This window comes from Trichomycterus rosablanca, chromosome 16 (assembly GCF_030014385.1).
Source record: "Trichomycterus rosablanca isolate fTriRos1 chromosome 16, fTriRos1.hap1, whole genome shotgun sequence".
Lineage (NCBI taxonomy): Eukaryota > Metazoa > Chordata > Actinopteri > Siluriformes > Trichomycteridae > Trichomycterus > Trichomycterus rosablanca.
In genome coordinates, this window is record NC_086003.1 from 2,259,296 (window position 1) to 2,403,474 (window position 144,179).

The 144,179-nt window shown below is 42.0% G+C and overlaps 3 protein-coding genes across 3 annotated transcripts in view; 1 reads left to right on the top strand and 2 right to left on the bottom strand.

The window, feature by feature from the left end:
• Window positions 1-1,902: 1,902 nt before the first annotated feature.
• Window positions 1,903-75,309, bottom strand: dym (dymeclin). Its single transcript, XM_063011032.1, has 17 exons — window positions 75,229-75,309; window positions 70,135-70,333; window positions 68,527-68,579; window positions 68,217-68,310; window positions 67,699-67,832; window positions 64,918-64,990; window positions 59,023-59,148; window positions 55,552-55,691; window positions 43,075-43,260; window positions 41,471-41,649; window positions 41,210-41,335; window positions 38,115-38,228; window positions 37,912-38,006; window positions 25,835-25,937; window positions 10,663-10,845; window positions 9,316-9,429; window positions 1,903-3,037 (listed from the first exon to the last, which is right to left on the bottom strand). The coding sequence occupies exons 2-17, from the start codon at window positions 70,272-70,274 to the stop codon at window positions 2,888-2,890; spliced, it is 2,010 nt and encodes a 669-aa protein (XP_062867102.1). The 5' UTR covers window positions 70,275-70,333; window positions 75,229-75,309; the 3' UTR covers window positions 1,903-2,887.
• Window positions 75,310-78,127: 2,818 nt separating this feature from the next.
• On the bottom strand, window positions 78,128-110,459 carry atp8b1 (ATPase phospholipid transporting 8B1). Its single transcript, XM_063012082.1, has 28 exons — window positions 110,318-110,459; window positions 109,291-109,355; window positions 105,489-105,602; window positions 103,697-103,795; window positions 103,550-103,611; window positions 102,026-102,098; window positions 101,846-101,916; window positions 100,627-100,709; window positions 99,582-99,740; window positions 99,391-99,479; window positions 97,842-98,032; window positions 96,876-97,084; window positions 96,343-96,368; window positions 96,046-96,202; window positions 95,025-95,213; window positions 91,664-91,776; window positions 91,305-91,469; window positions 90,162-90,273; window positions 89,860-89,935; window positions 89,237-89,354; window positions 88,535-88,811; window positions 87,433-87,656; window positions 86,629-86,712; window positions 86,271-86,516; window positions 86,014-86,152; window positions 85,401-85,531; window positions 84,911-85,065; window positions 78,128-78,871 (listed from the first exon to the last, which is right to left on the bottom strand). Exons 1-28 carry the CDS (start codon window positions 110,457-110,459, stop codon window positions 78,328-78,330), a joined length of 4,113 nt encoding a protein of 1,370 aa, XP_062868152.1. The 3' UTR covers window positions 78,128-78,327.
• Window positions 110,460-135,460: 25,001 nt separating this feature from the next.
• Window positions 135,461-144,179, top strand: part of mmp11b (matrix metallopeptidase 11b) — a 22,969-nt gene continuing 14,250 nt past the window's right edge. The window contains exon 1 of the mRNA XM_063011809.1: window positions 135,461-135,599. Within this exon, the coding sequence (XP_062867879.1) occupies window positions 135,504-135,599 (96 nt within the window). The 5' untranslated portion in view covers window positions 135,461-135,503. The remainder of the gene's footprint in view (window positions 135,600-144,179) is intronic.

Consider the following 144,179-nt stretch of genomic DNA (forward strand, 5'->3'; position numbering starts at 1 on the left):
TAGAACGCCGCGGTAAGAAAACAAACATGGTTTATTTAGAGAGAAAAAAAAGAATGTGTGAGTTTCCTTCTTGGATTTGGAATCGTGGAATCTGGAGGTGTTAAACGTCGAAGATTCGAGCTGTCTTAATATTTATGATACAGCTACACTGACTCAGATCGTGCAAATGGTAAAATAATGGTGTTTTCTTTACTGGGACTAACAGGTACTCTCCCAATTCACTGGGATTGACATAGAGGCAAAAGTATTTAGTTAATAGGACGGTTTAACCCTATGACAGCTTATAGGCCATTTTCGTGCCAGGATTGGGTTTGATGGGTACCATTATCGGGTGTTGTTAGGGATACATGTTTTTAGTTCTGATGGTTTGGGCAGGAAGATGCATTGACTACGAGGAGCGCCGATGTTGGGCCCTTTAACCTGTACTGGATGCCAGTGGGCTAGCGTGATTTAGAAACAGATGCAGATAAAATAAAAGACGAAGCGCATCACAAGTGTGAGACGTCTAACTGTTATAAAGGAAGTGTGCACGCTGTGTGTGAAGTGTGTGTGAAGTAAATTAGTTCCAAGCCCGTAATAAAACACACACAGGAAATGTTCAGGTTTACAATCTGGACTTTTGTGTTTATTAGTTTCAGTTCAACAGGAGCAAAACACAACGAGGATTCGTGATATCTGACATACATCATTTATTATTATTATTATTATTTAATATGTTATTATTTATCCACTTGGTTACCTGAGTGCGAAGAGAAATTCTGCAGCTTCAGCTCCAATAAAACAAACATTTAAATAAACCTTTTAACCAAAAGCAGGTTTCTGATTACAGCTTTAGTGCATGTAAACTGTGCTTAGTTGTGCATTAGGCCTCGTCCATGTTAACATGGAAACGTTTGGGTGCTGCACAGCTCCAGGGTTCAAATCATGTCGACTCAAAGCTCTCAAAACTGCTTTTATGTAGAATGTAGAAATAAAAATATACTACCTGTGAGTGAGGGGGTTGAATATTTCTGTTGAAACTCCATAACATTAAAACCACCTCCTTGTTTCTACACTCACTGTCCATTTTATCAGCCCTACTTACCATATAGGAGCACTTTGTAGTTCTACAATTACTGACTGTAGTCCATCTGTTTCTCTACATGCTTTGTTAGCCCCCTTGGATCAGACACAGCAGCGCTGCTGGAGTTTTTAAACACCTCAATGTCCCTGCTGGACTGAGAATAGTCTACCAACCTAAAACATCCAGCCAACAGCGCCCCGTGGGCAGCGTCCTGTGCCCACTGAGGAAGGTCTAGAAGATGACCGACTCAAACAGCAGCAATAGATGAGCGATCGTCTCTGACTTTACATCTACAAGGTGGACCGACTAGGTAGGAGTGTCTAATAGAGTGGACAGTGAGTGGACTCCAGCGGCGCTGCTGTGTCTGATCCACTCATACCAGCACAACACACACTAACACACCACCACCATGTCAGTGTCACCGCAGTGCTAAGAATCATCCACCACCTCAATAATACCTGCTCTGTGGTGGTCCTGACCATTGAAGAACAGCATGGAAGGGGGTAACAAAGCATGCAGAGAAACAGATGGACTACAGTCAGTAATTGTAGAACTACAAAGTGCTTCTATATGGTAAGTGGAGCTGATAAAATGGACAGTGAGTGTAGAAACAAGGAGGTGGTTTTAATGTTATGGCTGATCAGTGTATGTTAAAAAAAACAGAATTTAATGTTAAGAAAACCACATTTGATTCTGGATGGAAGACAAAAATGATGCATTTTCTAAATGTACCCATATTAAGAGTGAACTTAGACCTAAGATCAACCGGCTAGACTTTTATGTCCGTATGTTGTGAAATCTGATGTTATTGACATTAGATTTACAAAATTATACACACGTCATGTACAACCTTTATAAATCAGGACAAAAATTAAGCACAGGAATTATTGTCAAACGTAATCGAATGGTGGAACGATAATGTGAATTACCAAACACACCCACCCCTAAAAAACAACCCAAAAACACCTACAATTAAATAACTAACATTTTTCTCTTAGTAAATAAAGGAAATGAAACAATTGTGCCATGCTGCGTATGTATTTATACATTTCTACATGAATAAACATGCCAGAATCGATTTACCTACAGAATCATTATTTAATAGTACACTCGTTATAGTAAAGTATCTAAAATATGCTATTTTTATCTTAAAGAAACGATTGCACATAAGCACTGCTGTTTAAAAAAATCACTATGCTAGTATACGGAACAGAACACAGAAACGTCCCAATAAATAAATGAACCAGTAGACGCTAAATAACGGGGCTGATCATGTGAGGCGCGCTCGTACGGTTCGATTTGTATTTAGGAAAAACGATCAGACGATCAGCTTTTGGTTTGAGCTTCTTCAGAAATGAAAACAAACGTAATATTTGAACGTAAATACGATCCAGAACTCAGGACCGGTTGCTTTAACACTCCGTCTCTTCCAGCCTGTTACACAGAACCTTAAAAAAACGAACAAAATGAATCACATTCTAATCAGGACGAGCGTGTAAAGCGACAGTAACCCAGCCATGAGCAGCTCCGTACACCAGCATTCCCAGAATTCAGTGCAGCTGCGCCAGTCTGACTCCAGTAACCAAAAAAAAAAAAAGAAGACGCGGTGATTTGATTGACATGCCCTTTGTGCCTCACCTGAGATGAGGCGGGTGTGAGAGATAAAGGAAGCCCGAGAGTCTGATAATGAGGAAGCGCCGCCCGTCAGTCTGAAGAGGCACGCCCGATTCCGAACCTTCACATGTTCCGAAACTATCTGGACGTCTTGACCGGATCGCGTCCGCGGCCGGACACGCCCGGCGGCCGTCGTCTGTCCCGCCTCTCTCAGGCCGAGTCCATGCTGAAGAGCTCGACCCCCTGTGAGTTCCAGTGCAGACCCACGCCGGAGTTAAAGACCAGCGACCAGGCGTACGGGATGAAGAAATCTTCAGGCTGGTCCTCCTCCACGTACTTAAATTTGAGTTCTGGAAACTTCTGCGAGAGAGAGAGAGAGAGAGAGAGAGAGAGAGAGAGACACCTCAGAAAATGTACACTGTGTGGCCAAAAGTATGTGGACACCTGATCATGAGCTTATGGACATTCCAAAAACAATTAAAAAACAAATGGTATTAAAAAAGAGCGACCCTCTATGTGATCTATTCAGCTACAACAACAGACACTTTTTTGAGAAGGCTGCTCACTCGACTTTGAAGTATGTCTGTGGGAATTTGTGCCCATTCAGTCAAACCAGCACAAGATTTTAGCAGACACTTTTATCCAAAGTGACTTACAGTACTTAGACCGTATACTGTCTACGCAATTAAGGGTAAGGGCCTTGCTCAAGGGCCCAACAGTGGCAACTTGGAAGAAATGTGGCTTCAACCTGGCAACCTTCTGATTACTGGACCAGTACCTTAACCAATAGGATCGGCTGCCTATTTATAGATCTTGCTTTGCACACAGGGGCAGTCATGCTGGAACAGGAAAGGACCTTCCCTAAACTGTTGCTACAAAGTTGGATGCATATCATTTCCCTTATATAACTGATTTTCTCCACCTGTTTGCAGTTGTTGTGGCTGAAACAGATGAATCCAAAAATTAAAAGGGGTGTCCCAATACTTTTGGAGCCCTGTGCTAATCAGTCATTTACATTTTCGACATTCAGCGGATGCTTTTAAGGGTTAAGGGCCTTGCTCAGGGGCCCAACAGTGACAAACTGGCAGTGGTGAGGCTTCTGATTACTAGTCCAGTACCTTAACCGCTAGGCTACAACTGCCCTTATCAACCACTTTCTACTTCCAGTTGATGTCCACATAATTTTGGCCATGCAGTGTTTCTGTTTTCATAAGAGAGAGCAGTGCGGTTGAGTCGAAATCAAACTACGTATTAATACACACAAGCAAAATTTCCCCAAACAGGCGCTACTCATTCAGTCTCATTCAGTGGCGTCAGACAGAAGGTCAGCGGCATCTATGTCAGCGCCGGACTCGACCGGCGGCGATGCCAGGTGGGTGCCAGCCAGCGCGCCAGCAGGTAGGCGACCCAGCTCCATCAATAATGCACCGCCGGCCGATCAGATTGCCCTCGGAACGCCGCGTTTCAGACTCGGCCCGCCCGGACTCGCTTTCATCCGTCCACGCGGAGACAGATGCCATCAGCCGGAGCTTTCCGCGCCGCCTCCGGTCTCCATTCACTGCCCCGAGGATAAACGCTCTCGTCTTACACGCCACAGACACGGACGTCTGTCAGACCCGGGTCAGGAGGTTAACCGCTACAAAAGATGTTTCAGGGTCACACTTCAGCTTTAAAAGCGTCGGACGTTTAGGAGACCTGACATTTGGGAGTGACTCAGTAGTTATTTTGTGTACTTTTTGGTCATTACACGGTCCACTTTGCTCTAGTTGATAGTTTTCCAAAGCAAACGTGCTTCATTTAACTAGTGAAGTCATGGACTTAAGGTGGCACACTAGTGCCAACTCTTCCCTGGGTGGAACAATGCACAAGTGCCCGACCATCCACAAGATCTAGGAGAAAAACAGCTTTTCTTGAACCAGTCGTCCCTCTTTTATTGTTCCGATGCCCAGTTCCGGGTTCATTCAGTAGTGGACAGGGGTTAGAGATCTATTTATTTGTTTACTGGATTTTAACGTCATGTTTTACACACATTGGTTCCATTCATGACAGGACAGATAGTTACTGGTTACACACAGACACGGGGAGAACATGCAAACTCCACAGAGAAAGGACCTGGACTGCCCCACCTGCAGATCAAACCCAGGACCTTCTTGATGTGAGGCGACAGCAAGTTGCTAGTTGTTGGTTTAAGCCCCACCACTGTCAGGTTGCCACCGTTGGGCCCTTGAGCAAATATTCCTTTCTGTGTGGAATTTGCATGTTCTCCCTGTGTCCCTAGTTCTATCGGGGCTTGGGACCGGCACTAAGACTGCACTGACAATAACTAGTGTTTCAGCCACGCCCACTCGAACGTTTGCCTTTCATGTCCATGAAGATGTAGACCGGTCAATAGCACTGCTGAGATTCGAACCCTGGATCGCAGTGGTAGTGAGTGGACTAGTGCGCTTCACTGCTGCGCCACCCAAGCGCCACCCAATGGTGTATGAAGTTCTAGAATGTGATTTAACTTTGTGCATTTTCGTTTTATGCCAACGTTGGACCCTTGAGCAAATTTTCCTTTCTGTGTGGAATTTGCATGTTCTCCCTGTGTCACTATTTCTATCCGGGCTTGGGACCGGCACTGAGAGCACACCGACAAGTGCACCTCCCGATAGCTGGTCTGTTTCAGCCACGCCCACTGGAACGTTTGCCTATCATGTCCGTGAAGACGCCCAACTGGTCGATAGCACCTCTGAGATTCGAACCCCTGGATCGCAGTGGTAGTGAGTGGACTAGCGCGCTTCACTGCTGCGCCACCCTTGTATAAAGTTCTATAATGTGATCTTTGAGCATGTCTGCTAATTTCCTTTTCGTTTTATGCCACTGTTGGACCCTTGAGCAAATTTTCCCCTCTGTGTGGAATGTGCATACACGATCCATACACGGTTTGCCGATCGTGTCTGTGAAGACGCCCTACCGGTCGACAGCACCACAGAGATAGTGGTAGTGAGTGGACTAGTGCCCCTCTAATGCAACAGTGTATGAAGTTCTATAATGTGATTCAACTTTCATTTCTGTTTCATGCCCCCGTTGGACCCTTGAGCACATTTCTCAACCCTCGATTGCTTGAATGTAGACGTAACCGAACACAATTCACAGCTTTGGATGAACGTCATAAATGTAAATGTGTGTGTGTAAGTGTGTGTGTGTGTGTGTGTGTGTGTGTGTGTGTGTACGCATTTTCTGACGCTGAGAGGAACAAAGTCAGCGAGTGGGAGATAAAAAACACTCCAGTTCAATCGCAAAACCAGAATATTTGACCTTTGAAAGTGTGAATACGATCTTTGTTCGCGCTTACGTCCACACGGTTCATAGTAGCGAGTTTGGATCTGTAGGAGACCAGAACGGAGTGTGTGTGTGTGTGTGGGCGCGGAGGTCAGCGGCAGGCCTGCGTGCGAGCTGGATGGCAGAAGTCACCCTGCTCTCTCTGAGGAGCCAGACAGTCTCTGTCTTATCAGTACAGAACACACACACACACACACACACACACACGTACGTACACACACTGCTGGCCAAACAAATTCCACTGGCTGTGTCACTCTAGCCACCACACAGTGCCATCACTGTTCCCAACCAGACAGACAGACAGACAGACAGACGATGAGCGAGAGAATGGCGGTCCACTCGGCTGACCTGCAATGTCTCCGTGTGTGTATATGCGACTGTTCCTGTGTGTGTGTGTGTGTGAGACAATAGGAGCAGACTGTACCAGGGCAGCGGGGGAGAACTTCCCATTCGAGCGAACACTCCCCCGGGACCCCAATCCTCATCTGCAGCAGCCAATCTGTGCGTGTGTGTATGTGTGTGTGTGTGTGTGTGTGTGTGTGTAAATCTGCTGTCTGTCTAGACAAGCGTTTCTCAATTTCGGTCCCCGAGAGACAGCGCAGTCACACTCGCATACACAGCGTCTAGACAATCTTTCACACAGCCGTGTTTACGTCTGGCGCTGTTCTGATGCGCCGCTGATTCACGGCTTTATCTGTTAGGAAAGGAACTTGTTTTAATGTGGCCGTCGTGGTTCTTATTCATGCCACATGTGAGGTGAGGTGCTCACTATACTCTCGGTTTAGATCACAGATGAGCATTATGATCATACGGTCATGGCAGCCTGGTGGGTACAGCTTTGGGCTGTCAATTGAAAGGTTGAGAGTTCGAATCCCAGCTCTGTCATGCAGCCACGGTTGGGCCCTTGAGCAAGGCCCCTAACCCTCTCAGCTCCAGGGGCGCCGTACAATGGCTGACCCTGTATATATCACAAATAAAGGCGTTCTATTCTATTCTATTTTGTAATACAGATTGAGGACTGGAGTGGCACACTGGGTAACACTGGCACCTCACGTCAAGAAGGGCCTGGGTTCGATTCCCTTCTGTGTAGAATTTGCATGTTCTCCATGTGTCCCTATTTCTATCCGGGCTTGGGACGGGCACAGAGAGCGCACTCACAAGTGCACCTCCAAACGGCTAGTCTGTTTCAGCCACGCCCACTCGAATATATCATATAGCCGATCATGTCTGTGAGGACGCCCTACCGGTCAATAGCACAGCTGAGATTCGAACCCTGGATCACAGTAGTAATGAGTGGACTAGTGTGCTTTAGAGCTGCACAACACATGCATGAAGTATAATGTGAGTTAACTTTATCCTGGTCAGGGTCACGGTGGGTCCGGTTTCCCTGGAATGACTAAACCCCCAGACAGGACACCAATCCATCGCACCGCTGGTGCTTTAGTGCTGCACCACACGTATATAAAGTTCTATAATGTGATTTAACTTTATCCTGGTCAGGGTCGCGGTGGGTCCGGTCTCCCTGGAATCACTAGGCCTCCTGCACTAAGATTCGAACCATGGATTCCAGAGTTGATAGCACTGTTTATCGCCATGCCAACCGAGTGACTCCTAATTTCCTCGGAGGGATTCTGATTGGCTGCTGCTGGTGATTTGGGAATCGAACCCAGGACCTTCTTGCTGTGTGGTGACAGTGCTCACGATGGAACAGTGTACACCTCTCTTGACGAGTGCGCCGTAGAAAGTTGCCACCGTTGGGTCTGTGAGCAGATTTTCCTTTCTGTATGGAATTTGCATGTTCTCCTTGTGTCCTTGTATCACCGTGCCAACCGAGTGACTCCTAATATCCTCTGAGTGATTCTAATTGGCTGCTGCTGGTGACTTCTGTGCTAAGACGTGGAACAGTTGTCTCCTGTCAGTCTATGCAAGAATAGGAGACTGTCCACAGTCAGCTGAGCTTATTAGTGAACGTATTTCATGATCAGTGATTTTCTTCAACGTATTTATAGGAAAAACAAACAAATAAATAAAACAATAAATAAATAAATAAATAAATAAATAAAAGAACGAGGGGGAACAGGAGGAGACAGAAAGCTTTCGGACGACTGAGCAACAGCACGACTGACCCAGATTCTCCAGCACCGCCGGCCATGACGCAAACGCGCTCGTTAATTAGACTCAGTCGGACAACGTGGTCGCAAATGACAGTCATGACCACACACACACACACACACCTCTTTTTAATCACGCGGCTCTGGCGTGGACGGCTTGCGTGTTCTGAGAGAGGAAAGAACGTTCAGACCAGAAAAATAACGATGGTCCAGCGTGTTGGGATGAGAAGACGAACACACACATGGAACACAGGAGGAATGAAAAATGCGACGGGACATGCAATTATGAGAGTGCAGTGATGGATGAGCAGGACACGCTACACACTCGCTCACTGATTTATTGCAGCAGGGGCTTGTGGGTAGGGAGTGGTAACGACATACATGCCGGAGATTTATTTGTATCCCGGGTCCTGCGTTTCCATGACGCTGTCCGTGTGTTGTAAAGTCCGTCCTTGAGAATTCACTGCGTGCGTGTGTGTGAGTGTGTGTGTGCGTGTGTGTGTGTGTGAGTGTGAGTGTGTGTGCTGTTATAGTTTTGATTTCTTACATTCATTTGAGTTTCATCCACTGATGTATTTTAACAAACGGCTTCATTCTGGTTCAGAGCTGGAGGGTCAAAACTGTAACCTGTACGGGGCGTCAATTTACTTCAGGGTAACACACACACACACACACGCACACACACACGCACGCACGCACGCACATTCACCCTGACATACACACCCTCATGCATTCACACATGCATTCATACATTCATACACACACACATTTACTCATATACATTCTCTCTCTCTCTCTCTCTCTCTCTCTCTCACACACACTCACACATTCACTCACGCTGTATATCTGTCTGTTCTTGTTGAGGACTGGTCAGATTTAAGTAAACACTTCTGCTGACCTGTTATTTTTTTGTGTACTGAAGGCAGTGAGTGAAAGAACTGAATGTGAACGGACTTTAAAACACCAGCTCCATAAATAATGATTTTGTTATTTATTTAAAGGTATTTTAAATGGTTTCTATATGAGGACAATTAGAGTTCAGGTCAGCGGACGGGTGCAGCCGGACCGGCCTACAGATCCTGCTGCGTGTTTCACAGACACGTTTGAGCATGTGCAGGAGTGTGTGGTCTGCGTAAACATACGCGAGTGTGTTGGGATAAACGTGTGCGTGTGTGTGTGTGTGTGTGTGTGTGTGTGTTGTACCTTGAGGCGATCTTTAGGCAGTAACACGGCTCCTTTCTTAATGACCTCTTGAACTCTTTCAACCGAGAGGTCCGACCCTTCCTGTTCCAGACGCTGACTGAAGAAACCGATCACCTACGGAAATAAAACACAAGCAAAACAAACGTGAGAGGGTCAAAAGTATACATACACCCTGTTAATAGTTTCTATAAATGTTCTTCGTCTGTGACTATGATGAGCCAAAACATTAGGACCACCCGTCTACTTCGCTGAGACATGGATTCCACAAAACGTCGTTGGAGTTCTGTGGTACCTGATACCAGGACATTACCAGCAGGTCCCTGTGCATTCACAGGTAAACGATACACACACACACACACACAGAGGTAAAAACTAATTGCTTTCTGGGGTTATATAAAAACCCCTGCTGATCCAATTTTAGATTCTTTTGATTGTGAGTCTGTTGTAATTTGTCACCCCATGACAGGAAGTAGTTTCTGCACAGGTAGTGATTTATACGGTCTTACAGGATGAAATATTTGGCATATTTTTAAAATGACATTTTAATTTACATTCACGGCATTTAGCAGACGCTTCTATACGAAGCCACTAAGGGCGCACTCACATGAGAAGCGGTACAACCGCTTTTGCACCGATTTGTGCCGTTGTTTGACACTTTTGCTGCATTGGACTCGTGATTTTTGAGCTTCACCTGATTGAACTTTGACCAAGTTTGCCGCTGACCTTCTCAAAGCTCCTCCAATGAGACGAACTGTTTGATATGACGTGGTAAAAGCGACTCAATGTTTAACGTGACTCATTGTACTAAAACGATGAGTGAGGAATGTGATCAGTGGAGGAACTTATGAGCAGTAATAATGAAGAAAAGTTTAGTGCTCCTGCCTCCTTCTTTTATTACATTAAACCACGTTAAGCTTTATTTTGAACCAGAAGCGTTTTAGACTCTGGGAGAAGCTGATTCTGATTCTCACCATTTCTCAGAAGCTGGAGCTGTAACACAAGTTTAAAAGTGAAACAGGGAGGAAAATCCAGATAAACACAGATACACGTGGAGCTGTAACCCTGGATCTGACGCTTATTCCACACTAATGCTGATTCAGCTCAGATTCACACTTTGATGACGTTTTACCGCACCGCTCAAGCCAAGCGCTGAATAAAACGCTTCTCATGTGAACGCGCACTTAGAGTTAGGATGGAAAGCCATGCAAGTCCTTGCTCAGGGGTTCAAAAGTGGCAACTTGGCAGTAGTGGAGATTGACCTGGCAACCTTCTGATTACCAGTCCAGTCAGGACCACTCGGATCAAACCGTGCATACGTTAAACGCTCACAAAACCGCTGAGTCTCACCGTGTCCAGGTTCTGCATGACGTCCTGGAAAGACGGATGCGAGCGGAACTGCTCGAACAGCTCTCTCTTATAGAGCAGAGCGTACACCAGGTTGGGGTTATGATGGAGAGAGTTACACAGACAGGAGTTGATGATCTCCAGGAGCATTCGGATCACTTCCTCGATCACGCTCAGGTCCTGCGCCTGCGGGAGAAAAGATTACGATTAAAGAAAACGGCGAATCTGTTAGGAGAGCTCAGTGTGTTGTGTGGAATGAGGTACATAAAGAGCGAGAAACGCTGACTGACACTTTCCGACCCCTTCTGCTATAAAATATTTGACCTGCACCATAATTTCATCTCACATTATTCAACAAAGTACTCCAACACACATATTACATATTACCCTCGTAAAACGAGTTCCTGCTCCTTCACCTCGGCGGCTGCAGCACCTTCATCCGCAACGACTTCAACTAAACACCTTCAGTCGTTCAATATCAGTCTCAACGTCACTCCGGAGCGATTCTAGGCCACGTTTTTTTGTGCAGGACTCATTTCAATCAGACACACCGGTAGGACCTGGACTCTCTGCGTCAGGTTGAGCCACAGCGTCTCAACTGGATTCAAGGTCACCTGAAAACTCCGGAAACTCTTAATTCTATTCCGCACTTTGAAGCTATTCAGATGTGGACTCGCTTTGATATTTTGGGTCACTGTCCTGCCGCATAACCCAATTACACCTTCGGGGTGTGTTAGTTATGGGCTAAAATAAGGCTTAGCGAGGCTCCTGACATCATTTCGCGGAGACAGACTGGGGCAGCGGATTGTCCTGGATTGCGAGCATGAGGAGGAGCTGCAGTAGTTCCAGACGTCCTCACTTCTGCTGTGTTGGAGTATTTAACTGCAGAACTACAAACATCGCAACGACCAAATGTTACGGGTTTAATGAAAGCTCCGGAGACTTATCTGTTTGTTTATTGGTTTAACGCCACGTCAACACATTGGTTACATTCATGGCAGGATTGTTAAGTCTTTTTTTTATATGTATAAAAGATCTATTATAGTCTTTTCTGTTCAGCTTTTGTTCCGTTTGTCTTCATATGTGTCTCTGAGGAGTGAATATGCATCTCTTTTGAATGGAGTAAGGTCTGATGGACCAAGAGTGAAGGAGGCAGGACAGTGGATTATGTTAGATAGAGACACAATAAGCAGGATTACTGAGGTTGGACCAAGGGCAGAGGAGACAGGATAGAGGAACATTGAGCGGGTCATATGAGAAGAGTCTCAATAAAATCATACACCCCAGGTGGTTGGACGATGGAAATAACGAGCAGGTCTGAGATGAAGGATGGATGCGACCAGTGAAGAACATTGAGGTGAAGAAGATAAACAGTGTGTTCCAAACTGAGGGCGAGGTTCTCCAGAGAACACCACCAGCATCCTACCAAGGTCCTTAATTTTAGATATACTTGATGGCACAGTGAAGGTTCCTCCAAGGATAACAAGCAGACCAAGAATGAGGCTGTACAGCAGGATTGCAAGCAAGCCAGGAAAGCATGAAGAACAGACTTAATAAAAGAATAGTGATTAGTGTAATACTGTACACAAGTTGCCCTATTTACACCGATCAGCCATAACATTAAAACCACCTCCATGTTTCTACACTCACTGTCCATTTTATCAGCTCCACTTACCATATAGAAGCACGTTGTAGTTCTACAATTACTGACTGTAGTCCATCTCTTTCTCTGCATGCTTTGTTAACCCCCTGTCATGCTGTTCTTCAATGGTCAGGACCCCCACAGGACCACTACAGAGCAGGTACTATTTAGGTGGTGGATCATTCTCAGCACTGCAGTGACACTGACATGGTGCTGGTGTGTTAGTGTGTGTTGTGCTGGTATGAGTGGATCAGATTTTTAAACACCTCACTGTCACTGCTGGACTAAGAATAGTCCACCAACCTAAAACATCCAGCCAACAGCGCCCCGTGGGCAGCGTCCTGTGACCACTGATGAAGGTCTAGAAGACGACCGACTCAAACAGCAGCAATAGATGAGCGATCGTCTCTGACTTTACATCTACAAGGTGGACCGACTAGGTAGGAGTGTCTAACAGAGTGGACAGTGAGTGGACACGGTATTTAAAAACTTTAAAAACTCACTGCAGTGCTGAGAATGATCCACCACCTAAATAATACCTACTCTGTGGTGGTCCTGTGGGGGTCCTGACCATTGAAGAACAGGGTGAAAGCAGGTTTAAAATGTATGTAGAGAAACAGATGGACTACTGCAGTGCTATCAGCCAGTCATGTCCAAGGGGAGGGGATGGCCAAACAGCCTAGCCATTGGAAGGTGCCGGTCCCAAGTACAGATAACATAAGGAGGGTTGCGTCAGAAAGAGCATCCGGTGTTAAAACTGGGCCAAATCTGGTGTGCTGACCAGAATGATCCGCCGTGGCGGCCGGAAAAAAGCAGGAGAACGGAAGAGGGATGAGAGAAGCACTAAAATCAATACTGAACACACTCATCAAACGTGTTCCGTGATGGACACGACTATGCTTACACGGCAATACTGTATACTGTCTAAGCAATTGAGGGTTAAGGGCCTTGCTCAAGGGCCCAACAGTGACAACCTGGCAGTGGTGAGGCTTGTACCAATGACCTTTCGATTACTAGTCCTGCACCTTTAACACTACGATGTTGCCGGAGCCACAGACAGACGAGTCCTTCATGTATAAAACGTATTTGTGAATAATTATGCGTGTAAGCAGTGCATTACTATAGATAGCACACACACACACACACACACACACACACACACACACACACACACACACACACACACACACACACACCACATCAAGCACGGTTTCGTGTTTAAACAAACAGACCCGGCAGCTCAAAATCACAAACGCTGAAAGAACTAAAAGTAAAAGCGGCGTCTGTTTGCTGTCGGAGGACCGACTGTGGCTCCGTCCCGAGCGGCTCGTACACGGCGAGCGCCTGAGGGGGGAAAGTAACGCGAACAACCTCAAAACATCAAAGAGAGGATTTACCCGCGTGAGCCGAGAACAATAACACAAAGGGACCCGAGTCGTGTTTAGAAAGGCTCGCATGCAGACTGAGGATCTGAGGACCTGTGAGTGCCGGTGTAGGATCGGCGACCGCTCTTTAGATCCTAACAGACGGTAGAAATGAGCACAAGCCAATCACACATGGGCATGAGCTTAAACACTGTGTAAACACACGCTTACAGGGAACAGAATCTCAGTGGTGCTATCAGCCGGCTGGGCGTCCTACACACGATACCCTGCGATTGTGACCATGGTTCGATAAGAGACGTCACACTCCCACTGCACTCTCAAATTGGCAACTAATAAATGATTACAACCTGAATTATGACCTACATTATAACAAGTTATGCTATAAAGCAGCCCTGTATCAAACTGTTTTGATATAGGGCTCCTCCAGCTACTTCATCCACACATTAAGCATAATTTAATTTCTAGGGTTTTTGGTTGAAATAAGTCTGTGAAACCTGTTAGCGGTGTTGCTAACAGTGTGGAGAAGAATTTGGGATTTCATTCACTGTCCAAGACAATTCAAATGTACTCATATGGAATAAATGATAGACAGTCTGGTGGCATGACGTCCTAATTCCTCGTTAGTGGTCGTCAATCATTTGTTTGCCCCATTAAGAAGTACACAGAGCGCGCCCAGGTGATTCTGAACTCCTCGATTGGAAACTCGGTGTTGCCACCGGTCGGCTGGGCGCCATCCATGATTGGCAGCGTCTGCAGCAGATACAAATTGGCCACCGTATCTGCAGGGTGGGGGCCGGACTATGTGTGGGTGGGTCTTCATACTCTGTGTAAGGACCCTGATTGGCGGAAGAGACGCCTGTGCAGAATGCGCGGGCGAGAAGAGGAGGGCTGTACATGCTCTCCTCGGATGCAATCTGGTATCTCTCAGCAGCGGAGGACAAAATTGAGTCGCTAAAATGGGAGGAAAATGGGGAGAAAATGCATTAAAAAAAAGAAGAGCACAAAGCAGTGGCGTCTTTCCAAAGACAATGAGAAGAACCGGCCAACTTTCGCTGATAGGAAATGTGTTTGTACGGTTATTTCTAATCAAAGAACCCAGAAAAAGCTAAAGGAACCTCAAAGCAAGGAGGAAAACAATGACACCCTCCGAATGACTGAGTTTCAGCCACACCGGTTGCTTAAAGGAGTCTAAAATCGATCAGTAATGAATTATACGCTTCCAACTTTGTGGCAAAAGCCTTTACATGTACACAGCACAGAGCTGTTGGGATAAATCGGAACGTCGATGTCGAATGTGAGCTAAAGTGACTGTCATAGCCTTCCCGGATTGGGACGTCCAGCAAGCTTACATATGGTGTCCACATACTTTTGACCATAGAGTTCAACGGGAGTCTAATTTTACCATGTGCAGTTCCGAGCACCTGTTGTAGTGGTGTAAAGCACACTAGCACTGGACCCTTAAGCAGATGTGTTAGGCATGCTGCACAATATGGGGCTTCATTACAGAAAAACCTTCCACAGTGGAGTAAAAATCCAAGTAAATCTTGCTGTGTTTATATTTTTGACCCAAAACAAACCAAGAACGTGTTGAACTCAAGACCAGCTGATCTGACATGTGAGCAGAAAATAAGACTCACACTAAATTGTGAAATACAGGAAAACACAGAGTGCTCATTATTAGCGGTTCATGTTAGCGATGCGTCATGGGAAGTTGGGAAACGCCGGGTTCGAATCGATGGGACGATGATTAATCTGAAACGGACCGATTCCAACCACGGATGTGGTGAAGCTGAGGGCAGCAGGAATGCACCTTCAGCCTTCGGAGAGCTTCCCGGGGGCCCGATCTGATGTGAAATCGGCCCCGGTTCCGACCGCAGGCTGTGAGCACCGGTAACGCGCACACGGCCTCCGCCGGCCACGCTGGAGACGGGCTTAACAGGCCCGGCTCGCGCTAACGAGTTAAGCTGGCTGGGTGAGACCCCCGCTGCCCGTCTCCATGGCCGCCGCGTGAAAGGCGGCTGACGTGTTAGCGTGCCGGGAGAGCGTCGCCAGTCTTATTAATGTTCCCGCGGCTGCTGTTTTCTTAAAGTGCTAGTCGCTGGAAACAGGACTGCTAGGTCAGAGCGGAGCAGCGTGAGACGAGCCGGGTACGTGGGAACACGGTGAACCGGGGTGGCGGCAAACAGTGTGAAATCAGCAGAATATCAAACGGCTGTGTTTTTAAAACAGGCTGGACACATGGCCAAAAGTATATGGACAGCTCTTATCTAGTGGGCATAATTTTTACTGTTAACCACACCCACTCCGAACCGGTGCTAAAAATCAAGCCAACACCAAGCAGTTTTAGCCATTCCTGTTGCTTAAAGGAGTAAACAATCGATAATAATAAATGATAATAATAAATGATAATAATAAATGTGGCGAAAGCTTGGGAGCAGACTTTGTGGAGCCGTTGGGATGAATCAGAATGACGACGTCGAACGCCAGCTAAAGTGAAGGCTGTCATAGCCTTCCCGGATTAGGACGTCACATATGGTGTCCACATACTTTTGACCATAGTATAAAACATAAATTCGAGTTCGAGTGCAATGCCAAGTGCCAGTTGTAGGGGTATAAAGCACACTGGCACTGGACCCTAAAGCTGTGAGTAACCATCAAGTTTGGTGGAAGAATACAATTTCTGTGCCCTCATCTGGGCAACAGTTCCTGTTACAGTATGCCAACAAGGAAACCGACTGGTCTGCACAGTGTCCATCCAACACCTTGGGGATGAATTAGAAAGCCAACTGTGAACCTGGTCTCGTTTTGCAAAATCTCACAAGCCCGGATGAATGGAAGCAAAGCCAGGCAGTCATGGTCCGAAATCTAGAGGAAAGCCTAGACTGGAAGACGTTTCGACTTCATTGTACTATGTTTGGGTGTCCGTAAAATCGATTAGTAATGAATGATACGCTTCCATTGGGATGAATCGGAATAACAACGTCGAATGCCAGCTGAAGTGAACCCTGCCATAGCCTTTTCGGACTGGGACGTCCAGCAAGCTTATGGTCCACATATGGTGTCCAGATACTTTTGACCACAGTCCCACAGTCTAAGTTTACCACGTGCAGTGCCAAGAGGCAGTTATAGTGGTGTAAAGCACACTAGCACCGGACCATAAAGCAGTGCCAACCGTCAAGTTTGGTGTCTTTTTTTATTGAACCAAAAAGTTCTGTGCCCTCATCTGGGCAACAGTTCGGGAAGGACCGTTCCTGCTACAGTATCCCAACAAAGAAACCGACCGGTCTGCACAGTGTCCATCCAACATTTTAGGAATGAATTAGAAAGCCAGACTGTGAACCAGGCCTTTGGGATGAATCGGAATGACGATGTCGAATGCCAGCTAAAGTGAAGGCTGTCGTAGCCTTTTCGGACTGGGACATCCAGCAAGCTTATGGTCCACATATAGTGTCCAGATACTTTTGACCAAAGTCATTTGGTCTAATTTTACCACGTGCAGCGCCAAGCACTAGCTGTAGTGGTGTAAAGCACACTAGCACTGGACCCTAAAGCAGTGAGTAACCCTGAGTGCCAACCCTCAAGTCTGGTGAAGTCTTCATCTGGGCAACAGTTCGGGAAGGACCGTTCCTGTTTCAGGATGGCAACAGACCAAGTTTGGTGCAAAGGAAACTAACAGTGAACCAGGCCTCGTTCTGGAAAATCTCACAAGCACGAATGAATGGAAGCAAAGCCAGGCAGTCATGGTCCGAAATCTAGAGGAAAGCCTAGACTGGAAGGCGTTTCGACCTCATTTTACTATGTTTAGGTGTCCGTAAACTTTTGGCAGTACCGCGTGTGTGTACTAATGTGTTTATGTCTGGCTGAGTCTTGATTCTGAGTATCGGTTAAGAGTAAAGTACATTAGCCGATCTACCCGAAGGACGGAGACGAAGGATTTCCAGAGAAGCGCAGGAGCGAGGGTCCGTCTGGAGCGTTTACGAGCGCCGAATTAATGCCAGGCTATAAATCAGGACATTCTGTCTAATTATGAGTCAGATCTGAGGGAGACGGAGGGCACGCTGGCACGGTGTCAGACAGAGAAGATGATAATGAGAGCGGAGCGTCGCAGGAGAGAATCGGAGACGCTGAGAGCAGACTGAGAGCGTTTAAGCATAAGGCTGTGCAGCAGGATAATGAGATTAGCCTACAAGCACACAGGCATGTACGGTACACACACACACACACACACACACACACACCGGGGAATTCAGGTCAGATGGATGTGGGTGGGTGACCCAGACATCTGTGTGCGTGATTATATGAGCCGAGCTCTCGGCGAGAGAGAGACGCAGATTCTATTCTGACACCTCCGCAGCATTCGCGTGCTGTCACAGATACAGGTTCAGACTCATCCCACCGTCCCGTCCAACTCCCCCGTCGTACGTCATTTACACCTTCCGGGTTGAAGATATTAGAACACCGAGCACAAACTACGGCAGAGCGTCATGTCTACAGCTCTCTCGAACCTGTAAAGCTTTGACCAAGGCCCCACACCTAGATCACGGCCGTGAAATGAGCCGTGTCCCATCTAATATGCAATTTGCTGTAAGGTTGTGTTTGCGTTCATCTGCACTATGATGCGTCCTAGCAATCCTACGGCAATTCAGTTAGCAATCGCTTAATCAAAATGTCCAAGATGCTGAAGTAAAGCAGCTAATGACACGACTCGGGTAACTACGTTTGGAAAACTAACAACCAGTTCTGTGGGGTTAAAACACGGACGAGTATTTTGGTATTTGAGATGGAGCATGAAGCGTCGCACCATTGCTGGATGTTCTAGGTTTACACTAGAAGAGTATTAAGGTAGTTTGTTTGTTTATTAGGATTTTAACGTCATGTTTTACACTTTGGTTACATTTATGACAGGAACGGTAGTTACTCATTACACAAGATTCATCAGTTCACAAGTTTAATATCAAACACAGTCATGGACGCAGGTGGCGCAGCGGTAAAAACACACGCTGGAACCAGAGCTGGGATCTCGAATACATCGTATCGAATCTCGGCTCTGCCTGCCGCCTAAGGCTGAGCGGCCACATGAACAACGATTGGCCTGTTGTCCAGATATGGGCGGGACTAAGCCGCATGGGTCTCTCTCTCTCATGACTGGTGCAATTACGACCTCTGCTGGCTGATTGATGGCGCCTGCACAGAGATGAGAAAAGAGTGCTCTCAGGGTGTGTCTCTCCGTACACAACGCTGAGCTGCACTGCACTCGTCAAAGTGTAGGTGATGAGATGCATACGTCATGCTGCCCACGTGTCGGAGGGGGCGTGGGTTAGCTTTGTTCTCCTCAATCGGAGCGGGGATCGGCATTGGTGGAGAGGAAGCATGATGCAATCGGGCAATTAGACGTGCTAAAAGGGAGAAAATGCATAAATAATGCATGTCATGGACACGTTAGTGGCACTTGCATGTCTTTGGACTGTGGGAGGAAACCGGAGTTCCCAGAAGAACATGGTGAGAACATGCAAACTCCACACAGAGAGGACCCAGACCGCGCTGCGCTGTGTGGAGTTTGCATGTTCTCCCCATGTTCCTCTGGGAACTCTGGTTTCCTCCCACAGTCCAAAGACATGCAAGTGAGGTGAATTGGAGACACTAACGTGTCCATGACTGTTTTTTTTTTTTTATATATATTTTATTTATGCATTTTCTCCCTTTAGCGCATCGAACCCAGGACCTTCTTGCTGTGAGGCAACAGTGCTACCCACTTAGCCACCGTGCCGCCCAACTAATAAGGTAGCTGTGCTGTGTATCGTAGCTTCTATTCATTCTATCGTTTAATTTATGAGCTCTTATGGGCTCTTTTCTTTAAAAATCTCTGAAATCTGTGATTTTTGAAAAACCAGGTCCGTGAGATGAAGCACACTGAAGCACCATGAATTTAGTACGACCCTGGTCTTGACAGGGAAAAAATAAAGAACTGCTGTTCTAGAAAACAGCTCATAGATCATCTAGTATCACTTGATGTTTTTAAGATAATGCTGAAGACACACCTTTTTTACAAGGGATCTTCAAAAAGTTTCCTCACTTTTATATTGTGGTTATAAGTGGTGAGGGTGTAGGAGTAGGAGGAGTAATAATCGGTCGTGTCTGAGAGACCGAGAGATGCTTATAGTCCAAATTTAGCTCCATTTGATTTCCACCTGTTTGGACACTCAAAGAAGCTTTAAGGGGAAGAAGATTATAATGTGATGATGATGTGAAAGCAGCGGCGCATAATTTTTTGCTGACGGCATTTAAGAGTTGGCACGACGCTGGAAAAATGCATCAGAAATTGACTGTGTAGAATAATTAGGGTTTAAAAAAGTGTGGAAGCGTTTGAAGAACCTTCGTATTTGGTGTTTAATACTGGTGGAGGGGTGTGGCGACTGTAATTAATAGTTTTAATAGTTTTAATATGTAGTATGTTTTATGAATCAGGCTTTTTTAATGTGACTCTATACTGAGCCTGTACAGCACTGTGCTCAATCACGCTTGTGTTTTAAGCTTCTATATAAACCTAAAATAAAACCTTGCCCTGTTTTGCCTTGACAGCAGATGAAGTCTGAATCAATTTGGCGAGACGGCAGATTAAAAGAAGCGTGAACAGGGACACACATCAGTGATATGACATCAGCAGACGAGACACGGCGAGGACTCGGTGATGCAAAGGCTCGTCTGCATCGTTCTGTCTAATCAGGCTGCTTTGCATAAGAGACGCTTCACACGGCACACAGACGATCAGACGATCCGTCTACTGCCCAGCGTCTGTGTGTGTGTCCATTTTTATCACACCCTGGTCATCAGATGGACTAAAGGAACTTAAAACCACCTGTATGCAAACCAACCGACCGAACCTAAATGCTCACAATTTCCCTGTAGGTGCATTTAAAATTAGCACTGCTTACATCAGCGCCCAGCTCCAAAACTGGCACCAATCAGGTTGACCGACTTTGTTTGCTGGTCACATGGACGACACCAACAACAAAAAAATCTCTCTGGATGAGAGTTTTGTGGTCAGATTGAAAGAAATATGAAGTTTCTTGGCCTTTTCTGAAGGAGACATCTAAACCCAACAACACTGTACCTACTGTTAAGCATACTGGTGCTCGTGTTAAGCATATTCTGAGGCTTTTTTGCAGCTAGTTCAATATAGGTGCATTGCAGAGAGTGAATAAATGTACTTTTTTTTTTTATCCTGGATGCACTGGAGTGTTTCAGTTAAATCTGGCTTTATAAGTGGGCACCTTGAAGTCCAGACATCCCAGAAAATTGGTTAAATTCCACTCTTGACCTTATCTTGATCATGACCAGGCAAGAAAAAGTCTCTTCTTGGTCTCAGTTGGTGTTAATATTATTATCAGATCAACACAAGTCTTGTGTTGGTCTAATACTCTTCAGGCTTGATCAATAAAAGTCTAAGTCTTGTGTTGGTCTAATACTCTTAGTCTTGTGTCTTATTGGTCTAATACTCTTAGTCTTGTGTTGGTCTAATACTCTTAGTCTTGTGTCTTGATGGTCTAAAACTCTTAGTCTTGTGTCTTGTGTTGGTCTAATACTCTTCAGGCTTGATCAATAAAGGTCTTTTAATCAAAAAAGTCTTGTGTTGGTCTTTGATCTTTTGAATCTTGGTTTGTCTTGATCTGAACTATTAAGTCCTAATCTTGTCTTGGTCTCGAGTTGGTCTTGTTTTTGTTTGGCTTCATATTTTTAAGTCTTGCTCCCGCCTTGGTTTCGACTGGACCTGGTCCTGGTTTGGTCTAAACTAGGACTTGGCCTGGCCCACCGACAGCAGAGCTAAGATCTGAACTCAGATTATTAAACAGATTATTAAACCAATAATACTGAGGTGGATGTTTAAGATGTTTGGTTCATTAGCTTTTTTTTAACTCACGTTGTCCTAAAATTTGAGCTTTAAAGGCTCCTTTAGCATCACTATGACTGCTATGAATGTTGTATACAATCTTGCATATTGATTGACTAATCCATCAATCTGTTTGGCTGCTAAATAAAATTCTACGATTATTTACTACACGCATTAATCATAATGCTTTAAAATAACAAGGTGGGGATGGATTTTAATTTGAACATACAGCGTAAACAGAACTGCTAGTAGCTAACATCAAAACAAAAGCATGGTGGCTGGTTATACTGATCAGGTACGAGAAACCAGACAGTCTTGGATTAAACACCACCCACACCCTGTCTAACACACCTGATGAACACACTCACTCTCACCGACTCTTTCCAAAGCCAGGAAAGTCCCGGCGTTCCCACTTTACCCCAGCCTTTTCATATTTCTGAGTTGGGAAAGCTACAGTGAAGTCACGCCTCTACCCCCGGGAGCTGAAGTTTCACCAATTATCGCCAGGCTGGCAGAACGAGGACCAGAAAAGAGAGAGAGGCTGGAGGACGTTCACAGCAGCACCGGCCATCCATCAAACACGGACAGACAGACAGAACAGACCGAGCTATGTTAGGAAATTCTCCAGACGTGTGTTTCACAACACTGGACCTATTAACTCCACTTACCAAATAACTCAGTCAGTACGCCAGTTATAAGAAGGGTAACGATTTAACCGGCGGCATGTTTTTATACAACAGCAGCTCAGAACGGCAACTGTTCAGCCACAAGACCCATTAAAGCCTTTAAACAGGGTTTGTATTAAAACTATATGGACAAAAGTATTGGGACACGCCTTCTAACTTCTGAATGCATGTCTTTCAGCCACAACAGCTGCTAACAAGTGTAATAAATCCATTATATAATGAACATTTTATGCTTCCAACTTTGCAGCAACAGTTAAGGTGCGGGGTGCTTCTGACCACAGCAGGATCTACAAACATGGAACGTGCCATGCCCTTTACATTTAGTCAAGTCAAGTCAAGTCAAATCAGATTTATTTATATAGCGCTTTTTACAATGGACATTGTCTCAAAGCAACTTTACAGAATCCAGGACCAACAGACCAAAAACCACTGTTGAGCAAGCCGAGGGCGACAGTGGCAAGGGAAAAACTCCCTTAGAATTACAGGAAGAAACCTTGAGAGGAACCAGACTCAGCCAGAGTCCTCCATCTTGGGTGCCCTGGAGGAAACTTTAAATAAAAAGGATTTAAACAAACACAAATGAAACTGAACTGAAAATGATAACTAGCAAAATAATAACTGGAGTTCTTTATTATTCAGTCCAGTCTGTGATTAAGTCCGTTGTAAGCCGTACGATGGCTGACCCTGCGTTCTGACCCCAGCTTCCCAGCTTGGGACCTGCACTGGCAGCAGACTGGCAAGTGCAACTCCCAATAGCTGGGCTGTTTAAGCCATACCCTTCCCAACCATTGGAAATTAACCAATCATATATATATATATATATATATATATATATACACGAGACAAATATAGGTGCTCTCTATTCTACACTATTCTATTCTAACTGAGCTGGTTTTCTGGATTCATTTCTGCCCAAGCAGATTGTTTTACATGGTCAATGTGCAAGGCCACGGCTAGATAAATCAGGTCTATGAACCATATTTGGAAAAGTCCCAAAGCGGGTTCTGTATCAATAAGAGAACTAAAGGCCGAGCTGCTCTGCTTGTTTAAAGATTTTCTACCTTCCTGTTTGGCCATCGGCTCTGAACCGGAGTCGAAACAGGCTGTGATGAGAGCGATAAGACTGGAGTCTGGAACGATAGACGCTGGAATCCTCATGATTTCTGAGTATATGAGCTAATCGGAGAGCCGGCGGAATCGGACACTGCGTCCCGCCAGCAGCGTGCATATTTTCCTGATATTATGTCTGGGTCATTCGGCGTCCCTGAATGACTGCATGAGCGTTCGGCATCTAAATATAACACGTCTCCGTATCTTCAGACGCGGCGGCTCAATACTATCGTGTACAGTCAGAGACGGAGCGTGTTTTCCCACGAGTGGAAAGAGGAAATCCCGTCCCGGTATCACGGCTGCGAGGCGCTCGTATCAGAGCAGACAGAAGAACAGTTTTCACTCGAGGAGGCAAAAATCAGTCTAAAATTATTAGTCTGAGTCTGGCTGATGAGCTGCGCCCGTGAATCCGACCTGTGTTCCTCCCACGCGTACGTCTGGCAGCGGCAGAAGGGTGAGAACGAGCGGAATATAGACTTTTTGTTTGGGTGGCGTCGTCTGTGGGCGCGTACGAGGTGTCGCGGGTCCGTGCCAGACAGTCTGGAGCGCGACGCAGCGAAAAAGATGACGAAAAAAAGAAAACAGGGAGACAAAGAGAAAATAGAGACGGGGACAGGTGGGAGCGGGGCGAGACTAAAGGAGCGGCGTGAACCAGGCGACGAGACAAAAGAGGGGTGCGGGGAGTGTGTGAGGAGCATTAATGAGGGCAGCAGACAGCAGCCTGACCCACTCAGACACGCGCCAGACGTCTGATCGCAGCTTCAGGGTGGATGTTTGTACGTACGCACGTGTGGGGAATACAGACGACCTGGACGCCGGCGCATAAACCCAGACATCACAAAATCCAGCCGAATGGAGCACCTCGAGCGCTTTACATTACAGATGAGTGAAAAAGCCGAGACTGCAGGTTACATTTTAATACTGCTGGTCAGTAACTAGAGAGGCACACACTCAGTGGCCACTTTATTAGGAACAACAGTCCAGCAGTGGCTAGGATTCCCTCTTTGCTTTCACAAAAGCCCCAATTCTTTATTTAATAGCACTTTTTAACCAACATGGACAAACCTAGTCCTGAATCAGGAATAGGGCCAGGCCTATATAGGGTAGTTGTAGCCTAGTGGTTAAAGTACTGGTCTAGTAATCGAAAGCTCGCTGGTTCAAGTGCCAACACTGCCAGCTTGCCACTGTTGGGCCCTAGAGCAAGGTGCTGAACCCTCAGGAGAACATTCCTTTGTTCCACCTCATCCTAAAGAAGTACAGGATTCTGACCACTAGAGACCCCACTGAATGACAGGACAGGTAGTTACTGGTTACACAAGATTCATCAGTTCATCTTCAGTTCACCTCACTTGCACGTCTTTGGAATGTGGGAGGAAACCGAAGCACCCGGAGGAAACCCACGCAGACACGGGGAGAACATGCAAACATCCACTCCACCTGGGAATCGAACCCAGGATCTTTTTTGCTTTTTTGCTGCCCACATTGCCAATAAAAGAGGGTAAATGTTGGCATGGGGGTCCAATGTGTGCCAAGACATTCATTACACCATTTACATTTTTGGCATCTAGCAGACGCCTTTATCCAAAGCGACTTACAGCACTGTGACTGTATACAGTCTTAGCAATTGAGGGTTAGGGGCCTTGCTGAAGGGCCCAACAGCAGCCACCTGGCAGTGGTGGGCTTGAACCAGCAACCCTCTGATTACTAGTCCAGTACCACCACTCCTACCACAGCCTAAATGATCATCACAAGGCAAAACGAGTCCATGGATTCATGCTGCTTTCACGCAGTCACAGCAGATACACAGATTTTTCTGATCAGCAGCATTTTTGGGGCAGTTGTAGCCTGGTGGTAATCCAAAGGTTGCTGGTTCTGGCCCCACCACTGCCAGGTTGTCACTGTTTCGGCCCGTGAGCTAGGTCCTTAACCCTCAATTGCTTAGACAATATACTGTCACAGTGCTGTAAGCCGCTTTGGATAAAAGTGTCAGCTAAAATGTTAAAGTTTTCTTTTCTACATTTTTGTTTTACATCTTGCGTAGCCTCTATTCATCCCCCACAAGCCCCATCCGTGTCTATTTACACCACCATCACTACTTCACCCTCCACCGTTTCTCCTCAGGCTTTTGTCCTCCTTCATCCTTGTACAGAAGTCACTTCAGTCAGTCTAAACCATAAACACTTTCCACCCCTATTGTGTACGACAATCCCCTCCAGCTGCAACCGACCCCCTCCTCCCCAGGGTACGGTGGGGCAGGGTGAGGACCGGCCTGCACGACCTGATCTTTTCACCCTGATCACTAACAAGGTTCACGACTCTGTAACTCCACCCTCCACACACAAAAAGCTCAGGAATGGTACAGGCGCCCCTGGTGGTCACAACAATATATACAGGGGTCAGGTTATAGGAAGGTACAACACCAGCACCATAAGAGTAGATATCAAATAAACGCGGTGTTACTTACATAGTCCGGTAACACTGTGCTGTCTGCGCCGAGTGGAATCTGCAGAGACTGAGTCGCCTGCTCCAAAACCTTATTGTGCTTCTTAGACAGCAACGCAAACAGACTGCAAAACAACAACAAACAGATATAAGGTGTAAGGTGTGTGTGTATAAGGTGTAAGGTGTGTGTATGTGTGTGTGTATAAGGTGTGTGTATGTGTATAAGGTGTAAGGTGTGTGTGTATAAGGTGTAAGGTGTGTGTATGTGTGTGTGTATAGGGTGTAAGGTGTGTGTGTGTATAAGGTGTAAGGTGTGTGTGTGTGTATAAGGTGTATGTGTGTATGTGTGTGTGTGTGTGTGTGTATAAGGTGTAAGGTGTATGTGTGTATGTGTGTGTGTGTGTGTGTGTATAAGGTGTAAGGTGTAAGGTGTGTATGTATGTGTGTGTGTGTGTGTGTGTGTGTGTATAAGGTGTAAGGTGTATGTGTGTGTGTGTATAAGGTGTAAGGTGTGTGTGTGTGTATAAGGTGTAAGGTGTGTGTGTGTGTATAAGGTGTAAGGTGTATGTGTGTATGTGTGTGTGTGTATAAGGTGTAAGGTGTATGTGTGTATGTGTGTATGTATGTGTGTGTGTATAAGGTGTAAGGTGTATGTGTGTATGTATGTGTGTGTGTGTGTATAAGGTGTAAGGTGTATGTGTGTATGTATGTGTGTGTGTGTATAAGGTGTAAGGTGTGTGTGTGTGTATAAGGTGTAAGGTGTATGTATGTATGTGTGTGTGTGTATAAGGTGTAAGGTGTATGTGTGTATGTATGTGTGTGTGTGTGTATAAGGTGTAAGGTGTATGTGTGTATGTATGTGTGTGTGTGTATAAGGTGTAAGGTGTATGTGTGTATGTATGTGTGTGTGTATAAGTGTAAGGTGTATGTATGTGTGTGTGTATAAGGTGTAAGGTGTATGTGTGTATGTATGTGTGTGTGTATAAGGTGTAAGGTGTGTGTATGTGTGTGTGTGTATAAGGTGTAAGGTGTATGTGTGTATGTATGTGTGTGTGTATAAGGTGTAAGGTGTGTGTAAAAAGTATAGGGTGTGTGTGTATTAGGTGTAAGGTGTGTGTATGTGTGTGTGTATAAGGTGTTTGTGTGTGTGTGTGTGTGTGTGTGTGTGTGTGTATAAGGTGTAAAGTGTGTGTGTGTTCAAACCCCACCACTGCCAGGTTGCCACTGTTGGGCCCTTAAGCAAGGCCCTTAACCCTGTATACTGTCTGCTAAATGCCAAAAAGTGTGTGTGTTGTGTGTGTGTGTGTGTGTTGTGTGTGTTGTGTTGTGTTGGGCAGTGGGTGGGTGAGCGGGTGCTCATGTCTGGGCAGAAACAGGAAGTGGAAGACTGCGCTATTGTCTGTGTGATGTCTGGGGCAGACGTTGTGCCTGTAAGCTGTGTCACTGTGACCCGATGAGATGGCACACAGTCTGGTCAGTGTGTGTGTGTGTGTGTGTGCGCGTGCGTGTGTGTGTGTATCCCAGCCATAAACACGCCCAACAATCCTAGGAAAACACACAAACAGACACTGCTCTGTGCTCCCTCACACACTTTCGGTACAGGTTCCCTCTCTAGCAGAACGGGTGATCAGAAGTTTGCTGGTTTATGCCACTGTCGGGCCCCTGAGCGAGGCTTGTACGGCACTGGTGATCAAAAGGTTGCTGGTTCAATCCCCACCATCGTCAAGTTGTTACCAATGAGGTCCGTACCTCTTAATGTTGCACTGAAATCTAAATGCATCATGTTAGTCGTGTCCTCAGTAGGATGACGCTTCCTCTACACTGATCTATTTTCACTGCCTCACCCCCCCCTCGCCGCCGTCGTTCAGTGCCAGTCGTGGTGTGACAGCGAGAGGAGAAGTGGTAGACGTTATGGTGTTCTCCCCTGCCGTCGCCGCCGCCGCTCGCTGTTAAAAATAACCGGCTCTGTCTGTCGGAAGCCTGCAGCGTTCTGCTCTCACTCACCAGCATTTACATTTTCATTCTCAGCATTTAGCAGACGATTTATCTAAAGCGACTTACAGTACTGTGACAGTATATTGTCTAAGCAGTTGAGGTTTAAGGGCCCTCCTCAATGACGCAACAGTGGCGACCTGGCTGTGGTGGGGCTTGAACCAGCGACCTTTCGATTACTAGTCCAGTACCTTAACCGTTAGGCGACAACTGCCCTTACGCAAATATCAAACGCTCGCGGGCTGAATCAGACGACCGGCCACCACCGTGGCTGATGCACTTTTGCGAATTCTCACATTTCCCGTTAAGACTTAAGACTCCATCGTCAGTGGGATCACAGACTGGATTCTAAATATGTGTGAACAGTACAGACCGTTATACACGCGAGGGAACGTCTGACGTACACACTGTCCCACTGTTAGGAAGCGTTTTGGGCTTCGCTCACCACGAGCTTCGGCACAAACAGCCGTTCTGTTCAGAGCTCGGCTTGAGCGGTGCGGTAAAACGTCATCAAAGCGTGAATATGAGACGAATCTGCATTAGTGTGGAATAAGCGTCAGATCCAGGGTTACAGCTCCACGTGTATCTGTGTTTATCTGGATTTTCCTCCCTGTTTCACTTTTAAACTTGTGTTACAGCTCGAGCTTCTGAGGAACTGTGAGAATCAGAATCAGCTTCTCCCAGAGTCTAAAACGTTGTTTAGAGTCTTAACGTGGTTTAATGTAGTAAAATAAGGAGGCAGGAGCACTAAACTTCTCTTCATTATTACTGCTCATAAGTTCCTCCACAAATGATATGATCGTACGGCCTGAGTCGCTTTTACTGCCTCATATCAAACAGTCCGTCTCATTGGAGGAGCTTTGAAAAGGTCAGCGGCAAACTGGGTCAAACTTTAATCGCGAGCCCATCGTGTGCTAGTATGAGGTCCTGTTCGGCCAGCATGGACATCAGGAATGAGGCAATGGTTGACAATGCAGGGGGGGGAAATGGGCGTGTTTAAGTAGCCAATTTGAATCTTAAGTTCTGCTGTATGAAACTCGCTGGATCATGTAAAGCACAACAGCACCACCGTCTAATATGAACGGCATTTAGCAAGCGCATTTGTCCAAATCAACTCCGAAGGTGCTCAGGGGTCCAACAAGGAGGTTTAAACCAGCCGTTCGCACCATGAACAGCGTACCAATCAGAAATCTACAATCAAGTCTGTGCAGACACTCGTACTGGTGAGATTCGAACCCAGATCTCAGCAGTATTGGGGCAACAGACGACGGCGGCATCCGAGACACGGACGTGCTTAATGCTCTACGAATCGAGCGGAAATCTGAAGCTTGATGAGAGAGGAAACCTCGAACCTGAGGTCGCCACCCAGGCCGCCACTTTGTCTCACTCGTCAAAAAGCGATCGCACGACTGGACTGTACTGAAGATCAAAGTGGTCAATATCGGTCTAAAAGAACGACTAGCAGAACTCGTGTTCGCATCAATTAGAGCGACCGAGACCGAGCCGCACATCACTTAGAAAATCGATACGTGAAGAAAACCTCTCGTTCTGGCCAACGGGTCTCAAAAGAGCCGTTAAATCATTAGCACCAGCGTCGCCGAGCGCATCAATAGCGGCTCCCCGCTGAGACGCGGCATTTTTTTTTAACCCTGAGGTGTTAAGTGTGAAATGCGAAGGTGCTAGACATGGCGAGAAGAAAACGGCAAATAAAAATAATAAGGACGCACGTAAAAAGGCTCAGGCAGATTGAATCTCTGAAAGTGCGTCCAAATTAATTCGATTTTTTAATGGAACTGCAAAGCTTAGAAAGATACAGAAAAATTACTGATTAGATTTCTGTAAATTAGAATTCATTTCTACACACACACACACACACACACACACAGAAACACTATATGACCAAAAGTATTCGGACACCTGACCATGAGCTTGTCTGACGTCGCATTTCAAAACACATGGTATTAAAACAGAGCGACCACTCTTCTGAGAAGGCTTTTCACAAGACTTCGAAGTATGTCTGTGGGAATTTTTGCCCATTAAGTCAAACAAGCATTTGTATGGTTGGGCACTGATGTCGGTCAGTTCATTCCAGGTCAGGGCTCTGTGCAGGCGACTGTTGGGATTGATCCAGCAACCTTCTGATCACCAGTGCAGTACTTTAACCAGTAAGCCACCGCAATGCTTCACTGCTGTTATGATACATCAATGTGTGCAGACAAACAGTGCAAGAAATTAAGTGTTAAGGGCCTTGCTCAGGGGCCCGACAGTGGCATAAAACAGCGACCTTCTGATCACTCGTCCTGGTAGAGAGGGAGCACGTACCGAAAGTGTGTAATGGAGCTCTGAGCAGTGTGTTTTCACGTCTTTATAGAGCTTGCTTTGTGTACAGGGGTGCGGTCATGCTGGAACAGGGAAGGACCTTCCCTAAACTGTTGCTACAAAGCTGGAAGCATATAACTTACTTTATATAACTGATTTATTACACCTGTACCCACTAAAATAAGCTTCTGTAAATGTGAAGGTACTTTAAACACCTCTCTCTATTAACAGAAGGAGTAATAGAGCAACACATGGGCTCCAGTCAGTAATTGTATACACACTAAGTGCATCTACATGGCGGATGAAGCTCACAAACTGGCCAATGAATGTACGTCCAGGATACACTATAGTGCCAAAACTATGTGGACAGCCGGAAGCATATAACTTACTTTATAACGGATTTATTACACCTGTACATATAACTGCTGTGGCTGAAACACATGAATTCAAAAATTAGACTGGGTGTCCCAATACTTTCCATTTAATGTGTGTGTGAATATATATAAACGGGAGGAAGCAAAGCATTGTGGGTAGTGTACACAGAGCGAATCGAAGTCTCTTCAGCCTCTCACTCTGTCCTCTGTGTACGACAAATCAGCAGACCGCTTTACACGCCACATTTTACAAGCACTGAATGAGTCCGAAAGAGAACAAAGAATCATCGGCAGCGTGTGTGTGGTCCAAACCCGAGCCATCGCTTATGACTAATGCCGACTTGGCCTCGGGTTCCTTCTGACTTCCTGTACGCGGAGGAAGAAGATTCCTCTGAGCAGACTGGAGTCATTAAAGCGCTTTCTGCGGTTCTCTGGAATTTTGGCACAAACCAGGAACGAGGTTTTCTAATAACGACAGTTATTTAAACTTTTGGTATACAATGACTGACTGTAGGTCATCTTTTGCTCTGTACAGTCACCCACTGTACCCCATTAATCAATCATAAAGAACATTCTCAGTACTGATAATGACAGTCTGTTAGAAGGCAGTGCATGAAGCGCATGACTCTCCATGCACAGGACTGGCCTCACGCTCGAATGTCCAGAAGTTCTGCAGAAACGTGCCCAGCTGACCGGGAGCAGAGCCGAGTTTAGATTCCACTGCATAAAAACATACCAAGGCCATGTAATGGATTCGTGTCCTGTCTGGGGGGTGTGGCATTGCGCCCTGTCTTTAAAAAAAAAAAAAAAAACTGGATCCACTGGGATCTTGACCAGGATAAAGTAGTTGAAAAACATGACAATCAAGTAAAATTAAAAAAATATTGCTATAAATGTTGGAACTGCTTCTGCTTTATTGCCTGTGATTTATTAATGTATTTTTTATTATAATCATTATGTGAAGAGTTTAAGTGTTTAAACAAGTAAAAAACTAGATGCAGATTTATTATTTTAAAACTTAAACACTCAGCGTCTGCACGGCACCGTTACAAACATCCGTGGCTGGAGTTCCCGTTCCTGCACCAGCTGACGCCCTGCCCGCTTCCCTCTGCACTCTTTAGCAATGAGGCGATTAGCTCCAGACTTTTATGAGGCGGCGTGCTGGCTGTGCATCATTTGTTTCTCCGCTCCCAGTCGCTCCCAGATCATGGAAATTCTTCCTTGTTGGTTTAACCGTGCCTGTTACGATGCGTTAAGCGCGGATGGGAGCGTCAGGCCTGGATTTACTGCAGCAGCAGACTGAATGAATTTTCCTAGCCAGTGCTTTTAGAAGAAGAGAAAACTCAACCTGAAAAAAAACTCTTATAAAGCTGTGTTTCCAGGGGGCGACACCCTTTTCGTTGTGCACCTGATGAGGTGGGTGCCACACAGCAACGTGGCTCCAGGCTTTGTTTCTCACTCATTTTCTTTTCTGTGTTCATGTTGGTTTACTTCGAGCGCTCCGGTTTCCTCTGACCTTCCAAAATGATGAATTGGAACATCTGCTGTGAGCCAGGTCTTCTCATCCAAAATCAGCAGCTCACAAATACTTTTACATTTACATTTTCTGCATTTAGCAGACGCCTATTATCCAAAGCGACGTACAGTACAGTTACAGTATGCAATCTGAGCAATTGAGGGTTAAGGGCCTTGCTCAAGGGCCCAGCAGCAGCAACCTGGCAGTGGTGGGGCTTGAACCAGCGACCTTTTGATTACTACTCCAGTACTCTAACCACTAGGCTACGGTTTGCCCCACTTTTTTGACTGAATGTGCACTAATTCCCACAGACACACCCCAAAATCTACTTGGAAAAGTGGAGACTGTTACAGCTGCAAAGTGGTTGGTCAGGTGTCCAAATAGTTTTGCCATTATACTGTATCCTGGACGTACATTCATTGGCCAGTTTGTGAGCTTCATCCGCCTCGTAGATGAGCTCAGTCGTTTCCAATCGCTTCCACTTTGTTATAATAGCACTGACAGTCGACTGTGGAATATTTAGTAGTGAGGAAATTTCACGACTGGACTTGTTGCACAGGTGGCATCACGGTACCACGCTGGAATTCACTGAGCTCTTGAGAGCGACCCATTCTTTCACTAATGTGTGTAGAAGCAGTCTGCATGCCGAGGTGCTCGGGTTTTATACACCTGTGGCCATGGGAGTGATTGGAACACCTGAATTCAATGATTTGGACGGGTGAGCGAATACTTTTGGCAATAGTGTATATACCTCAGGGACTGAAGTCACTGGAATACTCAGGGGTCAGTGCTGAGCTCATCAGATTACTCAGCGTAAGGAAAACATGTGCAGCAGTTCATGTTTCTACAAGACTTGCTAAATGTGCCACGCTTACATACTGTGACCTTAATGACGTCCAGCTAGAAGCAAGTTCTAACCCTGAGAGAACACCCAGCGTGGAACCAGAGAGTGGAAACGGACACACGCCAGATCCACAAACACTCTCGCACCATATTAAACACCACATGAGAGAAGAGAAACCAAAAACACCACCAAAGCAATAAAGAAAAAACGCGGGGAAGCACCAGTCAGGCGCTCGGAAAAACATTTAGCATAAGAAAAAGTTTCCGGTTCTTAATGAGACTCGGCGAATGTTTGTTTTTCCTAATTGGAGCGAGAAAAGGCTGCGATCATTTCCTCTAATGAGCTTCTGTAAAAAGTTTAAGCGCAGCAATAAACAGCACCTGGTTCCGCTTAAGGATGAAAGGTCACAGTCGTCAACCTGAATACGAAAACGCCGTCGCCACCAACAACACTGCTGCACCTAATGTACTCATAGCAACTTTTTGTACCATGCACTCTAATAAGCTTCTGTCAATGTGGGGGCACTTTAAACACCTCTCTATTAACAGAAGGAGTAATAGAGCAACACATGGGCTTTAGTGAGTAATTGTATACACACTGTATACATCTGAATGTACGTCCATGATACACTATAGTGCCAAAACTATGTGGGCACCTGACCAACCACTTTGCAGCTATGACAGTCTCCACTCTTCCGAGAAGGCTTCTAACAAGATTTTGGAGCGTGTCAGTGGGAATTAGTGCGCATTCAGTCAAAAGAGCATCTATAAGCCCCCAGAGTCATCAACCTGAACACGAAAACGCCATCGACGCAAACGTAACTGTGTTTATTACAAGCGCTGCTGACCTGGTAATCCCTCCTGTATCCATTATTGCGAAGGGTTAATGCTTGATGGGCTTGATGACTGAGTTAAGACTTATAGAAGGATTAGAAATACATATGTTCATAACCATGGCAACTGAAAATACACTATATGGCCAGAAGTATGTGGACACCTCTCCTAATGATTCCCTTAAACAGTCTAGATTAATTATTATTTTATTTTATTATTTATTAGGATTATAACATCATGTTTTACACTTCGATTACATTCATGACAGGAACGGTAGTTACTGCTACACAAGATTCATCAGTTCACAAGTTTAATATCAAACACAGTCATGAACAATTTAAGTATCTCAAATTACCATTACCGCATGTCTTTGGACTGTGGGAGGAAACCCACACAGACACAGGGAGAACATGCAAACTCCACACAGAAAGGACCTGGACCGTCCCACCTGGGGATCGAACCCAGGACCTTCTTGCTGTGAGGCGACAGTGCTACCCACCGAGCCACCGTGCCGCCCTTATAAGTAAATAAATGAATTTCACCACAGTGGGACCAGATTGCCACTTCATTAACTAAGTATATTTCCTTTTGTGTTTTGTTTTGATGTGTCGTTTGTGTTGCCTGGATCTTGGACAATCTATACATCTATACAATCTATACATTCGGAGGTGGACTTGAACAGTGCGCTCTCAGTGTTAGTCCCAAGCCTGGATAAAAGTAGGAGGGTTGCATCAAGAAGGTTATTCGAAGTCTGGTGTATGAGATCCAGACCAGATCTGATATAGTGACCCCTAAAATATACAGGAATTTTATGTGTCCACATGCACTACATGGCAAAAGTACTGGAACACCAGTTCTAATGATTGAATTCATGTATTTCAGCCACAACATCTAACTAGGAAATTCTATGCTTCAACTTCAACTTTGCAGCAACAGTTTAGGGAAGGCCCTTTCCTGTTCCAGCACGACTGAACCCCTGTGCACAAAGCAAGCTCTGTCAAGACGTGAAGAAAAGCTCGGCTTAATGAAACTCCCTGAACAGCAATCAAAGCTATCTTGACCATCATCAGTGCTAAACACAATCTGAGCAATTGAGGGTTAAGGGCTTTGCTCAGGGGTCCAACAGCGGCAACCTGGTGGGGCTTGAACTGGCAACCTTCTGATTACTAGTCCAGTACCTTAACCAGTGATCTACCACTGGCCCTGTGTGAAATGAAAAGGACATATCAGGGTTTTTTAATGTATTTTTTTACCCCCCCCCCAGACATACAAATACTGTCATCTTTTGGGCACAAATTCCCACAGACATACTTCAAAGTCTTGTGAGAAGCCTTCTCAGCAGAGTGGCTGTTGTTCTAGCTGAACAGATCACACTGAGGTCGCTCTACTTTCATACCATTTGTTTTTGGAATGGGATGTCCAACAAGCTCATGCTCAGGTGTCCAAATACTTTTGGTCGTATAGTGTTTCTCCTTAAGCCAACAAAATTAATAGTTTACGGGTTAAAATCACATGATCAGAAGCATCTAAGAGGAAAATGGTGAAGTTAATGTGACGTTCAGCACCATTACCGACGACCTTCACACTTTTCACAAGGCTAAGCGAGTGAGTACAGCGAGGCTCAGTCATGAGTTAAGCTCCAGCAGTGCTGATCCGATCGCTGGAACGCTGAGCGACGGGCTGCAGTTATTACAGTCGTTGCTAGGGCAGTTATGAAAACACCGGGTTGCCATCATCATCGCGGCGCTTTCATAATAGCGAACACGTCGTCGCTGACTTGCTGATCCAGCTCGGCATCTGATGCCCAGCTTGTTGGCCAAAAAAATAATGGAGAAAAAAAAACCAGAGGGGCGACATGAAAGGCCAGAAAGACCAAAGCTGGAAATAAAATAGTGTAATTACGCTGTTTTTTTTGCACTCTGCGTGACATCCATCGGCATGCAGAACTAAAGCTGTACCGCAGGATCACCTTTCACCACACAGCGAGAGGCGAGAGGACAGAAATCAGGGCGTCTGGTGTAGCACGCTACGCTCCGATCGCAGGCCTGGGTCGCTCACTTTGAATGAAATCATGGCAAATCTGGCTAGCAAATGGGTGAAAGAGAAGTAATGCATAGTAACACAGAGAGGCTGAAAAACAAACAGACTGTTGGGGGGGTTTCATGCGTTTTAAAAACGGTCATGGAAAAAAGAGAGGAAAGCCAGAGGTTACAAAACTAAATCCATAAAGTAAAAAAAAAAAAAAACACCGAAACGCTGGAGACGCTCGGGGTGAATAAACCATCTAGAAGAAATTTACATTTTCAGCATTTAGCGGATGCTTTTATCCAAAGCGACTTACAGTCTCAGCAACTGAGGATTAAAGGTTTTGCTCAAGGGCCCAACAGTTGCAACCTGACAGTGGTGGTTTGAACCAACGACCTTCTGCTTAATAGTCCAGTACCTTAACCACTAGGCTATAACTGCCACAAGAGTGGAGGCTGTTAGAGCTGCATCATGCTCTGATGTTCATTTACATTTGCGCCATTTACAATTATGACTCAACACAATTTAACTCACGCAATTCAGGGTTAAAAGCCTTGCTCAGGGGTCCAATAGCGGCAACTTGATAGGGCTTGAACCGGCAACCTTCTGATTACTAGTCCTACTTAATCACTGAGCTACCACTGACCCTATGTGAAATGAAATGGACACTCACAATATCACAATACCGTTGTTGCAAGCACCAAACCTCCTCTAACTATGTAAAGTGGGGACACACAATGTTTGTTTGTTTGTTTATTAGGATTGTAACGTCATGTTTTACACTTTTGGTTACATTCATGACGGGAACGGTAGTTACTCATATACACAAGGTTCATCAGTTCACAAGTTTACATTTCGAAAACAGTCATGGACAATTTAGTGTCTCCAGTTCGCCTCACTTGCACGTCTTTGGACTGTTGGAGGAAACCGGAGCACCCGGAGTAAACCCACGCAGGCACAGGGAGAACATGCAAACTCCACACAGAAAGGACCCGGACCGCCCCGCCTGGGCATCGAACCCAGGACCTTCTAGCTGTGAGGCGACAGTGCTACTCAAGGGGGGACACAATGCAAGACGGCTGCTTCTTATACGGAGAGCAGTGCTGGGCAGTTGTAGCCTAGTGGTTAAGGTACTGGACTAGTAAGCAGAAGGTTGTCACTGTTGGACCCTTGAGCAAGGCCCTTAGCCTTCAATTGCTTAGACTGTAAGTCGCTTTGGATAAAAGCGTCTGCTAAATGCCTGAAATGCAAATGTAGATGTAAGCTCCATGTGAGGCTGCAGTAGGAAAAGACCGCTGTGTCGCAACCGGCCAGCAGAGGTCATTACTGCAGCAACGACAAGGAACCCTGCCCTGACCACTGTCGCCTCTCCCAGCAGACATACAGCCGTCTGGTCGTTTTGGAATTAGTGCATCCATTACATGACTGAACGCCTTGCTGGTAGCAGAGCTGAGATTCGAATTTGTGTCTGGTCATTCACTTCTGACCTCTCCAATCAACATGTCAGTCGCCTTTACAGACAGCGATTCGGCTCGTCTGAACGGTGGGAATGTTGAAGGGGAGTCCTCGTAACTGGTGCAATTACGACCTCTGCTGGCTGGTCGATGGAACCTGGACAGATATTGGTGCATGACTCTCCGTGCACGATACAGCTCTCTATATGGGGTCAGCTGGTGCAGGTGAAAAAAACAGGCTCCATGAACATAACGGAGTTCAGTGTCCTTCAATGGCCTTTCCGGTCACTAGATCTGAATCTAATCAAGTACTGAACAGTTTGGGATGTGCTAGAAGTAAATATGTGCAGCCAAAGTTTTCAATCTGTGCACCACACAAATCCTGCATGAACACATGAGGCGACTGTCCGGCGTGGCTTGTTTGCGGGGTGTTTGTTTGGCTACTGTGAAGGTCAGAACAGGATCGGTATCGTATATCAGCGGAAAAATAGCCGAAATTCGGGCATCTCGGATAAATAAAATTCCACAAACATGATTGAAAGTCATTATTCGGAACGGGAACACGACGAATATTCATACGGCTCGGCTGGTAAACAAGAGGAAAACGTTCATGCGAGTGTGTGAGTGTGTGTAGAGTGTGTATGCATGAACATTCTCGTCTTTTCAACAGATAACACCATCTGTGATACTGCCCCGAATCCCACAGACACACAAACGCACCCACTGAGAGCCGCGTACACACCTGATGATGCGCTGAGCCGCGTACTGGTGGAGGCACCGGAACTGGGCCGACATGTTGGCCAGGGCCGCCAGGCAGTTCGTGTGCAGGTACTTATCCTGAAACAGGAACGACGACACACGAATGATCTGCGCTGAACTCTTAAATACATCAAATAAAAAGTCTGATTTGCACAGACTGTGAGGACGTGGGTGGAGGAGTCTTACCCTGGTCCTGGTCATGTTGAACTGGATGGTACGGATCACCACCAGGATTAACAGGCTGCCCAGTGAAATCTCAGTTAATGCCCGCTCCGTGTACCAGGTTATGTTCTTTAATATCTGACACAAGGACACAAAGAGACAGAGGAAGCATTTTAATACACAGCTGAAGTCGGGACAGTGCAATGATTTCTGCTCCTGTTCTGTTCCTGTGACTGAAACACACACACACACACACACACACACACACACACACACACACACACACACAGGGAAACTGAGGGAGGGTCAGAGCTCATCAACTTTTTTCTCTATGAATAAATATTTAGAATTCGTATCGTATCGTATTTAGAAATCGTATTATCGTATAGAGACAGTTGTAGCCTAGTGGTTAAGGTATTGGACTAGAACTCAAAAGGTCGCTGGTTCAAGCCCCACCACTGCCAAGTTGTGGCTGTTGTGCCCTTGAGCAAGGTCCTCAACCCTTAATGTTTGTTTGTTTGTTTCTTAGGATTTTAACGTCATGTTTTACACTTTGGTTACATTCATGACAGGAACGGTAGTTACTCATTACACAAGATTCATCAGTTCACAAGGTTATATCAAACACAGTCGTGGACAATTCAGTGTCTCCAATTTACCTCACCTGCACGTCTTTGGACTGTGGGAGGGAACCGGAGCACCCGGAGTAAACCCACGCGGACACGGGGAGAACATGCAAACTCCAAACAAAAAGGACCCGGACCGCCCCACCTGGGGATCGAACCCAGGACCTCCTTGCTATGAGGCGACAGTGCTGCCCACTGAGCCACCGTGCCACCCAACCCCTAATGAAAGTACATGAAGTCGCTTTGGAAGAAGCTTCTGCTAAATGCCAAAAATGTATTTAGTGTTCACTCATGGGGTGCTCGGTGGCGCAGCAGTATGCAAGTATGAGACTGCTGAGACCTGGTGCTATCGGCCAGTCTGGTGTGCTTGGACCCGATGGACTGGCTAAAAGTCTAGCCATTGGGAGGTGCACTTGTCAGTGTGCGCTAAGTGCTGGTCCCAAGCCCGGATAAGCATAGATGGGTTGCGCCAAGAAGGGCATCTGGTGTAAAAACAGTGCCAAGTCTGGTACAAGGACTGCTGTGGCAACCCTTATATCTGAGAGCAGAGCAAAAAATGTGTTTACTCACGTTGTCATTGTGTCAAATTTTCATTGAAGACCCGAAACAATCAAGTGGGATGAATTTGCGGACAAAAAAGTAGAAACCCTGTTACCCTACGTAACATGTCTGATGGGTGTATGTAAACTTTTGACTCTCTTTTGTTAAGTGAGAGAATGAATCAGATTTTCTGCACTGGAACTTTTGCTCTCCTGTAATGACAAGCTGAGGTCAGAAGCTCACAGTGGACGCTGAAACATTTAGATCAAGAGCGTTCGAATCTGCTCTCGATCAATTAACCCCAGAAAATCTGACCTACATGCAAAAGAGGGTAAAAAAAAATCATTAAGCCGCCTGCATTTCATTTTAATGACTTGTATGACTGAGATTTTTTTTACCTATAAGCCCCTGTAAGCTGAAGCCCAGTATCCAGGGATTCAGGAACGGCCAAAATTTGTGAAATGAACCAGTCAGTGTGTGTCTGAACGAATAATTGGTCTCAGGGAACCTCGTTTCTGCATAGCGGTGTATAACCGAGCTGGCTCGGTGCCGTTTCCCGAGTAGGTATTGATGCCGAACACTAAAACATACGGTTTTGAGAGCGGCGTGAGAAAAGTTTTTGCACATTTAATTATTTTGGATCCTCAAAGCAACTATAATGAGACAAATTCAACCTGAGCAAACAATAATAAGAGTATAAATTATTAAATAATTTAAGCTTATAGCTCTAAATGTCATCTTAGATACTAAACCAATGAGACTAAGAACATCCCAGCTTGGTTACTGCAGCCACTTTACAATTAAACACAAATTTCTTGGATCATTTGGACTGTGGGAGGAAACCGAAGTTCCCGGAGGAGAACATGCATAATAAGCTGCATATTCGTCGGAAAAGTTGCTGATCAGTGCTGTATTCAAGACTAATATGCAAATTTACTGTCTAGGAATGAATCTTTATTGCTTTTTCTCCCTTTTCCCCCAATCAAGGAGCACCCTGGCCTACACGTGCACAGAGCGCAGAATTGTGCACCGAGAGCCACACCCTGCTGTCCGTGACTGACCTCTCCCTCGTCCGATTAATGTCCGTGTAGTGAAAATGAAGTGGAAGTGAGCCGTAAAGAGAGCAGGTGGAGCGGCAGTAGGGATTATTCAATGTCACTGGAGGTCACACACACACACACGCACACACATACCTGTTCCGGACATCCTGCAACCAAATTGTGTTTGTTGTAAACCGATATGGGGTAAAACAAGGTTAAATCGAGTACAAATGCACACACACACACAAACAAGCAGGTGAGCTAAAGCAATAACAACATGTGTACTCGCAGATCACTTCATATTAATGTTCTGTAGTCATGTGACGCAGGACTTGTGACTGTACTAGTGTGTGTGTGTGTGTGTGGTAGAACAAATGCCACCTAAAAGCCACAAAAACACAGATTGTGTACCGGCTACATTATATAGTAGATAAAATTTATCTGTAAGGGCGCATTTACAAGAGAAGCGACAAAACCGTGAGTCTCGGCGCAAACTGTCGCTTTGTTCAGCGCTCGGCTTGAGGGGTGCGGTAAAACGTCATCAAAGTGCGAATATAAGACGAATCTTCATCTGTGTGGAATAGCCATCGGATCTAGTGTTACAGCTCCACGTGTATCTGTGTTTATCTGGATTCTCCTCCCCGTTTCACTTTTAAACTTGTGTTACAGCTCGAGCTTCTGAGAAATGGTGAGAATCAGAATCAGCTTCTCCCAGAGTCTAAAACGCTTAACGTGGTTTAATGTAGTAAAAGAAGGAGACAGGAGCACTAAACTTCTCTTCATTATTACTGCTCATAAGTTCCTCCACTAATCACATTCCTCACTCACTGTTTTACTACAATAAGTCACGTTAGGTTTTGTTCACGTCGCTTTGACCACGTTCAATGCGCCCTAAGAGTGTGTGTGTACTAACCACTTCATGTATGGAACGGTTGAATGTGTCATCTTCTGTGAGGATGAGGAGGATGATGAGGGCCATGTAAACATGGTGGGAGTTTCTCTCCTCCACATGATACAGGATCTCCAGTATGGGTATCACCTAAATGAGGACAGACAGAATTAGCTAAATATCATACGGACCGGACAACAACACCAGCTAATCTTTCTTCCTAATATTTACGAATCGTGGAACCGATTTATACAGAAATCTAACTGTGTGTAGAGACGTACTGACCAGGTTCTCCATGTCGGTTCTGGACAGCATGTAGGTCTTCATGTTGGGGTTCTGATGCAGAAGTGTGTAGAGCAGTAAAGTCACCTGGTCTGATCTCTGCTGCTCACACAGCGCTGTGTACAAGCTGTTAAAGTTAATCTGGAAGGTGTGAGGCTGCGGAGATGGAATAGACGACGTATCTGGAACGTACACACACACACACATACACTATCAATGATCGCTACATACACAGCTTGTGAGTTTCAGCCACAATTTTGGCTAAATAAAGGAAATAAGATGCTTCCAAGTTTGCAGCAACAGTTTAGGGAAGGCACTTTCCTGTTCCGGCATGACTGAACCCCTGGAATGAACCGGAACATCAACTGAGGCCATACAAATGTTGTCATTTTTAACTGAATGGGTACAAATTCTCACAGACATACTTCAAGATCACACAGAGGTCACTATTTTATTACCATTTGTTTTTGGAATAAGATGCTCAGCAAACTCATGGTCAGGTGTCCAAATACTTTTGGCCAGGAATAGATCTAGGGAATAATTGTTTCCCTAGGTCAACAAGATAATGGTTTACTGGTTTAGTTAATGGGAAGTTAATGGGACGGTCTGCACCAATTACCAACGACCTTCGCATCTTCCACTCACCAGCTCTGGAATGAACTGGAACATCAACTGAGGTTTTTTTAACCAACGTCAGCGCCCAGCCATACAAATGCTGTCATCTTTCGACTGAATGGGCACAAATTCATACTTCATATTTCAAAGACATACTTCAAAGTCTTGTGAGAAGCCTTCGCAGAAGAGCGGCTGCTGTTCAAGCTGAAACGATCACTCGGACGTCGCTCTGTTTTATTAACATTTGTTTTTGGAATAAGATGCTCAGCAAGCTCATGGTCAGGTGTCCAAACACTTTTGGCCATACAGAGTAAATACAGGAATAGATCTCTTTCCTTAGGTCAACAAATGAATAGTTTACTGGTTTAAAATGACATGATTAGAAGCATTTGAAAGGGAAAATGGTGAAGTTAATGGGACGCTGTTCCACTCAACAGCTCTGGAATGAACCGGAACATCAGCTGAGGCTTTCTTGACCAACGTCAGGGCCCAGCCATACAAATGCTGTCATATTTTGGCCGAATGGGCACAAATTCCCACACATACACACACTTCAAAGTCTTGTGAACAGCCTTCATAGCAAAGTAAAATGATCACATAGAGATCACTATGTTTAATTAGCTCATAATCACGTGTCCAAATACTTTTGCCCATATTGTTTATCTGAAAGACCGACTTCAACAATGTTTAGTTTATCATTCTGTCTGAATTTATTTCTGTTTTGGCTGCTCCCGTATTAAGGGGTCGCCACAGCGGATACCAGACGTCCAGTGGCACCTCCCAATGACCAGGCCAAAAAAAAGCAAAACAAAAGAGCACTTCTTTCATGCTGAAGTTAACAATGGTATTGTTGAGCGCTGGAACAACTGGTGCAGTCCAAACTGGTGGAAAAACCCTCACAGAATTCAGAGTGATCATATGAACCACTGATTTTCAGCACTTATTTAATAAAGTATAAGCTAACACAATCATTTTAACACGCGCTAGAGCACCTTGGGTATTTTTGAAGCAGGTGATGGCTTGCTTGTAGGGGTTCGGCCAGTCCGGTCCGTCTGTCAGGTTGACCAGGACGAGGAGTAACAGCAGGCTCTGGTTGGACAGCGGCAGCGGGTTCTGTTCCTGCTCCACCGCGGGTTTGTTCCCGGCTCCTCCCAACGTGAACACACTCCATAATCCACCTAAAACACACACACACACACACACACACACACACACACACACACACACACACACACAGAAACAGTACATAGATGAATCAGGTTCCAAATAAAATGAGAGAACATGGTAAATATTACACAACAACATTTCTCAGCACAAACACAAACACAAAAAAGTGTTTGTGTTTATTCCACTGTACACTAAACCAATAATTGTAAACGTCCAACAAAAGGATTCTCAAAGCAAATTATTACTCCGATAAAGAAAATAATATCATAAATAATACTCGTAAAGCATAACTGAACAGACTGCTGCAGGCCAGAATGATTTACTGAAGCACAGGCTCAGGAAGTCACACCGTCAGCTGGAAGCGGGAAGTCAAGGGCCGTCACGAGGCGAATGTAAACATTTAGTTGCTTGACGTCCATATCTGACATCAGCACCTTCTTCCTTTGGCTCCTAAAAGCCTTGAAATGAAGCTCGTCATATCAGTGATGGAACTGTGAATCCAGTTGGGTCTGTTTACCACATAAAGACTTCATTCCAGATATCTCAAAAGTTTAAGCATGAAGGTTTTATTAAATTAAAAAGCTGGTTAACAAGTAGGTATATAATGTATCATATGTACTTTACAGTAGTAGTATTACATTTACATATTCATGAAAGACAATACTGGTGAACTGGCAACCCTTCTGATTACTAGTCCAGTACCTTAACCACTAGGCTACAACTGCTTTAATGTCCTTCATTCAGTCCTGATTTTACATTTATGGTATTTATTCATGGAAGACAATACTCAGGGGCCCAAACTGGTGACGGTGGTGCTTGAACTGGCAACCTTTTAATTGCTAGTCCAGTACTTTAACCACTAGGCTACAACTGGCTTAGTATTAGCAGCTTTAATGCCCTTCAGTCAGTCCTGCATTTTACATTTATGGGATTTAACAGACACTTCTATCTAAAGTGATTTATAATATTTACAAAAGACAATACTAAGGGACCCAACAGTGGCAAATTGGCGACGGTGGTGCTTGAACTGGCAACCTTCTGATTACTAGTCCAGTTCCTTAACCCTTGAGCCACCACTAAATATGAGGACTGCACCGAAGCTTGCTGGCGACAATCGGAAATGGATTTGTTAGGATTTTAACGTCATGTTTTACATACTTTGGTTCCATTCATGACAAGACAGGTAATTACTGCTTACACAAGATTCATCAGTTCCAGTTTAATAGCAAACACAGTCATGGACAATTTAGTGTCTCCAATTCACCTCACTTGTACGTCTTTGTACCGTGGGAGGAAACCGGAGCTCCAGGAGGAAACCCACACATACACGTGGAGAACATGCAAACCATACAGAAAGGACCTGGAGCCCCGCCATGCTGCCCACTGTACAGCCAGCCCAGCCTGTTTCAGTCAGACATCTTTCTCTCCACAATACAGAAAACATCGTGTCTCTTTAGCCCCACCTAGAGGACAGAATTTACTCTCCTCGCCACGGCAGAGCTGCTCAGAAGTCTGTTTGAACTCCCACAGACCTTGACCGGTACGTTCTGTCCGCTGGAGGTCATTCGGTCATAATTGATGAGGTGTGATCGATCAGACTCGGGTCTGCCTCGCATCAGAAGCGCCGGAGCTCCAATAATCATTCAGCTACTGTTCGGCCTTGGAGAAGATTACAGACAGCGTAACGTGTGAGGTGGGCAGGCGAGAGACGGAGCACAGGGTGTGAATGTATTAGAGCCAAAAGTATTTGGACACCTGACCATGAGCTTGTTGGACAGAGTATTAAAACGTCTACGTCTATGTGATCACTTTAGCCAGAACAACAGCAACAAACAGAGTTTGACATACATCTGTGGGAATTTGTGCACAATTAGACAAAAGATGAGTGAACGTGTGGGGCTGAGGTCAGGGTTCTGTGCAGGACAACAATAATCAATCATCAATAAACAAAAGCCTAAAGTAGATCTGAATCATAAGTGTGGATTCTAAAATAATCAATGACTAAAAGTGATTGGGTAAATTTTTTTTCTATTTATTGATACATTTTCTTCCATTTCCCTCTGATTTAGTGTAGTCAGTTTGTTTTGCGCTGCAGGTGGATCCCTGATTACATTTGAGGAGGGTATATTTAGTGCTCACGCCTTCTCCGACCCCTGCGCATTCTGCACAGGCGCCTCTATCTGCTAATCAGGGTCCTTGCACAACGTTTGAAGACCCCACCCACACAGGGTCCGGTCGTCCCGCCCTAGCAGACACGGTGACCAATTATGCCCGCTAGATGGCGCCCAGCTGAGTCTCGGCACTGGTGTGCAAGCACTGTGATCATCCCGCTGTGCCACCTGGGTGCGCAAATCTATTTTTGTATAGAAGAAAGCACAGCCACAAAACCAGGACCAAATCTGCCCAATCACGTCCCGGCGTCCCGGTTCTGGACTTCGTGAATGAACAATGGAATTAAATAATACAGCGAGATCTACCGGAAGTGACCGCGGCGCTCAATATCAGACATGATATCAGGGAAAAGCAGAACACGACTGGCTCCGCTATTCCGCCGGCGCTGCTACACCCACGGGTCACGACAGGGTCACACTGTATCGAGAGTAGGCTCCGAGGGCACGGCGTCACGGCGTCTCCGAACGTTCGGGCGGATATAGCCAAGTGACCCAGGAACAGTCTGAGCTTAGAGACTGTGCATGTAATCAAAGCCAGAGTCATTTAACGTAACACACACACACACACACACACACACACACACACACAGCAAAACACGCTGAAAAATAAGCTTACTCACGGCTGTACTTTCACATCCACACACACCCACACCCACACACACCCACACACACACACAGAACCAGGACTCGGATGACCTCACCGTTGTTTGTTCTGTCTGGCCGGCTTCCCTTGGCCCGTCGTACAAACACAATAATGCAATCTCACGTACTGCAGCCACCGGCCAGACCGTTACGCAACCAGGGAGGAGGGTGTCGAATGAGGACAGAGCGCCTTCCACCACAAACTGTGGATTCCACGGCGGCCGAGCGGCGGCGGGGAGAGCGTGAGGATGAAACGGGAACGGCGAGCTTCTCTACTGGTAAACACGAAACCGAGCAAACACATTTAGCATTTTAGTCAATAATATATATTTTTTTTTACCCCTGCGGGTCTGTCTACAACACAGCAATAAGGTGGCACATAATCTAATATGATTATGTGCCACCTCACCATAATCATATTAGACTTCTTATTTTTGTTCATTTATTAGGATTTTAATGCCATGTTTTACACATTGGTTAGATTAATGGTGCCACCTCACCATAATCATATTAGACTTCTTATTTTTGTTCATTTATTAGGATTTTAATGCCATGTTTTACACATTGGTTAGATTAATGACAGGACAGTTAGTGCTTACACAAGATTTATCAGTTCAGTCATGGACAATCTCCAAACTCCACACAGATGGGACCTGGAACGCTCCACCTGGGAATCGAATCCAGGACCTTATTGCTGTGAGGTGACAGTACTACCCAACGAGCCACCGTGCCACCAGACTTCTTATTTCAAAACCACGGGCATCAATATGTTGTGGCTATAATGTTCTCCTCGTTTCTATGAAAGCTATAACATTTTTGCAATGTGTCTGTGGGAATTTGTGCTGACACACCGACACCAGCTCCAGTGTCCTGTACAGAGCCCTGACCTCAGCCCCACCGAACAGATCTGGAATATACTCGAACATCAACCATCAGTGCTCAATCTTTAGCTGAATGGGCACAAATTCCCACAGACATATGTCAAAGGCTTGTGAGAAGCCTTTTTAAAAGAGCTGAAAGATCTCATATTATAATAGCATTTGTTTTTGAAATAGGATAGAACAAGCTTATGGTCAGGTGTCCAAATACTTTTAGCCACATAGTGTACACACAACCGTCATAAGAAACATCGCTTTTCAATAATCGGGACCAATTTTAAGATGTAAAATTCATCTAGGGATTAAAACAGCGATATTTAGGGTTTGTATCCTATAAGAGGCACAAATTCCCCCAGAAGTAAAACCTACGCGCCTCGGTCTGTTTGTCTTCACGCGACGGCTAATATTTTACCCAGGACGCTTCGCTCCTCCAGCCATCAATCAGGTTCGGGAGAAACTCGGCGTACGTTCCTGTCCGTGTGGATCTATGTGTTTGTTCAGGCAGGTGTTGGAACGCTGCGCATCGTGTAATTCAGCTTTATTTATGACCCGTGTTCGCCGAGCCGCAAATAAATGAAGACGTGGCTGCCCTCCAGGAGCTCGGATACACTCGCTGGCAACACATATTCGGGACGTTCTAGGTCTCTCTGTCCTCCACCGTCTGTACCGGTCAGCACTTTTCTGTGGGCACCTAAACGACCCGGCAGTCTGGAGAGAGACGAACGAGGACGGGATAGAAACGTTCTAGACTTTCTGACAACCTTTATACATCAGCTTCATCCGTTCAGCACGTCTTCATGCATTCGTCAGACTGCATCTAAGAACGTCTGGAGCTTCCAACTTATGGTTTAACACAACTATAAAAGGTTCTTAGTCGTCTGTAAACCTAATTGAGGGTATTAAACACAGTGGTAAAGAACACACAGAACTTTTAAGACTATACAAGCATAAATAAAAAAGCTCTGTGCCTAAATGCATTAAAACTATGAGTTTAAATAATTGGCTGTGTCTGTGGGAGGGTCAGGAGAAACTCCTATTGGCAAGTCCTATTGTTTGCTCGAGGCGTCAGGATGGACGGTAGAGCAGAACGTTCCTATATACGTGCCGAGATGCTCTGTAAGAAATGTGGCGTTCCTCAACCAGCAACGGCACTGTGTGGCAGACAGAGGTTGCCAGCGAGGACTGGGGTAGCATCTACAATCTGGGTGCCAAGAGAGTAAAAATGTGAAGGAAACACCAAACAAATGAAACTATTACTACTATTATTATAACTAAAAGAATACTATTATTAGTAGTATTATTAGTATTACTATTACTATTAATATAACTAAAATAATACTAAAACAGAATGCATAGAATACAACCTCTACTTATATTTGGGTTACTTTATTGTTGTAACAGTAGAGGTGCTATCAGCCGGTCGGGCGTCTGCATGGATATAACTGGCTGATGTCTGAGGGGGGAGTGGGCGAAACAGTCAGTGGGAGTTTAACTTGTCAGTACTGGTCACAAGCCTGGATAGAAATAGGAGGCTCGCGGTGCTCGTCAATTAGAATCTTAGCTCTGCTACCGGGAGGCTGGGCGCCTACACAAACAACAATCGGCTCGTTCTAAGGGAGGGTGCCGGAGGGGACCTCATAACTTGCAGCTGAGAGTCTGGTATAAAACTGTGACAAGTCTTTGGCTAGGGCAGGTAGGATAGTGACCATCCATTAACAACAACTCGTTTACCATTTATCCACCTTCCAACTATTCCAACTATTTACATACCACACACACACACACACACATTCCCACACATTCTCTGTTCTCAGGTCTGAGTTCACCTTGTCATTTCTCTCCCACACACACGCTGACCTCAGTGACCCCGCCGGCCGGGGTCGGTGCCTGAGCTGTAGATTATTGACAGAGTCTGGACGTGCATCGATTCACCTCGGCGGGCGGGCGAGGGTCGGCCGGGTCGCCCTGTGAAGAACGATCCGTCTCGTTTCAGCTCTGAGCAGATCCGTTCTAAACACACACACGCCTCGACCAAAATGATCCGCCGCAGCAATCGAAGCGTATTTCTCTTACTCACACGTTCACTGTGGAAGCCCGGTGACTCACAGCGTGGTACAGATTTCACACAAACAGATTCGTTTGGGATCGTTCAGGGTCTGGATCATCGTTACTGGATGCCGTGGGCTCGCGGTGATGCGCTGGTGACTGGTTTATAAATGAGAACATTCTGTACCGTCACTCATTCAGCAAAGAATTTTGTTCTTGGCACAGACTTCAAACAGCATCTTCAGTTCTGAAGGTTTGATGTGCAAATATGTTTTGTCCTCATTTTTTTTTCTTGACTAGACGTCTTTCTCTAGTCTGAGAATGCTGCAGCTTTTCACCACGTTCCTTATATGGTACCACCATGTCTCAATAATATTTGGGCCCTTTGGCTGCTAGTTGATTCCGGTCTCTATAAATTTAAATAGAACAGAATGAATAGAACGCCTCTATTTGTCATATATGCATATAGATAGATAGATAGATAGATATCCTTTATTTGTCATATATACATATACAGATGTACAGTACAATGAAATTCTTTCTTCGCATATCCCAGCTGGTGTTGGAAGCTGGGGTCAGAGCGCAGGGTCAGCCAACTTACGGCGCCCCTGGAGCAGACAGGGTTAAGGGCCTTGCTCAAGGACCCAACAGTGGCTACATAGCAGAGCCAGGATTTGAACCGCCAATCTTCCGGTTGATAGCCCAAAGCCCTACCCACTAGGCTACCACAGGCCCCACAGGGTATACATATACCCTGGAGTTGAAAGTGTAAAGAGCCTTGCTCAAGGGCCCAACAGTAGATGCATGGCAGAGCTGGGATCAACCCACTAGGCTACCATAAGTATGTAAGGGACCTCTGGTATTTTAGAATTCTGACCAACTGCGGCAAATTAACGCTTAATGAGGCGCAGAGACTGCCAAATAAAGGAACCGGCACTGTCAGTCATGTGCGCTTTCATTAACAAGTAAAATGGATAATATATGATCAAATTATATGCAAAAAATTCCATTCCAGAACTCAATACGCAGGTAAACAACAGGTAAAAAAGGCAAACACTAAAAAATTCTTCTTTTAAAGATACGACTTCTCAGTCGAACATTTCAGTCAAAAAGTCTCAGACTGTTGCCGCAGCTTGGACATGAACGTCTAGAAAGCAAGCACACGGTCTGAATGAAGGCTCCCAAATATCCGTCTCAAAAAAGACTGACATTTTGCGGCTTAAAGTCGACTGGCGATCCGAAAAGAAAAGCAAACGTGGCTTCCGTCCCTAGCTCGGTAGTTTAAATCGATACTGAAGTGAACAGGGCAGCGAGGGATTGATTAAGACAAAATGGCTCCAGTGACGGTTGAGCACTGACCGCTTACAAGTCATTAACTACTCGAGCTTTAAAGCACTTTCTGATGGAGGTGAGGCAAGCTGACATCTTGACCAATCATCAGCAAGTGGAGGACATTGTGAATTTGGGTTTACAAGGCATGTAAAGACCAATTAGGAGAAACTATCGCTGAATAATTCGACCATTAGCAGCAACACAAGGCAACGATGCACCCAGAAGACTTTGTGTTTTTTCATTTAAATAATAGCTGATAGAAACAGAAGGTACAGCTACTATTGCATATATGTAATAAATCAGCTAAGCAGACAATACAATTAGATTAAAAAGGTCTATTTAATGCAGACGTGAAGTAAAGCAATAAATCTGGGGACAGAGTCTGAATAGAGGGTTGGGACATAATGCTATAACTGTATTATAACGGGTTAAATACAGAGAAAATCCAGATAAAATTAATCTGCTACCCTTAAAAAACTGCTAGGGTTTGCCAAAGTGGATCACGTCTTGATCCTGCCCTGTCCTGAACATGCCTCCTCACCCCAAGCATCTGCATGTCCTCCTTAACCACATCCATATTTTCTTTCCATATAACTCTCATCCCTCGTCTGCACATGCTCAAACCGTCTCAATCTCTCCTCCCTGACTTTGTCTCCAAAACATCCTACCTGCAATTCCAATAAACTCCTTGTAACCGTAACTGTATTCAATCCAAGCAATCGAGGATTAAGGGACTTGCACAAGGGCCCAACAGTGGTAACCTTGAACCAGCAACCTACTAATTACTAGTCCTGTACCTTAACCAGTGAGCTACCACTGCCCATCATCGTCACTCCCAAGAAGAATCGAAGCATCTTTATCTCTGCCACCTCCAGCTCCCTCTCCCTGCCTTAATCCTAAACTACTGCCCTTAATCCTAAACTACTGCCCTTAATCCTAAACTACTGCCCTTAATCCTAAACTACTGCCCTTAATCCTAAACTACTGCCCTTAATCCTAAACTACTGTCCTTAATCCTAAACTACTGTCCTAATCCTAAACTACTGTCCTTAATCCTAAACTACTGCCCTTAATGCTAAACTACTGCCCTTAATCCTAAACTACTGTCCTTAATTCTAAACTACTGCCCTTAATCCTAAACTACTGTCCTGTCCTTAATCCTAAACTACTGTCCTTAATCCTAAACTACTGCCCTTAATCAGGAGGCTCTAAAGATGCGAGGGTGTAAAGAAAAATGAAAAGGACTCTACATAAAGGACACCAGGACACCAAGTCATGCGCTACCATCTGCTAGAGCACACATTCAGGTGCATCAACGTCGTCTGTCCAGCTGTCCAGTCCTTCCATACCGCGAGTCTGAGGGTAATTTAGCCAAGCAGAATAAATCAGGTTGCCAGACATTTCGAGAGGGCGCAGAGGTGAGCGAGATGGACCGAAAAGACACAATTAACACAGAAATACGGAAGATCGATGCCGTCTGACCTTCAATTTCAGCACCCCAGCAGGACAAGAGACAGAAAGAGTCTATCAGCATGAAGGGGAATGTACTGTCAAGTTCTAGTTTACAAACCATACAGTCACCAGTCTGCCCTCTCTACATCTTCATCATTTTCTTCATCTAATCACCTGTGCCAGGTATATTCAAACCAAATCATTTAATGTTTTACCTCTGCTTTATCCAGTCAGGGTCACGGTGGGTCCCACGGTGGGTGGCTTTCTCAGAATCACTGGGCGCAATTCAGTAACACACCGTCGGTTCGAATCTCAGCTATGCCACACAGCAGGTTGGGCGGCTACATGAACAACGATTGGCTGTCGTTCGTACTGGGTGGGAGCCGGATAGGGATTCCTCATAACTGAGGCAATTACGACCTCCGCTGGCTGCACAGAGTCGAGGAATAATGGGTTGATCAGGGTGTGGCTCTCCGTACACAAAGCTGATCCACATATGAACTCGCCGTGTGCAGGTGAAAAGTTGGAGGAGTGTGTCAGTCTCGCTCTCCTTGATCAGGGCGGGGATCAGCATCAGTAGAGAGGAATCATAATGCAGTTGGGTAATTGGATGCGCCAAAGTCACAAAAAAAGGGGAGAAAATGCATAAACAAAAATATAGTATTAAATAAATAAAGAAATAAAAGCCACAGATAAAAGGACGATCCGAGTCGCTGTGGGTCCGGTTACACTCGGAAACAGCGGGCACACGACAGAAACACCATGGATGGGCACCAAACCCTCGCAGAAATACTTACATTAATTTATGTTAATATTTACATGGGTTAGTCTGACCTTTCCTTGAATGGGTGAGCAGCCAGCACATATGCTCATGTTTCCTTTAAAGGACAGGCACAGCGAACGACGCCAATCTTTCCTTCTTTCCTGCATTTTAAATGGTTTGTTTATTATTTAGGCATTAAAACAGCATAATGCAGATTTGTTTGCGTGTGTGTGTGTTATTGATGACAGGACGTGAGAGTGTATTCGCAGGTCCGTCATTACAAAATCTATACATTTATATTTAATCATACACTGAGTACATATGATATCGAACAGCGTGTACTATAAAATTTGAGATCCTTTTGGACATGGCAGTCGTATCTATCCAAACAAACCCGCAGCACAATCAGGAGGGTAAAAATGTCAAGGATCTTTCTTTTGAATCTTTCTGAATCCGCTGTGTATGTACACTGTGGACAGCTTTGCTTCACTGGACGACAGGTGTTGTCATATCATCAGCCTGACAGCTCGGCGGTAGTTGTGGTTGTGCTCGAACCCACAACCTTTCAAACAACAGGCTTTACTTTTAACTAATCCCCCAGTGGCCCCCTTTCGTGAATCTATTTCAGTCGTCTGTTCATATTGTCAGAAATGACAAAACATCATTTATTGCTATCCCATCACGTATGCGGTGAAATCCCTGCGGTTACTCAACACGTGCGGATCTGAGTCGGGGATTTTTTCGTCCGGCCTCGAGCTTCCAGCCTGACCGTTTGGGCTCAGCGGCGTTCGGAAACAGGATCAGCTCTGGCATTCGGTGTGGGGAATTCCGTCTGGAAGCGGTCTGGGATCAGGGACAGGAATAGGAGCTGGCGGAAGAGGAAGGAACGCGATGCGACAGCGATGCCGAGGGTTCGTGTCTCCGTTCGGCCTGTCTGGGTTCGTCGTCAGACAATAAGGACGTGTCGTCTAGATTCCACGGCATGACTCACACGCCAGCGCCACACACACACACACACACACCTGTTGAGTCAGAGAGCTTAATAATCTCATTAGCGCTCTGTCTGCACCCATCTGAGGTGTCGCAGGATACGACCGAAACATCCGCTCTGTCTGTACAGAAGAAGAAGATGAAAAGCTCGCAGCCCGTTCGGTCCCTTCCTGCCGTTACGAACGCTGTACTGAGAGCGTTTATGTAATGCTCATTTATAGGACCGGTTAGTCACTAAGGTGTTACGTCCTGCGTTACACACCGATCAGCCATAACATTAAAACCACTTCCTTGTTTCTACACTCATTGTCCATTTTATCAGCTTATCAGTGAGTGGACACGGAGTTTTTAAATACCGTGTCCACTCACTGTCCACTCTATTTAGTTGATTCACCTCGTAGATGTAAAGTCAGAGACGATCATGCATCTATCGCTGCTGTTTGAGCTGGTCATCTTCTAGACCTTCATCAGTGGTCACAGGACGCTGGATATCTTTGGTTGGTGGACTATTCTCAGTCCAGCAGTGACAGTCAGGTGTTTAAAAACTCCAGCAGCGCTGCTGTGTCTGATCCACTCATACTAGCACAGCACACACTAACACACCACCACCATGTCAGTGTCACTGCAGCACCATCTAAATAATACCTGCTCTGTGGTGGTCCTGTGGGGGTCCTGACCATTGAAGAACAGCTTGAAAGGGGGCTAACAAAGCATGTAGAGAAACAGATGGACTACAGTCAGTAATTGTAGAACTACAACATGCTCCTATATGGTAAGTGGAGCTGATAAAATGGACAGAGTGTAGAAACAAGGAGGTGGTTTTAATGTTATGGCTGATCGGTGTATATGCAGTATGATTGGCCACTGTTTGTGGTAGAGCGAAATGACCGGACTAAGTAGGTGGGGTCTTCAAATGCTGTGCAAGGACCCTGGTTGCAGAACAGAGGACGGATCAGAGTCACTTTGAGACAAGAGGAAACAAAGAGCTCCGCCCGAGCCACGGAAAAGAGTCCCGTCGTGTTTTATCCACACTTTTACTTCCTTCCGGTTCTGTTTGAACATTCTTGTCATCCTCGTCCAATCACGTGGCTCGTATTGGAACGGGGAGCAGGTACTCCGGGAACGGTGTTTGATCAGAAGCCAGTATTCATGACCTGTTTGACCGTCCAGTTCAGACAGTGAGGAGTGTCTGTCTGGGGTTGGTTTCATAATCTGTGTTCTGGAACGTGTTCTCGGAAACATCGGACGGTCAGAAACGCCCCCTCTAGGGCAGCTGTAGCCTAGCGGTTAAGGTACTGCACTAGTAATCGAAAGGTCACTGGTTCAAGCCCTATTACTGCCAGGCTGCCACTGTTGGGCCCTTGAGCAAGGCCCTTAACCCTCAATTGCTTAGACAGTATTCTGTCACAGTATTGTAGGTCCACTTGGATAAAAGCGTCTGCTAAAACGTTCTATTATACTGTGACCCTGACCAGAATAAAGCAGTGTGTGTGTGAGACATAAAAATGAAATGATGTGTGTGTGTGTGTGTGTGTGTGCCCTGACTCTGAACCCTGACCGCCCATCTGAGACACAGACAAACAGAAAGGAATCCAGAGAAAGATTCTGGCGGTGGAGGTGATGGACGGATAACGAGGTGAGAAGGAACAGCTGAATTGATCTCGGCGTGTTTGGTACGAGATGTTATATAACGAGCGACGCCACGTACAGAAATATTTAGGACATTTTGTTTTATTATTTCCACCCGACACGTTAAATACACTACATGGACAAAAGTACTGGGACGTCACTTCTAATGATTGAATAAATGTCTTTTTTAGCCACAACAGTTGCTAAGACATGTAATAAATCAGTAATATAAATGACAATAAATATATATTTTTGTTTATGCATTTTTCAGTTGCCCGATTGCGTCATGCGTCAGGTTTCCCAAACATCCTTATGGGAAAAAATACCTAGAAACTCGACGTCTTTTTAACTTAATGCCACAGCAGGCTACGTGTTATTCTGTGTGTCTGTGTTACTCACTCGCCACCCCCGATGCCAGGCCGTACAGCAGCCCTCCTCCGTCACCCTGTGGCTGGAAGATGTGTGCAGCGGGAGGACACTTTTCCTGCCGGATGAAGTTATAAAGAAGCGTCTTCACCAGACGACTGGTCAGACACACACTAGAGACACAGAAAAAGACCCGGTACATAAATACAATAAATAATAAATTGGAAAGCGATACAGGTGTAAGGCCTGAGAGCATTAGAGGCGAGTTTAGTCAGCTTACCAGATCTGTAGATATATACTGAGGCGTCTGCTTTTTAGCTTTAAATGTTAAAGTTGTTAAAATGTCTGGTTGGAGTACACTTGGTTTGGTTAGGCTGGTGAAAATTGGGTCTATTACATGACTATAAGAACACGAGCATGTTTCCACATGCACAGTCCAAAATCCTGTGAAAAGCCTGGCTGGAATAGCAATAGGGTGTTTTGTCCATGTTTTATGACCAACTAGCTAAGGGTCAAGTGTCCACATACAGCAAACTAAGCTTTCAGAGTTCTGATTATTTTTTATCCATAATTTAGGTGGTGATCATACTATAGGGTTGCTTCTCAGCGACAGGGACAGGCAGACTGTTAAGAACTGAGGGATGGATAAAACAGGAACCTTATAGGAGAAAACCTCCCTCAGATTTCACACAAGTTTACACTGAGGACATAAGTGCCATTAAGTACTGGTCAGCTTAGTTTTCAAGTTTATTGTAACATAAATCTTACCAGCACTTGATGATTAATCTTGTGCTTAAGCGGCACAGTGATGAACCTCAGCCCATCCTTGTGACCTTTCCTCTATACATTTTATATAGTCTAAACCAGGATTTTCAAACCTTGGGTCACGACTAAAAAAAAAACTGGTTGCAGAGAACCTAATAATAATTAAATAATGAATTTTAACAGGTACATAAACTAAAATAATAAAAATTACTAAAAAATAAAAGTGTACTTGTACACGTACGTCCCCATGTGGAAGCTTTATGTTACATCTTGTGAACCAGTGGTCCCCAACCTTTTTTGCACCACGGACCGGTTGCATATAAGACATAATTTCATGGATCGGTGGGGGCGGGAGGATTTAAAATAGAATAACTTTACTGCTCACAAATGATGGAAAATCAGTGTGAAGCCTGAGCCTTTTTTGCTGCAACGAGACACTCCCACCTAGTGGTGATAGGAGACAATAACACAATTATTTATTCTTTCTGTGCGACCCGGCAATAAATGACCCACGGACCCCCAGGGGTTGGAGACCACTGTTTTAATCCACAGTGGGACCAGATTGCCACTTTGTATTTTGTTTTGATGCGTCGTTTTTGTTGCCGGGTTCGCGGTAAAAATCACGGACAAAATGTGGATCGCTTGAAAACTAATTTGGTCTAAACCCTTGTCTAAACTGACCCTTTTCCAAGCTACAGGGTTAACGGTCTTCCCTGCGTGACCCGGCTCAATAAAACCAGACATCCAGCCACATAAAGTCCATTACACCACTTTTAAACCAAATCAGTCAGACGGACTACACAACTCCGCCAACTCCGCCTTTTACACAGTTACACAACTCACGGTTACACAATTCACCACACCAAATCCGAGTATTTACGACTGTGTGCAAGCGGCTGTATTAACAGTGTTCTCGCAACAGAGGTTCCTGCTCCAAGTCTTGCATGAAACCGAGTCAGAGCTTCCTGATGGACCACTGGTGACCGGCTCTCCTGTGGGCTGAATCTTGGCGGGCAGCTTTTCACCAAATGTGGGAACAATTCTGAGAAACCAGCGACTGGATCCTGCTCCTGCCAGTGGCAAAAGGTTCCCAGCCCAATGAGAAACTAGTTCTCGCTTTTAGAACCTACATATTTGACTCATGGCTTTTTGGCTGCACCTCAGTGTCTTAAAATAACCTCCATCCTCTAGTACCTTAGGTAAATAATGTTTTAAAGGTTTACGGTCTGAATGCTTAAGCGTATAACCTGCTAGAAATTCATCCGAGCCCCTTCCCCTGAAAACCGCACTTCATACAAGGTCCGGCGCATCTACAGTTCACTCCCGACTATAAAATGAAAGCAAACGAGGTTTAAAAGGCGGTACGGTCCGGCGTAAGTCCGGCTTCAGACTGCAGCAGAGAGAGTGAACGCAGAGCAGAGCGGACTTTGCTGACTGAGCTCTAGGAGGTGAACTTCAAGGCCAATAAAACAATGCTAATGAGACCCGTGCATGAACTTCAGGAGGAACAGCTGCTGAATTAATGAAGCCGCTCATTTCCATTCCGAAATGCAGGATCCTGTCGATGGCAGTCTGCCTCCGACTGTAAGTAGGCACGGGACGTTAGACGCTGGCGCTACGGCAAGGTCACCTGAGCAAAAGTAAACTCCGGGCCCACACACACGCACACCGAAGCTACTGTATGAACTCGTGTTCCATCACAAATACAGCTGGATTTAAACCCACATTCCATATGTGGATCATTTATTTATGGACACATTTACGAATAAATAAAATAAGCTCCTGCTTTTGCTGTTAGTCAAGATTGTGAATTGTTCTTAGGCTTGGTGCAGTTTGTGTGAAAGAAGCCTTATACAGACATACACTGATCAGCCATAACATTAAAACCACCTCCTTGTTTCTACACTCACTGTCCATTTTATCAGCTCCACTTACCATATAGAAGCACTTTGTGGTTCTACAATTACTGACTGTAGTCCATCTGTTTCTTTGCATGATTTGTCAGCCCCCTTTCACCCTGTTCTTCAATGGTCAGGACCCCCACAGGACCACCACAGAACAGGTATTATTTAGGTGGTGGATCATTCTCAGCACTGCAGTGACACTGACATGGTGCTGGTGTGTTAGTGTGTGTTGTGCTGGTGCTGCTGGAGTTTTTAAACACCTCACTGTCACTGCTGGACTGAGAATAGTCCACCAACCAAAAATATCCTGCCAACCGCATCCTGTGACCACTGATGAAGGTCTAGAAGATGACCGACTCAAACAGCAGCAATAGATGAGCAATCATCTCTGACTTTACATCTACAAGGTGGACCGACTAGGTAGGAGTGTCTAATAGAGTGGACAGTGAGTGGACACGGTATTTAAAAACTCCAGCAGCACTGCTGTGTCTGATCCACTCATACCAGCACAACACACACTAACACACCACCACCATGTCAGTGTCACTGCAGTGCTGAGAATCATCCACCACCTAAATAAGACCTGCTCTGTGGGGGTCCTGACCACTGAAGAACAGCATGAAAGCAGGTTAACAAAGCATGTACAGAAACAGATGGACTACAGTCAGTAATTGTAGAACTACAAAGTGCTTCTATATGGTAAGTGGAGCTGATAACATGGACAGTGAGTGTAGAAACAAGGAGCTGGTTTTAATGTTATGGCTGATCAGTGTACAACTGGACTATGGTGGTTCAGGTCCATGCCCGAAATGTAAAAAGTCACAGACATACTCACCATCTGCCTCTGGTTAGGCACCGGTAGACGATCCCGTCCCTCAGAATGTCTTTGTGGAAGAGCTGATAGGACAGAAGCACGAGCAAGGTGGTCACGGACTCGAACAGGATGCTGTAGGTGATGTCCCTGGAGGAACGGGCACAAAGAGGAAGCAATAAGAGAAAAGGCTGCGGTGGCACTCTGGCAGGAAGCTATAAATCACCGGAGACACAAAATAACGGCAGAATTAGAGAGTCAAGGTGCGACGCTGGTCCATCAGGTCCCGTTCAATCAAAACAAACTGTTCAGTATGAGAAATAAACCCAAATAAACTGAACTGTAGAGGAGGAAAACATGTTATTCAGATTTCAGCGTGCAATTAGCTCACAGTGACAGGTTATTGTGTTCGAGCTGGAGTGAACTCTCTGACCCTGGCATCACTTTCACTCTCAGAGCGCTCACTCATTGTTCGACGTTTCCTTCCGCTTATGCCACTTCCACTCGGCACAAGTCCTTCAAATGTTATGGATTTATGCACACACGCAATCAAAACAGGGGCTGTCGGTGTCCATACTCGTACACACACCACATCAGGCCCTCAATACATAACGTGATACGCGATACCCCCCGAAAAACATGTGCAAACTTGGCAACACCTGCAAAAAAATCAAGGACGATTCATTGTGACCACACAGCAAAATAACGTCTACATGAAATTAAAATGACTACATTTATATTTTCGACATTTAGGAGACGCTTTTATCCAAAATGACTTACAGTACTGTCACAGTATAGTGTCTAAGCAATTTAGGGTTAAGGGCCTTGTTTAAGGGCCCAACAGTGGCAACCTGGCAGTGGTGGGACTTGAACCAGTGACCTTTTGATTGCTAGTCCAGCACCTTACCTGCTAGACTACAACTGACCACTACCTCACTGGTAGTTTTTCATTCATTCATTCATTCTTTGTCTGTTTTACCACCACTTTATCCTGGTCAGGGCCGCGGTGGGTCTGATTCACTGGGCGAAAGACAAAAAACACCCCGGACAGGTCACCAGTCCATCACAGGGTGCACACACACATACACACACTTACACCTAGACCAGTTTATTAGTAGCTCTAATTAACCGGACTGCATGTCTTTGGACTGTGGGAGGACTCACGCAGACACAGGGAGAACATGCAAATCCACACTGAAAAGACCCGAAACCCTCCACCTGTGAATCGAACCCAGGCAACTGAGCCAACGTGCCACTAGAGGGGAACTTAAAATGCAGATTGTCTTCTAATCCTAAATCCTAATCCTGATTAAAACCATGTGAAATAAATTTGCCTTTCTGAGCTGATATCAGAGTAAAGTTTGACGCAAAGCAAACCAAAGCCTTGGTTAAAATGTGCCAATTTATTGTTATTAATTAAGGATCGAGACTTTTCTTTTTAATCTACAGTAAACACTGTACACATGAATGTCCTAACTGTTTTTATTTTTTTATCTTGGAAGCTCCCGTATGTGGGTCATTCTGTCAATCATTCTGTTTCGCAAACCTGATTTGCCACCACCTCTGTTTTTAAGCCGTTCCTGGAGCAAACCACTTTATTTTATTTTTCCTAATCCATATCCTTTTGGATACGTGCAAAACTCTGATTTCCTACAAACACATTTAGGAGATTATTGAGACTGGTGTGTGACTCTCTGTGCACGATACGGATCTCCATATGAACCCACGCTGAGCAGGTGAAAAAGAAGCGAACGCCTAATGCACACGTGTCGCAGAAGCCGTGTGTTAGGTACGGCCCCCCTCGGCCAGAATCGGAGGTCTGCAGCAGGATTAGGATTGGGATGCGACCAGATTGGGAGGAAATTGGAGCGGGGTGGACAACAAGCGGAACAGAAGCAATTTCAGTAAATCAGGCCACAAATGTATTAGTTACGAGTTTGTGTAACTACTCAGCTAACAGTTCGATCAGAGTAAGTCTACAACTGATCAAACCACTCCAGTTTAATCCCACGTCAGCAAAGAAAGCAAATCTAACGAGCCATCAGATCTAACCACGGCCGAGCCAAAACCACCGCACAATTCCACATTCGTCCCGGCCACTAAACTGGCAGGAGCAGTCAGTTACTGACATTAATTGGCAGTTAGCACCGCGCACAAGGAGTCAAATGAACCACTAAATGACTTTGTGGCTTGCTTTAATTACGATCGAGTCAGCTTTAATGCTGGCGCAAGGGGCTGTTGCCAGACGCGGCCTCGTGTTCGATAGATTCCGCCGTCCGCAGAAGCGATGCAGGACCGGCAAACAAAGCAATTACGAGGAGGAGTCCGGCGTTAGACTGCAGACGCCAGGCTGGGATTGCTAAACACACGACTGAGGCCAGAAAATACAGAATAAACAGGAATAGAGGAAGGTTAGAGAGGAGGAAGAGTGATTGTTTAACAGACGCTTGGTCTGAGAGATTAAACTGATCTGCTTAAAGAAAAACAAAAAACAACCAACCAAGTAAATATAGTGCTTGTATTTTTCTTTAGCTTCCACTGTTCCAGCTTCTTAATGTTGGGAATGATTCTTATTGCATGCCAGATGCAGAAACTCACGGTTTTTATGCATGTTTAATGCATTTTGAAAGCCATTTAAAATGTTACACTATACTGAGAACACATTACACACCAAGACACAGTCATGTCTGTATGTAGATGCCTGACTGGCTGATAGCACCGCTGCAGATTCAAACCCTGAATCCCAGCAGTAGTGATTATCACCTGTAATTCTTTCTTTTGTGATTATAATTATTAGTAGTAGTAGCAGCAGTGGTGATAACATTTATATCTATTCCATGTTAAATGCTTTTACTTAAGTAATTTATCTGGGAGGAGATAAAGTCCCAGATCACTTTGCTGGACGCCACTGACACCGGTAACACCACTAACACCCTGGACTACACACTGGACCTACTGTATTATTTATTTATTTATTACAATTTATTATCATTTGCATCTGCACTTTACATAAACTGTCTATCTCATACATATATGCACAATCATATACCCAGTAAGACCCTATGTATAGTTATTTATTTTACATATCTATATTATTATTATATTTATTATTATTACTATTATTATTATTATTATTTTATTGTCATTAATATTATTATCATTATATTTATTATTAATATTACTTTATTTTATATACCTAGCTACCCCCCTGCTTATGCATATTATTATTTTTTTTATTTATAATTATTATTTTATTTATTATTATTACTATTATTATTTTTTATTATTACATTTACATTTTCAGCATTTAGCAGACGCTCTTATCCAGAGCGACTTACAGAAGTGCTTCTATAGTGAACATTTCATTTCTCAAGTTTAGGAAAACAACAGTCAAAGAACACAAATCTGCTAAAACCTGTTAGAACCAAAGTGTTTTTTTTGTTTTTTTTAGAAATGGAAAAGAATGGAACAAAATGTTAGTAAATAAGTACAAGTCAGCCTAAGTGTTTAGTAAAAAGGTGGGTTTTTAATCGTTTTTTAAGGACAGGGGTTTTTAATCGTTTTTAATACTATTATTATCATTATTTTATTTATTATTATTAATATGATTATTTTTTTATTTATTATTAGTAATATGATTATTATTATTATTAATATTTTACATACTTAGCTATCCCCTTTTATGCTTATTATTATTATTATGCATATATTACTATGTGTATAGACCTAATACCGTATCTGTCTATCTAATATTTGTTTCATGCTGTAAACTATATTTGTTATTGCTGCCTTTATTCAGACGTAAAACCTCCGAAGTTAAAGGGTGACAGGTTACCCCGACTCGGTGTCTGATCCGATCTTAAGAATGTAAAGGACTGACGGAGTTCCTGTAAACATTTCCGTCGCTCTCCAACAGCAGCTCGATAACAACACAACAACCCACGACAGAACGGTGAGTGAAAGCAGCTGGAATTCAGACTGAACGTGGTTCGAGGAGGAAATCAGAAACATGGCAACAAAACGGAAATGAAAACAACACCACTCTGAAACATGAACAATAAAGTGTCAGCGTTCAGGAATCACACAAGCAGAGCTCACGACTGAGCCAGAGAAAATAAAACACACTGGGCTGATGTCTGTCCTCACAGAATAATAAAAATGTGTTTCATTTTCATGTGTTTCATGCCTGTGGCAGCCGAGTCCAGCTCTCGAGACTCTCCCGTCCCCTGTTAGCGGCCTGCCTCCGTCTCACTCCGCTGCATGTGGAGTATCTACTCGTCTTAGGTTTGGATATGACGCATGGAGCTCCCAGGCGAGCTTTCACAGCTGTGGCCCCCTGCAGTGGCCCCCTGCAGTGCTTGATTTTAGTGGTGCTGTCATGTGTATTTTGTGTGATTATTTTTAAAGGGAATTGGCACCCATGAAGCGTCTCTTCTGAGCGCCAGAATTCATGTCTGGAAAAAAAATGATAAGATTTAATGTCGGATGTGATGGTCAGCGGCTCTCCTCGATCACGGTGGGGGTCTGATGAGGTGGAGAAAGTTCCCATTGGGGAACTGGACGCTACTAGATCAGGAGGAAAAGGGGTAATGAGTTTTGCGTCTCTGTAAATCCATGTGTGTCAAGGAGGACGGGTGCTAGTCTGCAGTCCTCCTCAGCTCATCCTTAACTAATAGGAGCAGATTAAACCAGATATTTAACTTGCAAAATGATGCCAAATATGGCATTAATAATTAACGTTAGGGTTATCAGCCGAGCCTAACGACTGGCTGGCTAAAAAACTGTAAGTCAGTTCTCAACACAACCCTCCTGCCCTTGTTCCCTCGATCAGCCCGGCTGCACTCAGTCCATCACAGACGTTTTATATCTCCACGCACAACCGACCACGCTTCTCCGGGGAACAGACGCCTGAAGGATGAAGCTCTCAGTGCGGTCGGGAGCGGTCCATCCGTTCAGTCATGTGCTAGACACGGAGTCACTGGAGGGTCAGCGTGATATATCAGGACCTTTATGTTGGACGTGTTCAGCAGGCGTGTAAAAAGCACTCGTTCACAGGCTGGAGGTAAAAGCTGGATGAATCCAACTCTTCCTTTGTCTCCTAATACCAGGGCATGGGTGTCCAAGGAGGTGCTGTGTACATGCTGCATTACAGGAACTAATTCAGCAGACAGGTATGCATGCAGGAACCAATCTGTACATCAAGAATGCAGCTCTGTACACTTCGAATCTCAGCTCTGCTACCGGCAGACCGGGCACCTATACAGGCGATGATTGGCTTGTCTGAGAGTGGGGATTTTTCATATGTGCTGAAACTACGACCTCTACTGGCTGATCAATGGCTCCTCAGTGGAAATCTGTGTGTGATACGGATCTCCAATGAGATCTATTAGGGTAGTCTAAACGCCATGACTGCTGAAACTACGACCTCTGCTGGGATAATGGAGATCTGTGTGTGAAACAGTTCCCCATAGAGTTTAATTAAGGTCAGTTTAGGGACAGTGGTACTCTAGTGGGTAGAGCTTTGGGTTGTCGGATGGAAGGTTGTGGGTCCAAATCCCATGCAGCCATACAGCTCCATCCGTAGATTATTATTATCAGACCTCGGCCAGGAGATTCGCAATAGTGCTTCTACTATTTTCCTGGATTAAGAAATGCCAACCATTTGGTGAACTGAATGCCGAGTGCATGATGGGAAACTGTGTGTGTGTGACTCAGAACACACTTATTCACTGACCTTCACACACACACGAGTGCGAGACTGAGTGTACCTGCAACACCACAGACTGTCACCGTACACATTACTCACACTGTGAGAAAAGGAGAGAGGACAGAACCGCCTCGACGCATCGTGCCACATCCTGACATACCCACACTAACCCCAAACAAGATGAGGAGAAGAAACGAGAAGCCCTCACTCACAGCAGAGGCACCTCCACCATCAGATGAACCAGGTTACAGATCAGTTCCTCCAGAAGATCTTCGCCGCTCGTATCTGAAAACAGACAGAAATAATAAACAGGTTGGTTAACAGAGTCTCCACACCAGCAAGCGCTGGGCCGACGTGATTAAAGCTTTTGTTTTTCTTACACGTCTCAACCGCAGAACCACCGAAACATCTCCGGTTCTCACAAGTTCACAGCTGAAGTTGAAAGTTTACACACGCGTACTTCTGTTTTCCTGTAAGATCCTTTATCAGTTTTATTTCAATTTTTTACTCTATACTTGCTTATCAGCTATTTATGGCAGGACCGGTTGTTATTTTATTAGTATTTATTAGTGTATGACTATTTGATTTAAAGTTGTTTCGTTCAGATGTTAGATACAGTGTATCACGAAAGTGAGTACACCCCTCACATTTCTGCAAATATTTCATTATATCTTTTCATGGGACAACACTATAGACATGAAACTTGGATATAACTTAGAGTAGTCAGTGTACAACTTGTATAGCAGTGTAGATTTACTGTCTTCTGAAAATAACTCAACACACAGCCATTAATGTCTAAATAGCTGCCAACATAAGTGAGTACACCCCACAGTGAACATGTCCAAATTGTGCCTAAAGTGTCAATATTTTGTGTGACCACCATTATTATCACTGCCTTAACCCTCCTGGGCATGGAATTCACCAGAGCTGCACAGGTTGCTACTGGAATCCTCTTCCACTCCTCCATTATGACATCACGGAGCTGGTGGATGTTAGACACCTTAAACTCCTCCACCTTCCACTTGAGGATGCGCCACAGGTGCTCAATTGGGTTTAGTCCATCACCTTTACCTTCAGCTTCCTCAGCAAGGCAGTTGTCATCTTGGAGGTTGTGTTTGGGGTTGTTATCCTGTTGGAAAACTGCCATGAGGCCCTGTTTTCGAAGGAAGGGGATCATGCTCTGTTTCAGAATGTCACAGTACATGTTGGAATTCATGTTTCCCTCAATGAACTGCAGCTCCCCAGTGCCAGCAACACTCATGCAGCCCAAGACCATGATGCTACCACCACCATGCTTGACTGTAGGCAAGATACAATTGTCTTGGTACTTCTCACCAGGGCGCCGCCACACATGCTGGACACCATCTGAGCCAAACAAGTTTATCTTGGTCTCGTCAGACCACAGGGCATTCCAGTAATCCATGTTCTTGGACTGCTTGTCTTCAGCAAACTGTTTGCTGGCTTTCTTGTGCGTCAGCTTCCTTCTGGGATGACGACCATGCAGACCGAGTTGATGCAGTGTGCGGTGTATGGTCTGAGCACTGACAGGCTGACCTCCCACGTCTTCAACCTCTGCAGCAATGCTGGCAGCACTCATGTGTCTATTTTTTAAAGCCAACCTCTGGATATGACGCCGAACACGTGGACTCAACTTCTTTGGTCGACCCTGGCGAAGCCTGTTCCGAGTGGAACCTGTCCTGGAAAACCGCTGTATGACCTTGGCCACCATGCTGTAGCTCAGTTTCAGGGTATTAGCAATCTTCTTATAGCCCAGGCCATCTTTGTGGAGAGCAACAATTCTATTTCTCACATCCTCAGAGAGTTCTTTGCCATGAGGTGCTATGTTGAATATCCAGTGGCCAGTATGAGAGAATTGTACCCAAAACACCAAATTTAACAGCCCTGCTCCCCATTTACACCTGGGACCTTGACACATGACACCAGGGAGGGACAACGACACATTTGGGCACAATTTGGACATGTTCACTGTGGGGTGTACTCACTTATGTTGCCAGCTATTTAGACATTAATGGCTGTGTGTTGAGTTATTTTCAGAAGACAGTAAATCTACACTGCTATACAAGCTGTACACTGACTACTCTAAGTTATATCCAAGTTTCATGTCTATAGTGTTGTCCCATGAAAAGATATAATGAAATATTTGCAGAAATGTGAGGGGTGTACTCACTTTCGTGATACACTGTACATGTTTTGTGATTTCAAGGAATTTTATTATTGTTTTTTATTTATCTTGGTTAAATATTTCCTCTAAAGTTTTGGATAAGGACGGTTGCATTACGAGGTTCACACAAAGTGGGGGGTCAAAAGATTATCAGTGATTCTTAGTGATTATGACTGACTGTAGCGGATCACTTCAGAGCTTTACATCACTAAGCTTTTTTTTTTTTTGCATTAACACTCGCCTCAAGTCCGATATGAAAAAGGTTTAAGTTCTATATCACTTTATTCTGGTCAGGGTCACGGTGGGTCTGGCTTCCTCTGAATCACTGGGTGCAAGGCAGTAACACACCCAGACAGGACGGCAATTTATCGTGGGGCCTCGGTCATTCCCATGTAGACACCTGACTGGACAACAGCACGGCTGAGGAGTCGAAGCTCGGATTCTAGTGGCCTTATTGCAATGTTTATTGTTTTTGAATAAGAGTTTCAGGACAAAACACTTGACTTATGATAATAAAACAGACAAAGATTTAAAAACTGACTGAAAAACAGTTTTTCACAAATTATGAATATTTTTGGCTGTATTTTTAATAATTTCAGTAAGTAATAAATCATCTGTCTTGTATAACAAGCACAGTTGGTCAGGATTGTGGTGGTTCTGGCCCCAAGCCCCTGATAATCATCAGGTCTGTGTAGGCAGTCGGCTGCTGATAGCACCGCTGAGATTGGAACCCGGGTCCCAGCAGAGGTGGACTAGCATATTAGATCCATATATAAACCACTTAGCCTAAATTCCAGTATTAGTGCTTTACCACAGGATCCTGGCGCCCTCGTCTGGTAGGTGAAGTGTAAGTGCAGCTCCTCCTCATTCATCTCCCTGATGAAGACTTTAAGCAGGCAGCGCACCAGAAACAGGGCATTGTGGGCCTGCCAGATAAACAGCTGACTGCACAGAGACACAGAGACACAGAGGAAGTTCTTTTGAGTAAGTAAACATGCTGATGTAAAAAGCAAACTGCCAGGAATTATCATTTCATACAGAACTTTATCAGCTCACTGTCTGCAAATTAATGACTGAAGGGCAGAAAGGAAGCACATGTTCAGCTTCCCTTAACCACCACACAAACTTACCTTCTTCTTTAGGTCTATTATTCCCCTTTTCATCCCAATCTAGTCGTATTCAATTGGAAACACAGACAGTTTCCATATTATATGTGAAATAGGCCATGACTCGGCAGCTCGGTGTGAATAAACCCTAAAAATATTGTTATTTGCCAACAAATCAATCACTATTATCCATCTTAACATCATGCACGACTTCTACACTCACTCTTGGCATTCGGTGGAGATCTTCAGCTCCTTCGTCCTCCCGAGAAAAACTCTCACCAAAGCGCCGAAGTTCCCTGACCTGGGATTGTTCTTAACTGTAGGAAACGGGAAATAAAAAAGCTCAGATTAAAATAATCACATGAATGCTGAGTGAACAAGAACAAAGCAGATCTGCAACACCGCAGACCTCGCTGTGACCCACCGGTAATTTACTGATTACATTTCATGTATTTAATGCTTCAATAAAGGCTTTAATCTGTTGTTTAATCACAAGGCAGGGCATCAAACCAATAGATGAATAGAAACCATACTTAAAGTTTTGGCCAGTGGGATGACCGCCTCCTCCAGGAGCTTGGCGTCGGCGCTGAAACGAAAAGGAGGAGAGAAAAAAACAGATGATTAAAAGAAGTTTAAAACCATCAGCTAATCAGAGGCAAGAGTGGAACTTGGAGGACTAGAGCAATTAGTAAACACTAAGCTACCGCTGCCCTAATAAACACTACGCCCTGGGTCATCCAACTGAACCTAAAGCTGACACACAAGCGTATAGACATGACGTCAAATCTAATGAACGCTTTTATACATATTAACCTTCATCCATCCAATAAAAGCACAAAAATCCCAATAAATGACCGAAAGGCAGTCTATAAATAGCTACTGATTTCAGGGGTTGCCAAATATCTACTATCTAATCTACTATCTTTTGATTTAGGCGTCCAAACTTTTGCATACAATGATACAACTAATGCTATAGTTTGTTTGTTTTTTGGTTTACAGTGGATTACGGGCGTGTGTATGTGCCAAAGCGGCAGATTTAAAGTCGTCAGGAACTTGGCAGGTTGGTACAAATACAAGCCTGGACCGGCAAATTCAAATCAGAACGTTTTTAAAAGCAGTCGGTTCAACTAGACAGCGCGATAAAAGCCACATGGAGCTAATCAAAGCCCCAAAGACATGCAGACATGCACATTACGATTTAAAAGCACACTGGCATGTCTTTTTAAATCAAAACAGTACACAGCGGGCACTGGTGCGCAGGGTCCGGCTCGTTCCTGTGGCAGCTACACTGACCTCCTCTCCTCTGTCCTGTCTCTCACCTTCAAACATCCAAGTGGAGAAGTGCAAGACACACATGTGGCGTTAAAATCAGGAGATAAAAGAGGAACCGAGAGGTGATGTTATTAAAGGGAAACATCACGTCACGTCATGCTCAGAAATATTCAGATTCAGTCAGGGTGTTTTTTTTTTTTCAAGGAGACTGGAAGGAAATGATTTCAGTTCATTAATCAATCATAATAAAGAGGAAAGCACTGATGTAATAAAAGACCTTTACGTGCACAGTAATACGTTTTAGGTGAACTTGTGTAATGACTTTAACCTGTTTCTCATCATGTGCTATAATACACACACAAGAAAATGACCTTCTGTAGTTTTAACCATAATTTATGGATGTTTTTCCTCTCTTCAGAAGGTGCTGAGACTTGCATGATGTAGCTGCCTGATTTTTCAATACGCCCAACTATAATATGGCTGTTTGATGCTGATGCGAATGCATGATCATTTTGATAATGTAATGAAGAAATAACACAGGATGTTAGACCTTTTTCACTGATTGCAGTGAGCTATTTTGCTACAGTACCAATAGTTCATCCTGATAACTAACTGAGCTAAACACAGTCAGGTTTAAATAATCACACACATACGACACTGAACGTACTGAAATGATTGTTTATTACTTTATATATTACATATTATTAGCTTAGTGCTTAGTGAACTGAACTAGGAATCCAAAAAGTGCTGGATCAAACCCCACTCAGCCAAGTTGGACCCCTGAGCAAGGCCCTTAACCCTCTACTTAAACAAAAAACAGATGCTTAAATCTGTGTGTGTGTGTGTGTGTGTGTGTGTGTTGCACCTACCTGCAGGAGGGGCTGGTAAAGGTGAAGGAGATGAGCTGGTTCCAGAACGGCTCGTTCTCCGAGATGGGCTCAGGACCAACCAGGGTGCGAATACTCTGACTCTCGGCCAGGTCGCTCACCTGGCTGGTGTTGGCACCCATTGCCCCCAAAAATCACGAGCCTGACTTCCTCAGGGCCGCATTACCTGCCGTTTCGACTCCTACAGAACAGAGCATTTACATTTATTTTAAACATAATAAAATGTCTTTTAATGGCAGGCTTAATAGAGACATGGACACGGGCATTAGTGACCATCTTGCAAACCGTTTCGTATGAGACTATCAGTGTTAATACGGCACTTACCTCACAGCCTGGGCAGCGGGTATAAATAAACATTGTTGAGATGCATAGTGCATTGACGCTGACCAGATCAGTGATGTTATCTTTTATTTTAAGGGCACTGCTTAGCATAATAGACAGGGTGCGTCATTTCAAGCAATGTCAATAAAGCCAGGCATTATTTAGGTAGCTGTGTTACGTACGTTTGCTCATGCTAGAACGATGATGACTTGAGCTTTTATGGAAGCTTGGAAACTATATTACCAGATTCCTTACTGATCTAAATACCACCCCATACAAAACAGGTAAAACAGATCGAGGAGCAATTATAATAATATGTTAATTAAATATCAACGAATGTGTAATAAGGTTAATGATCACACATCCATTTAAACAAAACCTGTCACACAGAAAGCAGAGGATGAACCTTTACCATCAATGCTGATATGTATTGCTATACCATAAACGACGACTATAAGGAAGAATGGACTCAAAGAATTCTCTTCTGCCCGATTGGAGTCATGTGTTTTACTGTACCGGCATGTGACCACCAGGTCATGTCATAAAAATGCAATTACCCTCACTGCCACTTCAAGTACAAAACCAAAAAAAGCACTTCAATTCCCCATGTACATCTACATTCATGTTACTTTATTTATCTGAATCCTTTAAGGAATGATGTCGATTAACGTAAGGACGTAAGTTGGGTTTAAAGGGATTCTTATGGTGGTTTAGTTGTCATACACGAATTTGCCATACTTCCAGATCCATTATGCCTGTTAACTGAGACAGGTGAACATCATGTACACACCTCTTAAACACACACAGGTTTAAATAATGCCTGGTCTGTAGTGTAGTGTTTGTCTAACACGTCCCCACCTTAAAGAAAACAGTCCCAGTTGGCTATTTTGCAATAGAAGAACAGACAGAACTGCCTGAGCTTTTAAAATTAGAAAAGAAATTTGAAAAACTGGACTAATAATGTCATTGTCAAACAAAAATTCAGGGGTTTTTGCATGACTGAATAAAACTACTGAAACCCTAAAGTCACAACAATCAGAAGGATTTTTAACTCACTATTTAAGAGATGCTTTTATATACATGTAAGGCAGAAGTAACTGGGACAGTACGGCAAAAGTCTTCTCCAATCGTTTTGGCTGGCATAATAAACCACTATCACAACATACACACTGTATATATACAATTTTCCCAGTTCCTCAACTGTAACATCCTCCACCATGATCGAGATCTCAGCAGTGGTGGGCTAGAACCTTAGACTTCTGCATCACCCTGAGCACCACTGTCTCAAATATTTGTGATGTTTACAAAAACAACACACATCTTGCATGCACACACAGCCTCTACGAATCAGAATCAGAATCAGAATCTTTTTATTCGCCAAGTAGCAGATGTACAAGGAATTTCTTTTGGTGCAGGTGTCAACATACATACAAGTTAAATAGTAAAAGGTACACTATATCTAAACGTATAATAAACAATAAACAATGTAGCAGCAGCATGAACAGTACAACATCGGGCAAAGTGTGCACTGACGGTACACTGACGGAGTAAGTAAAAAAAAAATAGAAAAGGTATCTTATATATATACAGTGTATCACAAAAGTGAGTACACCCCTCACATTTCTGCAGATATTTAAGTATATCTTTTCATGGGACAACACTGACAAAATGACACTTTGACACAATGAAAAGTAGTCTGTGTGCAGCTTATATAACAGTGTAAATTTATTCTTCCCTCAAAATAACTCAATATACAGCCATTAATGTCTAAACCACCGGCAACAAAAGTGAGTACACCCCTTAGTGAAAGTTCCTGAAGTGTCAATATTTTGTGTGGCCACCATTATTTCCCAGAACTGCCTTAACTCTCCTGGGCATGGAGTTTACCAGAGCTTCACAGGTTGCCACTGGAATGCTTTTCCACTCCTCCATGACGACATCACGGAGCTGGCGGATATTCGAGACTTTGCGCTCCTCCACCTTCCGCTTGAGGATGCCCCAAAGATGTTCTATTGGGTTTAGGTCTGGAGACATGCTTGGCCAGTCCATCACCTTTACCCTCAGCCTCTTCAATAAAGCAGTGGTCGTCTTAGAGGTGTGTTTGGGGTCATTATCATGCTGGAACACTGCCCTGCGACCCAGTATCTGGATGAAGGGGATCATGCTCTGCTTCAGTATTTCACAGTACATATTGGAGTTCATGTGTCCCTCAATGAAATGTAACTCCCCAACACCTGCTGCACCCATGCAGCCCCAGACCATGGCATTCCCACCACCATGCTTGACTGTAGGCATGACACACTTATCTTTGTACTCCTCACCTGATTGCCACCACACATGCTTGAGACCATCTGAACCAAACAAATTAATCTTGGTCTCATCAGACCATAGGACATGGTTCCAGTAATCCATGTCCTTTGTTGACATGTCTTCAGCAAACTGTTTGCGGGCTTTCTTGTGTAGAGACTTCAGAAGAGGCTTCCTTCTGGGGTGACAGCCATGCAGACCAATTTGATGTAGTGTGCGGCGTATGGTCTGAGCACTGACAGGCTGACCCCCCACCTTTTCAATCTCTGCAGCAATGCTGACAGCACTCCTGCGCCTATCTTTCAAAGACAGCAGTTGGATGTGACGCTGAGCACGTGCACTCAGCTTCTTTGGCCGACCAACGCGAGGTCTGTTCTGAGTGGAACCTGCTCTTTTAAAATGCTGGATGATCTTGGCCACTGTGCTGCAGCTCAGTTTCAGGGTGTTGGCAATCTTCTTGTAGCCTTGGCCATCTTCATGTAGCGCAACAATTCATCTTTTAAGATCCTCAGAGAGTTCTTTGCCATGAGGTGCCATGTTGGAACTTTCAGTGACCAGTATGAGAGTGTGAGAGCTGTACTACTAAATTGAACACACCTGCTCCCTATGCACACCTGAGACCTAGTAACACTAACAAATCACATGACATTTTGGAGGGAAAATGACAAGCAGTGCTCAATTTGGACATTTAGGGGTGTTGTCTCTTAGGGGTGTACTCACTTTTGTTGCCGGTGGTTTAGACATTAATGGCTGTATATTGAGTTATTTTGAGGGAAGAATAAATTTACACTGTTATATAAGCTGCACACAGACTACTTTTCATTGTGTCAAAGTGTCATTTTGTCAGTGTTGTCCCATGAAAAGATATACTTAAATATCTGCAGAAATGTGAGGGGTGTACTCACTTTTGTGATACACTGTATATACATAGAATAAAATAAACAAAATAGTATAACAATACGACTGGCTTTAATTACCACCGACAACCACCACCTCCCAATTGGTGTGTTCCCTTCACCGGAATCCAGTAGTCAACAGCACAAATCAAAACATACAGTACATGGAACAGTGGTCTCGTTTCAGTGTTGATATGAAAACCCAAACCCAACCAAACTCTGATCTAAGGTGGACATTAGTTGGGAAGGTCGGATATAATTCAAGAACAACTTCTTGCACTTTGAACTCCTCACAGTTAGAAAATTAACACATTCACCCCCTCTGGATTATTTATTACAATTTTGCCCAAAAACGTAACTGTTTTGGACGTGCTGCTTTACTATTTGAAACTGTCAGACACTTTATAATAGTGTACTTGACTGCCAGACTCACACATACATTCAATAGTATTTCCCACTGCATTTCTTTCTTTTATTTTAGAATAGAATTTAGGATACAGACTTGATACATCCCAATTCACACCTTGGCGCTGGAGTGATCGGTCGCCTGTTGCAGCAGCTCTCACCTACTTTGCTTTTTTGTGCTCTCTGTTGCTCTTTCTACTCTATTACTGTATAGATTATATGACACTTTTTTAATTGTATGGATTATAGTTGTCATTTGTCATACTACTTTATTTATTTTATTTTATTCTACTCTGTTTAACTGCATTTACTCTGTACTGGAGCTGCTGTAACACTCGAATTCCCCCCATGGCGATCAATAAAGGAGTCTTATCTTATCTCATGATCTTAAAATATAATTTTTAAATAGCATTCTAGTAAGGAAGCTGCAAACTTAATCTCCTTGTTCTTGTACACAAAGACCTTACAAATTTTTTTTTTTTATTGAATTCTAGTCTATTAAACTGGTCAGTCATGAATCAGAAGCTGCTGGAACATGAGTGATGTGTCCACAGTCAAGCAAGTTTAACACCACCATGAGCTTAGAGACTCTTGTCCAAGAATTAAAATAAAAATCAACAGTGAATGAAAGAAATAAAGGGAGAAAATGACACATAAGTAATTATACATGTACTATTGTTCTAGTGCTATTTCATACTCATCTGTCACCATGCTACTGCACCACATTTATAACTGATGTCTGCAGGTATTTCTCGTCTTAGCAAGCGATTCCCAATCAATGCATCAATTCATTAAAACATTTAACTGATACTTACAACCAAAATAATTACAGTTTTGTTGATTATGAAAGTTAAAATCATCTCATTACACAACACTGTCAGTGTCAGTGACAGGAGAGGGCCAGTCAGCTCCCTAAAAACTGCCTACAAAACGAACCCTGCTTGTTTAGCTAACGTTACTAAATCACGTAATACAGAATCTATATTTACTTTGTGTATTTTATTATTAAACAGGCTGTCCTATATAACAAGTCTAGTTTAGCTAATGTAGGCTAGTTGATACGTCAAGTGCGCAGATGACGGTAACTTTAGCTTTAGCTTAGCTTAGCTCGTTCACTTTAGCAGAATGAGCACAAGTGTTCACTCACCCGATAAACCTTAGCGGTGACAGTTCTCCTTATAAACGCGACTCGTATTCCGTTCACTTGTGGTTTAATTTCCTATCAAATTAAAATTAAAGAAGGACAAAAAACAAATCGGAATAAATATCTCTCCAGCTGAACTAAACTCCCACTGATAGCTCAAATTGATGTGATGTCCACGTCTCCGAGCGACCAAATACCTGCGTCCTAAATGCAGCCATGCACCCTACTACATATCCCCTACTCCCTACTCACTTATTTATAATCCCTACTACATATCCCCTACTCCCTAATCTATAATCCCTACTACATATCCCCTACTCCCTGATCTATAATCCCTACTACATATCCCCTACTCACTTATCTATAATCCCTATTTCATATCCCCTACTCCCTAATCTATAATCCCTATTTCATATCCCCTACTCCCTAATCTATAATCCCTACTTCATATCCCCTACTCCCTAATCCCTAATCTATAATTCCTACTACATATCCCCTACTCCCTACTCACTTATCTATAATCCCTACTTCATATCCCCTACTCCCTAATCTATAATCCCTACTACATATCCCCTACTCCCTTATCTATAATCCCTACTTCATATCCCCTACTCCCTAATCTATAATCCCTACTTCATATCCCCTACTCCCTAATCCCTAATCTATAATCCCTACTTCATATCCCCTACTTCCTATTCCCTTATCTATAATCCCTACTTCATATCCCCTACTCCCTAATCTATAATCCCTACTACATATCCCCTACTCCCTTATCTATAATCCCTACTTCATATCCCCTACTCCCTACTCCCTGATCTATAATCCCTACTACATATCCCCTACTCACTTATCTATAATCCCTACTTAATATCCCCTACCCCCTACTCCCTAATCTATAATCCCTACTTTATATCCCCTACTCCCTAATATCTGTAATCCCTACTTCATATCCCCTACCCCCTACTCCCTAATCTATAATCCCTATTTCATATCCCCTACTCCCTAATCTATAATCCCTACTTAATATCCTCTACTTCATATTCCCTTATCTATAATCCCTACTTCATATCCCCTACTCCCTAATCTATCATCCCTACTACATATCCCCTACTCCCTACTCCCTTATTTATAATCCCTACTTCATATCCCCTACTCCCTACTCCCTTATCTATAATCCCTACTTCATATCCCCTACTCCCTGATCTATAATCCCTACTACACATTCCCTACTCCCTACTCCCTGATCTATAATCCCTAATACATATCCCCTACTCCCTGATCTATAATCCCCACTACATATCCCTACTCCCTAATCTATAATCCCTACTTCATATCCCCTACTCCCTACTCCCTGATCTATATTCCTACTTCATATCCCCTACTCCCTACAACCTAATTTATAATCCCTACTTCATATCTCCTACTCCCTGATTTTCAATCCCTACTATATGGACCCTACCCAACACTCCCTACTCTATAGTCCCTAAAGTCCCTGCTCTACACTTCCTACTCCATATGTTCTACTTTAAGCAACCTACTCCCTTTCCCCTACTCCATAATATGTACTCCATACTCCCTACTCTAAAGTCTCACAGCAAGAAGGTCCTGGGTTTGATACTCAGGTTAAATACATGATGTTAAAATACTAATAAAATAAATAATAAAGTCTCTACTCCATACACCACAGTCACCTCTTCATACTCCATATTCTCTACTCTTCATTCCATTCTCCCTACTCCTTAATCTATACTCTCTGCTCTTATACACAATCCATCCTTTATATTCATCGCTCTCTGCTCCATTTAACCTGTTTCATGATGCATGATAAGACAGACAAAAAATCAGACAGCCGAACAGACACTGACAAAACTTTATTGATCCTTACTGAGAGATCTTAGTTATGTAGTGCAGGATCGTATTCACTTAATGCAATGCGGCAGGTTTAATGTAGAGCAGCATCTGTATACATCTGTGTTGACTCTGTATAGGCTATACATTATTATTTTGACCCTTCAACAAAATGGTGATGTTAGAATGCACTGGATATCTCATTATATTCTTAACAAAAATAAATATTAACCTATTTTAAAAAAAAGTGTAATTGGTTCACTATGAAGTGAATAAAGTGTTACTCGGACGTGCAACAACGCGACCTCCCGCCTCCTGCGCTGTAATTGGCTAGAAACTGGCCAATCAGCACGCCGCTTATAAAGTACGCAGTGAAAACGAAAAGGGGTGGGACGTGATGCTAAAAACGGGTGTGTTAAAAACGTGACGGTAATGTGACGTTTGCGCATGAGCAGTTGTGTTTGTTGTTCTCGTCACGGCAGAAAGTTGCAAAAATAATAAAACAATTAAAATACTGCAATGATTTATATGTCCTATGACTACGCTAAATTGTTAAAAAAAAAAAAAAAAAAAAAGAATTAAAGCAAGTGGACTGTACATATAAGAAAACAACGGCTTAAAACACCGGTACTGACATTTACATTTAAAAAAGAAAGATAAGACACCTAGTTTTCTAAAGGCAAACGGGGCAAACATTTATGCTAAACAACCACTGTTGTGGACCCAAGAAATATACAAATCTTTTTAATGTTTTAAGTATTTTTACTTATAATTGCTAGATTCTACCCAAATCATATTTAAGCAGAGTTTGTGCCTGGATAAAGATACAGACTGCATTTGAATACTTAAATCCAAGTTAATGACAATTTTTTTGCCATTTAAATGAACAAGATACAAGTTGAATTGTGTGCCAGACTCTAAAAGTGACATCTAAAATCAACTAGTCAGGTTAACCCTGCTATATCAGTGCTCCTGTAAGATCTGTACTTCAGAATCAGAATCAGAATACTTTATTGATCCCCGAGGGGAAATTTCAGATGTTACAGTTGCTCAGATTGTATATATGTATTAAGAATATTAAAAGGTAAGAATATATTAAAAAGTAAAGTAAAGTAAAAATGCTCTTAAAATAAAGTGGCAAAACGCTCTTAAAATACACTTAAAACGCTCTTAAAATAAAGTGGCAGATGCAGTGGTGACATATATTGCACTATTTATGATACAACTATCATATTGCACGTATTGTAAGGTCTATTACTTAAGTGAGGAGTTGTAAAGTTTGATGGCCACAGGTAGGAATGACCTCCTGTGGCGCTCCGTGGTGCTTTTGGGTGGAATGAGTCTTTGACTGAACGTGCTTCTGCGTCTTTCCAGTGTGTTGTACAGCGGGTGAGAGGTATTGTCCATAATGGACTTCAGCTTAGACAGCATCCTCCTCTCTGACACTGTCGTCAGCGAGTCCAGCTCCACACCCACCACATCACTGGCCTTACGGATCAGTTTGTTCAGTCTGTTGGCATCTGCCACCTTCAGCCTGCTGCCCCAGCATGCAACTGCATAAAGGATAGCACTCGCCACCACAGACTCATAAAAGATCTTTAGCATAGTCCTGCAGATGTTGAAAGACCTTAGCCGTCTTAAAAAGTAGAGACGACTTTGGCCCTTCCTGTAGAGGGTTTCCGTGTTTTTACTCCAGTCCAGTTTATTGTCTATGTACACTCCCAGGTATTTGTAGTCCTCAACAGTGTCCACACTGACCCCATTGATGGACACAGGGGTCACCGGTGCCTTTTTTCTTCTCATGTCCACAACCAGCTCTTTTGTCTTTGTCACATTAAGCTGTAGATGGTTCAGCTCGCACCATGTGACAAAGTCCTTCACCGTAGCCCTGTACTCGTCCTCATCACCCTTGCTGATACATCCAACTATCGCTGAGTCATCAGAAAATTTCTGAAGGTGGCAGGTCTCAGTCCGATAGCTGAAGTCCGTGGTGTAGAGGGTGAAGAGGAAGGGAGAGAGAACAGTTCCCTGTGGTGTTCCGGTGTTGCTGATCACTCTGTCCGACACACCGTGCTGCAGGCGCACGTACTGAGGTCTGCCGGTCAGGTAGTCTGTAATCCAGGACACGAGGGGGGTGTCCACCTGCATCGCTGTCAGCTTCTCACCCAGAAGAGCCGGATGAATTGTGTTGAATGCACTGGAGAAGTCAAAAAACATGATCCTCACCGTGCTGGCTGGCTTGTCCAGGTGAGTATAGACTCGGTCAAGCAGGTAGATGATGGCGTCCTCAACTCCCAGACGTGGCAGGTAGGCGAACTGGAGTGGGTCTAGAAGTGGCTGGACTATGGGTCGGAGCTGGTCCAGGACTAGCCTCTCCATGGTCTTCATGATGTGGGACGTCAGTGCTACTGGTCTGTAGTCCTTGACGTCACTAGGGCGCGGCGTCTTCGGAATAGGAACGATGCAGGACGTTTTCCACAACACGGGGACACGCTGGAGACTCAGGCTCATGTTGAAGACATACTGCAGGACTCCACACAGCTGGGTGGCGCAGGCTTTAAGGACCCTGGGGGGGACCCCATCGGGGCCAGCAGCCTTGTTTGTGTGGAGTCTATTAAGCTGTCTCCTCACCTGGTCAGCAGTGATGTACACAGTAGGGGAGATTTGTGATAGGGGGTTGGAGGTGTGAGCTGGGCTATCACAGGAGGGGGGTAGACAATCAAGGATTGGAGGGAGGGTGAGTGGGGTGGGCTGCAGGGGACAGATAGCAGTGGAGTCGGGACGGGGGAGGGCAGGGCCTGCAGTGTCAAACCTGTTAAAGAACAGATTTAGTTCGTTGGCCCTTTCTTCACTGCCCTCTACTTCTCTGCTGTCGTTGGACCTGAAACCAGTGATGGTCCTCATTCCACTCCAAACCTCTCTCATGTTGTTCTGCTGTAGTTTACACTCCAGCTTTCTCTTGTAATTGTCTTTACCCTCTCTGATTGTGGTCTTTAGCTTCCCCTGGATCGTTCTCACCTCCTCTTTGTCTCCAGTTCTAAATGCCCTCTTCTTGTCGTTAAGGAGGGATTTAATGTCCTTCGTTACCCATGGTTTGTTGTTTGGGTAACACTTTACAGTCCTGGTTGGGACAATGGAGTCCACACAGAAATGTATGTAGTCTGTTATGCACTCATTGAGCCCGTCGATGTCCTCTCCGTGCGGCTCACAGAGTGCCTGCCAGTCTGTGGTCTCAAAACAGTCCTGCAGTACCTCATGAGTCCCCTCTGACCATCTCCTCACTGTCCGTGTGGTCACAGGTCGGCTCTTAACAATGGGCACATAACAGGGGCTGAGATGTACCAGGTTGTGGTCAGATCTACCCAGAGGGGGGAGGGGGGAGCAGCTGTATGCATCTTTAACATTGCAGTACAGCAGATCCAGTGTTCGCTCCTCTCTGGTGGAACAGTCCACATACTGAGTAAAGTGTGGTAGTGCCTTCGTCATAGTGACGTGGTTAAAGTCACCTGAAATGGCTATGAAGGCATTCGGGTGTTGGGTTTGGAGACGTGCTATAGATGAATGTATAGCGTCACAGGCTGATGTCGGGTTTGCCGAGGGGGGAATATAAACAGCCACCATTATGACGTGCGAGAACTCCCTCGGTAAATAATATGGTCTGAGTCCTACAGCAAGCAGTTCAAAATCGGGGCAACAGATTTGTTCCTTGATGGTTATATGACCAGGGTGACACCAGCGGTTATTAATAAGGACGGCGAGACCCCCACCTTTTCTTTTCTCGCTCGCCGCGCTGCACCGGTCAGCACGAACAGTCTGAAAACCATCGATGTAAACGATGTTATCCGGAATGTCCTGGTGTAGCCATGTCTCCGTAAAGCACATTAAACTACATTCCCGGTACTCCCGTTGACTCCTGGTTAGTGCTGTAAGTTCATCCATTTTATTCACGAGTGATCTCACGTTGCCCATAACAACGGAGGGGACGCGCGGTTTATATGCTTTTTTCTCCATAATTCGCCGTCGTCTCGCTCTCGCTTTAGCTGTGCGTTGGTTCATTCCTCCTCTGCATCCCCTGTGTGTTCGTCTCCATAATTCTGCCGGGATGTTTGTTGTAATGTCCGCTATGCCGGCCGGCTTCATCGCGATCAGCTGTTCGCGGCTGTATGCGAAACGGACATGCTTCTGCGCCGCAGTTAGTGAAAAAAGTATTTTCACAACGAAAAAATAAACCAAAACTCTCTCTACTAGCATGATTCGAGAGGGCACAGCTTCACAAAGTTACTAACTAAAAGTATAAAAACTTAAATTAGGTATAAATAGAGATAATAAAGTAATAGCGACTGTAAACAATGAGCAACTGTAACGGGCTGCACGCTGCTCTCGCGCATGCGCCTCCTGTCACACTATATGACTATACACTATAGTATATATATACGCCTAGTGTACTTGTCACACTATATGAGATTATTAAAAAATGTCGTCCAATTTTATATGACAGTCATATGGAATTTAAAAAGTGAAAGTGGAGTAAAAGAGGACAACATGAAATGTCCGTTCTTGACAGGGAACAGGAGATTAATTTAAGAATGAGATTAGCATTAGTGCTAGCTGCTGTGCCAATGTAAGAAAGGTCTGGCTAAACTGTTTAAATTAATATAAACAATTGTGTGTTAAATTAGCAATTTAACCAGTTATAAAAAATAGTATTGCCTGGACAAGTAGTCACAGAGTTCCATACATTAGTTTTGCCTCATCCTCTGATGCCTCACCAGTGGATTTTAGATGAGCTTTGTAGCAGCCGTGTCACTTTTGCTTGCTGTCTTTGGTCACAGCAGCTCTAAACGGGCTAAAGGTGAGTATGTGGCATTGTGTATACGTACGTAGACCACTGGATCTGGTACAGTAAGCTATTTTGGATGCGTAGAGAGCAGAATTCATCACTCTCCATCACTGTGGTAGGTCATCCAGGCCCTGAAGCATCAAAGCATTCTCACACTTCCATTTCATGTTTGACCATTGGCATACTGTTTATATTGTTAAATAGTGTTTAGATTAAACAGGACTGCAGTATAAACCCTCACAAGTATTTGTAACATTTGATTTTAATCGTAGCTAAATGCATCTTAGTCAGCTGCCTATTACTAATAATAGGGAGTAAGGAAATGTCTACTGAGAAAAAAAACCCAACAACTTCTCTAAGCTTAGGATAAAAAGCATTTGTAGGGATATAAATTAAACATAAATAAATAAAAACAATGAGCAGTAAAATGATTCTGTAGTTGATAGTTATTTTTAGTTTATTAGCTATTTGTACAAAGTATATTACAATACGTTAAAACAGTATACTGTAAAAAGTAGGTTTGTTTCAGAGTGTAAGGCACTGACACTGTTGCTCATTCAGCAACATGAATGTTAAAACAACATACATGACAGACATTTATTCAACATGGCAGAGTGAGTTTAAATATGTAACAGCTTTTGGTTTTAAATAGACACATTATTCAGTAGGTTCCATTACCATGCATAGATATAAACATTTCTTTATATCCAGGGTCAGTGTTATTTAAAGACGACTGATAAGAAACCTGAAAAGGAAACAAATGGTACTTGGACGTGTGTGAAGAAACAGATTTGAATCAGGAGTTTTTTTTAATAAAGGAAACAGAAGTGCAAAAGTAGTAGTGATATTAGTGTAAACATCGATTCTCCACTTTAAATCCAGTTGTAAGACTCCCGTTGTAAGACTCCAGTTGTAAGACTGTATGTGGCCAGACCACATACACCAAGTCATCCCGCAACACCAACGATGGTCAGAAAACGTGAAAAGATTAAGAACGAACGCTGTAGAGGATTTTTTTTTTACAGTAAAGACTAAAATTCTTGGTATAGTACCATAAACAACTGGAGAAGGTTTAGATTCATTATTTAAATTAAGATGTCATCTTTAAACTCCTCTTTGCCCTAAACAAGCTCCCGATCAACAAACAAGCACAAATATATGGCCAGACCTTGATTTGGATGTGCAAGGCAGAGTTTGGGGCATTCAATGAAGTATTCTTAAAGGTGCATTATGGAGGAATATGTGATTAATAAAGTGATAATTTGCTTTCACAGTCTGTGATTAAATGTTGCTCACACATGCTTTCCTATCAAGTCAGAGGAAGAATAAAAGACTTTTTGCTAATTCAGATAATAAAATATTTATATTACATTAGAGTAGAATCATGCATGTATTATTATGTAGGACTATTTGTATATGTAATGTAAGTAATGCACGTGTTTATAGCCTTGAACTTTCTTCACAAATTCAGGTTTCAAAATACATTTTTGCCACATATCAAATTTAAAACCAGTAAAGGCAAGTGAGGACCAATTTCATTTATATTTTGCATGGTCTTTGTATAAATATTTATTACATTTTACATAAAATATAAATATATTAATAATGATCGATTTGGTTGATGATGGGGCTTTTTTCCATTGGTAGTCTGCTAATTGTTTTCCTAGATCATGGACTATTTTATTGTGTATTGCCAATGTAAATACTGGCTAATTAATGTACATTCTTAATGAGTCTTGTGCTCTACTTGTCTTATTTCAGGTTACACTTCAGCATATGTAGACCATATATAAAAATATGTAAATAGTAATCTCCCATGGATGTGACAAAAGCACTGAAAGTAGAATATCAAGTTTGCAGTTTTTTTAAAGAAAGATGTAACAAGCAAAGTCAATAGTACATTTCTGGTGGTATTTCTGGCCAGTAAATATGAGACATTACACTTTAGGATAAATATAAAAGCATAATAAAGGAGGATCTACGTTATGGGGCTCAGACATTATTCCTACATTTAGATGATCTAGTTATTAGTATTTTGGATTTGTAACAAAAGGCACCAGGAGAAACACCAGGATCCTACAAGCAAATGTAACGAGCCAGTGACTGCTAACTGTACTGAAATTCTTATTTATGGTTATATTTTAGCATTAATATCTGAAATAATAAATGTGAAATATACTGAGCAGCGTATTAACCCTCAATTATGTAACAAATTCTGACTGATAAGGAAAACTGTTTAGTTTCAAGCTAAAAATTGTCATTCCTACATAATGCACCATTGTGGAAAGTTAAAATCCTGAGATATAGTTTGTCATGCACATATATATGTATTTTTTTTTTCATTTTAAAACAAGTAGTGCTTTTCTCTGGTGACGTTGAGAACATCTCGAGTCCTTTTCTTTGTGTAAACTTGAAGGCTAAGCCTCTCAATGGCTCTTTTCGCACTCTTCATGATTATTTACACAGATCCCTGCTTGTACTCGGTTCCTCTTCAGTTCTTCTTCACGACTCTTCTTGACTTACTCTGCTCCCTTCCTTTTGGCTCTGTTTAATTTACAATATGAGAGGAGAGGAGAGAAAGTGATTTGGATGATTTTGGAACCAGAACGGGACCGACGTGAGCGAATGGCTATCTTTCGAAAGCAGAATCATTCATTTTAACGGCAAATTTCAAAACGTGACCCAACTTTGTGAGAGATCGTTTTCCATATATGGAATAAATAAGTGTCGTGGGTGATACTTCTGCTGTCCTGCCTGTCAAAACATAGCCATTGTGTAGCTCAAAAGTCTCAGATGTTGTCAGCTGGAGATTCTTCTTCAGTACCCTCAGCTTGAGGTTCTTCTACGCTTGCCTCAACTTGAGATTCTTCTATACTCTCAGCCTGAGGTTCTTCTACGATACTCTCAGCCTGAGGTTCTTCTCTGATGCTCTCTATTTCAGCCCCAGGTTCTTCTCTGATGCTCTCCGTGATCCCGGGACGTTTCCGCGACTTCTGCCGGACGCTGCGACCGGTTGCGATGAGGTCTCCGTAACCTTGAGAATGAGAGAAGGCGTATCCAGAACGACGTGATCGTGCACCGCGCTGGAACGCAGGAACCTTCTTCTTTTTCTCCTCTTCCTCCAGTTCATACTTCTTCTTGTTCCTCTGGACCTGCGAATAACAAAAAAGTCCTTTGTTTACACCTGATCAGTTCTTGCTTTTTTTTTTACACAGTATGTGGATTGTCTACTGATGAGTGCAGACACACTATATAGCCAAAAGTATTTGGACACCTGACCATGACCTTGTTGGACATCTGATTACAAAAACAAAAGCATATAATTTCCTTATATAATTTTATATAATTAATTTATTACAATTGTTTTGCCTGAAACACATGAATTGGTGTCCCAATCCTTTGCCCATCTAGTGTAGACTTGCATAGTGTAGTCTCCTTAGTGCCACAGCACATGAATTCTGTCTAATGATCGTGAGGCGGGCCTTACCTTGTCTCCAACAGAGGGCCAAATGGTCTTACAGAGGAACTGGATGAACATGGATGGCAGGAGGCTGATGCCAACTGTAAGAATGATGGTAAGCCACAGGTACGGCTGGCGCAGAGCATTTGCGGCAACACCTGACAAAACAAGACGACCCATTGGTTATCATGCTGTCTGACCCTTACCTTCGTCTCAGAAGACTAGTTGTCTTACATAATAATGCTGGTATTCCACTGCTAAGTGTTTTTAATGTGCATTTTGCTCTATTCATTCAGTAGATCAGCGGCCAGTCAAATGCACTTCCTCAAAGCCCAAATGTATTTTAATGGCTTATTTTCTTTCTCATTAGAATTTAGAATTAAATTTAGAATTAAATTTAGATGCCCGATTTCATTACTGAGCTCAACACACTTGAAGAAATACTCTCCGTTTTGCTGCTTGTGCCTCGACCAGACAATTGGCGACCACCAATCTGGTTCCCCACCCGACCAATTTGAGCACCCTACCAGTCACTCCTGAGACTTAAATCCACCCAACCCGCCCAAATCTAGCATTTATATACAAACGTAGATTTCTACTTGAAATATTTATCAATGTATTTGTGAGTGTTAATACACACCAGTGAATTTGAAGAACGTGGGGAAGATGACACGTATTCCTGCGCTCTGTATGTCGAACATTATACCAAAGTAAATGGCTATACTGCCCAACACAGCAAAGCAGTTCACAAATGTCCAGTACGAGGTGTCCAAAGAGATCTGGAAATGACCGACAATAGCATCAGGTTACAATTACTTACATATACTTTGCTTTGATTATTAAAAGAACAGAATTACATCATAAATACGTAAGAAATATTGAAGGAGCATCAGATACCTGAAGGCTTACGATCATGATGAGGGAGGACGCGGTTACCACGGCGAAGGACTGGTAATCAGATGGCGCTTCTCCATCCTGACCCATCGTCTGAAGGAACGCTCCGTACGGAATGAAGAAGACGATCAGAGACGTGAAGATGCCTTGGAATAAACTGATGAAGAAGTTCCTGTAATTAAACAACGACCCTTGCTGGCCCGGCAGGTATAACTTGGGAAAGCGCAGACTCAGTTTGTCGTTCACGTCCTACCAGACAGAAATGAAGATTTCAGTATAAGGAAGGTTTTGGATTTTATGATAAATATTGTAAAATTAAGCACATAGTTTGAGCGTATGGTTTAGTCCAGACAGACTTTACCTGATCCAGAAGCCCCACGAGCAGCACAGGCAAACTACTGTACAGCACATTGTACAGCGTGATGAACCAGTCCTCATAGGCAATCTGTTTAAGATTAGCATAAATAAATAAATTAATTAAAATAAAAACAGGCCTGTAAAATGCACAACATTTTTATTTATATGAATTAATCAATATAATTAAACTAAAATAAAACAAACATAAAAGCAAAAAGCAGCCCACAGACTCAACTGCATTAAAACTGAAGTAAAATTTAAATAAATAAATGAATTAAAAAAGACCAAACAAAAACAATGAAAATAAAGTAAATATAAGTAAAATATAATGGTAAAATAAAATAAAATAACCTGAAACTTTAAAATAAAGAGCAAATTGAACAAAACTGAACAAATTCAGAGTAAAAATGGAAATAAAACAAAGCCAAAAACGAAAAATCTGATAAAATAATAAAATTGCAATAAACTTTGCTACAAAAAAATTCTAAAAATAAATAGATAAATAAATAAAAAATATATAACATTAATAAAATAAAAATAAAAGGGTAAAACTATAAGATAAGTATAATAACGCACAATTAAATAATGAAAATAAAAAAGCATCCATCTAATTATTTACAAAAACAGTGGGTTAGTGAGTGAGTTAGTTAGTGGAGGGTTTAATGCCTGGACAGCTTATAGGCCATTTTCCTGGCAGGAGCGGTTTTGATGGGCACTGTTACAGGGTATCAGATATGAGTTTTTACTGATGTTATTGTTGTGAAAAAGCAGTGAAGGAAACATGACTCGAAGTTGAAGTCTCTCTGACCTGTGCGGAGAATCCACTGAAGAAGGAGTACCAGAAGTGAATGAGGGTGAAGGCGAAGTTCTTGAAGAAGAAGAAGCGCAGGAACTTGCACATGCGGATGTAGGACCAGCGTCCGTGAACCAGGAGGAGGCGTTGGAGGTAGCGGAACTGAGCGAGAGCGTAGTCACTGGACATCACGGCCTGCATTCCCTCCTGCCCACTGATGCCCACACCGATGTCTGCGGCTGCACGGATTCAAATGGAAAATCGTGTTGTACATGAACTGCTCCGACACAATAGTGGCGTCACTTTATCTACTATTTATTATTAAACAGTAAATCTTTTATCCATGTTTGATCACATTTTTATTTATTTAGTTCTTTCTTCTACACATCAAAACAGTCTGGAGTGGCACGTGCTAACATGTGCTTACACTAAGGTCCATAATGATTTAGTTTGGCACAAAGGACAGCAGAGTCTTGACCCCAACCTCATTGAACACTGGGATGAATTGGGTGATTGACTGTGGGACAGATCTTTTCATTTAACATCAATGCCTCATTTTTACAAAGGCTTTTTTGACTGGACCGAAGACTGAAGAGCAATTTCATATCACTGCTCATGGTTTTGGAATTGGAAGTCAAACAAGCTTATGGTCAGGTGTCCACATACTTTTGGCCATATAGTGTTTGGTACATATAGCAGGGGGCACCAACTGACCCCCTTCCATACACATAAGCTGACAGATTCCAGGAATGGACTAATATCACTTTCAGTATAGTGGAGACAACAATATCATTTTCAGTATAGTGGAGACAACAATATCACTTTCAGTATAGTGGAGACAACAATATCATCCCTGCCAGCCAAGAAGTAGCACTATTTTCCCCCATGGATTCCTTGTTACCAATATCTATAGTGTTTTCAGCTCAAATCAGTGTTTTCAGCTCAAATATGAGACTTCTTTTAAGAAAGGGGCAAAATCTTTACTGTTACCACACCTAACATTTGAAATGAGACACTATTGTTTTACTGATGCCATCTGACTGGCAAATTATTGGTATTTATTAGTAATAAATCAGCTTTTTAGGTGAACAGATCACTTCTGCATTCTTCCACTCACTCTTGATCATGTTGACGTCGTTGGCGCCGTCCCCAATGGACAGCGTGATGGCGTTCTTGTAGCGCTTCACCAGGCTCACCACGTTGGCTTTCTGTTTGGGGGTGACGCGGCAGCAGATGACGGCGCTGCATTCGCAGGCCATGTCCACAAAGTCCCGCTGCCGTATCTCCTTCTCCTTGTCGTTGCTGGGCTGTCCGTCAGCTGCCGTCTTCTGCTTCCCGAGTTTGCGCAGACGTAGGCGGCGACGCTTCTTCTTTTTCTCGTACAGGATTTCGTTCTGCAGGCGAACAAGCACAGAAATAACGTGATGAGATATTAATACTATTTAACAGGAGTCACATGGAGTTAATGATGGCACATTAAGTTAAACTGGTCTTCCAGCCTCCAGTGACACCACTTTTCCACCAACAAAGCTCTATTATTATGCTGTCATGGACATTCCCTAATGCATAGGGGATTATATGCTGTCATAATTTGTGAATAGAACTTAATGCCTCATAATTAATTCCAAGATTTAAAGCTTTATTCTTTGTTTTATTTTCCCCACCCAGTTAGATGGGTTTCCCAGGGGTCAATTGGGCTTCCTTATACCCACCATTAACTAAAATCTTTTTGACAACACTGGTAAAGAAACAGATAAAAAAGGCAAATATATATATTTTAAATATGACTTTTAGCTATCAAACACCATGACGGACGTACCAGCCAGCCTCCAGTGATGACGAGAGCGTTCTTGCCAGTATCCGAGAAAAACGGCTTCTTAGTTTTTCCATCGCCGGCTTCATTCCCTCTGCTTGCCTGTCTGTCCGTCAACATTTGGCTGAAAAGATAACAAAACACATTTAATGTGAAGTATTTTTTAATCTATTTGTGCATTTCTTCCCTTTTTCTCCCAATCTAGTCGTATCCAATTAGTCAGTTATATCTCGTCTACTGAAAATTAAAGGAAACCCAGCATGAAGCGTCTTATTAAGGTGTTGGGCCACAAATACTCTCCAGAACAGCTGAAGGTGGAAATAAAACCCCTTTTCCCCCCCAAATTTGTTTCCTTAAACAGTTTTTTAAGAGTCAAGGGTCCAAAATCATTCCACAATTCTACCAAGTCAGAAAAACTTGGTACTAAATTGGAGCAAGTGGCCTGAATTGAAATGAACAGATCAAACTTTGTGACTGATGGGAAAGAAGGGTTATTATTGGGGTGAATGGCAGGGGCTTCAGTCACTTAGATCTTAGATCTAGTCATCTTGACGTGCTCAGCATTTTACATTCCAAAAAGCATGCTGGGATGTTGAATGGACATAAAGAACATCTAACCAGCTACTTACTTCACGTCATCTCCGTAGTGAAGATGCATATCATCCGTCAGCAGCTCACACGAGTAACCAATGTTCTCAGCAGTCTCTGTTTCGATAATAAATAAAAAATGAGCCATTAATATTCTATGTGATGTACATTTACTCGAGTCAAAATACATAATATGACCAGAATTATGTGGACACCCCTTCTAAGCACTGGGAATAAAATGTGCCAGGATGTCCAACATGCTCATGATCAGGTGTCCACATTCTTTCATACATATAGTGCATCGTGATAATAAGCAATGATTTTAAAAACTGATCACACCAACCTTTCTTGTCTCCAGTAAGAACCCAGATTTTGATGTCGGCCTTGGCTAGTTTGGCGATGGTCTCTGGAACTCCATCCTGTAGCTTGTCTTCGATGGCTGTCGCGCCAATCATCTAGAAACAAAAATTGGTATGGTAAACACGAAGAGTTCAGTATAAACCACAAAAAACAGATTTAACAGAGTCAGTTGTTTAGATTCCCTTTAGTTCAGAACATTTTAAACATCATTGTTGCCTCTGTGGAGTTCCATTAAAAACTAATTGACCACCATAAAATAATACAGATTTAAAAAACAAAACCGGCGATCAGGTGGTGCAGCAGACCCAACTCTGGGTCTCTACAGGACCTGAAAGCGCTACAGAAACAATTAGCTTTCAGTTTCCCTCAGATTTCGTCTGGAACTCAGTTGTGAGTGTTGAGGACACACTCATTTAATGTGCTAAACACTTTAGTACACTTAATGAAGAGCTGTTGTTGCTCCTAGACATTTCATTACAATAGCAGATGACCAGGTCAGCTTTACCAGGGCAGGAATTGGTAGACTTGTTTTAATGATGGTCAGTAAGACGCTTCTACTGTCAGTGTGTCAAAAAAAATTATAAACGCAGTAGGAGGGGCTGAAATAGCCAATTATTAATCGTGCTAAATCAAGGTTTCACAGATTAATGGACACTAGTAAAACAACTAAAGTAGCATTAATAATATCGCTATACATTATTCCACAGGAAAACCACACTTATAAATGTGATGCTATTTTAAACACTAGGGGGCGCTAATCTACTGGGTTAGAACAACTTGGTACCGAACTGAAGCCTGAACAGATCGAACTTTGTGACAGTTGGGGAAGAAGGTTCATCAGTGTGGTTGGCAGGAGCTTCAGTCACTTAGATCATGCCATCTTGGTGTGCTCAGCATTTATTGGTGTGCTCACATCATTAATCACTTACAGACTGTGAAACCCCAACACCTATTCACCTATTTCTGCTAGATCATTTTTGGTCAAAAGCATTATTTTAGCTAAAATTATCTTAAAATATAGTCAGTATTCAGTATTACCAATATTTAAAAACATTGAATATCATCAGGATTGTAATTGTAATTAAAAACTATAAAAAAGAACCTCAACAGAAATGTAAGCTGTTACCATAAGGTTATTCTCGATGAGTTCGTAGACTTGATCCTGCGCCTCTTCGCGGTTGGTGAGGGCCACGCTGGCCTCCTTGTTTAGACGATTCCATTCCTCGAACTCCTCGGGAGTGATGTCCTTATAGCACAGACACAGTGTGCGCAGGGTCTCGTTGGCAAAGATCTACAGTACGTCGAGAGATCACACCAATTATAGCAAATTTTACAATATTATAATATATATATATATATATATATTTTGTATGTGTACACAGATAAATATGATTTATTTATCGTCACATAAATAAAACATTAACTAGAATTATTTTAATTATTGTACTTAAACATATATTAATATTTATTACACATTACACTTACGTTCAGAGCGTCCTGCGTGATTTCTGTATGTGGCGAGTCAGGACTGAGGCGCTGGTAGATCACCGTATCTGCTCCCTTACAGTACAGCCGGATACGACCATCAGGAAATCTCACTGTACACACACACACACACACACACACACAACATTGTGAAAATGAAACACAGTACCACACACACACTCAACGAGATCTTTATTACGTACGCCTAGTCTATACACTGATTTATGCCGCCACAAAACCCTGACTGACCAGAAGAGGTTTGGGTGGTGGTTATATCACAGGTGCAGCAGTGTTGTTGGGATTTTTAAGTACTGTTTAATTACATTACTTTCCTCATGCACAAATGTGTGTTAATCTTCCACTAGTCTTTTATCACTGGTCACCTTCTGACCACAGGATGTTGTTGGCTTTATATTTTTAAAAATTAAAATCCCAACAACACCACTGTACCTAAAACTAACATTAGTGCAACACACAATACCCTGTCATTTCCATGCTGGTGTCATTTCCAGTGCCCAGAATGGTGCTTCCCCCAAATAACATCTGGTAAGCTGGAGTCTTATGGGATTCGGGAAGTTGGGCAACAGATGGGCTACAGGCAGTAATTGTACACCCACAATGTTCCTCTGTATGGTAGATGTAGCTTATAATACAAACTAGTGATTATTATGTTATTTATTAGCAGCTATGGTTGCCAAATTCTGTGCTTCTTATTCCCCTTAAACAGCTGGGAAATGTTGTTACACCCTCCTAAGAACCTCATCCACCAAACAATAAAAATAAAATTAAAATAAAAAGCATGTTTCCTGGGTTTGTTTGCTTGTTTGTTTGATTCTTAATGCCACGTCAGCTGCTATGGCTGTTATCATGGCTGAATACCCGATTCTGTATTTAAAAAGTCACAGTGGGGTGGGGATTTGTTTCTTTGTTTGTATACCTAGGGATTAAGGTGTCATTTGCGTGACAGTATGGGTGTAGAGTTTAATTGGTTTTCCTTATCTTATAGGGCATTTATTTTTGTATTTGTTTTGGTGGCCTTTTTTCCCTGAATCCCAAAATACTGCCTATTTTATAAAAGTTGTATTAACAAATATGTATTTTGTTTAATGTACAGTAGTTGTAATAAATGACTGTCCTTTACCAACCCAGGGTTGAATTATTTAAACATCACAGGTATGAAATAAAACCTGTCAGATAAAACCACGCTGTGGCCTGACCGCCTACATGACTTAAGATGTGAACCCACTACATCACATTTAACGATCTGACTGGCAAACACCGCCCGTATTTGCCTTCCATTTGCATTAAGTTGAGAACTTTTCCTCCTTTACTTTACGCCTGCAGTCTGAGATGATGTACGTTCTCAGAGGTGAGGTGCGTCAGGGCTGTGCTGCACCGTACGTCTGATTCAGACTACATCATTTCACAGCGGTCTGTGGCCAGATGAAAGTGGTAATTGTGGGCTGGCACGAAAGGCCAACACTCATTTGATATGGGATGTGCTGGCATACAAACACGACCATGGCACTATTAATACAGAGCTTTTATGTTTATTTTTTGGCAGCTTACAATTATGAGTGATATAGTTTTAGCAATTGAGGGCAAGTGTCTTTATCAGAGCATCCTGTGGCAACAAGGTGGTGATTAGGCTTGACCTGGCAACCTTCTGATTACTAGTCTAGTACCGTAACCACTGCCCTAAAATTGCGACTGAATACAATGAAAGCAATTCAGGCTTAAGGGCCTTGCTCAGGAACCCCACAGTGTCAACCATCTGATTAATAGTCCAGTATCTTAACCGCTGAGCTACCGCTGCCCAGAGCACCAGCACAGCCTCTCGTTTACCACACTGAGCCTGTTAAAGAGGGCAAGCGTAGCTGACTGTGAAGCTTCTCGAGTGGTGGTGGTGGTTATGGGTTACAGCAGAAGTGCTGTGAGAAAATATTTTGGCCTCGAGGCAAATGAGCATGGCAAGCCTGAGCATACCGAGTCTCCATGCAAAAGACGTTACACAGCAGTACTAACACAGAGCACCAGCGCAGCACATTTGACTGTCGCAATGACGTCAACGAAGCGTTTCACTTGTGCTGGTTGCAGCCATCAGCAAAAAAAGGTAGAGACCATTCCAGGAATTCCAAACAGTGTTCAGGTAAAGGGTAGAGAATCGGGGTCATGTGGTCTAAAAAATCCAGCCGTTCTGGACCTGCAGGCTGAAGGCCACTGATGTACTGAAGGTCTATAATGTCTAGACAATACTGCAGTGATACCGCCACTGAGACAAAAAGGTAAAGAACCACTGAGATAAGTCTACCAAGCTACTGTTAAAAACGGCTGAAAATGGTGTAGGGTAAACTGGTTCATAAACAATAATTTTAAAACAAAATAATAAATTAATAAAATGATTTTAAAAATAAGATATTCAATAAAATAGTAAAAAAAATTTTTTTTTAATTAATTGTAAAAATAATACATTAAATACAATAACCAAATATACAAATAATTTAGAAAATTAATTACAAACACAATATATTAAATAAAATAATTAATTATTAAAATAATTAATTAATAAAATTAATTTTAAAATAATATATTAAATAAAATAATACATTATAAAATAATTAATAAATAAAAATTAATAAAAAAGAATATATTAAATAAAATAATAATTCAAATAATTAATTAATAAAATTAATTTAAAAAATATATTAAATAAAATAATTCATAAAAATTAATTTAATTAGTAATTTAATAATATATTAAATAAAATAATAAACTATAAAATAATTGATTATAAATGAATTAATAATAAATTAATAAAAAAGTGTAAACCTTTAAATTATTTGTATAAATAGTTCAATTTAAATAAAATCAATCTAGTTTAATGGACGTTTATTTTGTCATGTTACATTTACATGTGAAGAGTACAATAAAAAATTTTTTCCATGTTTTTCAGCTCATTTGGAAGCTGGAGTCAGAGTGCAAGGTTCAGCCAGGATTCGAACGCACAACCTTTCAAACGACAGCCCAAAGCTCTATAGTCTTTTAAAAGCTTTTTATAAGTGAAAGCACAAACCTTACATAATTAGCAAGGCAAATCTGTAAAGCACGAATGGAAAGCTAATTTAGGCTTTTACTAACTTTTGGCAAGATTTAAACAAATCCACTCCCAGGATCTTAACCTCTCACTCCCTGCGCTTCTGCTACAGTGGATTGTTTAGGGAAGTTAATAAATATCATCGGATCATGCAGGGATGAGACATTTACAGTTCTCAAAGTCAGAATCGAGAACGATCACCAGAAGGTTGAGGAATTGTGGAAGGTTCTCTGTGTAGTAGAATTTGGAAGGTTAGATGGTACTCACGGACGATGGACATGCGTTTGCGGTCGCTGTTGAAGTCGAGGAGAGCGAGCATCTCGTACGTGGTCTCCTCTCCCATCTCGTCGATGGTGATCATGTCCTGAGTGCGGTGCAGGAACACGAAGCCGAAACACCTCGCCGCGGTGACCAGAGCGCCCTCGTCCGGAGACGCGGCCTGGTAAACCAGTTCGCCTGGAGACACAGAACAGACTTAGTGTATATAGCAATATAAATCAAAAGTCTCAAACTAATAAGCGCAAATATAACCTAAAGTAACTCTGGCGCTAAATCAACCAGAAAAGCTGCAGTATTTAATAACTACATTATACAACATTCATCATCTTGATTTTTACAATATAATAACATGTTTTTGTTTCAATTAACAAGATTATTTGGCATGAAAAGAACTGAAAAAAAACGTCTAATTATTTATTTTTAATGAAATATTTTTTCACCTCAGATTTAATTCCAGGGTGATATAAACAAAATGCCTGAGCTTATCCTAGAAAGAACCAGCATAAAGTCTAGCATTGGTAAACAACTTGCTTGAGATGGGCTACATTGCTTTAGGAGATCAGCAAGATTTTTGGGTCCTATACCAAATCATAAGACCAAAAAATCATAATGTAAACAGGTTGATTTATTTAGAGGAACAGTAAATGTTTACCTAAACACACACACACACACACACACACACACACACACATTAGATGGCTAAAAGTATCTGGACACCTGACCATGAGCTTGCTGGACCTCCCATTTAAAAAACAAGACTTGTGTGTGTGTGTGTGTGTGTGTGTGTGTGTGTGTGTGTGTGTGTGTGTGTGTGTGTGTGTATGTGTGTGTGTGTGTGTGTGTGTGTGTGAGAATTTGGGCCCATTCAGTCAATAAAGAACTTGTATAACTGGGCCCTGATGTTGGTCAAGCAAGCCGCAGTTGATGTTCAGTGGGGCTGAAGTCAAGGCTTTGTGGTCGAGGGTCGAAATCTTTACATGTAAGCGTAGCTAACGTAAACGTGTCTCACCGTCCTTCTGTTCCACCATGACGGTGTGGCAGAGAGACAGCAGCTTAAAAAACTCCAGCATATCCGGGTCCTGCTTCGAGCGGATGGTGTTAACCAGGTTATTATCATAGAACTGGAACTTCCTGTCGGTGTACTTGTTCCAGCTGAAGTCCACCATCTGTAAGAGATAATGAAACAATCCCAGAGGGTGTCTGTCAATTAAACTGATTGTGAATGATACTAATACGCTGTAAACTATAAGAAACTATGTTTTTTTTTATATGACAATATAATAGAAAGCAAAGAAACAGTCGGTACCTTATTATCTGCACTTGTAGCATTTCCTGCAGATCATAAAAAAACAGATGTTACTGGTTTAATAAACAAATAAATGACATCCATAACGACATTATAACCACAATAAATACAGCTCACAATAAACCAAACCTTCTCATTTTGGCTAAAATAAATGCAAGTTTTTGTAACTTGTGTTAAGGTGTCACCTGAGCAGGTTTATTCAGGTGTGTGTGACTAAATGACTGAACCTGTAGTGACTTTATTGTTCTGAAACCAAAACCAGACCCCCCTAAGGCTTTGGGATAAAATGTCCAGGGCCCAAACAGCCACACCTGAGCTGAGAGCCACAGGTTATACATGATATATCATAATTTGCCATCTTCATGAAAGCAGGCCACCATTTGGCTGTGTCCCAAACCATAATAAACTATACAGTACAATATATCTCTCCCAAGCATCCTCAGGTAAATAAAAAGCAAAGCTCATAGCTCTATAATAAATAGCACTAATTGAAAGCATGTTTTAAGCTCGTAGACCCTCAGCAGGGCCCGTACCGTATGTTTTCCCGCTGATGTTGCACTTCTTGAAGGCCATGATGTTCTGCGTCAGGGTGCCGGTCTTGTCGGAGAAGATGTACTCGATCTGGCCAAGCTGCTCATTCAGCGTGGTGGTTCGAGCTTTAGCCGCCGTGTCCTTCTCGGCGTAGTACATCTGCAGATCCCAGTTAATGAACTTACTCTGACCCAGACGGATCACCTCCACACTGAGAGACGGGGGGCAGATCAACCGAAAATTAGAGTCAGTTTAGTTTAGATTTTATTTATACTGAGTAACCTGATTTATGGGGAGGAAATCTCAGCTCCAAAATTATTGTACGATGTAAAAAGGAAAGACTGAACTGAAATATGTTTAAATTTTAAACACATAATAAATGCAATGTTTATAAACTAATAACATTATATTCATTTAATTAAATTCTATAGATTTGATCAAACTAAAAGGTAAAAGTGTATTTTCTAGATGCTCTAGTAGCTAGATGTCAATATTCAATTGCAAAATAAAAAAAACCTAAATTTTATTCTTTTATTTAGTGAACTTAAATGATTAAGTAGTATTTGGACACCTGACCATGAGCTTGTTGGTAATCTCATTTAAAAAACAAATAATATTTAAATCGAGTGACAGCCACTGTTCTGAGAAAGCTTCTCAAAAGACATTGGAGTATGTCTGTGGGAATTTGTGAATTGCTGTTTGGTGAAGATTCTTTAAACCGAGTTTTTCTTTATGTCTTTAAGGAGCTTGCTTTGTGCACAGGGGCACAGTCACACAAGAACAGGTAAAAGGCCTTCCCTAAACTGTTGCTGCAAAGTTGGAAGCTATAATTCTCCTTTATATGACTGATTTATTAAACTAGTTAGGAACTGTTGTGGCTGAAACTCTTGAATTCAGAAATAAGAAGAGGCGTCCCAATACTTGTGTCATATATGGTATTTCAATGACCTGCTAATTGAATTCTGTACCTGACGTAGAGCGAGATGGGCACCATGGTGTTGAGGACGATGATGTATCCCCAGAAGGTGAGAAACCCCCGGTAGGAAGAGCTCTCATTTTTTCCATCGTACAGATACCAGGCCTTACTGCCAATCTCCTCGAACCAGAAGGTGTGCCCGATGGCCAGGCCGGCGCAGATCAGGACCAGCATAACAAAGATCTGAACGAAAAGCAGCGAGATTAAGTTCGGCTCAGCTTCTGTGTGTCGGCTTTAGAGTAAACAGGTAAAACACATTAGTTCGGTACACAGAGCTCAGCAAACACCAGCCAAACTAGGGCTGGGACCTGGACTGGCATAATCAAATATCATGTAGAGCAAAGCTTTAGTTTAAAAAATGAAAACACACACGCACACGCACACGCACGCGCATGCACACACACACACGCACACACACACGCACACACACACGCACACACACACGCACACACACACGCACACACACACACACACACGAAGAACTAGATTAAGGAATAAGCATTATTTTTAGGTTTACTGCCACCCTGAAGATTACTGGCTAAAGATGACAGAAGGTCCATGACCTGTTTCATTTGAGTATAAATATGAGATTTGTTTGTTTATTAGGATTTTAACGGCATGTTCCACACGCGGACACGGGGAGAACATGTAAATATGAGATTAAAAAAAAGCCAAACCTCGATTGCATTTCCTGCACATTTTAACAATTAGTAAATACACGAATTGAATAAGACAACTATGTGATTTTATATCAGTATTAATGCACATTACATTTTTTCTATATTCTGTATTGTAATATTTATCTCTACTTTATTCAACATCTGTAATTATGTTATTTTTACTCTCATATTCCTTAATTCTCATAGTCCTTTCCTTCGGGATTAATAAAGTATCCATCCATCCATCTACATATACAGTCTAAGCAGTTGAGGGTTAAGGACCTTGCTCAAAGGTCCAACACTGGCAACCTGGCAGTGGTGGGGCTTGAACCAGCGACCTTATGATTACTAGTCCAATACCTTAACCGCTAGGCTACAATTCCATCACCAAAGACGGATGGGGTCCTTGCTGAGTCTGGTTCCTCTCAAGGTTTTTGAGATGCCCAAGGTTTATTAGCAGTGGTGGCACAGCTGTTAAGGTACAGGACTAGTAATCAAAAGGTTGCCGGTTCAAGCCCCACCACAGCCCGAGTTGACACTGTTAGACCCCTGAGCAAGACCCTCAATTGCTCAAAATTGTGTTCGGTCATAATTGTAAGTCACTTTGGATAAAAGCCTTGTATAATAAAGCATTAAGTAAGAATGATGCACTTTGCAGCTTGTTGGACGTCCTATGTCAAAAACAAATGGTATTTAAATAGATTGACGTCTATGTAATTCTTCTGAAGCTGTAATAACAACAGCCACTCTTCTATGTAGGCTTTTCACAAGACTTAATAATTATAATTCAATAATTAAAACACGTGTCCAGATACTTCTGTCCAAATAGCACACGTGTCTAATTTTTAATTAGTAATTTAGGTACAGAAACACAAATCTTACCGTGTACACCATGTAGTTCATCAGATAATCAATCTTGGTGCGTTTGAACCTCGTCTTGCCGCCGTTCCTCATGATCTTTGTGTCCGCTCCTACAGAGAAGTTCACAGCTTAAGATCTCGTGTGTGTTTGTACAATAGATTCAAACATACATATACATAACATATATACGTATATTTCTGCACACTCCCAACCTGCAAATATGACGAGTCCGTGGGATTCGTTGGTGTTGCGGATCTTGCATCCTCGCAGCAGCATGTTGTCCAGTTCAAGTGGATACACTTCACCCTTCCACTTCATGGTTCCAGCAAACTTGTCCAGTCGGTTATTTGGCTCCTCAGACACAATCATGGCTGCACGGAACAACAACCAGTCAGACACCAGATACAATAAATACAATTAACACAGAATACATGCAGTCTTACAGACTTAGGAAATGTTTTACAAACCTGCTGAAAAGCATCCCCTTAACGTCATGCTACCAGCACCACATTTCACAGCTAGATTTATTTATACTGCTTATAATTTCAGCCAAACATTTCTTCTTTTTCTCAAATCTATATGCAATTTATTTCAGTAAGTCCTCCGTCCTTGCCAATATTACACCCTGAACGTGGTTGGTCCAGGATGAACTGGTAACTGAAGATTAACAACCCCTAACGACCAACTGTACAGCCATTATAACTAATAAACTTATAGTTTTTGACCAGGTTTACAAGGATCTATGCTGTGTGGATGTGGCTTCATATATTTTTTTTAATTCCTATGATGGTCTTAACTGAGCTCTGAGGTATGTTTGGTACCATTGAACTGGTCTTGTTGATCCTCCTTCAGATTACTGATTTGTTTCAAACGCTTTTGTGACTTCCTTTGTTCTGTTAATTTCTGCCACAGTGATAGACCTTACAAAGACATTTATAGCTGTTTATTCTCATGAGGAAAGCAAAAAGAGCTGATCCACAACTATCTCACTAGCAAATTGATTGAGATGGCATATGAAGACTGGAGGAATGGAACAAATCACTAATGCACTAAAGCTTTCTGTTCATGCACACTGTTTTATAAATCGATTTAAAGGCTTTAATATTTACTAAAGATAGGGTTAGGAAAAGAAATATAATGAAATATAAAGGGGTATATAGGATATAATACTTTTTTAAGACACTGCACAAGCAAACGTGTCAAAAATGTGTGTTTATAATGACATGTCCTTGTGGTTATTATTTATATTAAATGTACCATTAAACTTTGCCAGCTCATTTTCTTTCTGCAGCTGCTCGTCTGTCACCTTCAAACCCATCTTAAACTTCAGATTGGTTTCACTATAAAAAGCAAAAAAATAAATGATTATATCACACAAGATACAAAATACCATCACTCTACTAACAAAACAAAATATCGTTAACATTTTATTTAGGACATCAAAATTCAGCTCTGAGCCGATGAAAACAAGACTAATGTTCAAACCGAGGACACAAGTTGAAGTCAAAAGCACACAAAACAACGAGCAAAACCCAAAGCCAATATTGACTGTTCAGAATGCTCATCATGGACAGTAGAAGACAACATGTGGCAGTGAAATATTATAGGTCTCGATGGAAAAGCGATAGAAAAGAGCTCTAATAGGCTTTCATGCTGAGCTCTCGGCTTTGTGCGCTTTCTAAAACGCCCTTAAATTAAACATTTGTCTATTTAAGCAACGTCAGTCCGATAATGAATGAGACGGGCATTTTCTGTTGAGTCAACACGGTGCAGAAACTTCTAATCACACGTCATGTCATGTACGGTGCCATGAATCAGTATAACGAAGGATTTATCAGACATTTTTCTTCAAATTGACAAAAAAAACAACAAAGAAAACTATGTCCAGTCAAACAAAAACGTTGTCATTGGAATAAATCTCAATCATGTCGAAGCAATTTTGGCTCGTTCCTCTTTTCAATAGCGCTGGTGACATGGTTTGTGAGGTCGACTAGGTTGGACTAGGCCACTTTAAAATGGTCTTAATGAGGTAAATAAAAGATATTTTCTTTGTGCTGTGTATTATTTATTTATTAAATAATCCTGGTCAGAGTGCCAGCCCCTTCTGCAACAAACACATGATAATAAAATGATGCTCCCACCACTAGTGGAGATTATTGCCAGAATAAAGGCATTTCTGTGAGGTGTTCTTTATTTGGGACAGAAAATTACTATTATTATTTTTTTAGATATATTCATGATAGAATAATATAATGTAATAATTACATTATTATTACTACTTTGTACCTGCGTAACTACAGTGCTACCCACCGAGCATAACCATCTAACCATTTAACTGTTTACAATAAAGGATTCGCTGTAACGGTTAGGTGCGGAACATAATTTTTTTATTAGTACGTCCTTTTGTAATTGACAAATAAAAGAGAATGAACTGGCGGTGGGGGTTTGGTGGGGATTAGGGGGTAAAAATACTTACCCATCCAGTTCTGCTGTCTCTACATAACACAGGCTGTTTGGATTGGAGCTGGATAGTAACATAATGTCGGCCTACAGGGGGTAAAGAAAATTAAATAATGAAAAAAAAGAAGCAGAAAAGTAAATTTCCCCTGAATCACCCACAATTCCTTTAGCTTTAGTGAATGGAGAATATTTTTACCGGTATGAAGTCGTTCTTCTTCAGTCGGACCACGTCACCAACCTGAATGTCCATCCACTTCGTTTCCTGAAACCTGGAGCGTGAGAACGGAAACAAATGAATAAATAAATAAATAAATATACATGAAAAGTTAAGGTATTGATTACAAACAGAAACGAATTTAAATAATAAACAAAAAGAAAAGCTTAAACAATTTCTCTGTTGTATTTTTTTCTTTTAATTTAAACTTTATTTTTATTTGCATTTCATTTTTCTTCACTTTATTTTTGCTTCTAATTAATGTTATTTATAGTTTAGTTGTACTTTTATTTTATCTTTATTTATGTGCTTCTATTTTCTTTTTTTTTATTAAAATGCGTATTTTTGGCATAATAAATATAATTACTATTATTTATTTATTTTTTCAATTAGCTGCTTAATTTCCTTTTTTTTTTTTTTTTTTTTTTTTTTTTTTTTTTAATTTAGATTCCAATTTCAAAGTCACTCTTTATTTTTGGTGTTGGATTAGTTTTTTGCTTCTGCTTTTGGGACAGGTGTGGCCTAGTGGTTAAGGTACTGGACTAGTAAGCCAAAGGTTGCTGGTTCAAGCCCCACCACTGCCAGGCTGACACTGTTGGGCCCCTGAGCCAATATACTGTCCCAGTACTGTCATAAAAATGGGTAAAAAAATGTAAAATGCTTTGTCTGTGAGGAGCTTAATATGTTCTCCTCATGTCTGCCTAGGTTTCAGTTAGGTCAAACATGCGGAAGGTGAATTGGCTACTTCAAATTGCTCCTAGATTAAACTCTGATTAAACAAAACAATGACACGATACTGCGGGACTATTTGTTGCTTTAAATCCAATAATGTTTCTAACCTGAATTTATGGCACGCTGACTTTTGTCTTTAAATTCTGTGTGTGTGTGTGTGTGTGTGTGTGTGTGTGTGTTCGTTCCATGTCCTTGGTTATTTGTCTCCCACCCTTGACTTTTATCTGTATTGAGTCGGGTACAGATCCTCCGACTGTCTCCAACACTCAATGTAAACGTTTTATATCTCTTATATTCTAACGACAGTGTTGTGACTGTGAGTGTGTGTGTTCTTAATAAAAACAACTTTACTTTTGCCACCCTTTACCTCTGCCACCCTTCCACTTAAGGGGAGACGTGAAATCACACACTGACAGTAAATACTTCCCACAACAGGGCCACTCAACATCCTTGAGTATAGGTTAAGCATTAAGTCCTTTACTGTTCTTTTGGTGTACACCACACATGCACTTGTCCATTTCTCAAAAAAAAAAAAAAATCACAAAGCTTGATTCGTCTGACTGTGTCTGTGATTTTTGCACTTCTTTTCCTTATTGGCAAGATGATGCAAAGATAACGCCAACTGGGCGTGTTTGGCATCTGGAAGTATCTGCACTCGTTTGGTTTCTGTACTGATGCCCCCTGTTTGTATTGAACCTGAACCTGAATTCTTCCCACACCATAGAATTAGCACAGATAGATCATTAATTATTATGTTTCTTCTTTAATAATCACCTGCCATTCAGGAGAACCTCACAGGTCCTGTTGTTGATTTCATTATCCAGTTTATGTCGGGCCTGTAAGAGAGCGACGGATCAGAACGGACGGTTTCATCACAACATGCTGAAGTTTAAGGGGAATAAAAATCATGCAGTAACGTACCAGGTCATCCATCAGGTCTTTGATACCAGTGATGCCAAGCACGAGCACTAGAGGCACCAGTGTGGTGTACCAGGGCAGGGTGGAGATTTGGGGGATGATCTATTTCAAATAAAAACAAAAACAAAGCAGAAAAATAGTGAACAGCAGTTTCAGCTCTCAGTTTCATACCACAGGGCTAAAATTTAAATCTATAAATGGTTGTACCCAGTTAGCTCAGCCCTAGCAGTCGCATGTTGGTGGTATATATTTTTAAAGCATTTATATAGTATATATTTAACATCTGTGTTTATTTTACTGCAGTAATTCTTAAACAAGTGTTTTTCTTATACTGTATTTAAGTTTTATGTCCACCAGCCAGTCAGCATTTCTAGCGTACTGAGTCACTTGGCATTTCCAAGTTAGGTTAATGGCTGATTGACAGAAATATAATTAAGAACAATAATGCATGAAAAATAACAATACAAATAAAACACAATACACCAGTCTCTTACTTGACTCTTAGATATCTCTGCTGCTTTACCTCAGATTGCTTCCTACCAAACCAGCCACATTCGTAATTGTACCTGTATGTTTATTTATTATTAGTCCTTAGTTTTGTCTAAATACAGATTTAATTTAGAGGTCCATTAAGTGACACAGCATATTACAAACAATTAAAAACAGTAAAGCCAAACAACAGAACCAAATATTTTCTAAGCTTTCCAGCGATAAACCAATCAGATCTCTCCTCTAATCGGCTGTATATAAATTCCACATTTTAAAGGACAGGATAAAAAGCAAACTACTCCAGCAGCAAAGCACGTTTACTTTAAAGAATGTGTTAACATACAGTAGAGCTCTCCTATAAAATACATCCGGGGGAAAAAACATGTTAATGTTCCCACACAGAGACTCATGTAAAGAGAAATCTAGACAACATATATCAATCTAGAAATATGTAATCTCTTCACAGAAATCATATTCTACACTCACACACATATGGAACCCCAAGTCGCTTGCTGTTCATTATCGAGAACATATAATGCCTAGTTCACACTACACGATTTTTCGCTGGCCGAATGGTCGGCGCTAGATTTGCCGGCTCGAGAGCAACTCGGCGTTTGCTCTGCGTTCTAAACTCGGCTCTCAATCGCTATGTGTGAACTACTCAACAACTCAATCCGAGCGGCTGAAGAAATATTTCTAGCTTGTCAAATATCTGGATCTGAGTTGCCCGACTGGCAAAAAACTAGTGCTATGTCGAACAGCCACTCAGACTTATTTATTTTTTCTCCTTGATTTTTTCGCTGCACATCAGCGGACAAACAACTTTGATCGCTCGCTACTTGATGACGTGTATTTTTGGAAGTGGTATCATTAAACCCCTTGTCACTTCTCATGTTTGTTTTCGTGACAGAACGTAGTTTGGGAGACCAGAGAAGCTCGCCTGTGATTCCAGTTGGTGATGGATGGTGTAGTGTGAAACCCCCTATTGCCGATCAGTCGTGTAGTGTGAGATACACACCGACTTCAAAGACTCCCGATTACAAAAGATTCAGTCGTGTAGTGTGAACTGTACAGCGACCTGACAACTTGGAAAGTTGTGTAGTGTGAACTTGGCATAACTTACACTAGAAGACCATTTACGATCCAACTACATAAACATGTTCCCAATAAACACCCATCAGAAACAGCTACATGTAAAACAGCTTTTATATAAGATAATACATATAATAAATAATCTATACAATCAACCCAAATGTGTGAATTTAACTGCACATTATTCTAAATAAACCTCTGATCAGCTGTATACCTGCAGGATAAGCAGACAGAGGAAGTAGAAGTTGGCGGCTCTTTTAAACTGCTCGTACAGGTTCAGAGGGAGGAAGGTGAACATGTTGTACTTGTACGTCCTGATTCCGTTTCCCTACAAAAAGAAAGAAAAAGAGAAAAAATATGAATGATTTGATGTTGGTTGATTCGTTCTTATAGTATTGAGTAATATTAAGACTAAAATGCAGAAATTCATTTAAAGCTGCTTTATGGAACTTTTCAGGATCTGGAGACGTTTCAGGTTACAAGTATCACTGCATACGACTTCAGACCGTGCACATTAATTTATTTATTAATTAATTAATTAATTTATGTTTTAATCTCGGAGTCGACTTTTAACTGTGTTACAGTAAGAAACTAAAGATCAGAACAGACAAACCCATTTTAGAAACCAATGTTAATGTGACCCACTTATTGAACTAGATGAATGTTTGACACCTATATATATACACACACACACACACCGACTAGGCATAACATTATGACCACTGACAGGTGAAGTGAATAACACTGATTATCTCTTCATCACGGCACCTGTTAGTGGGGGGGATATAATAGGCAGCAAGTGAACATTTTATCTTCAAAGTTGATGTTAGAAGCAGAAAAAATGGCAAGCTTAAGTAAGGATTTGAGTTTGACGAGGGCCAAATTGTGATGGCTAGACGACTGGGTCAGAGCATCTCCAAAACTGCAGCTCTTGTGGGGTGTTCCCGGTCTGCAGTGGTCAGTATCTATCAAAAGTGGTCCAATGAAGGAACAGTGGTAAACCGGCGACAGGGTCATGGGCGGCCAAGGCTCATTGATGCACGTGGGAAGTGAAGGCTGGCCCGTGTGGTCCGATCCAACAGACGAGCTACTGTAGCTCAACTGTTGAAGAAGTTCATGCTGGTTCTGATAGAAAGGTGTCAGAATACACAGAGCATCACAGTTGCAGGGCTGTTTTGGCAGTCTAACAGCGCTGAATGCTTTAAACTCAAGTATTTTAGCAGTAGTATTTATAGTGACATACTCAACAGTTACGTTTAATTGCACCCAATTTTAAAACGTTGCATAATTTCAGCAAACGACACATCTGGTCAGACCGGTTCCATAGAAATGCTGAACATTTCTGTTTGGCCGCTTGAGCAGCTTTTTTCCTGATGTTACTGATAGAGCTGAGTCACAACGACTGGCAGCACAATCAGCTGCTATAATAAACCAACACACAACAAAAGAAAAGTCATTCGTACAATAGAGCGGATTCACTTCCTGTGAACGTGCAAATGACCATTTAGTGAAACTCAGTACCAGGTCGAGGATAAAGCTTTGCGTGGAAAAACCTGTGAATAGTGACCTCCCAAAAATACAGGTACAAGAAGCAGTTCATACAGGACAGGGTGAGACTTTTTAAATAATATCCTAGAGTCCTAATGTGGAAGACAAATGTATAAACATCTGTTATTTCACAGACAATGTTTACATGTAACTTATTAATTATTGTAATGTTATTGTTGTTGCTTACAGAATATGATAGATTAATTATCATAAAGGGATTAAACAGATCCGAAGAATCACAGTCAAGTTACCAGCCTGGTCAGCTGGATCTGGTCTGAAAATACAACTGATTCATAATTTAATACATTAATGGATGAAAACGGATTTATGTCTGGCTTTGGCACAGCTGAAATCTGGCAACCCAGCTCATAAACCCAAACAACAAGCCGTAAACATGACACCAGGAGTGGACACTTGGCAACATTTTGGTCAGGTGAGGTGGACATACATTATCGGTCTGAATTCGAATGCATCATCATACTATTTAGCACACATAATATGTAATTCAGTGCATACAATCAGTAGCCACTTTATTAGGAACCCTCTTTGCTTCCACAATAGCCCTAATTCTTTGAGGTGCTGGACACTTTCCTCCAGAATTTGCTCCATATTGACACGATTGTGTCCCGTAATTGGTGCAGATGTGATATTTTTAACACCAGAGATGGTCGGGCATAAAATGAGCAGTGCTGGTGCTGGCACCGAGCAGACCGAATGTGAGGGTTGAAAACATTTGTTTATGGGAAAAGTGGATGAGCTGACCAGGTGTCAGGTATCATTTTAATTGTCCCTCTGTTGGTCAGCCTACCATAAGGTCATAAGTTCAATAAAAGACATGATGTATTTATTTAGAGTAATTATTGCAGTTTTTGTAATCAGAGTAACTATTAAGTATTGGGACAAGAGTGGTCATGAACCATAACGTATTGAGTTAGATACTTTTAATGGCATTAATATAAGCAAACACAAGCTGGGATTGTGCTTTACTTGGTTCAAGTCTCTGAATGTGAAGTTTTTAGGACTAAAGCCTCCTCATCAATAGTTTAGTTCAATCATTTTCACTTCCTTTAAAAACAAACTAAAACTGACTGTGTATTTTGACAGAAACAGCTCTGCCCGGTGTACGCTTACGTAAAACATGAACCCCTACCATGAATGTTGTGAGTCAACTTGGCTCGGCTAGATCCGACACCCGATTAAATTCATGTTCTTCTGTACAAGAGACGTTTCATTAGAACTTCAGGTCTACAAACAACCGAGTTCTGAATTAAAGTCTTACTAAGAACTACTATTTATTCCATTTATAAAATCCTAAACTACTTAGTCAATAAAAACATCGTGACTTCTGTTCCCAAGCCAACACCAGCACGTACACAAGTAAACTACACACTTCACTGAACCGAAAAAACACAGCTTAGCCCGTAGTAAAATCTAAAAACAAATCATGAGGGTTTACTTCAAGGTTGATCATTTTAGTAACAGCAGCCAAAGACACAATTTATTTATCACTATTTATTTCCACAAACTGCTTCGTTTTGGTGTGCTGGGGTTACACTGTGGGGCTTAAATAATTCGCTCCAGCCAATCTACCGTCTGCATGTTTTAGGACGTAGGGGAAACGACAAGCCTAAAGAAACAAAAGCACACACTTTAAGAACTAGCTCATCACAGACTGGTTTAGTGATTGAAGCAGAGGTTTAAACCCAGGTCCGTGGGACCCACTCACTCTACCAGAAATGCCACAGTGCCGTCCAGATTGTTTAAAGACTGCAAAGAGGGTGTCCAATAATTTAGGTTTCCTTTAAGCTTTTTTGTTATAAGGAACGTAATTACGAAGCATATTTAGTGGTCAATCCACCTACTGGCATATTTTCCCAAGATTAAAGTTGGAGCAAACCAACATGTATGTGTCACACTTCTCACAGGAAGTAACTAGATAAAAGGATTGGCCTCAGGACCTGTAAAGGTGTGGCATTAACAGTGACACAAAAAAAGCTTCTTAAATCCGTTAAGCTCTTCCACCAGCCAGCGGTGAGACTGAATACCAACACCGCCTCAGACATTTGTGACTAGTATCTGTAGATTGGCCGATCAGACTAACCCCCACTGCCACTGTGACCCAGGTTCGAGTCCCAGCAGTGGTTTTTTAATGTGATAGACTGCTGTGGCCACACTGGAGCCCATTTTTTTATTTTTAAATAGATTAGTAGGATTAGTAGGATGCGACCATATGTTAGGAACCCCTGGCATATGACATCTGGGAGGATAGGTTTATGCTCATCAGTGTCATAATGGACAGCAGGCAATGTAACATGTTCTAGCTATTCTATTAAATATAACTATAGAGTTAGAACGTTTCTGTAATACAGAGTCAGGTACAGATTTCCAGAACTTTCCAGGTTTCTCAATACACAAAATATCACGGGTGAACTTACAGAGTACTTGCTCTCCTTGAAGCACAGAAAGACCTTCTTCTGGAACTCGGGAGACTTGCAGAAATCTCTGTCATTTGCCTTGACTTTCCACCCTGACTCTGTAAACAAGAAACAGAAAAACATTATACATTTTACAGTAAAGACCACAAGACCATAATAGGACCACAATATTATCCAGCATGTCTGTACCACCAAATACTGACCTGATACTGACAATAAGTTTGACTTTAAAATTAAAAAAATAGGTTTGAGCAGATTGTATTTGAGCAGAAGGACACCTGACCATCAGCTTGTTGGACGTCCCAATTAAAAAAACAAAATGGTATTGACCTCTATTTTCAGCTATAATGACAAGACTTTGAAGTATGTCTGTGGGAATTTGTGCCCATTTAGTCAAAAGAGCATTTGTATGGCTGGGCACTGATGTTGATGTTCCACTTCATTCCAGAGCTGTTGAGTGGGGCTGAGTTTCTTTAAACTGAGCTTTTCTTCATGTCTTTATAGAGCTTGCTTTCACGCTTCAACAGGAAAGGGCCTTCCCTTTAGTTACACCTGTTAGCAACTGTTGTGACTAAAGCACATGAATTAGAAAGTAGAAGGGGTGTCGATTACACCCATAAAATATTTTTTGGTATATTATGACTATAAACAATATTAATAGTATTAAGCAATTTGTATCCTGTTACATGAATCAATGTGTATAATTTTTAGTCACAGGGTCACACAGGCCCAAACCTGATCATTACAGGAGACCCACAATTCCCTGAGGTGCCTCGGGTGTTTTGGTTTGATGATCTTTATGATTCATTACATTTACATTTTCGGCATTTATGACCCTGATAAAGCAAATCTTTTATCCAAAGCGACACTGTACTGTGACAGTATATTGTCTAAGCAATTGAGATTTAAGGCCTTGCTCAAGGGCCCAACAGTGGCAACCTGGCAACCTTAACCACTAGGCTACAACTGCCCACTAATATTTCTTAAGCAATTCATCATTCACACATTCCCCTGGTAATATGAACACTGGGTTATACTGGTGAAATGAGCTCGGACTGACCAGGTTCTGCTGCTGGAGCACTCGGCTGCACCGGCGGCTGCTCCTCGTGTTCTATTTCGTCATCAGTCTCGTCATCACTGTATGGCATAACCTCATCATCGGGGCCCAGCGACTCCTCCGAATCTACACGTGGCCGACTCATCCTGGCAGATCGCGCTGTACTGCAACAGCAGAGAGGACCGGAGTCAGAGGCTCAGACAGAAAAACACGAAAAAAAGAGGAAAACGGGCAGAACCGAGCATTCGGCAAGTGACACTTTAAGCAAATGAGCACGCTTGACGTCAAAGTGTAGGATAAATTCAAGAAAATGCCTTTTTACTGTCTTACAATCACTGCTGTTCATTTTTATTATGAGTTTAACTTTAGTTTTCTAGCACGTCGAGCCTGAAGATCAAAAAAACGTATTTTTCTGCTCCGTTGGTTGCAAAACATGCATGAGTTTATTCTAACAATCACACAACAGCAGCTACAGAGATCAGTCTAAAGTAAAAAAAATCTCAAGAATAAATATATTCCACACAAAATCTAAATAACTTTATATAAAACTCAATTACTATATTTCTATATATTACTATATAGATATAAATAATAAAAATAACCAAAGCTATAAAAGTGCAACAAGACAAGTTTTATTACTTAAAAATTTAAATAATTTACTTTATTAATTTTAACTAAACTATAACAAAAATTAGAAGTGAGCTGGTGTGGCGTACTGGTTTGAGCCACACTGCTGAAAACAGCACTGTTCACAAACACAAAAGACGTGTGGCGGTACTTGAACCCAGCCACTGGGGGACACGTATCAGTGCACCCTTAGTGCAGGACCCAAACCCAGATAAAAGGAAGTTATGCATCAGAAAAAGCAGCCCATGTAAGAACTGTACCGAATCAAATATGCAGATAAACGATCCGCTGTGGTGACGTCTCAAGGAAGCAGCCGAGAGGGATCATCCAACACACACACACACACACACACACACACACACACACACACACACACACACACACACCAAAACATAATAAAATACAAATAATAAAGAAAGGTAGGTTGTTATTAGAAATAAAGAAAATATCAAAATGAATTTATTAAATAAATACACAAGGAGCAATAAAAAGCATTTTTGTTTAGTAGGAGCATTAAAAGAAAGATGATCATAAAGCTATATTTAGGTATTTGTCTATTCTAATATAATTATTTTAGCCAACTGGAAGGTAATTAATGCTCAGGATCCACAACACCAATGATTTACGCTCTGACAAACAGTGTTAATCGATTTTAAGTCATTAAAAGTACTGAGGTATTTAAATTCATTTATATATAAATATCATTTTAAGTAACAGTTACTATTGATTTCAATATTAATATATAAAATACAATAATAAAATCTTATATAAGAGAGAGAGAGAGAGAGAGAGAGAGAGAGAGAGAAATATAAATATATATATATATATATATATATATATATAAATATTTTTTTTTTTTTTTTTTTTTTTTTTTTTTTTTTTTTTTTACACCCACCTTATTTTTACCCACCCAGGGGAAGTTTATAAATTTTATTTTGGAAGCTTTTTCTCTTTTTTGTTGGTATTGACTTCTTGCTCTGTTTAATCTTAATTGCTTCTGATTTCGTTCTTCCCAAAGTGAATAAAACTTATGTAAAAATCTACAACCATCAATCTTAATATCATGTTTTTAAAGACCTGTGATTCAACTGTTTTAATGAAATCTGCTGTTATAAGGAATTAATACCTGCCAGCCAATCAGAAGTAAGGATTTAATGTACTACAGTAATACACTAAGACATAATATTAAAAATACATACACCTGAAATGAGACAGAAATGAAAAGTAAATAATTAAAATTACTGAAATGAACATTTATGATATAAATATTCTCATTTTGTCAGGCTACTTAAATAGTTAAACACTTAAATGTCTGTGTAGAATAAGATAATAAATGATTAAGTCACACACACACTTCTATATTTACACACTGCATCTCTCTCTATAAAAACAACTATTTCAGTGTGGGTGATGCAGTGAGAAACCCGAAGCAAATCCAGCTCATCAGGCCATGCAGGTTTCTGCATAAATGTAAAAGAAGTGACGCAACCAGCTTCTCCTGGTGACGTTCTACAGTGCTGAAGTTAATCCAGCATGGACCGATAACAACATGGAGCTAAACTTCTGATTGTATTCAGAATCCACATCACGCAATTGTGAATTATTTATGTGGTTTATTATGTATTGAGTGTATATTAGGGTAACCGGTTGTGTGTGGGGTCGCAGCACGGCTGGTTTTTTATTTAGTCTGAAACAGAGGTTCAGTGTGGAAACAGTCAGCACCGGCGTGGGAAAAGTGAACGACCACGAGTCTCATGTTACCCCACAGCAGTGGAAAAGCTGTGACTCTGAACAGGCCTTGCTTTAGTCGGAGGAGCAAAATGTACATTCAGATTTTCTTAAACAAATGAAGAAACATGCAGGAGAGTGGTCACCTTATCTGCAAACATTTAATCTGTTTAGTAACACGAGATAATTCTGTAACCTTCTGTTCTCTCTTTATATTTAGACTCACTGTTCATTTCAACCACATGTTGTACTGTTGTACAGATCCAGATTTAAAGTTGTGTAATAAATTTATTAAAGAAGTCAATCTTCCACCAATGCTGTGGGTTAAAAGGTTGATTTAAATTCATTTGCTGATGCTTGCCGTAAACTGAGAGCAGAGCTACAGATCTCTACACACGTAAGCACAAACTGCACTGAGCGGGTCATTCAGAGGCGGCGCTACCGCTCTACACCGAGCAGGACAACACAAAAATATTTGATGCACTTAAACTATTTAAATTATGAACGACTGAACTATTCCACATAAAAACCACAAACAGAAGCAGTTGTGTGTCCATATGGAGACTCTGCATATTTTTTGCATTAACTTCAGTGTAAGGGTAAAAATAGCCTCTCTCTATAATAAAGACACTAATGTTGGCACGAAGAGCTTTAATATAGCAAATATTTCTTTAATTATAATCACATAAAATGTATCTTTAAATATAGCAATAATTATGATTAGAATATTAAGTTAAAGTTTGATAAATAGGATAAGTCAAAGGGTTGTGTCAGGAAGGGCATCCAGCGTAAAAACTGTGCCAAATAAATATGAGGACGAATGATCTGCTGTCACGTCCTCTAAAAATCCAAAAGAAGTCGAAAGGAATTATTTACATTTTAATTTATGTGATCATTTTATGCACAGACTTATTAAATGTTCTTTCAATTTAGTTTTTTATTTTATTTTAAATAAATTTGATCAAGTCTTGTTAAGTTCTCTTATTTTTTTTCAATTATATATGGGTTTTACTCTTTATAGAGCAACATTTGCTTTCAATTAATATATTACATTGTTTTATTTTATTTTTATTTCTGTTTTATTAAGATTGTTTTATTGATATTAAATGTAGCACTGTTGTAACTAATATATAAATATGAAAATATATTTATAGATAAGTTAGAGATAATTTTTTGTTTGATTTGAGCTGAATTAGTTTGTATATATATTTGTGAATTTAGATCAAGAATTAAAGTGCTTCTTTATTTATATCTGTTTATTTTACATCAGTGAGGTTTGTAGCATTTACATGTTAAAATCACACACACACTATAAAAAAATAAAACTGATGTCGAATCCATATCAAAAATGTAAATTCCAAAATGCGCACGGCGATGTCTATTTTAAAACAGCAGAGCATGTGATGATCAGGATTATATTATATTTCGAGCTGATGGTGGTTCCTTATTTTTCAGGTGTTGAATGCAGCAGAGACCTGAGTGACTTTTATTTATTTGTTTTTTATTTGGGTTCTAACGCCATGTTTGACATTTAATGGCAAGACAGGTATTATTTTTCTGTCTGCTTATTTTATCTTGCCTTTATATTTAGGAGCCATTTTATATCTTCCTTTTTTATCGTTATGGCGTTATGGCCAGACAAAGAGGCAGTATCTCCGAATCACAAGCAGCCACGGTGAGCGCCCACCGACTTTGGTCTGAGGAGGGACAAGCTGCGAACCACAGACAGATTGTAGGGCAGCCAATACTCGTTAATACCAGATAACTTGAAGGTTCTGACGTTTGGTACGGACCAAAAGAATTACAGATCACGTGTGTTCTGTGTACAAGGCTGCCAGTCGGAGCAATGAAAGAAGGTCGATTGGTCTTATGAATCCTGTTTTCTACAAGGCGGAGAGCTGGGCATGTGTGTATCATTCACCTACAGAATAAATGGCACAAGGATTCACTGTCAATTCACATCACAACAACTGACAATTCACATCACAACATACAGAAGGTGAAGGATCTGCTAGTAATGTCTTTAGGTGTGTATGAAACGATATACACTGATTCTGACACGATTCTCCATCACTGACTTTCAGACCAGGAAGAAAACGTTTAAAAGCACCAAAGTTTGTTGATCTAGGTATTAACATCCAATTTGCACATTCAAAATGTAGCCCAGAGCTCATTCAAAATACAGTCTCCAGCTTCGGGTTACACCAGCATTACAAACACTCAGACAAACACGAGTGCTGGTACTACACTCGAGACAGACAGAGAGAAAGAAAGACAGAGTCTCTTTAAGCTTTGAGGAAATTTCTTCGGATAGTCAGATGGAGTCCAGGAATCATAAAAAAAAAACATGTCTGGCAATTAGAGGCTGCTGGAACCTGGGTGCCAGTGTGCACAGTCAAGCGAGCTTTACAATGACATGGGGTTAGAGGCTGGCATGCAAAAATGCAAACCCATCCTGCTTTAAGAAAGCTTTAGGACTGATATATTTAAATAGCTTTTCTTTTTATCAGCTCTAAACTTAGTCTAATTAAACCAAATGGTCAAAAACAGCCAATACTTGTCCACACCTGAGCCAAAGGTTCATGAATAACTTTTCTCTATCAATAAATAAAGCTGTATTTAGAAATGACTCTTGTCTTTCTTCAAATCAAAAAAGGAGGTAAATTGTTTTTGACACCCTTTGAATTTTACACCCTTTCAAATATACTGTATATGGCTAAAGGTATTTAGACACCCAATAGTAATGATTTATTTTATACAGAGATATAAAACAGTTATACATATTATTTGCTTCTAACTTTGTGGCAACAGTTTGGGAAGACCCCTCCTGTTTTAGCATAAAGGGAACTCTGACCTTAACCTCATTAAACAACGTTGTTACAGATTGAAATGTTCACTGGATGGCAGATCTCATTATCCAACATCAGTGCCTGACCTCACATATGCTCTTTTAACTAAACAGGCACAAATTCCCACAGATACTAGTTCCTTTAATCTTTTTAAAAGCCTTCATGCAAAAGTGGAGACTGTTATAGCTGTAAAAGTAGGGCTACTTCATATTGATTCCTGTGGTTTGTAATAGTATGTCTAACAAGCTGATAAACAAGTGTCCACATACTTTCGGCTATGCAGTGTTTGAAGGCTTGTGAATTCACCTCTAATTATTGCTAAACATAATTTAAAGATAAATATCCGTAAGGCTCGACTTTTATTAACAGCCTTTAATTCATACAGACACCAGAAAGACGCAGATGATCTTGTAATCTGATGCTGGTGTCCAAAAGTGCAGGTGCATTAATGTTAGTGCGAGTGGCACCACACCCAGACAGATCACACACACACACACACACACACACGCACACACGCACACACGCACGCACACACGCACACACGCAAGGTAAGATAAACAAGGGTGTGTGAGTTTGTCTTCATGAAGAAATGCTAAAAATGAAATGTCTCATCTCTGTGTGTGTGTGTGTGTGTGTGTGTGTGTGTGTGTGTGTGTGTGTGTGTGAGAGAGAGATGCGTGTGAGATATGCGTGATCTCAGGCCTCAGTAACAATCCAAAACAAAACATCTTCACCGCCATGAACTGGACATTCGTGATGTTGGGTACGATCGTATCAAACCTCTCTCATTCACTTTAATCTACGGTCAAACTGACATCTGGTCAGACAGCATGCAAATCTGCACACATTATTTCAGCCACCATGATTTGATGTAAAATCATCCACAAGTCTGATACTTTATCATAGATGGTGTCGCTGGGAGTGTAGGTGCAGCACAGATTAAGCGGGTATTAAGCAGGCACGGAATTTTACACCCTAAAATGTAGTTGGTGTTGGTCTAAAATGGCATTTATCTTCCTAATATTGTGTATTTATGTCCAAAGGTTGAACTTTTCTCTTAATAATGTCATTTAGTTGTTGATAGTTTGTCTAATTGTGGGTTACTTAACACACTTTAGATTAAACCAGGATTCACATAAACATCTTCCTAACAAGAAATACCTTTTAACTATTATTGTGGTCAAACACCACAGAATAAAACCCGAACCACGTTAAGCATAAGCAGTTCTTTAAAGCAGCTGACCTCTGATGAGCACAGCGCTCATGCAAGGCCTACAGGTCTCAGAAAACTGGTTTCAAGACCCACCCAAAGTAATGTCACCTGAACAGAAGGGCAATGAAGCAGGAAGCACGAATCAAAAACTGAAACCCACCAGGATAGGGAAGGGGGCAGGGGGTAACACACCCCTAATTTAATGCTGGACCAGATACTACCTACAAGAAAATTAAGGCACAATTACTACAAACAATAACAACTTATTTCCATGTGCTTAGAAACAAATGAAAAAAATTAAATTTTTTATGAATGAATTCTTTAATTTGTATGTTGTGTTTTGATTCTAGGGCGCTGGGGTGGAGCAGCTAGCCCACTACTGCTGAGACCCAGGGTCATACAGATATAATTGGCTATGTCTTGGGGGGGGGGGTAGTAATGTGTTACTACATTGCGCCCAGGGGTCACTGACCAGAATAACGTGGTGGTAAAACTTAAAATAAAATGACAAATGCAGATATGAACATAGATTCTAAATATGAAAGTAAGAAAAATGAATGTATTCATGGACTCATCGTCAATACCCACTTCCAATTCACTTCACGATCCGGTCACAAAGGGTCCAGGGCAACCCAAAACACAATTCTTATTTATTTATTTTCCTTTACAAAAAGGTGGAAAGAAACTGAAAATCCAATCTTTTTTTTAAAGAAAGTGACCCGATACAAGGTTTTCCCAGCTACCATGCTGCTCCTAATAAAAATAAAGCTATAATATTAAGCAGTCTCTCCAGAAATATGAAGCAACAAATTCAATGAAATTCCTACATTTTTGTACAATCAGTGTAATAATTGGGATCTAACTATGTAAGACCTATATATTTAAAGATCAGCTCTCACTCAGCAGTACCAGGATGGTCCTTACTTAAGATAGTGGCACTTTACTATTCATTGAATCGATGCAAATGGACTCCAATTTGCTTCACGAGTCGGAAAATTCAAATCCTAAACTTTTGACCAGAAGACTCCGAGTGATTTGGGTGTGATGTCCATAGGGGAAAAAATACATTTTGCTAACCAAAAAAGAGGTAAATGTCATGAAGAAAGGTGACTGTTCGTACAGTAGGTAACAACACAGTAAAATCACTAAAACTACATTTATTACCAGATTTATCACAGAATATTCACACAAGACTTCATATCAATTCATCACAAGATTCACTTCAGGATTCAGGACAAAATTTACCATAATATTTAACACGTTTTACCACCTCTGAGATCACAGTTCGAATCTCAGCTGTGTTATCAACCAGCCGAATGCACACACAGGCATGTTTGCATTTTCAAACAAGCAGTTAAACACAATAGATCACCATGCTCAATGACACATATTGACTGGAATAATAAATAACACCCAGACATGTGACTGATAAAAACTCTCCAGGTTTCTTGAATCAGGATCTCAAAGACAGGGACAGTGGTAATCTAGTGGGTAGAGCTTTGGGCTACTGATCAAAATGTTGAGGGTTCGAATCTACCAGGTTGCTACTGTTGGGCCCTTGAGCAAGGTCCTTAACCCTCTCGGCTGCAGGGGCACCGTACAATGGCTGATCCTGCGCTCTGACCCCAGCTTCCAAAAAGCTGGGATATTTGAAGAAAGAATTTCGTTGTACTGTACAATAGATACCAATACTGAAGTGTGTATACATTTGGGCTCCTCTGTAAATCGCGTCATATGTAAAGTTGTTAGGTAGGGACAGCAAGCCGACATCAGTCCAGGTTTCCCATAATAATCTAATAAAAAAGTCAAATCAGTATCTAAAAATGAAGGAAGCTGGGAACAGTTCTGTGTTCAACATGCACATGTGTAATATACTGGTGTGCAGATACTTTCGGCTGTGTAGTCAGTGCTTGAATTAGAGCAATGGGAAATAAAATGTAATTTGCATACAAACATGAAAAACATATCTGAATTAAAAAAAAAAAAAAGCTTCCAAAAAGAAACTCCCAATGGCCTCAAACACCAGACTTACGCAACACATAAACAAATACACTCCTCCAGAACACAGCACAGGAATCTGATACCAAACCACACACACATCCAGCATTTCATTATCGATTCCATTCATACAATATTAAAAGCTATAAGTGAATCTTCTATATTCTCCTCATAAACTCTGTTTTAGCCATTTTATCCAATACTGTTGCAGGCTCAGCACTTTTTTTTTTTAGATTATGTTATGTAAATCAGTTCATGTGTTCACATGACTCGACATAAATACATGAACACCAGAACAGAGTCTGTATTCGTTCAAAGCTAAATTCATGAACAGGTTCAAAATTTGTTAAAAACAAATCAGGTGAAGTCAAGCACAAAGAGCAGGAACAGTGCAAAATGAAATTCACTTTTAACATTCGAATATTCGAAGCCTTGAGCCATTCCTGCTTTAGAAATGTGATCCAAAGACTAGAACAACGTAGTAAAATAATTAACTCATTAATTACAGTTCATCCATGCTAGGTCATTTCAAGATAATTGTTTCCTACATATACTATTATAAATTAATAGGTAATTAATTTAATGGGTAATTAAATGGAGTCAAAATGTAAGAATTTAATCCAAATTTTCTGGCTCTAACGACTTTTTCTTCAGCAGAAATTCAACAAACCAGGACATTTATTCATCTGGCTTAAAAGTATTTTTTTTTAATAAAAATGAACTATTAAATATATAATAATTCTAATTTGTATTAATATCATTACCAAATATTTAAATATAGAAAAATCGCGTTGTTTATAGAGCAGTCCACACGTGGTTGCCAGTTCATCCATGCTGTTATTTCAAGATGATTTTATTCCCTATATATTTTATTATAAATTAAGTATTTAATAGGTAATTAAGCTAATATTTTAAATCATTGCTTGTTTAAACAAAGGTATTTTGTATAATGAAGTCAAAATGTAATACTTTAATCAAAGTTTTCTGGCGCTAACAACATTTTCTTCAGCTGTCTGTTCCTAGCAGCAGCAGAAATTCAACAAACCAGGATATTTAGTCTTCTTGGTTTAAAAGTATTCATTTAAAAATAATAAATGAACTTTAAAATACATAATAACTCTAATATGTATTCATATAATCGTTTTTCATAGAGCAGTACAAACATGGTTGCCAGGTGTGTATTTTTTCTGCATATCTGAACGTTTATAATTAGCTGCCTGTTGATATTTAAGTCTGATGATTAAAAGTTAAACATTTTTCATACATAACATTTTATTACATGTTATAACCACATATTACTCAAGTCAAACATCCACATTATATATATATATATATAGATATAGTTGTTTTGCTTACATGTGGCCACATGACTTGGTGTGATGCAGATCATTTCAATTCAGTATCTCACGTTGTGGATGATCAATATAACATTTATGATATTTAAAGACAAGAAATGACAATTTCTAAGTAACAACTAAGATTTGTAGTGAGTCTTTTATCTTTATCAACAGTTTTACCCTAAAATGGGGGTTGGGGTCTGGGCGCTACTTTAAAACCAGTAAAAGAAGCTAGACCTGGGCATGGTTTTGGCATACAGGCAGAACTCCTGTCTCGATTAAAGCAGCACTGCAGGACAGGTTTAGCAATTACAACCACGAGCTAGACACACTGACACGGTTTTTCACTGTTTCTCAGGATCAGCATCTAAACCCGGTTTAACTTTTCTTTGTGTCGACATCTTTACACGACCTGTCGCCTCAAGTCCTGACAGGCCTGCTGTAGAATGTTCATCTATTTAACACACAAATACTGTGACACACTTGGTTTCAGTACGTGACCTTTTACACCAACACAAGCTACAATGTAAAGTCTTCATATCACTCGTTATTCCTCTCTTACAAAAGAATCTTATCTAAATTATTTGCAGCAGTTATCTGACCTTGCATTTGCCACTTTATAACTTCTTGTGATTTGGGTGTTTCTTATTTGTTTTACTGAAGTGAAAACCTTCAGTGGTAACCACGCAATTTAGAGTTTTTTGCAGTGATAAAAAAGTGAAAAATAAGGTGTGTGTGTTCAGGCTTAGCAGACTGTGTTGATGCTAATGTGGTTGAGAGAAGCTGAAGAAAAACTTTTATTCATGGGACTGATGGGAAACTTAGGCCCCCAACATCACTAGATCCACCCCTATATGTATAAGTGCACTTACTCCAATAATCAAATTAAACCAGATACTGAACATATTTTACAACAGTTATAGCTCATGTTTATCATTATCGTCTTTGTGAGAAAGGCCAGTTCATTGGAACGGGAAGAAAGACAGAAAGCAAAACTGAGTTTCCGTTTAGTAGCAGGTATGATGACTTTGCATTTTCTTTAACCACACACATTTATGAATTTTAAAGAAGCCACAAGAAACTTTTTAAGTATCAGTCATGATTTCCTAACAACAAGGTAGCTGGCTAGATTACACAAGCATTTACTAAGCAAGCACAAGTATTTATTACCTTTTAAATGATCCCTTTGTTTTTCACACATTGTATAAAAGTAATACGATAAAAGTAAAAGTAGCGCAGAACAGGTCTTTGTATCATCTTTACCATAATGCTAGATTATATAATGTACATCTAATAATTCTCCCCCCCCCCACGTGCTTGCAATCCTTTAGGTTCTTAACTCTTTTTGCACTTAACTTCTGAAGCAGCTTGTTTGTTTACAATCAAACCCACCTGTTTAAATGTATCTATTATTGATGTACAGCTATGACTGATTTATTGTGGGTGCCATCGGTGCCCCATAGTTCTCCATATACGTTGTTATATAAAATTATTTTAGACCCGTTAGGAGGTCTGTGTATCTCAAAAGGTTAAAATGTTCCAGTTTTTAATCACACATTTCTGGCCCCTGTTTTCTGTTTGGCCTCTTACGTGTAGTGTTATATTTTGTCACATCACTCAGCTCTATATATTAAATCCCATAAATGGGTTGAAACCGGCCCACAGATTGTACAGTGAACAGACATCCAAAGTAAATGCAGGACGAACAAACCAAAACACACCAAAAGTGAGCAAAAATACTTTCTTTTCCAAACCAAAACCAGTTAACAACTCACCACACCTCTTTATTAGTCTATTCATCTATTTATTCAAAATGGTTTCACTCAGAGACGCCTACACAAGCACAAACTCACGGAGAGCGTCTGCACTCTCGCACCCTCCCTGTGCACTGAACAAACGACCAAGACATGGCAGAGATACATATGTAAATGAGCTAGAGACAATGTGGGTTCTAGGTGTGGGTGTAAGTGTTGGTAAATGGTGGTGGGCATGACATAACACACTCCTCATTAACAAACCAACACGAACTACTTTCAGTGTTACAATTATTCATGGAGAGTTTCGTTTAGTTTCGCTGGTCTGGCCAACAGTATCTACAGGATTTCATCCCTTCCAGTAAATATGGAAAAATATATGTAGACGATGTCTCAAACGACTATTTATGCAAACAATTTACTACTTCCTACTCACCCAAGCATTTATTACAGATTCCATTAAATCTATAGGAATGCGTCATTTGTATTTGTGCCACCACAGTTCTTCCTACTTCCCTATTTGTTGTTATATGTTTATACAAATGAAGAGTTTACACACACGTCAGGGACATGTTAAAACAGTTGTACATTTTAATCATTCCTGCAACTGCTTAATTTTGTCAATTTTTTTTTAAATTAATGATTTATTTGACAGCAAATGTTGATTATACTTAGTGACTCTTCCCTTATTGTCCTTACTACATTGCCAAGATCAGATAGAAAACCCAAACTGTCACTATATACTGAATGGAAATTTCGCCAGCTAATCAAACGTAATCCAAAAACCACCAAAAAACAAAGCTGCCTTAAATCAGAAACCGCTAAATTATTTGTGATGCTGTTTAAAGTCAATCGATGTTTACACTTTCATTGGCTTATAGGCCGTCTTTTATGTGACGATACTGTTCCATGTTTTTATGTTAGTGATGGGTGACCTGAATTACAATTTATTTTTATATACAATACTGTCCACAAAACTACCTAACAAAACCATAATATACCACAAGGTCTAGTCATCGTTAGTGTAAAGGCATATTCAAGCTATTAGTGGATCTAAAATTAAATACAAGCTTAAGCTATTTTTTCAGTTTCATATTTTGATGTAGTTGGCTTGGCAGCATCAAAGATAAAATTATTAAAGCTTTTAATATAGTTTTTCTGGTATACACGCCAAGAAACTTAACTTGAATATTTTGACTAGAACAAAAAACAGTGTAAATATAAACTGAAGGTTAGTCATTGTACTTATATTATTTATTTATATTTATATTTTTATATAATAACTATATCATTGGGGTGATCAATGTATACAAAATATAACCTAAACAAAAAGGACAAAACTATACTTCTTTACTGCAAAATCATTTCAATGACAATTGACTTAAAACACACTATACCTGATGCTACCCATAATGCAAACCATTACATTTATATTCTGCAACATATTTATCTGTCTAGCATTATTATAGCTACGCTTTACCAGTGTTGCAGTCATTGGCAAAGATGCACAGCAGGTAAACAATTTAAACTTCATTATGGTCCATTAAAGATTGTTTAAAGTACTAATTATACCAAAATATACAGCAATAAAAGCAAAAAAACACTAGTTCTCAAATACAAAAGAGACCAAAAACTAAAGTGTACACACACACACACACACACACACACACACACACTGTAAAATATGTTTTTACAGTATAAGAGATCTGAGAGTTGAATGGAATTACAAGAGCTATGTGAAGTATGATGTACAAAGGTGACTTCTATTCATCTAATAACATCTGCAGTAATTTATTAAAACAACTAACGTTTATACAGGTTTATTCTGTTGTTACACTGTGTATACGTCTTTGTTCTACTTTCTATATTCACATTTACATTATTAATTATTAAAGCACTGATACCTGATGATACCAAGGATACATAAAACAATACGATTACTGTTATATACTGCACTGTTTATATTATTTTGTACAGCATTACTTTGCTGTATATGTGTTAAGCTTAAATTGTGATTTTATTAGTAAAGTGTTTGCTTAAAACACACAGCTTGTAAACAGATTATGATTATTTGGATTGATTGCAGGTCAGAGAACTTCATTGTAATCCAAATAAAGCAAACAGATAAGAATTATTATGATCAGGCTACTATAAAATATGCAGAGTTGAAGCTGAACAGAAGTGGGACACATCCAGAATGACTTCAGGCATTTTTGCTGAAAGGGAAACGTTTAGAATAGCTGAGACAGACACACACAGACACACACACACACAGAGACTCACACACACAGACACACACACACACAGACTCACACACACAGACACACACACACAGATAGAGACACACAGACACACACACACAGATAGAGACACACACACACACACACACACACACACACACACACACACACACACACACACACACAAAGCTCACACTGGCTGACAAAGACACACCTGAAAATCAGCAATAAACTCCAATCTGTCGTTCATGCACCTCTGCAAACTGCTTAAAAACTTTAAGTTCACTTACTTCACTCACACCAGCTGATTTTTAGTCCGTAGACCCGATAATAGAGGATTAAAGGTTCATGCTGTCCTTCCCAAAACCTCGCTGTGCTTCTGCTCTCCCCCACAGCCAGCACCTGTATCTGTACCTGAGTGCTTCTTCAGCTGAGAAAAGCACAAACCTGAAAGACTGGTCGGACGAGACAAAAAACAACCTGGTCAGGGACGCGGTGTTAACGAAGACTGAGCTTTAAACAGGCACAGACACACGTTTAGTATTTTTAGTCCCTGGATTTTGACGCGCAAAACGTCATCGCACCACTGAAACTATTTCACAAAGAAATGAGCCCAGGGTCACGTGACCGGCCAGGTAAGAAAGGTGTGTCCCGTTCACCAGCGTAGTAGAGCTGTTTGCACATGCGCACACTGTGTGTCATTACGCTTGGTAGACTATTTGCTGTGCGTCTTTTACCTGGATTACGGCTCTGAACAGGTAAACTTCTCAGGGTTGCCAGATTTCATTCATCTACTCATTAACCGTCATGTAAATGGACTGGTTGAGTTTTTTTTCAACCTGCAGCAGGTGGATTATTTCCGGTCTGGGACACCATGTAGGTACATCAGTACTTGTGCACCTTAGACTTGTTTTATAAATGCATTTTCATTATGATTTCTATTTCTCTAAAATGTCTTTATTAAATTTTCTATTGATTTTTTTTCTGTTATTATATTTTTCATGGAATTCTCAATCTTTTATTTTTACTACTTTTGTTTTTATTCATTTTTTCATTGTTTCCTTTTATTTTCTTGTTATTTTATTGATTGTTTCCTTTTATTTTCCTTTTCTGTATTATTAAATATACTTTTAAGTTTAATTATATATATATATATATATATATATATATAATATTTTAATATATTGTAAAATAATATGTGTATATGTATGTATATATATATATATATATATAATTTTACATTTATTTTATTCTAATAATTCATTTTATTGGGTGGTTAGTTGGTAAATTGGTTGGCTGGTTGGTTGGTTGGTTGGTTGATTGTCTAGAACAGAATGAAGAGCTCTGACCGGTGGTGTAAAATGTGTTGTTATTAAATTAATTAAAATAGGCTTCATTATGTAAAATATACTCAATTACATTGTGATTCAAGGTTCTGACTCTCTATGTTAGCATTCACTCATTCGTGGCGGCACGGTGGCTAAGTGGGTAGCACTGTCGCCTCACAGCAAGGAGGTCCTGGGTACAATCCCCAGGTGGGGCAGTCCGGGTCCTTTCTGTGTGGAGTTTGCATGTTCTCCCCGTGTCCGCGTGGGTTTCCTCCGGTTGCTCCGGTTTCCTCCCACAGTCCAAAGACTTGCAAGTGAGGTAAACTGGAGACACTAAATTGTCCAAGACTGTGTTCGAAATAACCTTGTGAACTGATGAATCTTGTGTAATGAGCAACTACCGTTCCTGTCATGAATGTAACCAAACATGACGATAAAATCCTAATAAACAAACAAATCACTCGTTTATTCGTTGGTTCCATACTGACGCTGCATTACATCACTGTAGATCATGTTGTTTGAAACTGTTCATCACTAGATGGCGCTCGCGTTTAAAATATTTGCATAATCACGTCTTGACTGCAACAACTTGCTTTTTTATAAACAGCACCAGTTTATAAGCTAATTATGTGATTATTTCTGTTTACGTTTTTAATACTGTCATGTTGAAATATGCGACTAAACCAACTGACTTCGTTGTGGGTCGCGGTTCGAAGGTCGCGGTGTAATTGTTGAATAAAAGCGTTTAAACTTTGTGGTGTTTGTGTCTGATTCACATGGCCTGAGGTACAGAAGCATAATTACACTCATTAACTAAAGACAGTGATTGTTTGTGGTGTTGTTAGAAGTGGTTGAAGAAACTAGAAGAACGCTGGGATTGTTTAGGTCCTAGTCTTAGAGTAATTGTCCATATATCCTCATGATTAAGGATTTTGCAGATGGAAAGCTGATAGAACGGTGACTGATACGAGCACAAGCTGCTTGTAAACGTTTTTGGAGCAGTTAAACCACTTAAATATAAGAATTAGAATTAGAAATAGAAATATTTAGAATTCCCTATGTATTCTATGAGTTACTGAATTTAATTCAAGATATTAAACTGTCCTCATCTTAGTCTTACATCTGACTGAAACTTTTATCCAGTGCATCTTTCAATTAAAGCTGCATAGAACTGAACCACCAACATGTAGAGTGGTGTAAGGCACATTGCTACTGGACACTGGTGCAGTTACAACACCTTCTAAGAAGCTATTTGTCAATCTCACATAAAAAAAAAAAAAAGTCCTGTAAATCATCACCTTTGGTCAACATCTATAAAAAGTTTGGCATGTTCTTCCCATCTGTGTGTGTTTTCTCTGGGTACTCAGGTTTCCTTTCACCTCCCAAGACTTGCACAGGTAAACTGGCTTCTCCAAACGCCCCCTAGAAGTAGATAAGTAAGTGGAAAAGTGAATGTTCCTCTACAATGGAGTGTTCCTCTATCCAGAGTGTATTTCTGCCCTGAAGCCAGGCATTATAAGGAATTCAGCATGTTCTCACCATGTCCACATGGTCACCATCCACCTTTCAAAGCATACACAAGGTAATGCACAAGGTGGACTGGCTTCTTCAAACTGCCACTAGATCTGAGTGTGTTTTTCTACCACCTCTGGAACCACTGCGGCCTTGACCTGGATGAAACGGTTGGTAAATATGAGCATCCGCTCAGTGTGTAGCGATGGGGGGGTCTACAAATTAACTTAAATCGCTGTGATTCATCCTCTGTTCCCGGATGGAAACGAGCAATTCGGAGCACATTATGCACAGTGTATGGTTCTGTTTTCATCAGACTGGGACTGGATAAACGTTCTGTTGTTTGTCTGCGTCTCTTTTCTTTTGCAATAAAGGGAAATTTTCTTCAATCTTCCTGCCTTTCCAAACTTCCTTGCTCTAAAAAGGACGAACATCAACTGAGCTTGATGGGGGGCCACAACAACTGATGGGAACACTGACAGGTCCTAACTTTACGCAACACTAGTGAGCAGATTTTGCTTATTTATCTTTTTTTTTTACATTATTTTATTGAGGAGACAATTTGAGGATATCTAAATATTGGGACATGCCCCCATCCCATTATATATAGTGATTAGAGCCTCGACTAACAACTTATCTATACAGACTGTGTTCAGAGTTGAGTTACCTGAACATATAGAGCAGTTAACGGGGCAGTAGTTTCGTTTTTGGCCTTGTAAAAGTTTCATGCATTGGGTCCCTCAAACATTGATCCGTTTTTGTTATTGGTCCGTAATTCCGACCTCTGTTACTGCCTCACAGCTGCTTTCGTGCTCTTAATTAGTGCTCAGTGGGCAGGTGAATGACCAAGGTGGCGTGTTTTAAATCAACAGCTCTCCTTTGTCGTCTGAGTGGATACAGGATCCATTAAGCTGCTGTCACGCCTGAGCAACATGACCAAAATCATGAGATCATTGTGTAAAACGATATACTGTATATGCGGGAGAACCTACAACAATGCACGTTTGTCTGCATGTTTTAAGGTCTTCAGTGCTTTCTTGTGGTCAGCGGTTCGTGTCAGGGGGGCGACGGTGAGAGTGACTCACAACCCCAGGGCTTTAAAGTGTTTACCTGTCCTCAGGCCTCCGGCTGAAGCGTTCATGGTAGTTAATCTGTTCGAGACTGTCTGAGGAGTCTGGCTTGCATTCTTTATCAGATGAAAAGGGTGTATAACCCCCCCGTTTTCCAAAAAGAGGCTGACTGCTGTAGGGATAAATGTATACACCACACACATTAGTCATGTGAAATGTCTACAGTGTATTTATCACTGTCTACAAACCAAAAAACTCACAGTGTCCTGTAGTTTTCATATAAACAACAAGAAAAACAGATATACTGTACATATATACAGATATATCATACATATATGCAGATTTACTGCGCGTATGTACAGATTTATCGTACATATATACATATTTATGTATATACAGACATGCTGTACGTTTATTCATACATACTGTACATATATACAGATATACCATACGTATATACAGATCTACTGTACTTTATACAGATCTACTGTACTCTACATATTTATACAGATATACCATATGTATATACAGATTTACTGCACGTATATACAGATTCATTGTATGCATATACAAATATCCTTTACATATATAAATTTAAATCATACTTATATACAGTACATATGTACAGATATACCAATATATATACATATCTACTGTATATATATATATATACAGTGTATCACATAAGTGAGTACACCCCTCACATTTCTGCAGATATTTAAGTATATCTTTTCATGGGACAACACTGACAAAATGATACTTTGACACAATGAAAAGTAGTCTGTGTGCAGCTTATATAACAGTGTAAATTTATTCTTTCCTCAAAATAACTCAATATACAGCCATTAATGTCTAAACCACCGGCAACAAAAGTGAGTACACCCCTTAGTAAAAAGTCCTGAAGTGTCAATATTTTGTGTGGCCACCATTATTTCCCAGAACTGCCTTAACTCTCCTGGGCATGGAGTTTACCAGAGCTTCACAGGTTGCCACTGGAATGCTTTTCCACTCCTCCATGACGACATCACGGAGCTGGCAGATATTCGAGACTTTGCGCTCCTCCACCTTCCGCTTGAGGATGCCCCAAAGATGTTCTATTGGGTTTAGGTCTGGAAACATGCTTGGCCAGTCCATCACCTTTACCCTCAGCCTCTTCAATAAAGCAGTGGTCGTCTTAGAGGTGTGTTTGGGGTCATTATCATGCTGGAACACTGCCCTGCGACCCAGTTTCCGGAGGGAGGGGATCATGCTCTGCTTCAGTATTTCACAGTACATATTGGAGTTCATGTGTCCCTCAATGAAATGTAACTCCCCAACACCTGCTGCACTCATGCAGCCCCAGACCATGGCATTCCCACCACCATGCTTGACTGTAGGCATGACACACTTATCTTTGTACTCCTCACCTGATTGCCGCCACTCATGCTTGAGACCATCTGAACCAAACAAATTAATCTTGGTCTCATCAGACCATAGGACATGGTTCCAGTAATCCATGTCCTTTGTTGACATGTCTTCAGCAAACTGTTTGCGGGCTTTCTTGTGTAGAGACTTCAGAAAAGGCTTCCTTCTGGGGTGACAGCAATGCAGACCAATTTGATGTAGTGTGCGGCGTATGGTCTGAGCACTGCCAGGCTGACCCCCCACCTTTTCAATCTCTGCAGCAATGCTGACAGCACTCCTGCGCCTATCTTTCAAAGACAGCAGTTGGATGTGACGCTGAGCACGTGCACTCAGCTTCTTTGGACGACCAACGCGAGGTCTGTTCTGAGTGGACCCTGCTCTTTAAAAACGCTGGATGATCTTGGCCACTGTGCTGCAGCTCAGTTTCAGGGTGTTGGCAATCTTCTTGTAGCCTTGGCCATCTTCATGTAGCGCAACAATTCGTCTTTTAAGATCCTCAGAGAGTTCTTTGCCATGAGGTGCCATGTTGGAACTTTCAGTGACCAGTATGAGAGAGTGTGAGAGCTGTACTACTAAATTGAACACACCTGCTCCCTATGCACACCTGAGACCTAGTAACACTAACAAATCACATGACATTTTTGAGGGAAAATGACAAGCAGTGCTCAATTTGGACATTTAGGGGTGTAGTCTCTTAGGGGTGTACTCACTTTTGTTGCCGGTGGTTTAGACATTAATGGCTGTATATTGAGTTATTTTGAGGGAAGAATAAATTTACACTGTTATATAAGCTGCACACAGACTACTTTTCATTGTGTCAAAGTGTCATTTTGTCAGTGTTGTCCCATGAAAAGATATACTTAAATATCTGCAGAAATGTGAGGGGTGTACTCACTTTTGTGATACACTGTATATACAGTGTATCACAAAAGTGAGTACACCCCTCACATTTCTGCAAATATTTCATTAACTCTTTTCATGGGACAACACTATAGACATGAAACTTGGATATAACTTAGAGTAGTCAGTGTACAACTTGTATAGCAGTGTAGATTTACTGTCTTCTGAAAATAACTCAATACACAGCCATTAATGTCTAAATAGCTGGCAACATAAGTGAGTACACCCCACAGTGAACATGTCCAAATTGTGCCCAAATGTGTCGTTGTCCCTCCCTGGTGTCATGTGTCAAGGTCCCAGGTGTAAATGGGGAGCAGGGCTGTTAAATTTGGTGTTTTGGGTACAATTCTCTCATACTGGCCACTGGATATTCAACATGGCACCTCATGGCAAAGAACTCTCTGAGGATGTGAGAAATAGAATTGTTACTCTCCACAAAGATGGCCTGGGCTATAAGAAGATTGCTAACACCCTGAAACTGAGCTACAGCATGGTGGCCAAGGTCATACAGCGGTTTTCCAGGACAGGTTCCACTCGGAACAGGCTTCGCCAGGGTCGACCAAAGAAGTTGAGTCCACGTGTTCGGCGTCATATCCAGAGGTTGGCTTTAAAAAATAGACACATGAGTGCTGCCAGCATTGCTGCAGAGGTTGAAGACGTGGGAGGTCAGCCTGTCAGTGCTCAGACCATACGCCGCACACTGCATCAACTCGGTCTGCATGGTCGTCATCCCAGAAGGAAGCTGACGCACAAGAAAGCCCGCAAACAGTTTGCTGAAGACAAGCAGTCCAAGAACATGGATTACTGGAATGCCCTGTGGTCTGACGAGACCAAGATAAACTTGTTTGGCTCAGATGGTGTCCAGCATGTGTGGCGGCGCCCTGGTGAGAAGTACCAAGACAACTGTATCTTGCCTACAGTCAAGCATGGTGGTGGTAGCATCATGGTCTTGGGCTGCATGAGTGTTGCTGGCACTGGGGAGCTGCAGTTCATTGAGGGAAACATGAATTCCAACATGTACTGTGACATTCTGAAACAGAGCATGATCCCCTCCCTTCGAAAACTGGGCCTCATGGCAGTTTTCCAACAGGATAACGACCCCAAACACAACCTCCAAGATGACAACTGCCTTGCTGAGGAAGCTGAAGGTAAAGGTGATGGACTAAACCCAATTGAGCACCTGTGGCGCATCCTCAAGTGGAAAGTGGAGGAGTTCAAGGTGTCTAACATCCACCAGCTCCGTGATGTCATCATGGAGGAGTGGAAGAGGATTCCAGTAGCAACCTGTGCAGCTCTGGTGAATTCCATGCCCAGGAGGGTTAAGGCAGTGCTGGATAATAATGGTGGTCACACAAAATATTGACACTTTGGGCACAATTTGGACATGTTCACTGTGGGGTGTACTCACTTATGTTGCCAGCCATTTAGACATTAATGGCTGTGTGTTGAGTTATTTTCAGAAGACAGTAAATCTACACTGCTATACAAGTTGTACACTGACTACTCTAAGTTATATCCAAGTTTTAGTTCTATAGTGTTGTCCCATGAAAAGATATAATAAAATATTTGCAGAAATGTGAGGGGTGTACTCACTTTTGTGATACACTGTATATATATATATATATATGTATATACAGATTTACTGTATGTATATACAAATGTCCTGTACATGAATACAGATATACTATATGTATATACAGATTTAATGTATGTATATACAGATATACTACACAAATTTACAGATATACCAAATGTAAATACAGATTTTGTGTGTATATACAAATGTCCTTTACATATACACATATATATACATATAAACCATACTTATATACAGATATACAGTACATATATACAGAAATACCATACGTATATACAGATTCCTGATGAATAGTTGCGTTGATGCTTTTTAGAGACAGTTTAAAACAATGGTCACATCTTATTGGTTAACGGTCATATTATGAGAGCCTGGATGATATACTGATTTGTGGCTGAGGTGATGAAGCTCTTAGATGGTCCCACTTATAGTTGACAATGGTCTATAAATCTAGTGGTGTTCATATTCAACAATCTGACATACGAATGTTGTCAACATAAAAAAGGCCACATCAAAATCTATAGGTATTTAGTATGACTTGTTCTACCACCGGTGTTGGTTTAAAAGGTTAGTGTGGCTGTATGTGTGATCCTAAATCCACTAGTTAAAATTGTGTGTACTTATTTTTGACCATTTTATATCAACACAATCATTAGGACGATATCAGTTTCTGGGTAAAAGGCTTGAATGTTACTAACAGCTATTTCTCTGTTCTCGTAAGATGTTCCAGCTTTGTAATTGTACTTCTTTTACGAGTCTCAGTAGGATCCAGAACGTCTCCACATACGAGTGTTTTCAGCCGTCCGTCTCCTTCAGTGTTTTTCCACTGTAAACTTTCTTTTTTCTGTTCCTGTTATTCACGAGATCCACCTGCTGCAGCTCAAATAAAGAAAACAGGATTTACTTACTGCATCCATTAAACCTAAACCTAAAAAAAACCTAAAAGAAATTGTGAGGAATCTTAGAGCTGCATGAATCTTATAACAGTCACAAAATCGTTTCTGAAGACTCAGATGTTTATCAGTGCACAGTTCTGTTCTCAAACAAAGTTATTACAGGGCAAAATGAAGTGGAAAAAGAGCACAACTAACTAACGTCTCTGCTCAGCTGTCAACTTTATAAAAACAATAAAGAGTAATGCATGAACAGAGAACAGAACACAGAGAAAAACAGTGTACTCATACTACATAAATATAGAAATAAATAACAATCTAAAGGTAAAGAAACTCGATGATACAGAAAAACACTTCTGGGATCGTTTGAAAATGAAAATCGTTTGAAAATGATCGTTTGAACAAATGAAAAGTAAATTTGTTTGTAAATCATGTTGCTAAATTTTGAATAAATAAAAGCCGCGGTTAAACACGCTGGTTCAAAATCAACAAATCTTTTATGGCAGCATTTTATTAGCACCAAAGAAGTGTGTGTGTGTGTGTGTGTGTGTGTGTGTGTGTGTGAAATTGCTTATCGGCACAAATCTGATCAAAATGACTCCTGCACACTAAACCCTGCTGTGACTGGACATTAAAGCAGATTTTGAAGTCGTCTGGTAAGATGACTAAAGCTCATTCTGGTTCCTTGAAGTGAGGGGTGACGGCTTAACACTTCATTTGAGAAGGAAATCTGTTAGTGATTTAGGCCGACAGCCTGCCTGTGAGCTCCAGCTGCTGTTCACAGCTGTAATGGACCATAAGAGAGTCCTTGGGGGTCAAATCACTCGCTGGTTTAGCAAGCTTTGTTGTGGTTGGTTTTACTGGTGCTTCCTCATGGTGCCTACCAGAGGCAGGCCAAACCAGTCAGCTGATCAAACTGATTCTAGCAGTAATAAATGCTAGGTGAACATTTGGAGCAACACTGGTCTGCAGTGTAGTTTAATGCAGATTTAGGATGATTACTTCTGTGGGACCACCTTGTGAGGGCTGAGGCGGGTTCGGCGCCACCTAAAAACACTGGGTGCAAAGCAGGAACACACTGTAATCTACTTTATTTAAAGGTGAACCCGTACTGTGGTGCAGTGGGTACCCAAGACCTGGGTTTGATTCCCCGGCTGGACGATCATAAAATCATATTTTAATTGTGTTGCCAGTTTAAAACTCATTTAAATGAAAGTTTCCGTGTTAGCGAAGCTGCTTTGTAGAGCAGTATTGTTTTACCTGAAGCGCCCGGTGAGTCGTCTCAGTGTTCAAAGGACGCCATAAATTAACCTTCAACAATAACTTGACCCCGAGCCATTAAAGGCTGACTTGGAGTCCATCAGCGTTGTAAATCTCACAGACAGGCCGGTCCCCCCTGGAGAGGAAATGTCCATGATGATAGTCCACGCTGATGCTGTTCAAAAGAGATCAGCGATGACCCTTTAATTTACTGATGCGCTCCGTCCAGACGGGTTTCCTCAACCATCCAGCTCGACAGTAATGATACTGTTCACGGCCTCTAACCAGAGGCATTTAAGAAATGTCCTCTCATTGTCCGGGGTTTTGAGGTCGGGCGGACAATTCAAGCGTGGTCCTTTCTGCTTTGTGCCAAGCTCAGTACTGGCCTTTTTAAAATAAGCTGCATTGTATAGCGTTTACCTGAGAGGTTCTGACTGAATGCCTGACCTGAGGGCTTCCTGTTTGCTTTTACCTGAAGAAGGTGCACTTCAACTGATAAGGAGCCACTTAAAGGTAAACTTTGAGTCTTTGTGTGATTGCTGATATACAGTTTTGCAGCACGTGTACACAGCAAAGGTAAACAGCTTGATTTTTAACAACATGACAATTTAATTAAGCCCTTATGATGCTATTTTAAAGCCCACGGACGCTCCTTTGGTACTTACTCAAATTGAATCACCTCTGAATGAGGTCTACCCTAAATCTTGTGATAGGTGAAGTCATAGATGGTGCTCGCCTTCATCTTGGTGTTAATCACACTCATAAATAATTCTAGCAGTATGAAACCATCATGAAAAAGAGGTTGGATCTGGTTCTATAGGTTGAATCTGGTTCTATAGGATGATACAGTACAATACTTAAGACAGTAACGCAATATAAGACAGTAATAGAGTAGGATGGAGACCAGTGTGCAGGTAAAGTATACTTAATCTACGGTGCAGTAAGAAATGGCAAAACTGCCATTATACATGTTCTCCACAAGTGTGTGTCACCTTTTAACGCCAGCTGCATAATCCAACCTGTACAAAACAAGTTAATTCAGTGCTATAAGGTTAAATAAAATGCTGCAGGTGTAAATTCTGGGTACTATTGAACCCTGGGGTGTAATAATCACCAATGCGCAAGATCAGACTCGCATCTGGAGGCTGAAAAGCGCTCACGGGAAGCATGTAGGATGAAACACAGCTTGCACAACAATGCATTTATTTAATGCACACACACACACACACACACACACACACACACAAAGAGATCCAGGCGTCTTTGCTGCACGGTGAACACGAGCAGGACGGACCAAGCCGGGTCACGTGACCGCTCATGAACTTGTCTCCAGCCTGTGAAAATAAAGAGAGGAGTAATAAGAGGAGCAATCTGAACGAAAAGGAGTACAAAGAGAAGGCAGGGTATAAAAGCCACTCACTCCTGCACTGTGCAACTCCGCAGCACGGGTTCGGGTTCGAGTCGCGCGCTCCTGGAGAGACCATGGCTGTGCTCGTGCTGCTGCTGTACTGCGCGCTGGCCGTGCACGCGCTTCCACTGGGGGACGGCAGGAGCAGCCGCGTTTACAAAGACCCCACGGTGAGTGGGTTCATTCTCTCATTCTTTATTGTGTTATTTCACTTTTTCACATCGTCATGCATGCACTTTTGCATGCACTGGAGACTTCATTACGCGCACTGAGCTCTGCATTGTTTTATTTTGGCATTTAGTTATTTTTTGTGCAGCGCAAAGTGGATTCGATCATGTGCAATCTCATAATAGGATGCAAACCTTTATTTCAATTTGTTTATATAAAGAAAGCTGCACCAGTAGGGTTAAAATAGCTGAATAAAGATTATCAATTGCAACTACACAGCAACCCCCTAATGTTACTACTTTCTGTGTGGAGTTTGCATGTTCTCCCCGTGTCTGTGTGGGTTTCCTCCGACAGTCCAAAGACATGCAGGTGAGGTGATTTGGAGATACAAAATTGTCCATGACTGTGTCTGACATTAAAGACTTGAACTGATGAATCTTGCTGTCATGAATGTAACCGAAGTGTGTAAAACATGATGTTAAATCCTAATAAATAATAAACAATAACAACATTGCAACAGTCAAACATTTACGATCATTTTACTTAAAATTGCAAAAACGATTGGTATTTATTATTAACTATACAGTACAGCAAAGCAGTGTTGGCTGTCTGATGCAAAAATATTTCACAATGTTTAAAGCACTGCTATAGTCCACATAAATATGATACACTACGAAAGAAAAAAATCTATTCTTAGTATAATATGAAAACAGTTAATATTAATATTAATCTGCTCTTGGATAAAAGTGGTTCTTTGCGTTTTAATTATACATCAAGTCGAGGGTACCATCGTGGTGCAGCAAGTGGTGCTGGTGCCCCACATGTACCCTTAGCTCTATGAACCCAGTGCTCCACCGACTGTCTGGAGTTTGGGCTTGCATGTTTTCATGCAGTTTTTCTTCCCAAACCACATGGAGTGAATAATTCACTTCATACTGGTCAGTAACACGGTGGGTCTGGTGCTAGGGAGAACCATGGGAGAACCATTTCAGACAGGGAGGATAGACCGGTGTATCGTCCAAGATGTGATACTCAAATCTAAACCTCGAATTCCCCCTAATTATTGAACTCAACCTGATTTTAGAACGTTGATTGTGAGAGGACACACATTCCCACAGACACACTCGTAATTGTTGTGGAGGTCTTCGGAGAAAAATGAAGGCTTTTTATGGCCACACAGAGAGGAACTTCATAATAATGTCCATAATTTTAGATAGGATATTATAGGATGTCCAGAAAGCTCTAGCTCAGGTGTTCGCCTACTTCTGACTGTATGGTGTTACTGATTAGCCAGCGGTCATCAACACTGACCCTTATTTAAAGGCAGATCTGTAAAAAGCAGACATTAGTGGCTGTGATTTGAATACCAGTGCATTATTAGATGGTCAAAATAACGCAGGAAGTCTTGAATCCAGGTCACGTTGGTAATATTTTCCGTCTCACCAGCGTCTCTGTGCCCACACGTTGATTCAGTTACGTTTACCGAACATCTGCGTGTCAGATCCAGCCGTGTTTTGTAAGTCGTGTTTGTGTGTCAGATTTCAGTTGGAGAGAAAGTAAAAGGCAGTGCGGTAGGCACGTGTTTGTTTAAGAGGAGGGACGGGGCGCACCTTTAGGGAGTCGTGTGTTTGAAAATAAGAGATGTGGGTCAGTAGGTTGGTCTCCTACCAGCAAGCTTGGCTACATCTGCTGTAAACTGAACCGTGCTGGTCGTGTGAGCGATTCATATGCATTGCTAACCCGGTGGGTATCCCAGTCCAGAGATTTAATGAGTTCTCATGTTGCTTAACTTTAGATTCTTTATAAAATCACTCGGATAAACAGTGTAGGTGTGGCATCGAACCCTAGAACCCAGAGTTTTTCCAATCTCTGCTGATCTCAGATTTGAGGAGACAATATGTTGCTGAATATTAAACAATTCAATTATTTATTTTACAGAACTTGCAGGTAAGACAGTGACTAAAGGCAAGGTTCGAACCCAAGTCCTCAGGACTCATGTTGCAGTGCAGCACTCAGCTTTGCCACAGTTTTGAATTTGAGTACTCACATTCCCTCCTATCTTTCAAAACATGCAATAGGTGGATTGACTGCTTTAAATTAGGTGTGTTTGAGAGTGTAAGTGGTTGCCACCCTGATTAGGACCGGAAAAGAATGAGGCAGTTAATTTGGGTCAGGATCACAGTGGGTCCAGCACCACCTGGAAACACTGGGCACAGGTCAGTGTGCCAATAACAGCTCAAACATTTACTCACTTCCACCGAGGGACAGTTTAGTGTTGGGGGTTCACCTTTGTTATGTTTATTTAGAGGTGGGAACTGGACTATCTAGGGGAAACCCATGCAGAATTGGGAAGAACATGCCAAACATCTTACAGGCATGCCCAGAGACAAGGCTGAGACCAAGGTTTTTAGGATACATTTGGTTTGCAGACCCAATTTGGCACCTGCACCACAAAACCTTTCAATCAAAGGTGCATCATTACCCTCATGGCTCACAAACGACAACATCACTGACTCTGTTGCTAAACAACATCCATTGCTAACAAGTGTATTAAATCAACGATTTGTGGCGACAGTTTGGGGAAGGTCAGCATGCACAAAGCAAGGTCTGTAGTGTCCTGCATAGAGATCTAACCTAAACCCTGATAAAGATCTAGGATAAACTGGAAATCCAAGCCAGCCTTACTCTTCCGATATTAGTGCCTGAATGGCCACAATTTCTCACAGACACACTCATGGTTTGGGAACGGGGTGACCAGCAAACTCTTGGTCAGGTGTTCACATGTTCTTCATGGCCATATAGTCTACGGGGAAAAACCACACACGCTCAAAACAAAGAGCGCTTTTGCAGGCTGAGCTTACAGGAGACAGACAAAGCCAGCCGCAGATGTCTGCTTTAACTTAGCTGGAGGAAATTCAAATCCGTGTAAAGAAGAAAATGGTGGTATAAAAGTGTTTCTGCGTGAATCCAAGAATAATAGAGCTCTTGTCCTCCTTTCTAACATCTTGAGCAATTGCAGACGCGTTCAGCAAATCAAACAACACAGCGAACAACACACAAACGGAAACGTCAGACTTATGAGCACTTAAAAAGTCCTCAACGAGACAAAAGGAGGCAGAAATGAAATCCAAATCCACTCCAGATCTCAGCACAGAAGAATTCCAATAATCAGAAGTGATTTTTAGCACTTTATTAGGTTCTTCTTTCTGGTACATACAGATACACTATAGACTATAAGGTCAAATGTATCTGGACACCTGACCATGACTTTGTCAGACGTCCCATTTCGAAAGCAACTGCTATGAAAATAGAGTGACCTCTGTGTGATCTTCTCTAGGACAACAGTCACTCTTCTGACAGGGTTTCTCACAGGACTTTGAAGTATGTCCGTAGGAATTTGTGCCCATTTGATAAAAGAGCATTTGTATGGCTGGGCACTGGTGTCAGTTGATGTTCCAGTTTATTCCAAAGCTGTTCAGTGAGGCTGAGGTTCTTTAAGCCAGTGTCTTCATAGATTTTGTTTGTGTCCCTAAACTGTTGCTGCCAAGTTTGGAAGCTATAATTTCCTTTATATAACTGATTTATTACACCTGTTAGCAACTGCTGTGGCTGAAACACGTAAATCTACAAATCAGACGTCAGGCGTCCCAATACTTCTGTCCCTACAGTCTGTGCGTTTACAAAAAGTCGAGCTGCAGAAACCATTAGAATCCTCCAGGCTGACATGACATACGTTTCTATAACGAGTGTACGTAAACTTCTGTATTTGCTCTCCAGACAGATTTGTAAACACGGACGGACTGCAGCGGCGCTCGCATGTGCGCTCAATTTGTTCCTGACTGTTGACAAAGCTGCAGAGGGGAGATTATGCAGGCAGGGGCAAGCAGTTTGGCATGTGGTGCAGAATAACAAAACCCTCTGTTTGCTGACACAGGGAAAAGAAAAAGAGCGAGATAGCTGGCGCAGCTGCATTCCCCGAACCCCCTGAAAACACACAGGGGCGGCCCGCGGGGCATTCCGGGTGAAGCGCCACTTGTGAATGCTCCGGGGTGAAAGGATTTCTGCTTCTGTTCCTGAATCTGTCTGTAATTACAAGTTTGACTCTGTAATACAGATTGTAGATAATTAAACGAAAGATATTATCACTGGAGTAGAGAGTGAAACAAATTAGAATAAAAACAATGAGGAGGATCACATCATATGGCTAAAATTATTCAGACTCCTGACCTTGAACTTGTTGAACTTTAAGACAAGCTGAAAATCAATGGCATACATTCGGAGACAAACAGAACCTCGGGTAATAAGTAAAATTACACAACATGCACTTACCTGCTTGGATAATTGCAGCTTAGAGCAGGTTTAATGGACTGTATTATGGCGAGAAGGTGTCATGCTATCATTTTTCACCCAGCGTTAAAGGGATCGGCTTAATGCCCAATTCAAACGCTGCTCGAATTAGTACTTATGTGAACGTTCAATTTACATAATTATATAATAAACTGTTCTCATCTGAAGCCAATCAGCCACGACATGTTTTGCTACTTTAGTTTTGCACTGCTGTTAATGTAGACAAGGTTGCAAGGTTGCAATTGCATTTTATTACGAAGAGTAAAAATAATCACACGTGATGGGGGAGAGGAAATCAATCAGGCCATTAGCATACAGAAGATCTTGTTATATAATATAAATGTATTGAAACTACATGTATCTTCAAAATCAGAATTCTGATTCTGAAGATACATGTAGTTTAAATTATCTTACATTTACGGCATTTAGCAGACGCCTTTATCCAAAGCAACTTACATTACAGTTACAGTATACAGTCTGAGCAATTGAGGGTTAAGGGCCTTCCTCAAGGGCCCAACAGCAGTAACCTTGCAGTGGTGGGGCTTGAACCAGCGATCTTCTGGTTGCTAGTCCATTACCTTAACCACTAGGCTACTGCTTGCCTATATAGACAAATATTTGATTTGCGCACCTAGGGCAGCACGGTGGCTAAGTGGGTAGCACTGTCGCCTCACAGCAAAAAGGTCCTGGGTTCGATCCCAGGTGGTGGGGAAATTTATTTGATGTGCGCACCTCTAAAGTGGTTGAGACTGAGGAAGCTCCACCAGAGCCACCAGTTTGTTAGATCAATTAAAATATAGAAAATACCAAGATACTTACCGTCGTCATGGATTCACTGAATTTCACATGAGAGTAAGAATAAAAACGTAAGAATAATATCATAACCCGTGTCATGTGGATCCCAGATTATACACGGGGAGGTATAAAAGGAAAAAGGGATGAGAACCGCTGGTGTAGAAGAACTTGACTGTCCTGCATGGAGACCTGATCACGGCCCTGCGCCAGACGTTTGGAACCGACCGAATCCCTAAAGTCAGGTTCCATGAAAGGTCTTTTTGAAAGAATGCAGACGGTGTTTGAAAAACAGTAGTCTTGTTTGCAGCTCTGGACGTCCTGCTGACTGAGAGTATTTAATATCTCTCATCTGCTTAATCCGTTTCCTGTTCCAGTTAAAAACAATTTCCCACAGCAGTGTAATCTCTTTTACATGTGTATACAACCTACATGCTGGATTTTTTGGGGGGAGGTAAATATTTACCCGAGTCAGATTTTCTCTGGATAGCGCATTTTTTATCTCAAGTGTGGTCATGAATGCGTGAGTCTCTCGGCTTATCGCTGGTCTTTAGCCGCTGCACTTTCACAGGAGAATGAAGTAACGGCAAAACAGGAAACACTACAGGCATGTGTCTTTCACGCTGTGTAAGTTGTTACTTAGCCATAATATTGACCTATAAACCAAACACGGGTATTTCCTCCAGCCCTGGCGTATATGTTCTGTAGGAATCAGGAACAGAACACATGACCCTGACGTCCGTTGGACGACGGACTCCCGGGAGGAAGTCGGTTATCCGCACGAGCACTACAGGATGGGAACCGGGCCAGGACCTCTTCCATGCGCACATGTTGCTCTATGGCTCAGTTAAAAGCAAAGAAACAGAAGATGCTTCTCCGGGTTGTTGTTCTTGTCATGGCATGTCAGCGCTTTTTAATCCGCGCCCACGTCTCCCAGAGCGAAGGAGTTCGGATTTCAGAATACGGACACAGAATCTGCAGAAGTGCTTTTAGAATAACAATTCCTTCAGAGCTCTCATCGGTGTACGGTCGTAATGGACGAGCCACCCTCTTCTCACCTCACCTCGCTTCACCTCACCTCAATCACACACGCTTCATTTCCATGATTCAAACAGACAGAAGAACAGACTCAGCATTTTGTATTAATAATAAAAAAAAAGATAGCTGTACAGATGAGCTCCATTAGATTGATTTCAAATCTAACGTCTCGGCTATAAAGTAGCTCCGACTCATCAAATTCCAAAGAGGCAGATAAAGCCAAATAGTTTAATGTTTAAAAAGGACTCAGGTCTCATAAGGTCTCAAAAGTCGTGGACAAACAGCTTCAGCTATGACAATCCATGTTTTTAAGGTGTAACTTCCTGACAGGAATAGATGCCAATTAACGAGGTTGTTGGTAAATGTCCAACAATAACAACAACAACAACAATCCAAAAATACCCACAGATTAAAAAAAGCACCAACTCCACCCAGTCTTTATATGGTCACAATTATTGGGACGCCCCTTCTTATTATTGAACATAAAAATATATTCTTCCAACTTTGCAGCCAGTTTAGGGAAGGACCTTTCCTGTTCCAGCATGACTGTGAGTTCTGACCTCAGCCCCACTCAGCAGCCTTGGAATGAACTGGAACATCAACTGAGCCTTTCTTGATCAACATCACTGCCCGAATCGGCACAAATTCCCACACACATGCTTCAAAGTCTTGTGAGAAGCCTTCTCAAAGGAGTGGCTGTTGTTCTAGCTGAAAAGATCACATAGCAGTTACTCTTAATACCATTTGAATTGGTTTGACACGGGACGTCCAACAAGTTAATGGTCAGGTGTCCAAATACTTTTGGCCATGTACAACTTCACAATTGTAAAACAGGCAGGGCTGTGATTCTTAAACCTTTAAAATTCATATTTTGGTGTAGGGAACAGTACCTGGACCCCTGTGCTGTAGAAGATTCATAATTGTATGTAGACACCAATCTCTTTTTGTTTTGTATGGTTGTATAACAATCAACCCTCCCCAGTCGTACTAATCACCAGATTAACCAACAGCAAATATTTAAGGGAAATTCTGCAATGCGGACTGTAAAGTAGATCTCATTTCTTAAATAGTTTAAAGAAACCTTCGGAGCTTGTTCCAATCCTGGTGCTAAATCTGGCACAACTTCTAGAAACAAACCCAGTTTCCCAGTAAGTCAGAGCTCAATTTCCTGACCAGTTAAGAAGGAATTTAAGTAAGAAATTATAGAAAGCTATGCACAATTAGTGTGGCGTATGGATCTATTCATGTCATACAGATTGTATCTTCAGTGATGCTTATCTTTATTCCAGGAACAGAACTCATAACACGTAACACACTCTCACGAACTGTTTTAGTCCTGCAAGAACAAAGGTGCTGCTAATGCTAAACTAGAACCTAAACCTCAGACTTTATCTAGGCATCTTTGCTAACTGCTATATCCTGCTCAGGGTTGGTCCAGTGGTGGGTCCAGTGGGTGCTACACTGGGGTCAAAGCAGGAAAGCACCTTTAAATTGTGTCACCATGCTGCCAATCCATTGTTTTTGAGATTGGTTGTCAGTTGCTTCATCTGCCGAATACAATATGTTTGATATCACCTGAATGTTAGTATTTTGCTGCTTGTTAAATCCTTATGTAGCTGCTTGAGATGTGGCTGAGAGTCTAAAGTACAGAGATAAGCAACATGTCTGTTGTAAGCAGATCAGAAACAACAGTTAGCGCAGAATGGAGGTTCCAAAGTCCAACACCCAATGTGTAATGACTAGAGCAGTATAAAAGGAGGGACACAGTTCTGTTACTTGTTCTTCAAATACAAAATGGGAATGTTTTTGCTCCTCAGTGTTTTCACTTTACTATTAACTGCACTTGCTGAAGATCAGGGCCAGATCTAGATCTAACAGGGCAAAAATGAGACGAACTGAGTGACTGAGCATTAAAATCTCAATCATAGGTCTTGCTCAGGTACCTGATGAGCCCAACACTCTGTTCTACACCACATCAGTCATCCAAAAGCAACAAAAACCCAGAATCCTAGTCTAAATACTAGGTAAAATAGTCAAGCAGCAAAAAAAAAGGTCCTTTTGCAGGTCCAAAGGGGCATATTAAATTTAACACTTCTTTTTCCAACACAAATTAAATAGGCAGGTCTGAAGGATTTATTTGCGTAGATTTATTTGTTAAAAAGTGTGGCATTTGTTGGATTGTTGAACTTTTAAAATATCAGTTTTAGAATATCTTAGGCCCCCTCCGAGGGTGTAGAGGGCCCTGATGGTTCCCCTCAGCACACAAATGACCTTTGAGTACTTTGAAGTATCGGTAGCCTTACTTGAGTTATGTCCTTGAGCAGAGCATGATGGACTGCAAAGGAAGGGGTCTTCTTGCCAGGGGCACCAGTAAAAAAAATGGAGGCCCTTGACAGGTTAAGGTC

Coding starts and splice junctions, on each gene's coding strand:
- dym (XM_063011032.1), bottom strand. CDS start 70,274: ATGGGTGCCAACACCAGCCAGGTGAGCGACCTGGCCGAGAGTCAGAGT. Junction 43,261..55,551: donor CCTGGCATCGGGGGTGGCGA/GTGAGTAACACA, acceptor TGTGTGTTTTAG/GTGGATTATGGAGTGTGTTC. Junction 25,938..37,911: donor GCGGCTCAGCGCATCATCAG/GTGTGTACGCGG, acceptor GTTGTTTTGCAG/TCTGTTTGCGTTGCTGTCTA.
- atp8b1 (XM_063012082.1), bottom strand. CDS start 110,459: ATGAGTCGGCCACGTGTAGATTCGGAGGAGTCGCTGGGCCCCGATGAT. Junction 99,741..100,626: donor TGAGCTGGCAAAGTTTAATG/GTACATTTAATA, acceptor TGTTCCGTGCAG/CCATGATTGTGTCTGAGGAG. Junction 91,777..95,024: donor CAAACGCATGTCCATCGTCC/GTGAGTACCATC, acceptor GTGTGTGTACAG/TGAGATTTCCTGATGGTCGT.